At 44.0% G+C, this 144179-nt stretch overlaps 2 protein-coding genes across 3 annotated transcripts in view; one reads left to right on the top strand and one right to left on the bottom strand.

Moving 5' to 3' along the window:
- Nucleotides 1-4960: 4960 nt before the first annotated feature.
- On the top strand, nucleotides 4961-92166 carry AP1G2 (adaptor related protein complex 1 subunit gamma 2). 2 transcript variants are annotated; one of them, XM_040416885.1, is made up of 22 exons: nucleotides 4961-5065; nucleotides 5143-5370; nucleotides 6918-7042; nucleotides 9701-9842; nucleotides 10143-10239; nucleotides 10416-10492; nucleotides 11793-11885; nucleotides 12136-12216; nucleotides 14958-15056; nucleotides 16238-16293; nucleotides 17469-17582; nucleotides 17659-17799; nucleotides 19242-19296; nucleotides 25275-25397; nucleotides 29934-30023; nucleotides 62508-62635; nucleotides 62734-62838; nucleotides 77460-77595; nucleotides 83867-83996; nucleotides 84551-84714; nucleotides 87608-87706; nucleotides 89051-92166. In XM_040416885.1, exons 2-22 carry the CDS (start codon nucleotides 5170-5172, stop codon nucleotides 89150-89152), a joined length of 2358 nt encoding a protein of 785 aa, XP_040272819.1. In that variant the 5' UTR covers nucleotides 4961-5065; nucleotides 5143-5169; the 3' UTR covers nucleotides 89153-92166. The 2 variants fall into 2 exon arrangements, with proteins under 2 accessions (XP_040272819.1, XP_040272820.1); XM_040416886.1 differs by having other exon boundaries at nucleotides 5156-5370.
- A 2186-nt stretch (nucleotides 92167-94352) lies between these two features.
- The window catches only part of ZFHX2 (zinc finger homeobox 2), a 57004-nt gene continuing 7177 nt past the window's right edge, over nucleotides 94353-144179 (bottom strand). Inside the window, exons 3-9 of the mRNA XM_040416888.1 lie at nucleotides 141275-141476; nucleotides 139280-139351; nucleotides 136280-136338; nucleotides 118429-118629; nucleotides 117553-117646; nucleotides 112389-116594; nucleotides 94353-96925 (exon numbers count right to left, since the gene is read on the bottom strand). Of these exons, the coding sequence (XP_040272822.1) occupies nucleotides 96126-96925; nucleotides 112389-116594; nucleotides 117553-117646; nucleotides 118429-118629; nucleotides 136280-136338; nucleotides 139280-139351; nucleotides 141275-141476 (5634 nt within the window). The 3' untranslated portion in view covers nucleotides 94353-96125. The remainder of the gene's footprint in view (nucleotides 96926-112388; nucleotides 116595-117552; nucleotides 117647-118428; nucleotides 118630-136279; nucleotides 136339-139279; nucleotides 139352-141274; nucleotides 141477-144179) is intronic.

The raw sequence follows: 144179 nt of genomic DNA on the forward strand, positions 1-144179 counted from the left end.
GACAACTAAGCCAGTTTTCTTTTACACCAGTTTTGACAAATTTCCCCCAATGTACCTAGTGTAAAACAGAAGTATCTGCTACATGTATGAATAAGGTGCAAAAGTACGGAGATAAGTCACAGAATGACCTTAACCGCCCTCTACCCATACTGTTACAACAATAATCTTCTATATCCTAGAGTTACAGCTCTTAGGGCTCTTCCATCCGGATGCGATGCGCGAAGCAAACCCATAGTATCCAGACTGAATCCTGACCTATTCATTTCAGTAGGACTGTGCACATGAGCGGCGTTTTTCACGCATCAGTTCTGCGTTTAGAATAAATCGCAGCCTGTACTGTGCGTTTCTCACACAGTTTCTCATATTGCTTCCTTTGCTGGCTGGATTCATTTTTCCATCACATTACACACTGCTCGTTTCTATAGTTATGACCACCCTGCAATCCATCAGTGGTGGTCGTGCTTGCATACTATAGGAAAAAGCATCAGCCTCTCTGGTGGCCCGGACCACGGGAGCGCACCTAGGCTGGTGCTTTTTCCTATAGTGTGCAAGCACGACCACCACTGATGGATTGCAGGGTGGTCATAACTATAGAAAGGAGCATTGTATAATGTGATGGAAAAATTAATCCAGCCAGCAAAGGAAGCAATATAGACAATCACAATACATTACTAAGTGCCTTGTATTAACTTCCTCTACATGATAAATGCCACTTACTGAAGTGAGACAACCTCTTTAAGTCCGGGGTCTTCCTCGCAGCTTTCCGATTTAACATCCACAAGGAGTGTTCATGGCATCTGGCTGTATAGACTAAGCTCCAGCTGCACCAGTCTCGGTACCCTCACAACCTTAAAACATATGCCCTATCCCCATCGGCAGGACAGGCTGTCCCTGATATAGGAATTAACCATGAGGTCCACCTGAGGAACACAACATACCCATACATAAAACTCCTCGTGAGAGTGTGAGTTCCTGTTCTGACCTCTGCTACTCTGACAGGACTGCTCGGTGTTAGCGCTCATGCACACGAACATATTTTTTGTCCCCATCTGATCACAATTTTCTGTGAGTTGGATATGGAGCCATTTACTTTAATGGGGCCGCAAAAGATGCGTACAGCACATCGTGTGCTCTCCACATCCATATGTCCTTTCCGTGGCATCCACAAAAATATAGAACATGTGCTATTCTTGTGCACATTATGGACAAAGATAGGACTGTTGGATTATGGGCTGAACGTTCCATTCTGCAAAATGCGGAACACACACAGCTGGTATCCGTGTTTTGCGGGTCCACAATTTGCGGACCGTAAAACAGGCTCCATAGTCATGTACATGAGGCCTTATAATGATTTATAATGCTGTATGTCATTGCCCGACCTTGCACTACCGAATCGTACTGACATAACGCCACCAGTATAATTCATTAGAAGCAAGGTCGGTCAGAGACACACAGCATTATAAATCATTAAAACGCCGTTTGGTCCTGTGAAAGGAGCAGAGTCCCACACGGAGCGTGTTTTCCGCTGTGAACTTTCTCATCTGAAATTAGCCAAAGACACAATATTTCTTGTAGTGGAGCTTCTGAAAACAGCTGATCAGCAGGGCTTATGGGAGTCAGACTCTTGACGCGGCACGAAATGGCTGCGAATGCTGATTGACCAGTTATGCAGCCGTGACCCACTTGAGACTGTGATTGGATCATACACACAAAGCTGTAAGTGTCCTGCTTTGACCGTCCCAAAATTTTAGTGGTACGCCTGCAGCCCAGGAGCGGCATGAGGTCCATGATGTCAACCATCTATTCACAGATATGCTTGTTTAGTTCTGGCGGAGCTCATTGTCTCCATGTCAGAGAGAACAAATGTGGCAAGTAGTGCAGGAGCCGGGACAGGTAGATACTAGTGATGCACAGAATGAAGGGTCTTCTGACAGCATGGGGCCGGTCTCCTGGGACAGCAGCTGAAATGTGGGACTGGGACTGTTCGGCTGGGTCTGGGACAGCTGGGAGGAAAAGGATGGTGGCACTACATAAAGTTGTAACGGGCAGCCCTAAACATGTACAGGGGGGTGGCCTAAACATTTACAGGGGGGTAGCCTAAACATTTACAGGGGGGTGGGCTAAACATTTACAGGGGGGTGGGCTAAACATTTACAGGGAGGTGCCCCTGCTTGCTATGTTATTGGTTCTCTAGCCAACTCATGAAGACAGCGTCTTCTTAAATAGTTGCTGCTGGTCGGACTTCTCTTAACCATGGCAATCCACTATTATTGGGGGAAGAAGCTGCATCTCGCTATACGTTTCTCCTGCAGCAAAAATGTAGTACTATTGTACATCCTGGCTAAAGCAATGGCTGACCAAGTAAAACATGGTATATAGTCCACCAGCTCTGCAATCTGGTTCATAGATGGGGAACAAAGGACTCCCCTCTATGATGTCCATAAGCCTTATTTTATATGTAATATTTTAGGGCATCTATAATGTGCCCTACTGAAGGTTAGTTAGTGGCAGAACCTGTACCTGTCAAATGGCTTCCTGATCTTTCAATTGGGGGGAGGGGCGGGCAAAGAATTCATGCAATATATGTAAATTCATACACATTCCTGATAGAGCTACTTTTTCCTATTGGTTTTTGATTATATGCCACTTTGTTCTGGTGCATTCAATGATATAGTGATGGATTTTTCGCTTCAAGCTTAATATTATAAAATATATTCATGCGTTAGATCTTTTTCATTTATTTTGCATACACAGTTATATTTTTAGGGTTTAAAGGGAATGTGTCATCAGAATATGGCATATTGTTTAAAGCAAGTTTTTATGTTAAATATATATTTTTTAGAATCTTTGGTGATCTGTGTGTTCATTTTCCATGTCTATCTATTTAAAAATATATATGTGCACTTTTCACACTGGCCACTAGGCTTAACTAAGAATACACTGAGACTTCAGTTCTGTACAGGTAATTTTTCAGTAACTATTTCATTATCATCATTTGCAGAATTACAATGAAAGATATTACATTTGTAGAGATAAGGCACAATCCACCATTAACAAAAAATGATATTACAGCTTATCTACTCCCTCCTGGCTTCTGCACAGGTCACACGGCATACCTAGAAAACTCTCCTATAGAAGTCAATGTTGCTCTTTTAGACAGTATTATTTTTTTAGTCACATTACTGAAAAAGCGCCTGTTTTGAAGGCTTTTGCGCTTCATTTGACTATTTTGATTCTTTAGACTGATTCAGATGTTTTCTAACTTTTTTTCCGATCTATTTATATAGGTGTGCCTTTTTAGAGCCTGAATTTGTTGCAAAAACAGTCTAATTTCTACTCCACCCAAGGGCTGGCGTACTTTTCTTAATCTGTTTTCAGTGGTGAAGTGCGACTATCTTTTGTATTAAAAGTTGCACTTTCTGGTAGACATGCAACTTTTCGCCGCAAAGATGCGACTTTTTTCATGCACAAATAAATTAGACTAGTCTAAGTGAATATGATCCTGTCTAACTGAAAAGCAACAACCGCCAGGGGGTAGACTAAGGGCGCATTCACATGACCGTATGAACGAGTCTGCAATTTTGCGGAACCGGTGTAGACCTATTCATTTCACACCGTGTGCTGTCCACATGTGTAGTTCTGTTCTGCAGCCCAGCAAAAAAGATAGAGCATGGCATTTCTATCACAGTGGCGGCCATGTGTGGTCCACAAATTGCGGAACGCACACGGGCCAGTATCTGTGTTTTGAGGATCTGCAATTTGCGGACCGCAACACACTGCGGTAGTGTGAATGAGCCCTAATAAAAATACGCAGAGTCTAATTCATCAACTGCTGTGCAACTTTTAATAAATACTTGGCAAAAGGAAGACAGACAAATAAAATATTGGCTGCTCTGAAAAGACAGGAAGTCTTGACATCATTTAGACATGGAAAATTAAACAATTCACAAAAAATTCTAAAAAAATAAAATATGTTTAGCATGAAACATGAAAACATGATTTAAATATATTTTCTATATATTCTTCTTGTATATTTCAGTTTGAACCATGTGTGAGACCATTGCATTACCATGAGTCCATGGTGTACTTTCTAAGTGATTATCTATCTATCTATCTATCTATCTATCTATCTATCTATCTATCTATCTATCTATTTATCTATCTATCTATCTCTATTATCTATCTATCTATCTATCTATCTATCTATCTATCTATCTATCTATCTCTATTATCTATCTATCTATCTATCCATCTATCTATTATCTATCTATCTATCTATCGATCATCTATCTATCTAATATCTATCGATCTATCTATTTATCTCCTATCTATTAATCTATCTATCTAATATCTATCGATCTATCTATTTATCTCCTATCTATTAATCTATCTATCTAATATCTATCGATCTATCTATTTATCTCCTATCTATCTATGTAATAAACTGGTATGGTAAGTTTTGTGATACTATTTATTGGTTTCCTGTAGTTTTGCATTGCTCGTTTTTTTGTTTGTATTGGTTGTCTTGTCTTTCTCCGCCTCACTTTCTTTGTTATCTGCATGTTTTTTGGTTATTTCTAGGCAACTAAGGTGCTCACATGCTCTCATTTGCATACAGCTCTGGAAATATTTCGGAAGCCCAGAGGGCTGTTTACAGCGTGCCGGTCTCCTATTTCCTCTTTAGCAGGACATGTTCCAGATTTTCTAAAAGGAGATCTATCTGGTGTAAGAGAGCGATTCCAACAATAAAGTACAGTATATTACAGAATGTCTGTGAATGCAATTGTCTAATATACAATCTTACTAAAGGTCAACCTAGCGTTTAGTGCTTAGAGTTATGGTCTTGTATCGGTTATCTCCGTCAAGTCCTGGCAGTGAAGTGTAAAAGCTGCTCTACAAGTCTTGCCTTGGAGGACAGGAGAAGCACAGAGCTCTGAGCAGGTGTCACACTATCTTTCAGGAAGTAAGGAGACGGCACAAAGTGACCCAGGTGAGAAGCAGGAAGGTAAGCTACACCGACACAGAGAAACAGGTGCACTGAAACAGGAAGGCTGACGAAAGACAGGTAGAAATTCAGCGACCTCCCAACTTGTCTGTAAATGTTTGTGATGTCTCTTTCATTTCTGTATCCCGTGAGTGCAGTGTTTGATTTCAGGTCTTAAAGTAAGGATGGGCCCTCCTCTGAGGCTGCATGAGCTCATTCGAGCCATCCGGAGTGTTAAGACACAGAATGAAGAGAGAGAGGTGATCCAGAGGGAGTGCGCTGAAATTCGATCTTCATTTCGGGATGAGGATTCAGTGTACCGTGGGCGAAGTGTGGCCAAACTCTTGTACATGCACATGCTGGGCTATCCCGCACACTTCGGACAGGTAGGATGTTTTAATACAAGACATGGGCATTAGGCACCTTATTTGCCAGAGACTTCCTGGCTGTCAATGTAAGGGGGTCTGTACTAACCACAAGTATACTGTAGCATTCCCATAGACTTCCATAATGAACACATATGTCATATGTTTGCACGAAGGGAAAGAAAAAATGGTCTTCTGGGGCACTGGACTCTAAAACTGTAATTTATTGCACATAAATCATTAAAAACAATAAAATGGACAAGCAGAGGGCGACGTGTTTCTGAGGCGGTCCGCCTCCTTCCTTAGGGCCTGAGGTAGCACCACTAGTTCTGGTAAGCGCAAATACATTGCCAGCCATCCATCTTTTTAACAGTGCCTCACTAGGAAGCTCCCAGGCGCTCTGTTCGTTTTGTTGCCATATGTTTGACAGATTTACTTCCAGATACATTTAGAGTACTGTAAAATATGGACTACTATGCTTTTCAGACCACCTAAAAAGTATGGTCAAGTATATGTATTTATTTCAAGAAATTCAATGACTGACAGATCCAAGTGTATGAGAATATGTTTGCATAGGTTTTGTGGGGTTTCGCTCTGGTAGATAGGGTAAGCGGACGCAGTACAGAGGGCAAAACTTCAGTGTTTATTCACACTTGAGGCAAATGCACAAAACAATGCGTTACTTTGCAGTCTTGGTGTTTACTTCACACACAACAGAAATTACATCTTGGTGTTACTTCACACAAATTGGAAGGTTCCTATAAGACAAGTCACCTTGATGTCAGTTCTGCCTCCAGCAGGCCACGGCAGGCTTTAGGGGGCCTGTTTCCTCGGCCCATGGGTTTCAGCCCTCCAACCTGGCACCAAGCTTCAGATCCCGACACAGAGATCCTGCTGCTGAGCCCAGCTGCCTATTTAAGAACAGCCAGGTGCTGCCAAAAACCCAGACTGGCAATTAAAATCCAGTCTGGTATTTGACCCCACCTGGCTGCAAATCAGCCCAGCAGCACACACTGGGAGAAAAATACCTGTTTTCCCAGACCATTCCCCTCACTGTGTCACAGTTTTTATATGGTTTGTTTCATTCTTCTGACGGAAAAGGGGTCTAAAAGCATCATAAGAACATCAGGAACCCTTAAACATAAAAAAAATGGAACTTCAATAAATGACATAGTTGGAACACAGTTTCATCCCCTTCTTTTGCTACATGCAATATAAAAAGTGTACCTCTGCATAGAGTGAAAACGAGATGTGAATCTAGCTTGACCTACTTACCATTACTTACAGACCTTAACTGGCATGGTATAGATCTTCAAACCTTGGTGGCTGTTTAATGGGAGACATAGCTTTATTCTCTCCATTCTCAGAAACCCTTTGGGGCCTGTAGACACATCACTGAAATATGGTTTGAATAATATCAGTTTCGGCTCAGTTGTTTGTATGTTTTTTAGGCCCATCCTTGTCCTATTAGATTCTCCTTCGATATTGCAAATATACGATATTGCTTTAGTTAATACAATGTTGACCTTTGGCATAATTAGAATAAAATGTTGGCTCTTGTATTTCAGATGGAGTGCTTGAAATTGATAGCCTCCCCACGGTTTACTGACAAACGAATTGGATACCTTGGTGCTATGATGTTGCTAGATGAAAGGCAGGACGCTCATTTATTGATAACCAACAGTATGAAGAGGTGAGATACTGAAGAAAGCGCTTACAAAAAATGAAAATTGTATCGCTAGCTAGTTCATTAGATACTTAGGTTTAAAATTACTAAGTTTGCAGGCTTAAAGAGGACCTTTCACCGATTATGACAATGTGAACTAACTATACAGACATGGAGAGCGGCGCCCGGGGATCTCACTGCACTTACTATTATCCCCGGGCGCCGCTCTGTTCTCCTGCTATGCCCTCCGGTATCTTCGCTCAGTAAGTTATAGTAGGCAGAGATTTCAGTCTCTAAGTTATGGTAGGCGGAGTCAGCCCTTGTTCTGCTGTAGCGCTGGCCAATCGCAGCGCAGAGCTCACAGCCTGGGAGGTTCTTTTCTCCCAGGCTGTGAGCTCTGCAATGTGATTGGCCAGCGCTACAGCAGAACAAGGGCAGACTCCGCCTACCATAACTTTGTGACCGAAGATACCGGAGGGCATAGCGGGAGAACGGAGCGGCGCCGAGGGATAATAGTAAGTGCAGTGAGATCCCCGGGCGCCGCTCTCCATGTCTGTATACTTAGTTCACATTGTCATAATCGGTGAAAGGTCCTCTTTAACCTTTATTATTAATATTATTATTATTATTTATTTGAAAGAGCCATTAATTCCATGGTGCTTCATCAAGAGAGGGTTACACATACATAATATAAAAAATACAAATACAGTAAACATGAAACTATTAACAAACTTGTACCCTGCAAGGGAGAAGACCTTGCAAGCTAGAGCTTGCAATCAACAAGGGAAGGGGGAGGACACAGTAGGTTAGGGTAAAAGCTGCTCATTTGGTTGTATGGTGGCAGCATGCTCATTATAGTTGGTGAGTTTTGTTTTTGAAGGTTTGGATGTTGGGGGAGAGTCTGATGTAGTAGAGTAGCGAATTCTAGAGTATGGGAGAAACACATGAGAAATCTCATGGCCCACAAACAGGTAGGAACTAGTGTTAGGGACCACTCCATAGAGGCGACCTTGACGTGGTGAGTGGCTTATTGCGCTTTGGCCAAAATGTACACCAATGCCTCATCCAGCGTAGAGGCAGGGCAGAATGCTGGTTGCAGAGTGCTATTGCATTTGTGTCTTTTTCTTTGTATATGTATTTCGCCATAGCGATGTGCACCTGCATATAGGGTTGTGTTGATTGAATCCCCCACATTTTTTCACATGAGAAATCTTGTAGACAATTCTGTGAAGAGCAGACGAGAGGAGATCAAAGAAGGAGCTCCTGTGAGGGTCGGAGATTACGTGTGGGGATTTATCGGGAAAGCAAGTCAGAGATGTAAGGAGGGGGCGGATTGTGGACGACCTTATATGTAGTGGTTAGTGGGCAATAGGGAGCAATTGGCAGCAGGCAGTGGAAGAGGAGAAATGAGGGGAGAGGTGGATTAGTGGGAGTCCACAAAGTAGGATGTTGCAGTAGTCTAGGCGGGAGCATTTTAGTTGACTATAGTTGAGGGATGAGGAGGGAGAAAATATGAGAGATGTTCTTGAGTTGAAAACTGCAGGTGGAGGTAAGGGTTTCGATGTGTGGCTTGAACGACAGGGCAAAATTAAATGTTATCCCCAGGAAGTGGATCTGTGAGACTGGGGAAAGCGTTGTGCTATTAACTGTAATGGATAGGTCAGGTAAACAGGGTGGGTGACATGGTGGAAGGATGATGAATTAAATTTTCTCCATGTTGCATTTTAACAAGCGGTAGGAGAAGAATGAAGATATAGCTAACAGACATGCTGGGTTTCCGGATAGCAGGGAAGTGACATCTGGGCCAGAGAAGTAAATTTGAGTGTCGTCAGCAAAGAGGTGGTATTGGAAGCCCTGGGCCTCTATGAGATTTTCCATGCTAAATGTATAAATGGAGAAAAGTAGGGGACTCAGGACAGAGCCTTGAGGGACACCAACAGATTGGGGCCGTGGTGAGGAGGTGGTGTATGAATGGGAGAGGGTGAAGGTTCTGTTGGTGAGGTAAGAGGAGATCCAGCGGTGGGCCAGGTCTCTGATGCCGAAGGATGAGAGGGTTTGTCAGTATCACTGCCCCTAAACATTAAAAAAATAAAAATCGAATGGCAGTTAAGCTTTAAAATGCATAGCTTTTCTTCAGTGATGGTGGTAAACTCAATGACATGGGAAGAGCACTGAGCAGTTGTGTGGAGAGGTACTGGGGGTTGTTGCTTGAAGCCTTTTTGGATTTTCTCAATTTTATCTTTGAAATATGAGGCAAAGTCTTTGGCGGAGATGAGGAGTATGGGAGGGGGCACAGGGGGACAGAGTAAAGAGTTAAAGGTATTAAACAATTGTTATCTTTATCCACAGGTGACAGCTACGCGATGGTGTATGGTGCTCCATGCACACAGTATAGCCATGTGGTGCTGTATGGTGTTCCTTATGTCACTATATTAGAGCACATGCACACAGTCATATTTCTATTCAGTGTACTGTGTTTTATTTTAAATTGATAGTACACTGATCCATACAAGTCAAAGGGCTATTCACACATCCATTTTTTTATTGGATCCATGTGCCCGATTCGAGAATCCAAAACTTACAAAACTGCTTCTTTCTTGATTTGCCTTCCTACTCATCCCATTGCACAAGTTTGCTTTTACAAAATAGTCCAACATTGTTTTTCTGTTTCTTTTTCTCCTCCAGAGATTTAGAGCACAGCTCAGCAGTGGTGCAAGGACTGGCTCTCTGTACTCTTGCCTGCTTAGGATCTGTAGAGATGTGTCGGGACCTGGCTGGAGAAGTTGAACGTCTTCTACAAACTTCAAATGGCCATGTCAAGAAAAAGGTGTTACGTAACAATATAGAGCAATGAGAAGGAGTCAGAAAGTGGTTGTTATGGGAAATAAACTGGGGGTAGGAGAAGGAGCTGTTAAAATGAAGAAGGGGCAAACAATCAACTGACCCAGGAGAGGGCTAGTATATTTTACAATCCAAAAGCTTATGATCTCTTAACCCAGGTGCCCATTATTTTTCTTCACATTCAGCCTCTTCTTCTCCTCCCTCATACTAACTCTCTGACCACTGATGGTCAGCCATGCCTTGTATGCCCCCACTTGCATTGCTCACCTCCGATTCACACCCACAGGCTGTTTTGTGTGCTGTACACATTATCAGGAAGGTCCCTGATTTAGTGGAAATGTTCATCCCAACCAGTGAGATGTTGCTCGCGGAAAAAAGGCATGGTAAGTTTATTGAGTAGATGGAAAGCTGGGAACATTGATATTATGACCCTTAGGGCACAAGGACAACCAGTGGCTTGGGAGGTGTTAGGTGGGGAAGAGATGTGATATTCTTGAGTAGTCATCAGTGATGAACCCAATTATCCAAATATGTAACATCGGGAGAGGATTTATTTCAGGTGTGTTCTATGGAGCTGTCCTCTTGGCAACAGAAATTTGCCAGCGACAACCTGCATCCATTAAAGGTTTTCGCAAGGTGAGTTTATGTGTAGCATAATAAAGTTACTTGTGATGTCACCCAGAAAGTATGTCTGTATGTATGGTAATTAGAGGAACATTCCAGGGTATAGCATTATGCTCGATAGTGATTTTACTCAGAATTCATTTAATTTATATCACTAAAAATCTAAATGCAATTTAGTAGGTCATAGTTATCAATTATCAAGTAAACCCTACTCTTAAAACATAACTTTTAATACTTATTTGTTAAAGTAATATAATCCCACTAGACAGACAGCAATCAATATATAGGTGATGTTGATTATAGGGTATTTGCAACATATAACTTGAGGGATATATGTGAGGCACAATTATGAAAACACGACTGCCACAATGTGGTCACTCATGGTTTGTAGTCTTGACCCATAAGTGGAGTAGGTCACTTGTCATATGTTGTGCGTATTTCCCTTTGAAGTCGATAACATCAGGCGATGCACAGGTACGACGTCTTCATTGAAGAAAAATTTATTAAAGATGAAACCGCTCATAGGCATAATAGTGTGGGACTCTTGCCCTAATATATTGGCAGTCCCTGCCTAAAAAAGGAGTGTTCAACCCAAAAGGGGCTTACCCTACAATAAATGTCCTAGCAAATAGATGTCCCAAATAGGGACGTTCCTGATAATTCTCAAATCGAAATCTATTATAGTAACAGATAACATCTTCCAATTGCAGCAGCCGTAAACTAACAATGGGTTCCCTGTCTATATAGGAGTCTTATCACTGCTTTAGAAGGACAATATTTTGTATATGATTTTCAGTGGCATAGTACTACTCGAATCAAAAGATAAATAGCCAAAAATTCTAAAGAAATTTGGTTCCTATGAATATCGTTTTTTTTTAAAATGCCCTATTCAGACTGGAGTGTAACTTTAAGGCCTAATGCAAATGACCGTGCCGTTTTTTTGCGGTCCGCAAACCGCGGATCTGCAAAAAACTGAAGCTGTCCGTGTGCCTTCCGCAATTTGCAGAACGGAACGGGCGGCCCATTGTAGACATGCCTATTCTTGTCCGCAAAATGGACAAGAATAGGACATGCTATATTTTTTTTGCGGGGCCACGGAACGGAGCAACGGATGCGGACAGCACACGGAGTGCTGTCCGCATCTTTTGCGGCCCCATTGAAGTGAATAGGTCCGTACCTGAGCCGCAAAAAATGCGGCTCGGATGCGGACCACAAAAACGGTTGTCAGCACCTTTAAATTGTTATTAAACCTGCGACTATCACGGTCATAAATATGCCGGATATATCGTATATTTATTGTTCTTGTCTACAGATACTTCCACTACTCCTGCAAAAACTCAGGCAGATCATGTCAGGATATTCCCCAGAACACGTAGTGTCTGGAGTCACTGACCCCTTTTTACAGGTTTGTTTTCAACATATTTTTTCATTTCTTTTTCTGTTTTATCAATCTGTTACTTGATTTATAGGATACATTGCTGATATAATTGACTTGCTTTCTCCCATGCTTTTGCCTATCTCTCTGGACTTCACTGTGACCCTAGTTCACACTATAGTATGCTATATTGCATATCATTTCCATTATTCATGTTTCCTGTTATTCAGTCGGTGTGCTAGTTGTCAACCAGGATGTTCAATCACATGTTTTCGACCAGGTCCGTATTCTACGGCTGTTGAGAATCTTAGGACAAAGTGATGGGAGTGTCTGTGATACTATGAGTGACCTGCTGGCCCAGGTAAGAGAAACATATGAGAGATGTTATGTATGTATGCAACATCTTACAAAGGTTTTCTCATAAATGACTTTTAATCCAGTTTCATTGGAGAGTAGACCATGCATGTGTTATTCCTATCCATCTCATTTGCAAGATTAGTAACCTGCTTGTTTGACATAGCATAAAAGTAATTTATGAGAAAACTCACCATAAAATTCATTGTTAGGCTGTCTGTCGATGATGAGGCCCCGACAGCGGCTCGCCGCTCCATGCCATGCTGCATCTGTATTGTCGGCCAACACCAGTACATGCTATTTGTGTCAATCAGCATGTACAAGCACGGCCTGGCAAGTGCAAGTGTGGCCAGACAATTAGCAGTGAGCCGCATGCGGATCCGTTCGGGCACGCCTTGTAGGACTAGCTCATCTAAATGTAAAGATACCTTTCACCTAGCAATGCTTCATACTGGAGAAAATTACATTTAATCAGTATGCAAATGAGTAATTAAGTGCACCAAGGGCAGACCCCTGCCACCCTGTGCACCCCTGCTTCTTCGCATTCCTCCGCAGACTCCCTTTAATTGGTAAGTTTTAAACCTTACCATAGTAGTGCACCTTTTATGACAGTTATCCCCTCTCTATATGCAATTTTACTGGATGACCTTAGAAAGTTTGCATGCGTGAGGCAAACCTTAAATGGGATGTTCAGTGCAAAGTTATTGATAACTGATTTTCAGGATAGATCATCAATATCAGATTGACGGGGATCCGGCTCCCGGCACCCCGCTTATCTACTATTTGACTTGGTAGCGGCACTCATGCGAGCACTGCTTCCTGTACGCCATGTCATTTGCAGTGGCTGCTTCTCCCATTCACATGAATAGGACGAGCATTGTAATTACATTGCGCAACCTCTAAAAAATTACGACATGCAGGTAATTTTAAAGCCGAAGTCAAAGAGTTGATCAGTGGGAATCAGGGCTCTATTTATAGCTGGTGCTGCCCTAGACACCAAGTCTCAATACTTCCTATCAGGGCCAGGATGAAGGGAGTAGAAGACAGAGTTGTCTGGGGTGGACACAGGGACAGACTGGGAATTTAAAGTGGATGCAGACAGCCAGCCTCACTGATGCCACTGTGCTGAATCCTGGAATGTTTGTGCCCACCTGTGCGGGGATTTACTGGCTTCAGCCCTAGTGATGCCTATGAGCATGAATGGTGGAGCATTAATTAACGCTGGGAGTGGGAGTGCCAGATTGTTATATACTAAGCCGGCCACTGTACAATTTTGCCTCCCAAGTTCCTGGTGCCCTAGGCACATGCCCTCGGGTGCCTTATTGTCAATATGGCCCCTCCAGAAATCGGACCCCTGCCAGTCTGATATTGATGACCAATGCTCAGGACAGGTCATCAAAATCTTTGCACACAACACCTTTAATACAGATCTAATTCAAATGGATAATGTACAGTATATAGAGCGGTCCCTCAAGTTACAATATTAATTGGTTCCAGGACGACTATTGTAAGTTGAAACTATTGTAACTTAACTCCATAACTCTATGGAAAATTGATAATTGGTTCCAAAGACCGAAATGTCATCCCATGATAAGAGAAAGTAAAGATTTAAGAAAAATAAGCAAATTACTTATACAGGTAAAGCAAGTCCTTACATATAACAGTCAGTAATAGATGCTGGAAGCTGTAAATCACTTTCTATGATGAGGACAGGAGCCCCTTCAGGGTCATGTAGGGTACACAACGTACCAGGAAAATGAAATGAAGCTGTTCTCACTTGACATCTAAAGGAACAGCTCATTCTAGCAAAAACAGGGCAGTACTGCTGTGCTCTGAGTCAAAGACATAGTATGCCGAGTCTAGTTTTATTATACGATGGGCTAGGAAAAAACATTGTAAGTTGAAAATATTGTATCCTGAGGGCATTGTATACGACCACTATATATATATATATATATATACATATATATAGCAAAAGGAAAAAAGAAAAACTGCAGCACATCAGATGTGGTGAAAGAAAAAAGTGATCTCTTATTCACCCGTGCGATGTTTCAGTCCGCTTCCTGGGACCGTTATCAAGCAATGCTTCAAAACGGTCCCAGGAAGCGGACTGAAACGTCGCACGGGTGAATAAGAGATCACTTTTTTCTTTCACCACATCGGATGTGCTGCAGTTTTTCTTTTTGCTACATGTGTGGACGACTGGTTGAGTCTGTACCTCTGGCACTCCAGATTTACATTACGGTTGGTGCTGCCTTGGACTTCTCTCTCTCTATATATATATATATATATATGTGCACTCACATCACCGTTTAGCTTTCCATTCTTCTGATCTGTCAGAAGAAGAGAGAAAGGAAAAAAAACAGGATCCAGTAAAAAAAACGGATCCGGTTGCATCAGTTGTCATCCGTTTGAGCCATTTCCGTCTGAGATCCGTTTTTACACAGGAAAAAACTGCATGCAGTACTTTTGTTTCCATCTATAAAAAAGGATCTCAGACGGAAATGGCTCAAACGGATGACAACTGATGCAATTGTATATATGTATGTGTGTGTGTGTATATATATATATATATATATATATACACACCGGTATATATTCACACATTGTGTCCTATAGTTATTTTGGATTTGAATTTCATTAGTGAAGGACATTTTACATCTCATATGTATACATCGGTAACTCATGAGCCATAGGGTAATAGAATTACATATCACAGTGATACATAATGGCTCGTTTCCCTGACAGATTTCCACCTGTACAGAAACACAGACAAATGCTGGTAATGCAGTTTTGTATGAAACTGTGCTCACCATTGTGGAAACCAAGTCTGCAAGTGGCCTACGGGTGAGTTTACAAAGATGAAACAACATACAGTGGACCTGTCATCTTACTGTGTAATTAAAGCCGTAGCATCCATACCAGGTACCACTGGGCTCAGAGATTGAAAGGGTCCACTCAGACTATGGGTAAAAACTAGACAGTCGCTTTCTGCTTTCTAGCTTTACTAGGTTGATCTCCTTTAGATAGAACATCAGGTATATGGCACTATTATTAATTCATTGGTTGTTTTTCAAGTAAAATCAGTTACGCTGTTTAGCATTATTGCAGTTCAGTTTACTCCAACTAGGTGGTGGGAACCTATCCTTGATTTTGCTATGGACCCCTTTGAATTCTAATTATAACCCTGCCCAGGAGCAAACACTGAGATCAGAGGGCCTCTGTACAAGAATTGTTTGTTGCCCTCCTCCTCCTTTTTTGTGGAACGAAAGGCTGGCCCCTAATAGAACAGTACTATCCTTGTCCGTAATGCGGATAATAGGACATATTCTATCTTTGAACGGAACGGAAATACGGAAACAGAAGGCATACGGAATACCTTCAGTTTTTTTTGCGGATCCATTGAAATGAATGGTTCCATATACGGTCTGTATACAGAACGGAAAAAAAAACGTTTGTGTGCATGAGGCCTTAGGGTGAACTGCATAATGGAAAAAAATGAAAATGGCTGACTTGCCAAAAAGCACGGATTACCCTACAAAAAATTAACCCCCCACACAGCTAATAGACTTAAAAATAAAAAAGTTATGGGGGCTGAGATTATGTCGATGAAAAGAAAAAAATATTTTTCATCACAATTTTTTAAGTATTAAAACACAAGAAAAACGATAGAAACCTGTTGTCGCTGTAATTGTACTGACCCAGAGAATGACGGGCATGGGTCAGTTGTACTGCATAGGGAATGCAGTAAAAACAAAACCCATAAAACTGTGGCATAATTACCTTTTTCCATTTTCACTCCATTTCAATTTTTTTTCCAACTTTCCACTACATTGTATGCAACAGTAAGTTGTGCAGTTAGAAAGTACAACTTGCCCCACAAAAAGGTTAAAGGGCAGTGATATCCCCCAAATTATATTTCGCTAGCCCCTAGTTTCCTTGTAACACCTGATCTGAGTTGAAAACTGTTCTAAATATACAGTTGTCTGTGACTATGTATAATTGACCTCTTCGTATTCACACCCCAGGTTCTTGCTGTTAACATCCTTGGACGTTTTCTTCTAAGTAATGATAAAAACATCAGGTATGGTAATGGTTGTTTCCCCCATTATTTTTGTTCTTTAGCAGTCTGTGAACGTCAGGTCACACAGCTCACATCAATACTCGTCTATATTCCCCAATACAGATCACTGTGGTTGACCGTTTACAAAATGAGCAGATCAGGGCAAACTAAGGCTACTTTCACACTAGCGTTTTCAATTCCGCTATTAAGATCCGTCATAGGATCTCAATAGCAGAAGAAAACGCTTCAGTTTTGTCCCCATTCATTCTCAATAGGGACAAAACTGAACTGAACTAAACGGAATGCACCAAAATGCATTCCGTTCCGTTTGGTTGTGCTCCTATCGCGGACAGAATAAAACTGCAAGCAGCGTTTTTCTCTCCGCGATGTGGTGCGGAGCAAGACGTGTGTCAGAACAGATCAGTTTTTTCTGACACAATAGAAAACAATTTTTATAATGGCAGTCTATGGTGTTGCACTGCAACATGCGACATGCTGCGACTGCGACGCAACAGTCGCAGAAAATCCATTCGAGATAGATTTTTCTGCGACTGTCGCGTCGCAGCATGTCGCATGTTGCAGTGCGATACCATAGACTGCCAATATAAAAATTGTCGTGCGACATTGGTGCAACAAAATGTTGCGCGACAAATGTTGCAGTGTAGTTGTGCCCTGTCGCGCAACTTATTGTCGCGCGACAAATGTCGTCGTGTAGACCTAGCCTTATAGAGAAGGAGGAGCTGAGCAGATTGATATAGAGTCTTATAGGAAAACTTTCAGTAAAGCTTGTAATTTATATCTCTGCTGTTTCTGACATCAGTTGTACACAGGGGAGATGTTATCAGTGATTGATAGCATTGTGTGTATATATGTGTTGACAGAGATAGCTGTCAGTACAACTGAGCTCAGAAAGTGTATAAATTATACATTTTACTGAGTTTTTCCACAAAACTATATATCAATCTGCTCAGTTCCTCCTGCCCTATAACTATCACGTTGCATTTTGAGGTGGCAGTTTTTTTTTTGAAGAGAAAAACAATAAAATACAAAATAAACTAAAAAAGACAGAAAACAAGGCACTAGATTTACACATGTTGCTGCGGTCCCTGCTTTGTTATGTAACATATGAACACAATTGTAGCTTATAGAAAAAAAAGATGAATCCGCGTTCTCTAATTTTTCCATGTTCTTTGTAGATTTGTTGCCCTAATATCGCTCCAACGCTTGGTGCATTCTGACCATGCAGCGGTCCAGAGACATAGAGGGACAATCGTTGAGTGTCTTAGACAGACTGACACATCTGTAAACAGGTACCAGCATTGGTATTCTGGGTTCCTCATATCTGTGATTTGGTCGTATATTTATTATTGCATTGGTTTCCTGTAGGAAGGCTCTGGACTTGTGTTTTGCACTTGTGAATGAAGCAAACATTCGTGTGATGATGAAGGAACTTCAGAGGTTTTTGCAGTTCTGCTCACCAGAGTTGAAGGAACAGTGCACATCAGGAATATTCCTTTGTGCAGAGAGGTAAGATCATGTGGTAATAGTGAGGAAGGGGGGAGGATTTGACATGGCATCTATTTAAATGGATGATCTGGGTCCACCAGAGCGGGAAATCTTCTCTATGGCTAATGGAAGAAGAAGGGAGCTGAAGTAGAGGACTCCGGGACCTTTATGTTGAGACAATGACCCCTGATGCTGGCTCCTAAAAAGTCTTCAGGGCAATATATTCTTTTGTTGTTTTAGGCTAGGTCTACACAACGACATGTGTCGGGCGACACATAGGGCACAACTACACTGTAACATTTGTCGCGCGACAATTTTTATAATGATAGTCTATGGTGTCGCACCGCAGCATGCTGCAACTGGGACGCGACAGTCGCTGAAAAATCCATTTCGAATGGAGTTTTTGCGACTGTCGTGTTGCAGTCGCAGCATGTCGCAGTGCGACACCATAGACTATCATTATAAAAATTGTTGCGCGACATTGATGCGACAAATGTCATCATGTAGACCTAGCCTTAGGCCCAGTTGGAAAGTTACACAGCAAGACGCACAGGGATATGAAGTAATACCTGCACAGTACACCAGTCCATAGCCAAAACACTGCGAACAGGAGATATGTAGTAAATCTACATTATGCAATATAATGATTGGGCCATATTAAAAATAAAGCCTCCTACTTCTGTGGCCTATTATGCATCACTAGCAGTGGTGAAGCCTCATCCTTATACTGTCATATTACACTTTTTGCTTTCTGAAGAGGATGTAAAAGCTGTTGGCAAAAGGTCTACTTTAAAGGGCATCTGTCAGCAGATTTGTAGCTATGAAACTGGCTGACCTGTTCCATGTGTGCTTGGCAGCTGAAGACATTTTAATATATGCAAATGAGTCTCTAGGAGCAACGGGGGCGATGCCGTTACTCTTAGAGGCTCTGCTGTCTTTGCAACTGCTGCACTTTGGTTGGCAGGAACGGGCAGAAAAAACGTTATCACGCCTGGCTCTGTCAATCAAAGTGGAGAGGGCTCAGCAGTTAGGCTCTATTCACATGTCCGTGGTGTGTTGCGGACCCGCAAATTGTGGATCCGCAACACACCCGCCTGGCACCCCTATAGAAATGCCTATTCTTGTCCGCAGCTGCGGACAAGAATAGGACATGTTCTATCTTTTGCGGAGCTGCGGAACGGATGCGGACCCATTTGCGGACGTGTGAATGGAGCCTTACAGAGAGAGCTGAGCCTCTAGGAGTAACGACAACACCTCCATTGATCCTTGAGGCTCATTTGCATATATAGTAAAAAAAGATTTCTCTCAGCAATGCGGGCACAAAGGAACATGGGACCAACACAGATGCCTTCAGCTGCCAAGTGCACATGTAACAGGTCAGCCAGTTTCATAGGTACAAATCTGCTGACAGATGCCCTTTAAATTCTGCTGATAATTTTATCAAATTCTCTGTCCTCCCCCAGGTTTTCTCCTTCCAAGCGCTGGCACATAGATACCATAATGGAAACACTGGTCACTGTGAGTAAACTGATTATTTTTCTTCTTTGCCTAGTGATAAGATATGGATAGAACTTGATTGAAGCCCATAAAATTACAGGAAAGTATTATTAAATATGTTAAAACCTGCAAATGCAAAACAAGGTTAATTTCACATCTATGCTGGCCATTATTTTGTCCGGTAAAATGACAGACACCATGGCAGAACCCTGAAGGAGTCATTCTAAGTCAGTGGGGTTCATTAAGGCACCATTTGGGTCTGTTGTATGACGAATGCAACACACCATCAAATTCATTGTTCTGCCCTCTTATAGGACAGAATGACAGCATTGCATACTTGTCTACCACCTTTTGGGCTTACAAAGGTTCAGTATGTTTCTGATGAAATTGAGCAAAACTCCGTAAATATTCAGTGTTTGGGGTGATCACCCATAACCACTTCCATAATTCTTACTGCAGTCAAATGAGTTGGTCTTGGCGATATGAGCAATTGATTTGTCTGCTTCTGCCCCATTCTCTGTAACCAACCATTAGCTGAGCACAGGGGCTTAAAGGGGTTGTCCGGGTTCAGAGCTGAACCCGGACATCCCTCCATTTTCACCCCGGCAGCCCCTCTGACTTGAGCATCGGAGCAGTTCATGCTCCGATGCTCTCCTTTGCCCTGATCTAAATCGCGCAGGGCAAAGGCATTTTTAGGAGTTCCGGTGATGTACCGGGGCTCTCCATGGGGCTGCCAGGAAGCCCAGTGACGTCACCGGCACTGATGGGCGGCTTTAGCGCTGCCCTTGCCTGTAAAACGGCTAGGGCAGCACTAAAGCCCGCCCATCAGAGCCAGTGACGTCACCGAACTGCACTGCCGGATGTAACATTTACGTCACATGGACATTATCCGTATGTTTGCTTTTTGCGGACCAGGTCCGTGTGAATGCACCCGTAGATCAGCAAATATGGTTGTCCATAGAGTCTAGTCCAGGGATCAGCAACCTTCGGCACTCTAGCTGTGGTGAAACTCTGCCTCCCAGCATACACACTTGCTTAGCTGTTTCCCATAAACTCCTGCAGTGTACTCAAGTTGTGTGTAGTAGGTGTTTCTGGGTGATGTAGTGCAATATACACTAACCTGGTACAGCTGACTCTCTGCAAGGGCAGGTATAGGTAGGAATAGTTCGTGACGCCAGTGCCAAGTAAACGGTGGCACGCCGTTTGCGGATGCAGGAATAATTTGAGGAAACGTGGTGTTAAAACAGAACTTCAACTTTAGTAGTTTGCAGGCAGAGACAATATTGGAAACGCAGTTCCTCAGCATACAGTCGATTTTGCAATTCGGTCGATGCAGGCAATTCAGTACAGCAGGGTAATTACAGAGTGTTGAACACAGGACTTGCAGCAAAGGAGCTTGCACTCTAACTCTGTCTGATCCTGGAATGTAGCAATTCTTCACCAAGGCCCATTAACCTAAGTCTGGCTTTATATCCTTGATTATAGCTTAAATAAGTACCTCCTCTGTCTTTCTTAGTACCTCTGGCTCCTCTGATCTTTGCCTCAGTCTCTCCTAGCTTCTGAATGGTTCCTCAGGCCCTTAGGCTAAGATGTTCCTGCTTCTGCATATGGGTATTCAGGAGGGAATCTTCTCCTGAACAGCAGGCTTCAGGCCTGGACTTGTCTCAGACATAGTCTAAACTCCAACTGTAGGTTACAGATACTAGACTCCGTCTCCCCTGCACTTCCTGGTCTGGCCTTATATAAACTAGGGCTCCCTAGCTCCCTCTATGGACTAGAAGTAGGAATGACACCCCTAGCAGGCCTGTAAGTGCAAGTTTCAGTGACAGGAAAATACACACATTACATTACATTTTATAAAACTGACATAAAGCAACTTCCCATAATTAGGAGGGACGACAGCACACCAAGTGACCTTTGGTAGTAACGGGTATTACAACTCCCGTATACTACATACCCCACTGCTTTAAGCTGAGTACGACCTCGTACTCCCTCATGGGTCGCCCAACTGGAATCTCTACCTGAAATAGAAAATAGAGACATGCAGGCATACATACATGTAATTCATCTGCATTTACATTTACATCAGGTCCAATTGGCAAAAGTGAAGTGTGGTGACAAGGGGCGTCGTTCTCTTCTCTCAGGATAGTGAATGGAACGGGGGCGCTGACCTGGCACAGCGTAACATTAGAACCAGGATAGTCCATGACAATGAATAAGTCCATGATAAAACAGTAGAAAACGGTATAAAAGTTCTTGGAGGCTCAAATAACAAACATGAGTCCGTACCCAGGTTATTTCTTATTAAATCACAGAGGCTCTCATGCGGTGGAGTCCATCTCTGGGCACAATACTTTTAAAAGAGTAAGAATCTCAGAGGCTCAGGTACTTTTGAGTCTGTCTCCGGGCACGGTTCCTTGGTAACTGGTTGCACAATAAAATGGACAGCAAAGACAAGTGTTGTAACACCCCTGATCAACCTGAAAAGGGGGTGAAGGGTAAAAGGTGCAACAAAGGAACAGGCACAACTTGGCGTGGGTAGCAAAAGCAGGCAGGAGGTCCTGGAAACAAACGTGACCTTGCTGACTTTGTGATTTCAGTGGTCAACACCTACCACTGAGCCGTGGACAAACTGGCAGCTGCAACAAAGGACCAGCAACATAGGACTCCTGTCCTGGAAGGGTTAACATCAACTTCTTATGAAGAAATAAATCAAAGGCCTAGCAGGCTGACTACAGTGGCACATCATATCCACTTTGCTCTGCTGGCAAGTATCGTCTGTAGTATTCCTCTACAGGAGGATGGGCCCACATGACTGTATCAGGGGGTAGCTGCAGGGTAAAGGGGCCCCTAATAGGTATCGGCCCCATAGGCCTAGGGGTGAACCCTCTGGTGGGCCGTGCCGGCCCTGGCATAATCACTGCAGGGTGTGACATGCTTGGCGCCGCCGCAGCAAGCGGTCCGGTGCTCTGGGTGCAGCAATTCACGGCAATCGCGGGTCCGGTCTGGGGCACTGACGGAGCGGTGACAACAGAAGGCGGTCGGCGGGTGGTGACAGGCACCCTTACCTCATCCTTCCTCGGCGGTGTCTGGATCCTGGCGGTGTAGGTCTTACGCAACTCCCGCAACTTCTCCTCCAGCCGGACGATCTGCTCACCGATACTCTCTGTGTCGGAGTCGCTGTTCTCCGCTGGCGCCGCCGGCGCAGGTACAGTCACCGATGACGCAGACTCGGCCTCTTCAGGCTCTGGACTTGCATCTGGTCTCCGTCCCATCCGGATGTTCTGGAAGGTAGCACTCAGTCCTTTTAACTGTTCCAGCTCAGATATTGTCTTCTCCCGACGAGGCAGCTCGGGGGAAGGATAGGGGCTCACCCATTTCTCCAACACGGTTGGCTGCCAGAAGACGTTCGGCCCGATGAAGGAGCTCCGCTCCTGAAAGGCGTGATGGGCCGGCTCTGGAGAGCGTTCCGGTTCTCGCTCGCAGCCAGAGTAGTCTTCTCCTTCTTCTGCCTCCCAATCCTCAGGTCCTCGCTTCGGACGGGTCACAGCAGTCGCATAGGGGCCTCGCAGGCCCTCGGCAGGGGTGTACTCCACTTCCTCTCCCTCGCGGAGGCTGTGCTGGTACGAAGGGAGGTAGTCTCTTTTGACAGACCTTCGATTGACATAGAGGTCTCTGCCAGTAAGATAGTCCTGAATAAACCCGTAGCCACGGGATTTGTCAAACGATAGCACCACTCCCTTTCTCCTTTCCAGGCGGGGTTGGGTGTGCGTATGCTTCTCGTGGATGGTCTTGGTCAATTCCTCATACACGATCTTAGTCTTTATGTTCCGCTTGATAGCGGCCTCTCGGATCTCCGCCATCAGGGAAGACCATTTGAACGATGGCTGAAAAAAGTCCCTCCATGAGCCATAGTAGGGCTCGGGTTCTTTCTCCCTGGTGCGGCAGGCGGGTTGCTCCGGTCCCGGAGCGTAGGCCGGTGGAGCCTCCTCTGGCTCTACACCGGTGTCAGTCATCTTTTCAATCCTTGGTGCGGACGCTGCAGCAACACTCTGCTCACAATCCAACATGCTCGATCCTACTGAGGAGAGCGATAGGGTCGCGTCAATTAGAGTAGCCAGCTCCTCCCACTGCACTGGGGAGCCGCCCCCCAGGTATTCCAGTATATGGAAGGCGGTGTCCATGCTGGCAGACATGCAAATGTCCAGATAAGCCGTGGCGCCTGCCCTTGACCTTCTTCCCGCTTTTTCCTCAGAAAGGCGCCAATTTTTCCCGCCTTTTCGGGATGAAGGTGACGCAGCAGTAAATTCAGCAAGCCCAGCGGCCATCTTTAGGTACAAACGCTGTCTATTCACTGACGGCAAGCAGGAATGTTTAAAGTCCACAAAACCACACTCCAATGCGGCGATTTTCTTCCTCTGTGCAGCGCAATACTGTACAGCGCTTTTTAGAAGTTTTTGACACACTTTGGGTATGATTTTTAATCCACAAAGTCCACTTGTATAAAACAGGAAAATTGTCACTTTGGTCACAGGGCAACGGTATAAGGCACAAAGTTCACGCTTCTTGCACTAGAAAGCGTGCGTATCCTGTTCGTGACGCCAAAAGAGAAGTGCAGTGTACTCAAGTTGTGTGTAGTAGGTGTTTCTGGGTGATGTAGTGCAATATACACTAACCTGGTACAGCTGACTCTCTGCAAGGGCAGGTATAGGTAGGAATAGTTCGTGACGCCAGTGCCAAGTAAACGGTGGCACGCCGTTTGCGGATGCAGGAATAATTTGAGGAAACGTGGTGTTAAAACAGAACTTCAACTTTAGTAGTTTGCAGGCAGAGACAATATTGGAAACGCAGTTCCTCAGCATACAGTCGATTTTGCAATTCGGTCGATGCAGGCAATTCAGTACAGCAGGGTAATTACAGAGTGTTGAACACAGGACTTGCAGCAAAGGAGCTTGCACTCTAACTCTGTCTGATCCTGGAATGTAGCAATTCTTCACCAAGGCCCATTAACCTAAGTCTGGCTTTATATCCTTGATTATAGCTTAAATAAGTACCTCCTCTGTCTTTCTTAGTACCTCTGGCTCCTCTGATCTTTGCCTCAGTCTCTCCTAGCTTCTGAATGGTTCCTCAGGCCCTTAGGCTAAGATGTTCCTGCTTCTGCATATGGGTATTCAGGAGGGAATCTTCTCCTGAACAGCAGGCTTCAGGCCTGGACTTGTCTCAGACATAGTCTAAACTCCAACTGTAGGTTACAGATACTAGACTCCGTCTCCCCTGCACTTCCTGGTCTGGCCTTATATAAACTAGGGCTCCCTAGCTCCCTCTATGGACTAGAAGTAGGAATGACACCCCTAGCAGGCCTGTAAGTGCAAGTTTCAGTGACAGGAAAATACACACATTACATTACATTTTATAAAACTGACATAAAGCAACTTCCCATAATTAGGAGGGACGACAGCACACCAAGTGACCTTTGGTAGTAACGGGTATTACAACTCCCGTATACTACACTCCCATAGAAGTGAATGGAGCATGCTGGGAGTTGTAGTTTTACCACATCTGGAGTGCCTAAGGTTGCTGACTACTGGTCTAGTAGTCAATAGTTCTGAAGGTGAACTCTGTACAACCACACGGTCAAGTTTCCTGATGGAGTTTTGGAAGCCAAAATCAGGAATGGATCATAATGGAGAGAAAGTATAAAGGACAGAAATGACTTCTACTGTTTTTTAAATTCTCTCCTGATTTTGGCTTCTAAAATCCATCAAGGCTTCGTGTGGCCATACCCATAAGCTTCATGTATAAGCCACAGCTTTATGAATTTTTGTATGTTTTCTTTGTTGCTTTTTTATATTTTTTTATTACACCAATATCTAAGCAACCGAAAAGCATTTCCACTCATCTGAACGGGGTGGAAATGTTCTTACATAATATTTTACAGTGTAAATAATTGTGTCCTGGACAGAGCCATGACATGAGTAGTCCTGCTTCCTGTTTTCCAGGCAGGGGAGAGTGTTCGTGATGATGCGGTTTCACACCTTATTCAGCTGATCAGTGGGTCCTCAGAACTGCACGGCTACATCGTTCAAAGACTCTACAAAGCAGTGAGAAAGGATATTGTACAGGTATTCATAACAGCCCGACACAAGGAGCAGAAGTATAGTTGTATCAGATAAAGAGGAGTGCACTGGGAAAACAGAGCACCAAGTCTATGACAAGGCTTACAGTGACAGGACTAAACATCTCTCATCTGATCATAGATGTCCTGGAATAGAAAAACATGGCTGCCTTCTCCCAGAAAAAGCACCACACCTGTCCATAGGTTGTGTCTGGTATTACTGCTCCACTGAAGTGAATGGGGCTGAGCTGCAATACCACACGCATCCTGTGGACACGTGTGGTGCTGTTTTTGGAAGAAAGCAGCCATATTTTTCTAAACCTGGACAACACCTTCAATTCCCCTACAATGAAAGTATGCCCATGTTTGAAATCTACAACCTCTCTCTCCTATGTGACATAGCCTATAATAGGGAAGTTCACTTTTAACATCCAGGACCCATTAAGTCATGTTCAAATCTTTGAACAGTAAGATTTCCTAGAATTGTTGTGTCCATTTGTACTGATGTTAATGTATGAGACGGTTTAACATGGGCATAATAAAAAGTACTTTTTGCCTGTTGCATATAGAAAATGGCCATTAAGGTCTATTAAGAGTGTTCCAAATGTCTCAAGCAGTTCAAACTTCACATGTGGATTTGCTTTGGATTTGCAGTAGAGAAATTCATAGCATAAACTGACATGCTCCGCACAGCGGGTCAATGTCCGCTGCAGACTTTTCATGCACCTGTAATACACTGCAGATTTTTGGCTGCAATTCTCCACAATCCATTAGTATTACTGATCTGCAATACTGATGATATACTGACGACAGACCGATGAAATATCATCCAGAATATGTCGGTATCGCAGATCTGTAGTATGGACGTCTACAAATACACTTGTGTGAACAGCCCCTAGGGTAACATCAGCTGCAAAGTGGTGAAAAAGACAAGCTCCTGGTAACGAGAATTGGGTAAATGCTACTCCTTTCAGATAGTGTTTGCCAAGTTTTTAGTGAAGTTTTAACCGTGGCCTGGTAGCTATAGGACTCTATTAGACCACACATTTTTCACACCAATTATCAGGAACAAGATTAAGCTCCTTCTATAACTGGCCCGTATAATCAAGCAGACGATCGGCTGATGAACGAGCAAACGCTCTTTTCTCAATTGATGGGGTGAAAGATGACCGATTATCGGGAACACATCCACCTGTGTAATCTGGGTTGTGCTGCTGATTATCAATGGAATAGAATATGGGAGGAACGACTTTGGTAGCAATCATTCCTCCCACATTCAGTTTGCTTCAGCCTCTGCAATTAGGCCTGTGCAAACGAGCGCTTGCAATGCCTAAAGATTAAGAAGTATAATACAGCCCTTAGGCTAGGGGCACATCAGTGCTTTGATTTCGGTATTCTGTTCTGGGATGAAAACAGAATACCGGAACTGCTGGATTTGGCATATGATAGACACTGCCGTCACCCATAGGATCCCATTCACTATAATGTGGTCAGTTGAGTATCTGACGTGTATACAGGCATTTTGTAGTATTTTGTCCTTTTTTGGCTGGAATCGATGACGGAGAATCCTGCAGGAACCTCCGCCGCAGATGTCAACCTAGCCTTAGCTAGAAGATAATAAATGGCTTGGCCAGCGCAAAACGCATATGAACATTGCATGTATTCAGTGTGATGTCAAGCAACCGATTCATTCAGAATGAATCTAACACACTAACACATATTATCAATGTAAAGCTATGATTGGATGTTAGGAAGCATTTTGGTGGCATACAGTTGCAAGAAAAAGTATGTGAACCCTTTGGAATTATATGGATTTATGCACAAATTGGTAATAAAATGTGATCTGATCTTCATCTAAGTCACAACAATAGACAATCACAGTCTGCTTAAACTAATAACACTCGAAGAATTAAATGTTACCATGTTTTTATTGAACACACCATGTAAACATTTACAGTGCAGGTGGAAAAAGTATGTGAACCCTTAGACTAATGACATCTCCAAGAGATAATTGGAGTAAGGTGTCAGCCAACTGGAGTCCAATCAATGAGATGAGATTGGAGGTGTTGGTTACAGCTGCCCTGCCCTATAAAAAACACACACCAGTTCTGGGTTTGCTTTTCACAAGAAGCATTGCCTGATGTGAATGATGCCTCGCACAAAAAAGCTCTCAGAAGACCTACGATTAAGAATTGTTGACTTGCATAAAGCTGGAAAGGGTTATAAAAGTTTCTCCAAAAGCCTTGCTGTTCACCAGTCCACAGTAAGACAAATTGTCTATAAATGGAAAAAGTTCAGCACTGCTGCTACTCTCCCTAGGAGTGGCCATCCTGTAAAGATGACTGCAAGAGCACAGCGCAGACTGCTCAATGAGGTGAAGAAGAATCCTAGAGTGTCAGCTAAAGACTTACAAAAGTCTCTGGCATATGCGAACATCCCTGTTAGCGAATCTACGATACGTAAAACACTAAACAAGAATGGATTTCATGGGAGGATACCACAGAGGAAGCCACTGCTGTCCAAAAAAAATATTGCTGCACGTTTACAGTTTGCACAAGAGCACCTGGATGTTCCACAGCAGTACTGGCAAAATATTCTGTGGACAGATGAAACCAAAGTTGAGTTGTTTGGAAGAAACACACAACACCATGTGTGGAGAAAAAGAGACAAAGCACACCAAGATCAAAACCTTATCCCAACTGTGAAGTATGGTGGTGGGGGCATCATGGTTTGGGGCTGCTTTGCTGCGTCAGGGCCTGGACGGATTGCTATCATCAAAGGAAAAATGAATTCCCAAGTTTATCAAGACATTTTGCAGGAGAACTTAAGGCCATCTGTTCACCAGCTGAAGCTCAACAGAAGATGGGTGTTGAAACAGGACAACGACCCAAAGCATTAAAGTAAATCAACAACAGAATGGCTTAAACAGAAGAAAATACGCCTTCTGGAGTGGCCCAGTCAGAGTCCTGACCTCAACCCGATTGAGATGCTGCGGCATGACCTCAAGAAAGCGATTCACACCAGACATCCCAAGAATATTGCTGGACTGAAACAGTTCTGTAAAGAGGAATGGTCAAGAATTACTCCTGACCGTTGTGCACGTCTGATCTGCAACTACAGGAAACGCTTGGTTGAAGTTATTGCTGAGAAAGGAGGTTCAACCAGTTATTAAATCCAAGGGTTCACATACTTTTTCCACCGGCACTGTGAATGTTTACATGCTGTGTTCAATAAAAACATGGTAACATTTAATTTTTTGTGTGTTATTAGTTTAAGCAGACTGTGATTGTCTATTGTTGTGACTTAGATGAAGATCAGATCACATTTTATGACCAATTTGTGCAGAAATCCACATCATTCCAAAGGGTTCACATACTTTTTCTTGCAACTGTAAATGTTTGGTGCTAAACACTAGTGATGAGCGGGAGGTGCCATATTCGATTTCGCGATATTTCGCAAATATTCGATTGAATATTCGTCTTATATTCGTCGAAATCGAATATTCGTCATTATTCTATTTATCGCGAATAATATGCGATTTAATTATTTGCGTATTGTGATTTTCTTTTAACTGTATTAGGCAACTTTCCTATTGGTTGGCTATGGCTATGGCTAATATGTGTTTTTTTCGAATATTCGCTATATTGCTATATATTCTTGTTTTAGAATATTACGAATATTCTAAAAAACAAAGTTATAGCAATATAGCGAATATTCGTAAAATACACATGTAGTCTGCAATTTAGCTAATATAGTGCTATAATCTTTTTTGTATAATCAAATTTTTTTGTCTCATCTGAAGTTCAGATTTGGAAAAACTTTACACTATAAAAAAAAAATACTATAGCACTATATTAGCTAAATTGCAGTCTATATGTGTATTTCACGAATATTCGCTATATTGCTATAACTTTGTTATTTAGAATATTCGTCTTTTTTTTTTTTCAATCTGTACTGTTATTCCACTTTGGCATACTCCTCCCCGACAAGCGTCCACGTCACCATGGGAACGACTGTGGGTTAGAAAATACCATCGGATCTGAGTTTTCCCTGAGATCGTGAAAACTCAGATCCGATGGTATTTTCTAACCCACAGGCGTTCCCATGGTGACGGGGACGCTTGTCGGGGAGGAGTATGCGAACAACTGAACAGATTGGGAAAAAAAATATTCTAAATAACGAATATATTCCCTATATTGCTATATATTAATTTTTTTGAATATTCATTTTATTTTCCATGAAAAAATGATTCCTTCCTGCTTAAGTTGCTTGTGGGCCAATGACTCATTGACCCACAAGAAAGAAGCAGGGAGGAATCATGTTTTCAGATGGTAAAAAATTATGAATATTCGATATAGCGAATATATAGCACTATATTCGAAATATTCGCGAATTAACGAAGTTGCGATATTTGCGATTTATATTCGCTATTCGAATATTCTCGCTCAACACTACTAAACACTGAAGTATATAAGATATGAGAATATTGCATTATAATTTGCCGTTGAAACATTATTATTCAGGTGTCACATTTTCTGTGCAGCAACCATTAGTTCAGGTGGCAGCATGGTGCATCGGGGAGTACGGGGACCTCCTAATAATTGGAGCCTGTGAAGAAGAGGAAGCAATACAGGTGAGCTTTCAACTGATTACACAACACACAGATAAGGCTACTTTCACACTTGCGTTCGGAGCGGATCCGTCTGGTGTCTGCACAGACGGATCCGCTCCTATAATGCAGAACGTTCAGAACGGATCCGTCTACATTATCTTTCACGATCACGAGAACGGAGGCTCTGTAACCCATGGAGCTCCCTGAAATGAATGTAGCAGCAGGTCAGGCATGTGCGTGGCTGCTCCATTCATTTCTACAGGAGTTCCGGAGATAGCGAAGCAATGTACTTAGCTGTGTCAGGAACTCTCATAGAAATGAATGGAGCGTTTGCCATCTGTAACAGATGGGGGAATAGCTTGAAGCTCTTGGGGTCCAGTGCAAAATATGCAACAGGCTCCCCTATTTACCATGAGTAATTTATAATACTGGTGTCCTCCCATACTATCAGGCACCAGAGGTCCAGTCTTGCATGCAGGACTTTTTTTTTTCCATCTAAAATGACGGAAATTGCTAAAACGGATGCTAAATGTGCATAACTGAGCATATCGGATGCTTTAAATACAGGATCCATTTGTTCTTTATTTTTCTGTTCAGTGTTTTGGTCAGTGATTGTGAGCCAAAACCAGGACTGGAGCCTCCACAGACATATGGTATAAGGCAGGGGTAGACAACCTCCGGCTCCCAGCTGTTGTGAAACTACAACTCCCAGTATGCATACTTGCTCTGCTCTTCTAAGAACTCTCATAGAAATGAATGGAGCATGCTGGGAATTGTAGTTTCACAACAGCTGGGAGCCGGAGGTTGCCTACCCCTGGTATAAGGGAAAGATCTGCTCCAGTTCTGTGTTTAGAGAATAGAGACGAACCAAGTTTTGTCTCAAAATCACTGATGGAAATCACTGACCGAACACTGACTGTGTGAATGAGGCATAAGACTGACTAAGGGCTTATTCACACAGTCAGGCCGATTTCATACTTTAGTGTTTGATCAGTGATTTCCATCAGCGATTGTGAGCCAAAACCAGAAGTGGAGCCTACACAGAGATAAGGTATAATGGGAGGATATGCTCTTGTTCTGTGTTTTTGACCTGCACCTGGTTTTGGCTCAAAATCACTGATGGAAATCACTGATCCAACAGATATGAGGGCGGAGGCAGCCTGAAAACCAAATGGAAGGATTAATGGTGACTACCCGTTTGTCAGGTCTCACCCAAATGCAAACATTTGCTTCTTCCATCATGTCAATTACAACAACTATACAAGAATTGTATCATCCATTTTTATTGTCTGAGTACATTAGAGATGCAAGCTTTTAGGCTGGTTTCACACGGGCGTTGCGGGAAAAGATGCGGGTGCGTTGCGGGAACATGTGCGATTTTTCCGCGTGAGTGCAAAACATTGTAATGCGTTTTGCACGCGCGTGAGAAAAATCGGCATGTTTGGTACCCAAACCCGAACTTCTTCACAGAAGTTGGGTTTGGGTTAGGTGTTGTGTAGATTGTATTATTTTCCCTTATAACATGTTATAATGGAAAATAATAGCATTCTTAATACAGAATGCATAGTAAAATAGCGCTGGAGGGGTTAAAAAAAATAAAAAATAATTTAACTCACCTTAATCCACTTGTTCGCGCAGCCCGGCTTCTCTTCTGTCTTCTTCTTTGAGAAATAGGACCTTTGATGACATCACTGCGCTCATCACATGGTCCATCACATGATCTTTTTTACCATGGTGATGGATCATGTGACAGACCATGTGATGAGTGCAGTGACGTCACCAAAGGTCCTTTTCCTGTGCACAGTAAAGATGAAGACAGAAGAGAAGCCGGGCTGCGCGAACAAGTGGATGAGGTGAGTTAAAAAAAAAATTCTTTTTTTTAACCCCTCAAGCCCTATTGTACTATGCATTCTGTATTAAGAATGCTATTATTTTCCCTTATAACCATGTTATAAGGGAAAATAATAAAGATCAGGTCTCCATCCCGATCGTCACCTAGCAACCATGCGTGAAAATCGCACTGCATCTGCACTTGCTTGCGGATGCTTGCGATTTTCACGCAGCCCCATTCACTTCTATGGGGCCTGCGTTGGGTGGAAAACGCAGAATATAGAACATGCTGCGATTTTCCCACAACGCACAAGTAATGCGTGAAAATCACCGCTCGTGTGCACAGCCCCATAGAAATGAATGGGTCTGGATTCAGTGCGGGTGCAATGCGTTCACCTCACGCATCGCACCCGCGCAGAAATCTCGCCCGTCTGAAAGAGGCCTTAGAGCTTAGGTTTTCTTCACGCACACAAACGTATTTTTTGTCTGCATCCAATCTGCATTTTTTGCGGGTTGGATACAGACTTATTCACTTCAATTGGGCCACAAAAGAAGCGGATAGCCCACTGTGTGCTGTCTGCATCCGTATGTCTGTTCCATGGCATTAGCAAAAATATAGAACATGTATTCTTGTCCGCATTATGGACAAGGACAGGGACTGTTCTATTATTTTTTTTTAATTATATATTTATTTTTATTTTAGAAATCATAATATTAGTACATGAACCAGTATTGAACACATTGGTGTACATAGTATGACAGTTATGCACATCATTATAGACAAATTATGTAAGTCATCCTAAGTTCACACCTAAGATAGTAGGAAATCTAGGTATAACCCACCCCCCCATTGGCTGTCGTCCACTCCATTCAATCAAGTACAGATTAATATCAATATTAAAAATAAAAATATCATGAATATCGCTACGTAGTTATGCGTGCAATTCTCCGTTTCCTTTCAATATCCTCATATATTCTAATTTGTTGAAGGTATAAACCCCACTCCCTTATCGAGGGCGGGGAGACAGAACCCCAATACTTGATCAATATAGCCTTAGCCACCATCAATCCCCTCATCCAAAACTGTCTAACCTGGCGTGAGACTTCAATTTCTGACAGGTCATATCCCAAAATCACTGTCAAGATCCCCGGGTTATAGTTCGTTAAAGACTCCTTTTGTAGGGTAGAGAAGACCTCATCCCAATATTTTCTTATTTTACTGCAGCTCCAAATCAAATGGACATAGTCCGCATTAACATATCCACATTTAGGGCAGCAACAATCCCGGGCTTTATTTTGGGGAAATTTTCCTTGGATTTTTGGCGTATAGTACAATCGATGGAGGATCTTAAATTGGATTAATCTATGAGCACTGGAAACTGTCGCCTTTCTCACATTCCTATAAATAGTGGACCACTGCAGTGGAGAACAATTTAGCTCTTGCTCCCACTTACTTGGGCTTTTAAAAGGTGTTACAGTTGCCAGTGCTGTTCGGAGTTTAGCGTATAATCTAGATATCTTCACCTTCTCGTACTTCTGGGCGTCACAGTAATCAAAAAATATATTCTCTCGGCCCCTATTCCTAGAGGCATCAAATATATGTTTCAATCGTGTATACATAAATAAATCTAATGGTGAACTATCAGTAAAACCAAATTCTGAAAATGATTTAAAATTACCCAAATAAAAAAGGTGAGACACCCTGTTGATACCTTTACGTGCCCAGTAACCAAAATCTATAATTTTAGAGAATTCCTCTAGCCCCCTATTCTCCCACAGGGGGGTGAAAGCAAACGGACCGGAGACTTTAAGGATCTCCTTCAGCTTGTTCCACACCCTCTGTAGTGAGCAAGGGATTAGCAAGGACTTCCTCATTCCCATATATCCAGTCTCCAAACATGTAAAGATATTCTCTATTGGTTTATCAATTACTTTAATCAAATACAGTGAAAGTAAACTCCCTTTCCAATGACAACAACGCTGAATCTGTGAACATAAATAATAACCTTGAAAAAAAGGTAGTGACAGCCCACCATCTGCCTCTGACAGCCATAAATATCTCTGCTTTATACGCACCCTCTTCCTTCCCCAAATTAAATCGTTAATCAGGGTCTCCAGTCTATGAAAGAAGATATCATCGATCCAAATGGGGAAAGCGCACATCGGGAACAAGACTATAGGTAATATAATCATCTTAATCAGTGCTATTCGATCTGTCTGTGCCAGTATCAATTTCCGCCAAGCGCTTATCTTGGCCTTAACTTTATTCAGGACCGGGGCCAAATTAAGCTCGTAAAACCTATTTATAGGAACCCCAATCTTAACCCCCAAATAGTCCAAGGTATCATTAGGGACCAAAACACGGACTCGCTTCCCTTCATCTACAGCTTTTCGGTTCAGTGGGAGGAGCGATGACTTTGACCAGTTGATCATATAGCCTGATAATTTACCGTAGTTTTCTATTACCTCTATCACGTACGGGAGAATTTTCCAACCCTGATCCAAGAACAGAATCACATCATCAGCATATAGGCTTATTTTATCACTCACTCCCGCCACCCCAAAGCCAGCTATACAATTATCTAACCGGATCCGACAAGCCAATGGTTCAATAAAAAGGGCGAAGAGGAGTGGAGACAGGGGGCAACCCTGTCTCATCCCTCTCCGCATCATAACAGGTGAAGAACTAACACCGTTGATATTGATACATGCAACCGGCTGTTCATATAGCATTTGGGTCATTTCCAAAAATAAATTCCCGAGGCCAAAGTGAGACATCGTAGCCCACAAAAAGGCCACTCCATCCTGTCAAACGTTTTTGCGGCGTCTAAGGACAGGACGGAGTGGTCTATACTACCCCCAACAGACAAATTCAGATAGACCCTATATAGACTCATCTGTATTTGGCGGCCCGGGATAAAGCCCGTCTGATTGGGGTGTACCAGAGAGGCTATAACCCTCTTCAGGCGATTAGCCAAAATTTTTGCAAAGATCTTATAGTCCGTATTTAAGAGCGATATAGGTCTATATGACCCCATATCGCATGGATCCTTCTCCTTTTTTAAGACCAGGGTAATCACTGCCTCTCTAAATGATGGAGGTAGAGAGCCAAATGCACAGGATTCATTCAAAACTAGAAGTAGGATTGGCAAGAGTGATTTGGCATGGTACCTATACAATTCACACGGCAATCCATCTGGGCCTGGAGATGAATTATAGGGATGGAAGAGTCGCTTGAAGTTCCTCCAAAAGAATGGGGAGATCCAACATCTCTCTGTCTTGTACAGATAGCTGGGGGAGCTCCAATTGTTGAAGATATTGATCCATATCAGTACAGCTAAACATAGAGTCAGATTTATAGAGGGTAGAATAATATTTCACAAATTCCTCCCTAATCTCCTCTGCAGATCTCACCCCAACACCCTGTGAATTCCTAATTTCTCTTATACTAGTAGCCTCTCTCTGATTGGCCACCAAACGAGCCAAAAACCTGCCCGTTTTACCGGATTCACAAAAGCAATTCTGGCCTTGAAATAGGAGCTTGTGTTGTGCTTTGTTATACAAGAGTGTCTTAAGCTGTGAATTAGCCTCCTTTAACTGATTAATGTATTGCTCCTTATGGCAATCAATTAATGCAGCGCGTAGACTCCTTATTAACTCTGTCAGTTGTTGTTCCCTGCACCGCAATTCTATTCTAAACCTATTAATTTTATTAAAATATAAGCCCCTTATATGGGCCTTCAAAGCGTCCCACACATAATGAATATGGGTTGAGCCTACATTGAAGCCCCAGAATTCCTGAATATCCTGGTCTAATTGGGATTGCTCCCCTATCACATCAAACCAGTGCGGGTTCAGTTTAAAGGTCCTTCCTGAAGTTGGGGCCTCCGCAAACGCGATCAGAACTGGGGAATGGTCCGAAATTCCACGAGGTTCGTATTTCATTCTCAGGACGCAGCCGCACAAATCCCCGCTTGCAAAGGCCAGATCAATACGGGACATTGACCCGTGTGACTGGCTAAAACATGAAAAGTTTTTTTTATTGCCATAGAGGTGGCGCCAGATGTCAACCAGCGCCAGCTCCTGGCACACAGCAGTCAAAGGGGACCCAGTGCGACCGCGCCCAGAAAGCGAAGAGAACCGATCCAGCTCAGGGTCAGGCACTGCATTAAAATCACCTGCCACTAGTAACGCACATTGATTTTTTGTGGATATATATTTAGCTAACTGTGAAAGAACCATTGATTTAAATGGTGGGGGGATATAAATAAAGGCCAATATCACCTCCTGCCCTTTCCAATACCCGTGAAGGAATACATATCTCCCTTCTTTATCAATGAAACTATCTAGCGGTTGAAACTCCATCCCCCGATGGATATATACGCTGACACCTCTTGCATAAGAGTAGCAGCAAGCGTGGTACTCAAGAGAAGCCCATTTCCTTTTCAGTGTATAGATCCTATCTAATGTTGCGTGGGTCTCTAATAGTACCACAATCGCAGGTAGATGACGGACCACAAGATCAAACACCACCGTCCTCTTCACTCTGTCTCCCAGCCCTCTCACATTCCAGAACAGAATATTACATGGCATGTCCTATAAATAGAGGTAATTCCAAGTCCCCCATCTTAACAGAGAGGCACGCATAACTACGAAGCAAACGACGGCAGCCAATCCCTCCCTTACTCCCATCCCAAAGAAACCCCCCTGCTTGGTTGACAGTGCATTCCGCAATACCCATCAACCTCTTTCCTTCCTCCAAACCTCCCCCCCGCCTTCACCCCTCATCAACCTCCCCCTCGACACCTTTCCATCTTCTTTCATAAACCCATCGAGTCCAACCATTGCACAGCCTCTGCCTGTGCGGAGAAAAACCTTATAGACCACCCTCAGCTTGGCCGGGTATAACATCGAATAATTAATCTTGGCTGCAATTAATCTTTTTTTCACATCCACAAAAGATCTCCTTCTAAGTTGGGTCTCTCGTGAGAAGTCGGGAAATATTAATATGAGATTACCATCAAAGTAAATATCTGCCACTTCTCTTTTACGTCTGAGAACCCAGTCTCGATCCTTTGAACAGAGGAATTTTGCCAAAATAGACCTAGGTGGAGCCCCTGGAGGTTTTTTTTTAAAGGGTATTCTGTGGGCCCTTTCCACACAGAGGGTAGATGAATCACAGCCTGGCCCAAAATTTTCAAGAAACCATTTTTGGATAAAATTTGAAGGGTTATCCTGTTCTACCCCTTCTGGGAACCCCACCAGGCGCAGGTTATATCTACGGGACCTATCCTCCATCTCTACCACTTTCTTTTTTAACCAGACATGATTTTCATCTACTTCTTCTAGTCTCTTTTTTAATACAGCATTCTCTAGAGTGACAGAGTTAACTACCGTTTCCAATTCCTTCACTTTTGATCTCAACCCCTCTGTGCACCTCCTCTGGTTTTTGGAGGTGGTGACTTCAAAAATTTATCTAATCTGGTCTGTGGACTCCCCCCCGAACCACTTTTTGGCGAGGCCACAGCACCCGACTTGCGATACTTTGGCGGCATTTTTATAGAAATTCGTCTCCACAGCTAGTATTACAAGCTAGAAGGCAGGTGTCCAATAGTAATTTCACTACTGGTTCGGGTCTATCTAAGCCAATAGCACATTTAACTATAAGGCCCTTGTTTTGCCTCTTTCCTTCCCTTTTCTCTTTCTTCCCCTCCCCCTTGTTTTTAAACGTAATAAACCCAGCAACCAGTGTTTGTCAGATACATATGAATAAAGAAGGGTAAATGCATAAATAATGGGTACATGCAGAATATCAGCGAATAAACTTCATGCATAAACATATAATCCCCCTCCCACCAGGGACTGTTCTATTATGGACTGGACGTTCCGTTACATTCACGGCCAGCATCTGTGTTTTGCAGATCCATAATTTGCGGACCGCAAAAACAGCTACAGCCATGTTCATGAGCCCTAAAGCTTGTAGCTGTAATCTACTCACCCAGTAAAGATGGTTTAAAGGGGTATTCTGGTTATGTCACTATGGCTTTTAGATAAGCGTGTCCTGTGCAGAAAACACACTCTGTGTGGGGGTGTGATTTTCCGTTATGGACACTGCTCGTTTCACAGGACCAATCGGCATTATAATAATTTATAATTAGTAATGAGCGAACTTGTGGTTTCAAGTTCGGCATACAAGGTTTGGGTTTGTGTTATTTAAGAATTCCATTATGGATTCTGCTACCATGGACCATAACTCATGGTTCGTGGTAGCGGAATCTATAACAGAATTCTTAGATAACCCGAGTACGCCGAACTTGAAACCACAAGTTCGCTCAACAAAATGTATAATATTGTGTGTCCCTGCATGACCTTGTTTCTACATAATTAGGCCTCATGCACACGACCGTTGTGTGCATCCGTGGCCGTTGTTCAGTTTTCCGTGATTTTTTGCGGACCCATTGACTTTCAATGGGTTTGTTGAAAACTCGGAAAATGCACCGTTGTTCATTCGCAGCCGTGATCCGTGTTTCCTGTCCGTCAAAAAAATATGACCTTTCCTATTCTTTTGACGGACAACGGTTCACGGACCCACGATGAAAAAACACGGATGCACACAAGATTGGCATCCGCATCCGTGGCCGAGGCTACTTTCACAAAACACGGATGCACACAAGATTGGCATCCGCATCCGTGGCCGAGGCTACTTTCACACAGACGGATCGCAGATCCGTCTGCATAAAAGCTTTTTCAGAGCTGAGTTTTCACTTCGTGAAAACTTAAATCCGACAGTATATTCTAACACAGAGGCGTTCCCATGGTGATGGGGACGCTTCAATTTAGAATATATTAAGAACTTTGTACATGACTGCCCCCTGCTGCCTGGCAGCACCCGATCTCTTACAGGGGGCTGTGATCCGCACAATTAACCCCTCAGGTGCCGCACCTGATGGGTTAATTGTGCGTATCATAGCCCCCTGTAAGAGATCAGGTGCTGCCAGGCAGGAGGGGGCAGACCCCCCTCCCCTGTATTTAACTCATTGGTGGCCAGTGCGGCCTCCCCTCTCCCCCCCCTAATTAAAATCACCTTCCCCCATCATTGGTGGCAGCGGAGAGTTCCGATCGGAGTCCCAGTTTAATCGCTGGGGCTCCGATCGGTAACCATGGCAACCAGGACGCTACTGCAGTCCTGGTTGCCATGGTAACTTAGCAATTTTTAGAAGCATTATACTTACCTTCGCTGTCTGTGACCGGCTGGGCGCTCCTCCTACTGGTAAGTGACAGGTCTGTGCTATAGGCAATGCGCCGCAAAGACCTTTCACTTACCAGTAGGAGGAGCGCCCGGCCGGTCACAGACAGCGAAGGTAAGTATAATGCTTCTAAGATTGCTAAGTAACCATGGCAACCAGGACTGCAGTAGCGTCCTGGTTGCCATGGTTACCGATCGGAGCCCCAACGATTAAACTGGGACTCCGATCGGAACTCTCCGCTGCCACCAATGATGGGGGGTGATTTTAATTAGGGAGGGGGGGAGAGGGGAGGCCGCACTGGCCACCAATGATGGGGGAAGGTGATTTTAATTAGGTGTGGGGGGGGAGAGGGTAGGGGGAGGAAGGGAGGGGCCACCAATGAGTTAAATACAGGGGAGGGGGGTCTGCCCCCTCCTGCCTGGCAGCACCTGATCTCTTACAGGGGGCTATGATACGCACAATTAACCCCTCAGGTGCGGGGTTAATTGTGCTGATCACAGCCCCCTGTAAGAGATCGGGTGCTGCCAGGCAGCAGGGGGCAGTCATGTACACAGTTCTTAGTATATTCTAACTTGAAGCGTCCCCATCATTATGGGAACGCCTCTGTGTTAGAATATACTGTCGGATCTGAGTTTTGACGCTCTAACTCAAATCCGATAGTATATTCTAACATAGAGGCGTTCCCATGGTGATGGGGACGCTTCAAGTTAAAATATACCATCGGATTGGAGAAAACTCCGATCCTATGGTATATTAACTCCTGACTTTACATTGAAAGTCAATGGGGGACGGATCCATTTGCAATTGCACCATATTGTGTCAACGTCAAACAGATCCGTCCCCATTGACTTTCATTGTAAGTCAGGACGGATCCGTTTGGCTCCGCACGGCCAGGCGGACACCAAAATGACTTTTTTTTCATGTTCGTGGATCCTCCAAAAATCAAGGAAGACACACGGACAAAAAAACGGTCACGGAACAACGGAAATCCGTTTTGCGGACCGCAAAAAAAAAAGTCTGTGTGCATGAGGCCTTATACTGGTGGCATTATGTCAGTACAGTTCAGTAGATGCAAGGTCATGCAGAGACACAAAGTATTATAAATCACTATAATGCTGTGCAGTCCTGTGAAACCAGCAGTGTCCATAATGGGAAATCACGCTCCCACGCTGAACACACTTGTCTGAAAGAGTCCATAATCCCCTATCAACATGATAGGGAATAACTATTAGGCCCCTTTCACATGGGCGGGTGTAATGCGCGAGGTGAATGCATTGCACCCGCACTGAATCCGGACCCATTCATTTCTATGTGGCTGTGCACATGAGCAGTGATTTTCACGCATCACTTGTGCGTTGCGTAAAAATAGCAGCATGCTCTATTTTGTGCGTTTTTCACGTTGAAGTGAATGGGGCTGCGTGAAAATCGCAAGCATCCGCAAGCAAGTGTGGATGCGGTGCGATTTTCACGCACGGTTGCTAGGAGACGATCGGGATGGGTACCCGATCATTATTATTTTCCCTTATAACATGGTTATAAGGGAAAATAATAGCATTCTTAATACAGAATGCATAGTACAATAGGGCTGAGGGGGTTAAAAAAAAATATATAAGAAAAAAATGTAACTCACCTTAATCCACTTGTTCGCGCAGCCCGGCTTCTCTTCTGTCTTCATCTTTGCTGTTCACAGGAAAAGGACCTGTGGTGACGTCACTGCGCTCATCACATGGTCCGCCACATGATCCATCGCCATGGCGGTGGATCATGTGATGGACCATGTGATAAGCGCAGGTCCTATTCCTGTGCACAGCAAAGATGAAGACAGAAGAGAAGCCGGGCTGCGCGAACAAGTGGATTAAGGTGAGTTAAATAATTTTTTATTTTTTTTTAACCCCTCCATCCCTATTGTACTATGTATTCTGTATTAAGAATGCTATTATTTTCCATTGTAACCATGTTATAAGGGAAAATAATAATGATCGGGTACCCATCCCGATCGTCTCCTAGCAACCGTGCGTGAAAATCGCACCGCATCCACACTTGCTTGCAGATTTTTTTATAAGGGAAAATAATAAAATCTACACAACACCGATCCCAAACCCGAACTTCTGTGAAGAAGTCCGGGTTTGGGTCTGGGTACCAAACATGCCGATTTTTCTCATGCGCGTGCAAAACGCATTTCAATGTTTTGCACTTGCGTGGAAAAATTGCGCATTTTCCTGCAACGCACCCACATCTTATCTGGGCCAAAAACATGACGCCCGTGTGAAAGAGGCCCTAGATTGGTGGGTGTCCAACTTGCTGGGACCCCCACTGATCACATGAACGGGGGCCCCATACAGCTGGACCTAAGTGAATGGAATGGCAGGTCAAGCCTATGCACTGCAGCTCCATTCATCTCTTTGGGACCTGCTGGAAATAGCTGACTACAAGTGTTAGACTACTTCTGGCAGTCCATTAGAGATGAACAGAGCGGCAGTGTGCATGCTCAACCTCCATTTATTTAGGTATAGGCACAAGTTTTATAGTTATTCATCATATAACACAGAGAGTATAGCCCACATTTATCAATGTATTTGAATCTTTTTTGGCACATTTTACTCAAGAAAAATGTCTGCCGCATGACATATTTTTAAAGAACATCTGTCAGCAGATTTGTACCTCTGAAACTGGCTGACCTGTTACATGTGCACTTGGCAGTTGGTCCCATGAAAAATAATGATTAGATATATGCAATGAGGGTGTTCCCGTTACACCTAGAGGTTCAGCTCTCTCTGCAACAGCCACGCCCTCTGCACTTTGATTGACAGGTGCAGGCAGTGAAGATTTCATTATTCCTGGCCCTGACAGTGCAGAGGGCACTGCAGTTGCAGAGAGAGCTGAGCCTCTAAGAGTAATGGCAATGACCCCGTTGCTCCTTAGGGCTCATTTGCATGTATTTTCCTATTTTCTATTATATCTATTAACATCATTGTTCTCAGCAATGTGGGCACATATGAACATGGGACCAACACGCTTTCAGGTGCCAAGTGAACATGTAACAGGTCAGCCAGTTTAATATGTACAAATCTGCTGACAGATGCCCTTTAACCCCTTCCCGACCTATGACATACTACTACGTCATGGGAACCACTGCGTTCCCGTAATTTGACGTAATAGTACGTCATAGTGATCGCGCGGGCACCCTAGTGGTTCGCGCGCGATCACTGCAGGGGCCCGGCAGTCACTGCTGTATCGGCCGGCATCGCTGTAATAGCCGATACCGGTGGATTAAACCCTTCTATGCCGCGGTCCGCGCTGACCGCGACATAGAAGAGCTTTGTGTCGGGTGAGCGATCGCATCGAGTCCCCGCGCTGCTGTGGCAGGGACCCGATGCGACACAAGGCAGCCCCATGCCGCGCAGAGGCTGCCCAATGCCTTGCACGGCATCGGGAACTGCCTTCTACGGGAGCCGAGGAGATCCAGCCTGAGGCTGGGTCTCCTAGGCAACCTGTTCGTGTACTACTCACTGTAGTACACGAACAGGCAATGCATTACAATGCAGATGTATTGTAATGCATTGCAGAGGGGATCAGACCCCCAAAAATGAACATCAGTAATAAAGTAAAGAAAAAAAAGTAAAAAGAAAAGTGTTTTTAATAAAATTAATAAAGTAATAAAGTAAAATAAGAAAAAAAAACGCCCCTTTCCCCTTATTTTATAATAAAAAACTGAAAAAAACAAATAAACCCACACATATTAGGTATCGCCGCGTCCGTAATGACCGGCTCTATAAATATATCACATGATCCACCCTTTCCGATAAACACCATAAAAAAAATATTTAAAAAACGGTGTAAAAAAAGCCATTTTTGTCACCTTACATAACAAAAAGTGTAACACCAAGCAATCAAAAAGGCGTATGTCCCACAAAATGGTATCAATAAAACCGTCACCTCATCCCGCAAAAAATGAGCCCTACCTAAGACAATCGCCCAAAAAGTAAAAAAACTATAGCTCTTACAACATGTAGACACTAAAACATTATTATTTTTTGTTTCAAAACAACTAGCTCTATAAAAATATCACATGACCTAACCACTCAGATGAACACCATAAAAAAAATAATAAAAAAACTGTGTAAAAAAAAGAAGCCATTTTTGTCACATTACATCACAAAAATTGCAACAGCAAGTGATCAAAAAGGCATATGCCCCCCAAACTAGTACCAATAAGACCGTCACCTCATCCTGCAAAAAAATAGACCCTACCTAAGAGAATCGGCCAAAAAATAAAAAAGCTATGGCTCTCAGACTATGGAGACACTAAAATATGATTATTTTTTGCTTCATAACTGCTATTATTGTGCTAAAGTGAAAAAAATAAAAAAAAAGTATACATATTAGGTATCGCCACGTCCGTAACAACCAGCTCAATAAAAATATCACATGACCTAACCACTCAGATGAACACTGTAAAAAAAAAAAAAGGAATTTTTTCCACATTACATCACAAAAATTGCAACTACAAGTGATCAAATAGATGTATGCCCCCCAAAATAGTACCGTCACCTCATCCTGCAAAAAATGAGACCCTACCTAAGAGAATCGGTCAAAAAATAAAAAAGCTATGGCTCTCAGACTATGGAGACACTAAAATATCATTATTTCGGTTTCTAAAATGCTATTATTGTGTAAAACCTAAATAAATAGGAAAAAGTAGACATATTAGGTATTGCCACGTGAGTAACGATCTGCTCAATAAAAAAAGTCACATGAACTAATCCCTCAGGTAAACGCTGTAAAAATAAAAAATAAAAACGGTCGATCTGCTCAATAAAAAAAGTCACATGACCTAATCCCTCAGGTAAACGCTGTAAAAATAAAAAATAAAAACGGTGCCAAAACCTCAATTTTTTGGTTACCTTGCCTGACAAAAAACGTAATATAGAGCAATTTAAAATCATATGTACCCCAAAATAGTACCAATAAAACTGGCACCTTATCCCGTAGTTTCCAAAATGTGGTCACTTTTTTGAGTTTCTACTGTAGGGGTGCATCAGGGGGGCTTCAAATGGGACATGGCATCTAAAAACCAGTTCAGCAAAATTTGCCTTCCAAAAACCATATGGAGTTCCTTTCCTTCTGCGCAATTCAGTGTGCCCGTACAGCAGTTTACAATCACATGTGGGGTGTTTCTGTAAACTGCAGAATTGGGGAAATAAATATTGAGTTTTATTTGCTGTTAACCCTTGCTTTGCTACTGTAAAAAATAGATTAAAATGTAAAATCTGCCAAAAAAGTGAAATTCTGAAATTTCATCTACATTTTCCATTAATTCTTGTGCAACACCTAAAGGGTTAACAAAGTTTGTAAAATCAGTTTTGTATACCTTGAGGGATGTAGTTTCTAAAATGGGGTCATTTTTGGGTGGTTTTCTATTATGTAAGCCTCACAAAGTGACTTCAGACCTAAACTGGTCCTTAAAAAGTGGGTTTTGGAAATTTTTCTAAAAATTTCAAGATTTGCTTCCAAACTTCTTTCTTTCAAATCTTTGTTTATTAAAGATATCGCGTGGTACAATTTGATATGCTTTGACAATGAAACAACAAGGGCAACAAGCCCACGGGTCACAAAATTGCATTAATAATAGATGTTAGAGTAGAGTTACATGATAATAAAGCATATGTTGAAGTAGTTATTAAAGCAGACAGGTATAAATTTGGACAGAGCTTCCGAATATAAGTGAGAGTGCAGGAAAAAGAGGCATAGGCGGGAGTTTGCCTCAGAAACGCTTATTTGAGCGTTACTGTGTGAGGCGTGTAATATTAGAGTGGTCCTTGGACCAAGCAAACCATGGCGACCAAATGTCCAGGAATTTGTCATGGGAGAGGCTCTCCCAGCTAGACAGTTCCTCCGTCCTGCAGATTTCCTGAGTCCTCTGGATCCGGTCCACTAGTGTAGGTGCGCTTTCCGACAGCCAATTTAGTGGAATGAGCAATTTAGCGGCAGCCAAGAGGTGCGATATCAGGGATCCTGTATGCGGGGGGTAGTGGGTGTTGTGCAAATTGAGGATAGCCATGGGAGGAGTAATGGGAGTGTCCACGGAACAAATTTGTTGTATGGCCGTGGAGACTGACTTCCAGAAGGGGCTAATATTTTTACAGGACCACCATATGTGGAAGGCCGTGCCTTTTTCGGTGTGGCATCTCCAACAAAAAGGTGATATTGAGGGGTCTATTCTATGCAATTTGTCGGGGGTTCGGTACCAGTGTGTAAGCAGCTTGTAGGCATTCTCCTGTATCCTGATACACCTCGAGGATCCATGAGAATGCCTAAGGATCCTCGGGACTTCGTCAGCTGAAAAAGTGAGACCCAATTCCTCCTCCCATGCTCGTATAAAATGGGGCTTACCCTCTGCATCAGCGTCAAGTATTTTGTTGTACAGAAGTGAGATCAAACGTTTCTGAGGGGCCCGAGATTCCCGGATGGCATCATACCAGGAAGGGCTGTAATCCCTCTGTGCAATATTTATATACTGCTGGCAGATACTAGAAAAGTGAGTGTAATGAAGGTAAGACCAGTTTGAGGCTCGATACGATGTCTGGAGGTCCAACAACGATGGGACCACCCAACCCCTAAGTACATCCCCAACACTAGCATTTCCAAAAGAAGGACCAAATGCCCCCTGCGTCCGTGTATTCAGGTTGGAAATAATACGGGAGAAGTTTTATGGGCATAAAAGGGGAGGGGCTTCTGGGGAGATTAAGCTTCAGAGCCAACTTGGCCCAGGAGTTAAGGATCCCTGAAATGGGGGCAGGCAATGGGGGGTTGGGACCCCTCGGGGCCTGCACTTTCCATAAGGATGCCAGGCAAGAGGGGGAGAGCAGATTCTTGGCGATATGACAACCTGGTTTTAGGGTGAGGGGGCTCACGAGTTCTGAATGAAGTCTCAATTGGATGGCCAGGTAGTATTTTTTAATGTCTGTCATCCCAAAACCCCCTTGGTGTCTTGGTCTGGTTAGGATAGAGTAGGCCAGGCGTGGTTTATCTGATTTCCAGATAAAGGACAAACTTCTAAGCCTTCTAACGTCCCCAAAAAATAAAATGTCATTTTCAAAATGATCCAAACATGAAGTAGACATATGGGGAATGTAAAGTTATTACTATTTTTGGAGGTATTAATATCTATTATAAAAGTAGAGAAATAGAAATTTGGAAACGAAAAAACTGTCTCAGAATGGCCTGTATAAGTAAAAGCGTTTTAAAGTTATCGCCACATAAAGTGACACATGTCAGATTTGCAAAAAATGGCCTGGGCAGGAAGGTGAAAACAGGCCCGGGGTTGAAGGGGTTAAGCATTTGCACTAAGTTTGTCAGGTTGTAAAAGTGGTATGAATAGAGACCATCACAGTGTGTATGTGCTAATTTCCTGGATGCTTGGTGGTATGCTCTCTTCTGCACATGTGCAAGTCCTGATGCAACTGCAAAAGAAAGCGCTATGTTCCATGGAGGTTGCTCGAGATTACTGATGAATGGGTTACGTCAGTAATCTCTGGCTGCGGCGATCTCATGGACATGATCAGCAGCACTGTTGCTCGAAATTACTGATGAATAGGTTACGTCAGTAATCTCTGGCTGCGGCGATCTCATGGACATGATCAGCAGCACTGTTGCTCGAGATTACCAATGAAGGGGTCATGTTAGTAATATCTGTCTGCGGCTATCTCATGAAATTGCCCGACTTCACCTCGGTTTGGTGGTGCTGCCCAAGAGCTTTAATTTTTTATCTTGTGAAATTGCCCAAGGTTAGACAGCTCACGATCCGTCCGTTGCTCTGCACGGGAAGGGGCGATCCCCACAATAAATATCAAAGTAATCCCAGCAGGCGTATTGCTTTCAGTACGGTGTATTCTTTATTTTCATATACAATAAAATAATTTTACAGGACACGTTTTGGCCCGTCCAGCCTTTCTCAACTGTATCAAACAAAATGATATATAGTAGCACGTTATAGATACAAATTGGATCACATGTACATGACATCATCACTTAATTATACAAACAGGAAGTGATGTGGTCAGACAATATGTCAATCCATAAAATCAAATAATGTATCAGTCCATCTTACATCATTATACCCGAGAGGATGCGATGATCCACTGTATTACTGACGTTGTGTTGCCGTCTGCAAAGAAAACAGCAATCAATTTAAAAAACTCATCACCTCATAGTAACTGTTTAGACCCCTTGGTTACAGGGTATCTAATGTATGGAACCAGAATGCTTCTCTCTTAAGTAGCTTTTTTTAACATCTCCCCCTCTCCTTGGCTGTTGAATCTGTTCTATGATCTGATACTTTAACTGTGAAATCGAATGTTTACATTCATAAAAATGAAACGGTATAGGTAATAGGAGATTCTTCTTCTTCTGTATAGTGGATTTATGCTTACAAATCTAATCTTTAATTGCCTGCATGGTCTCACTTTATTAAATATACTACGTTCGTGGTGTCACATGTGTTGTATCCATTAATTTTAAAGGCCTTTCCTGTACGTGGATAATAAAAGAACTGGCCTTTCAACACATTCGAGCATTGCATGCAATGCAAACAGGGAAACGTTCCTGTCTTCTGATGTATGAGGGTCCTTTGTATTGCACCACCTCTCCTCCCCCCAACATCTGCCTGTACTAGCTTAAGTGTGGGGTTGCGCTTATTATAAATAAGCGGTGGATTGTTAAATTCCTCTACCAATGGATATGATTTCCCCAAAATATGCCAGTGTTTGCGGATAATGTTGTCAAAACAGGGATTGAAAGGGTGGAATTTATGTATGAGGGCTATACGATTCCCCATATTCCTGGGAGTGACAGGTGTTCGGGATCCCTCTGTGCCTCCATTAATATACTTTTAGGCCCCTTTCACATGAGCGAGTTTTCTGCGCGGGTGCAATGCGTGATGTGAACGCATAGCACTCGCACTGAATCCTGACCCTTTCATTGTACATTTTTTTTTCCACGCATCAGTTCTGCGTTGCATGAAAAACGCAGCATGTTCTATATTCTGCGTTTTTCACGCAGTCCTGGCCCGTAGAAGTGAATGGGGCTTCAGTGAAATACGCATTGCATCTGAAAGCAAGTGCGGATGCAATGCGTTTTTCACTGATAGTTGCTAAGAGATGTTGTTTGTAAACCTTCAGTTTTTTATCACGCGCGTAAAAAAAACATCAAAATGCATTGCACCCGCGCAGAAAACACTGAACTGAATGCAATTGCAGACAAAACTGACTGCAAAATGGTGAGAGTTTCACTGAACACTCCCTGAACGCATCCGGAGCCAATCCGTCACGCTCGTGTGAAAGAGGCCTTAGGGTAACCCCTCTCTAGAAACCTGGATGTCATCTCATCAATTCTCATCTGCTGAGTTGTTGGGTCTGTTGCAGTGGCGGATCCAGTGTCACGGATGGTGTACAGGAAACAAGACAAAACCATATAAACAATGTCTCTCTGGATCCACAACTAAGGAACAAAGGGAGACCCCTGCAATAGACCTGCCGCTCTCCCTCACTGCTCAGCCTATGCGAACACCCCAAAGGTGGATGGGCGCATATCCACGTTCCTCGGCTATCTATTACCTGAAGACCCTACAATAGTGAGGGGACACGACCACCGGCTCCCTACACTGACACGGAGGGAGTCAGGGTCACCTGGATCCAGAAAAGAGATAATCATAAATACATAAACAGCACTTAACTTGCAGACGACTGAGGACTGGGAACTGGGAACTGGGAACAGCATGCACACACACTCCAGGAAGTTGTATCAGCCGCACACTACTGCATTATGGGGAGGAATTTAAAGGGCAGCAATCAGTCCGACTGCATGACAGCTGAGATAGACTAACGAGATGAGAAACTAAACCAAAACAAAGAAATTCAAGGAGGAGGATCTGAAAAGCTCCTATGAGCGCTTCTCAGCTGTCTGGCTGTGACAGTACCCCTCCCTCTAGGAGTGGACTCCAGACACTCAGAGCCCACCTTCTCAGGATGGGACCTATGGAAAGCCCTGATGAGACGAGAGGCCTTAATGTCCGTCACTGGGACCCACATCCTCTCCTCAGGACCATAACCCTCCCAATGAACGAGGTACTGGAGGGAACCGCGGACAAGACAAGAATCCACAATCCTAGAGACCTGAAATTCAAGATTTCCATCAACCATAATCGGAGGAGGAGGCAAAGGCGAGGACTTATGAAAAACATTATGGATCTTCCAAGTCTGAGGAAGATCAAGACGGTAGGCAACAGGATTGATGACAGACAGGATCTTGTAAGGCCCAATAAACCTAGGACCCAACTTCCAGGAAGGAACCTTCAATTTGATATTCTTGGTAGACAACCACACCAGATCACCAACATTCAGGTCCGGACCAGGCACACGTCTCTTATCCGCCACACGCTTATATCTCTCACTCATGCTCTTTAGATTATCCTGAATCTTTTGCCAAATAGATGACAAAGACGAGGAGAATCTGTCCTCATCAGGCAAACCAGAAGAGCCCTCTCCCGAGAAAGTCCCAAACTGCGGATGAAACCCATATGCACCAAAAAATGGTGACTTATCAGAGGACTCCTGACGACGGTTATTTAAAGCAAACTCAGCAAGGGACAAAAAAGAACACCAATCCTCCTGATTCTCCGCCACAAAACAGCGCAGATATGTCTCCAGATTCTGATTGACGCGCTCTGTCTGGCCATTCGACTGCGGATGGAAAGCAGAAGAGAATGACAACCGAACCCCCAAGCGAGAACAGAAAGCCTTCCAGAATCTGGAAACAAACTGCGTGCCCCTATCAGAGACTATGTCTGAAGGAATCCCATGCAATTTGACAATGTGGTCAATAAATGCCTGCGCCAGCGTCTTAGCATTGGGCAAACCAGGAAAAGGGATAAAATGCACCATTTTGCTAAAACGGTCCACCACCACCAGAATCACAGACTTCCCCGAGGAACGAGGCAAGTCCGTTATGAAGTCCATGGACAGATGTGTCCAAGGACGGGAAGGAATGGGCAAGGGAAGGAGAGGACCTGATGGCCGTGAATGAGGGACCTTGGCACGAGCGCAAGTCTCGCAAGCTGCCACAAAACCCTCAACCGACTTACGAAGCGCAGGCCACCAGAATCTCCGAGCAATGAGATCCAGTGTGGCTCTTGCCCCCGGGTGCCCAGCAAGGACCGTATCGTGGTGTTCTTTAAAAATCTTGTGTCTCAAAGCGAGAGGCACAAACAACCTCCCAGGAGGACAAAGATCAGGAGCTTCTGACTGGGCTGCCTGCACCTCTGCCTCCAATTCAGGAAAAAGAGCAGAGACCACCACACCTTCAGCCAAAATGGGACCCGGGTCTTCAAAATTCCCACCTCCTGGAAAACAACGTGACAGGGCATCTGCCTTCACATTCTTAACCCCAGGGCGGAACGTAACAACAAAATTAAACCTTGAAAAGAACAAAGACCATCTGGCCTGTCTCGGGTTCAGACGCTTGGCTGACTCCAAGTAGGCCAGATTTTTATGGTCAGTAAACACGGTAATAGGGTGTCTGGCTCCCTCTAGCCAATGGCGCCATTCCTCAAAAGCCAACTTGATGGCCAACAATTCCCTCTCTCCCACATCATAATTTCTCTCTGCGGAGGAGAGTTTCTTTGAGAAAAAGGCACACGGTTGCCATTTGGCAGGAGAGGAACCCTGAGACAAGACCGCACCCACCCCTACCTCAGAAGCATCAACCTCAACTATGAAGGGTAACGAAATATCAGGTTGTACTAGGATGGGAGCGGAAGCAAAACTCTCCTTGATATTAGAAAAGGCCTTACGCGCCTCTACCGACCAGGAAGAAAAATCTACCCCCTTTCTGGTCATATCAGTGAGTGGTTTAACAACAGAGGAATAATTCAAAATAAATTTCCTGTAATAATTAGCAAAGCCCAAAAAACGCATCAGCGCCTTCTGATTCTCAGGAAGCTCCCACTCAAGCACAGCGCGGACCTTCTCGGGGTCCATGCGAAAACCAGAAGCGGAGACAAGAAACCCCAGAAATTGGATCTCTGGAACCGCAAACACACATTTTTCCAGTTTCGCATATAATTTATTCTCCCGCAGGATGAGCAAGACCTGACGTAAGTGTTCCTTATGAGTCTTAAAATCAGGAGAAAAAATCAAAATGTCATCCAAATACACTAATACAAATTTTCCCATTAAATGATAAAAAATGCTGTTGACGAAATGCTGAAAAACGGCTGGGGCATTCATCAAACCAAAAGGCATAACCAAATTCTCAAAATGGCCCTCAGGGGTATTGAAAGCCGTCTTCCATTCGTCTCCTACTCTGACCCTAACCAGGTTGTATGCCCCTCTTAGGTCTAATTTGGAAAAGACTTTAGCCCCAACAACCTGGTTAAACAGGTCCGGGATCAGAGGAAGCGGATAAGGATCACGAATAGTGATACTGTTCAGCTCCCTGAAATCCAGACAAGGTCTTAAAGAACCATCTTTTTTCTTAACAAAGAAAAAACCATCGGCAACAGGTGACTTCGAGGGTCGTATGTGTCCTTTTCTCAGACTCTCAGAGATATAAGCCCGCATAGCGACCCTCTCAGGTTGGGAGAGATTGTATAAACGAGATTTAGGCAGCTTGGCGCCTGGGATGAGATTAATAGGGCAATCATACTCCCTGTGCGGAGGCAAACCCTGAACTCCACTCTCAGAGAAGACATCCAAAAATTCAGAGAGGAAAGGTGGTACAGTCTTAGTAGAAACCTCAGAAACAGATGTTATGAGGCAATTCTCTCTGCAAAAGTTACTCCAACCATTTATTTGCCTCGCTTGCCAATCAATGGTGGGGTTATGTTTAGTGAGCCAGGGTAGCCCCAACACTAGAGGAGTAGGCAAACCGCTAAGGACGAAACATGACACATCCTCAACATGAGCATCACTCACAATTAAACGGATATTGTGAACTATGCCCTTTAATGATTTCTGAGAAAGTGGAGCTGAATCAATAGCAAAAACAGGAATATCTTTTCCCAAAGTGCATACCTGGAAACCATGAGTTATTGCAAATTGATTATCAATGAGGTTGACAGCTGCTCCACTATCCACAAAAATCTCACAAAAAATGCTCTTGCTCTCTAGCGCCACCCTAGCAGGCAGGACAAAACGGGAACTACAAGCAAACAGGAAACCTTCAATTTCCGCCTCAACCCTGCCAATAGTAACAGACGGAACATTTTTAAAAGATTTTTTTCTTTTTGTCTCTTTATTGCTCCCAGAAAACCGCCTGAATCTCCTAGAGGGACAAACATTTGCCAGATGATTTATACCTCCACAACAAAAACAAACCCTCCCCTGCGGGCTGAATCTTCTATTGTCAGAGGCAATCAACCCCAGCTGCATGGGCTCCTGCTCAGAAGGGGCTGACAGCGACTGAGACCCCTGTGCACAGAATGAGACCGCTGCACTGTCCCAGGACTGAGTATGACAGGAAGGAGAGATCTCTCCTCTCTCTCTAAGACGCCTGTCAATACGAACAGCCTGAGACATAGCAGAATCCAAGGAGGTAGGTCTCTCATGAAAGGCAAATGCATCTCTCAATCCCTCTGAAAGACCATAGCAAAATTGACTTCGGAGTGCAGCATCATTCCAACCCGTATCTGCTGCCCATCTCCGAAATTCTGAGCAGTATATCTCTGTGGATTGTTTACCCTGGCATAACAGACGTAGTCTAGACTCAGCCAGAGCAATACGATCCGGATCATCATATATCTGACCCAGGGCTAAAAAGAATTCATCCACTGAACGGAGGAGCCGTGCCCCCTCCGGCAGCGAAAAGGCCCAGGACTGAGCGTTACCCCTGAGCAGTGATATAATGATCCCCACCCTCCGTTCTTCATCACCAGAAGAATGGGGAAGAAGGCGAAAATGGAGTTTGCAAGCCTCTCTAAAACGCACAAAATTCTCACTACCCCCGGAGAACGTATCCGGGAGCGAGATCTTAGGCTCAGCACAAACTCCATGAACGCAAGCTGAACCGGTCACTTGAAACTGAGAAAAAGTCTTACGGAGATCAGCTACCTCCAAAGCAAGACCCTGAAAGCGTTCAGCCAAAAGTGAAACCGGATCCATGCTTGAGACGGTTTTGGCGGCTGATAATGTCACGGATGGTGTACAGGAAACAAGACAAAACCATATAAACAATGTCTCTCTGGATCCACAACTAAGGAACAAAGGGAGACCCCTGCAATAGACCTGCCACTCTCCCTCACTGCTCAGCCTATGCGAACACCCCAAAGGTGGATGGGCGCATATCCACGTTCCTCGGCTATCTATTACCTGAAGACCCTACAATAGTGAGGGGACACGACCACCGGCTCCCTACACTGACACGGAGGGAGTCAGGGTCACCTGGATCCAGAAAAGAGATAATCATAAATACATAAACAGCACTTAACTTGCAGACGACTGAGGACTGGGAACTGGGAACTGGGAACAGCATGCACACACACTCCAGGAAGTTGTATCAGCCGCACACTACTGCATTATGGGGAGGAATTTAAAGGGCAGCAATCAGTCCGACTGCATGACAGCTGAGATAGACTAACGAGATGAGAAACTAAACCAAAACAAAGAAATTCAAGGAGGAGGATCTGAAAAGCTCCTATGAGCGCTTCTCAGCTGTCTGGCTGTGACATCCAGAGCCTGTGGGGCACAGTCAGGGGAGCACCCAGGAATTTTGTCTAGGGGGGGGTCCGAAAGGCAAAAAAAATGTGGCATGTGTAGTGCGCTGTGCTAATTCAATTTTTCAAAGCCCCCTTTATATTTAAAAAAGCAGGGAAGGGGTGTAGTGTGTTGCGCTGATTCTTTTACTTGGTGATTCTAAAAGCCCGGCAATAATTTTTTGGCCCCGCCCATTATTAAAAGCCCCTCCTACATATAATAGGCCACTCCCAACAAACACTGTACAGCTGACATTCTATAGTTGCGGCCTGTCTCTACACATCATACGGAGAGAGGGGGAGGTCTGTCCTGGCTGCACTGCCTGCTTCACATTATACAATAGACAGCCGGCTACAGCCAGGAAGCTCCTCCGCTCTCCTCTTTCCCCTGATCCTGCTCAAGGCTTGTGGTTCCCCCCCACCATCTGCCACCCGCCCGTGACCTGTTGCCCCCCTTGACCGTCCTCACCCAGCTCTGAATCCTCCATCTGCAAATGGCAGGGGGAGGAGCCGGAGCATCTCCTCTCCTACATAGCGCCACATACCTCTTACATCCAGTGATGTCACCTTTGTTGTAGACCTTCTCTTTCCTCATCTTCTCCATTCAGACCAGACCGCCATGATGATTTTTCAGCCATCTCCCATCTCTGCAGAGATTAACAAACAGACATTAGTTTCCCACATTTCCATCATCTTCACATCTTCTGAACACCCTTTCCTGCCACCCCCAATACTGTGCCCGCTGTGCCCCCAATACTATACTGCAGAAACAGTCCCCCTGGAAATATTACTACCACACAGATAGTGCCCCCTTCAACAATTATTGGCACACAGTGCTCTAAAAAAATAACTGCGCCCAGACACTAATAGTATAAAGATAATGTCCCCCAAAAATTATTGTGCTAAGCTGATACTGTGGCAGGGTGCCCCCCAAAGTAACAGGGCTCCCCAAAATAGAAATAATTCTCTGCCAGAGCACATGTAGTAGTAATAATGCCCCTATAGTGCCCATACTAGTAATCATGTTCCTCATAGCCCCCCAGTATTAGCAAAGCTCCGCATAATACCTCCTAGTACTAATAATTCTCCCTACAATATGACAGTACATGAAATACCCCCGCTTAGTGCCCGCTGTTGAGCTAATGTCCCCATAATGTATGCCAGTATAAAATACCCCTATATAGTGCACCAGTAAATGCCCTCATAGTGCTCCTCTCCCCCTTCCCCATAGTGTCCCCCATAATATGCCAGTAAAAAATGCCCCTTCTAAGTGCCACCATATGCCCCAATAGTGCTCCACTCCTCCATAGTGCCGCTCTCCCCTATAGTGCCTACCATAATGTGCCAGTAAAAAAATGCCCCTTCTAAGTGCCACCATATGCCATAATGCCCCCATAATGTGGCAATAAGAATAAAGGCCCCTTTAGAGCCCCCACTTCCCCTTAGTGCTCCCAAATAATGCCCCTATAGTGCCACCAGATGCCCCATAGTGCCATTCTCCCCTATAGTGCCCCCATAATATGTCAATAAAAAAAGCCCCTTTAGACCCCCCAGATGCCCCCATAGTGCTCCTCTCCCCCATGGTGCCGCCCCATAATGTGCCAGTAAAAAATGCCCCCTTAGTGCCACCAGATGCCATAATGCCCCCATGTGCCAATAAGAAAAAAAGGCCCCTTTAGAACCCCCACTTCCCCATAGTGCCCCAAAAATAATGCCCCTATAGTGCCACCAGATGCCCCATAGTGCCATTCTCCCCTATAGTGCCCCCCATAATGTGTCAAAAAAAAGCCCCTTTAGAGCCCCCATAGTGCTCCTCTCCCCCATGGTGCCCCCCAAATAATGCCCCTATAGTGCTACCAGATGCCTCCTAGTGCCGTTCTCCCCTATAGTGCCCCCCATAATGTGTAAAAAAAAAAAAGCCCCTTTAGAGCCCCCATAGTGCTCCTCTCCCCCATGGTGCCCCCCCATAATGTGCCAGTAAAAAGTGCCACCTAAAAAAAAAGTACCACCAGATGCCCCATAGTGCCGTTCTCCCCTTTAGTGCCCCCATAGTGCCAGCCCCCCCCCCTCCAAAAAAAACAAAACAAAAAAAACCAAAAAAAAAATACACTGATACTTACCTCCATCAGCAGCGATGCGATGCAGGCTCTTCCGGCCTGTGCCCCTGCTGTGTGCTGCCCGGCTCAGGCGCGTGATGATGACGTCATCGCACCGCCTGAGCCGGCCTCTGATAGGCTGCAGGCATTAGTGCCTGTGGCCTATCAGAAGAACAGGGGAGGGACACACCTCTCCCTCCCCTGCCGCAGCACAGCACAGGCATCTGTATCGCTGTCCTAAGGACGGCGATACAGATGGATTAGATATGGAGATGAGCGCTTCCACAATGGAAGCGCTCATCTCCTAGTACTCCTACTGCCCCCCGGCCCCCCCCACCACCGCCGTGGCCGCCGCAATTACATCCAGGGCCGCGCCGCCTGTGGTGATCGGCGGTGCGGCCCTGAAGGATTAAAAAATAATAATTTTGGCTTGTTGTTCTAGGGGGGGTCCAGACCCGCTGGACCCCCCCCCCCCTGTAGGTGCGCCACTGGGCACAGTGTAGGCTATATGTGTATAACAAACATATTCCACATGAAAACTTACAATTACTTGACTTGACCCTTGGGGATCTCGGACGCCACTTCAACACTTTGGCCGGGGGCTCGGTGGAGCTGATGTGTTTTATCCTAATGAGAAAGATTTCATAATAACGATTTGGAGAAGGGGCAGAGGAATAGCAGAGCAGGGAGAGGATGGTGCTGCTACTAGGGGGTCATACCATGGGGGAGTAATAAAGCCCACCATAATGCCCCCCCAGTAGAAATAATTCTCCTTATAATGTGACAGTGAAGTGCAAAAAATACCCCCTTGTAATGCCCCCAGGTGAGCTAATGTCCCCATAGTGCCCCCATAATGTGTCAGTATAAAATACCCCTATATAGTGCCCCCAGTAAATGCCCCCATAGTGCTCCACACCCTCCTTCCTCCTAGTGCCCCCCATAATGTACCAGTATAAAATTCTCCAGTAGATGCCCTCCGTATCCCCCATAATTTGCAAGTATAAAATACCCCTTCTTAGTGCCCCCCGTAGATGACCCCATAGTACTCCTCTCCCCCCTTCCCCATAGTACCCACCATAATGTGTCCCAGTATAAAATTGTACTGTACAGAGCGCCCCATATAAAATACCCCTTCTTTGTGGCCTCAGTAGATGCCCCTATAGTGCCCCCAATCATGTGCCAGTATTAACAGCCCCCCCATGTGCCAGTATTAATAACAGCCCCCCCATGTGCCAGTATTAATAACAGCCCCCCATGTGCCAGTATTAATAACAGCCCCCATGTGCCAGTATTAATAACAGCCCCCCATGTGCCAGTATTAATAACAGCCCCCCATGTGCCAGTATTAATAACAGCCCCCCATGTGCCAGTATTAACAGCCCCCCATGTGCCAGTATTAATAACAGCCCCCCATGTGCCAGTATTAATAACAGCCCCCCATGTGCCAGTATTAATAACAGCCCCCCCGTACCAGTAATAGCCCCCCCGTGCCAGTAATAACAGCCCCCCCCGTGCCAGTAATAACAGCCCCCCCTGTGCCAGTAATAACAGCCCCCATGTGCCAGTAATAACAGCCCCCCCTGTGCCAGTAATAACAGCCCCCATGTGCCAGCAATAACAGCCCCCCCCCTGTGCCAGTAATAACAGCCCCCATGTGCCAGCAATAACAGCCCCCATGTGCCAGCAATAACAGCCCCCATGTGCCAGCAATAACAGCCCCCATGTGCCAGTAATAACAGCCCCCATGTGCCAGCAATAACAGCCCCCATGTGCCAGCAATAACAGCCCCCATGTGCCAGCAATAACAGCCCCCCATGTGCCAGTAATAACAGCCCCCCCCTGTGCCAGCAATAACAGCCCCCCCCCCTGTGCCAGCAATAACAGCCCCCCCCTGTGCCAGCAATAACAGCCCCCCCCGTGCCAGTAATAACAGCCCCCCCCTGTGCCAGTAATAACAGCCCCCCCTGTGCATCGCGCCGCCTGCGCCGGCCTCTGATAGGCTGCCGGCCTAGTGCCTGCAGCCTATCAGAGGAAGGGAAAGGGAAACGCCTCTCCCTCCCCTGCCTCAGCACAGTAATCTGTATCGCTGTCCTGAGGACGGCGATACAGATGACTATGGAGATGAGCGTTTCCACAATTGAAGCATTCATCTCCCTGTGCCCCGCCGCCGCCAGCTCGGGGGGGGCAATTGCCCCGTTGCCCCCCCCCCCCGGATCCGCCACAGGTCTGTTGATACCCTTTTAACCCTCACATATTGTGATCTCGGTATGGCTTTTTTTTTAGGGCTGATGGGTGAGCACTCTGGAAGTGCAGAACACTATTCCTAAATTTTAATACAGGCCAAACATTATTCAAGTCTTCAAAAAAGGATAGGAGGGACTTGAGTGGCCCCACCCACACGCAAAAAATGTAATCTATAAATCTTTTCCAGGTCAGTGTCTTTTCTTGGAATAATTGATGCGTATAAACATATAGCTTTTCAAAGAATGACATAAATGCATTTGCGTAGGGCGGGGCCACATTCGAGCCCGTTGCGGTCCCTCGTCGCTGCAAATAAAAAGAATCTCCAAACAAAAAAAAGTTCTCATGCAATATTAAATGTAACAGATCCATAAAAAATTCCTGTTGTTCCACTGAGTAATCACTCCGTCGTAGCAGAGCTAATGTAGCTTCTAAACCCTTCTTATGCTCTATAGACGTATACAAACTGACTATGTCGATGGTTACCAGCCAGCAATCCTTGGGAACCATTTTCAGTTCCTGTATAATCTTTAAAAAATGTGAAATATCAAGCAAAAATGAGTCTCTATCCTTCACCAGTGGCGTCATTGCTCTCTCCATGACTATTGCTAGTGGAGATAAAATGGAGTCAACTAAGGGTACTTTCACACTAGCGTTTTTCATTTCCGGCATAGAGTTCCGTCAAAAGGGCTCAATGCCGGAAAAGAACTGATCAGTTATATCCTCATGCATTCTGAATGGAGAGTAATCTGTTCAGAATACATCAGGATGTCTTCAGTTCAGTCATTTTGACTGATCAGGCAAAAGATAAAACCGCAGCATGCTACGGTTTTATCTCCGGCGAAGAAAACTGAAGACTTGCCTGAATGCCGGATCCGGCATTTTTTTCCATAGGAATGTATTAGTGCCGGATCCGGCATTCAAAATACCGGATCCGTCCTTCCGGTCTGCGCATGCACAGACCGAAAAAAAGGGGAAAAAATAAATGCTGGATCCGTTTTGCAGGAAAGCTGGATCAGGCATTTCAATGCATTTTTCTGACTGATCAGGCATTTTTAAGACTGATCAGGATCTTGATCAGTCTTACAAATGCCATCAGTTGGCATACGACGGAACTGCTTTCCGGATCACTCTGCCGCAAGTGTGAAAGTAGCCTGAGGCCACAATAGGTCGGCCCGGCGGGTCATTCAGCGTCTTATGTACTTTTGGAAGTATATAAAATACTGCCGTCACTGGTGAACGATTAATCCGAAAATCATGAAGTTTCCCATCAATCGTGCCCCGATCTATATGTTTCTTAACCATATCTAGTATTTTAGATTTCACTTGAAATACCGGGTTTCCATTCAATCTCAGATAGGTACAGGTATCCGACAATTGCCTTTCTACCTCCCGCATATACAGTATTTAGTTTTGTCCATAATAACTATCGAGCCACCCTTATCGGCTGGCTTGATTATTAAAGTGTCATCTTCTATTAAAGGGGTTCTGCATTTTGTTTAAACCGATGATCTATCCTCTGGATAGATCATCAGCTTCTAATCGGCGGGGGTCCGACACCCGGGACCCCCGCCTATCAGCTGTTTGAGAAGGCAACGGTGCTCCAGCAGCGCCGCGGCCTTCTCACTGTTTACCGCTGGCTCAGTGATGTCACGACTTGTATCAACTGGCCTGGGCGGGGCTAAGCTCCATTCAAGTGAACAGAGCTTAGCCCCACCCAGGCCATTGATACTAGTCGTGACGTCACTGGGCCAGCAGTAAACAGTGAGAAGGCCCTCCTGGAGCACCGCTGCCTTCTCAAACAGCTGATCGGCGGGGGTCACGGTTGTCGGATCCCCGCCGATCAGATGCTGATGATCTATCCAGGGGATAGATCAGTTTAAACAAAGTGCAGAACCCCTTTAAGTTATGTATTGCTTGTCTCTCCTGTGTAGTGATGTTCTGTGATACAAGTAACTCCTTACATATTTCCTTAGTCACTAGATGAATAAATGTCTCTGCTGGATGGTAACTCCTAGGCGGAGTAAAAGTATTCTTAAGGCCCCTTGCAGATGAGCGTGTCCGGATTAGGTCCGGATGCGATGCGTTGCGTCTGCGATCAGGGAAAATCGTGCAGTCAGTTTTGACTGCGATTGCGTTCCGATGTTCAGTTTTTTCGCGGGTGCAATGCGTTTTGCACGTGTGTGATAAAAAACTTACTGTGGTACCCAGACCCAAACCCGGACTTCTTCACTGAAGTTCAGGTTTGGGTTCGGTGTTCTGTACATTTTATTATTTTTCATTATAACATGGTTATGATGGAAAATATTAGCATTCTTTAAAACAGAATGCTAAGTAAAATGTCCATTGAGGGTTAAAAAATAATAAAAAAATTACTCACCTCATCCACTTGATCGCACAGCCGTTATTGTCTTCTTTCTTCTTCTTCTTGCAATAGGACCTTTGGTGACGTCATGGTGCTCACCACGTGGTGAGCGCGGTGACATCAGCGCAGGTTCTGCTGAATGAAGATAGAAATCTTCTATCTTCATTCAGCAGGACCTGCGCTGACGGCACCGTGCTTACCACGTGGTGAGCGCGATGACGTCACCGAAGTTCCTTTTCCAGCCAGGTCCTGCAAGAAGAAGAAGAAAGAAGGCGAGCCCGGCTACGCGATCAAGTGGATGAGGTGAGTTACATATTATTTTTTTTATTTTTTTCCCACAATGGACCTTTTACTTAGAATTCTGAATTAAAGAATGCTATTATTTTCCATTATAACTATGTTATAATGGAAAATAATAAAGTAAATGGGGTCCAGGGTAACTCATCCCTCGTCTCCTTAGCAACCATGCGTGAAAATCGCATTGCATCCGCACTTGCTTGCGGATGCTTGCGATTTTCACTCATACCCATTCATTTCTATGGGGCCTGCGTTGCGTGTAAAACGCTGAATATAGAACATGCTGCGATTTTCACACAACGCACAAGTGATGCGTGAAAATCACTGCTCATCTGAAAAGCCCCATTGAAGTGAATGGGTCCGGATTCAGTGTGGGTGCAATGCGTTCACCTCACGCATTGCACCCGCGCGGAATTCTCGCCCGTGTGAAAGGGGCCTAAGTCTTAAATTCAAATCTGACAATTTAATCATGTCCACTCTTTCTTGATTAGTGCTTTCCACAGCTAATGTATTATATGGCAGTTCTTTCATGGGGCAAAATGTGCTTTTAACCTTAACTTCCGAAAAAATATAGTATCAAATCGGCAGGTAGGGCTAAAGGATAACCATTTTCCCAATGTCCATAATTGGACCTGATCTATGGGCCTTGAGGATAAATTAATAACTAGGGATGGTTGCCTACCTATGGACCTCCAATGCTTTTGGGCCGCCCCGCGTTTCCTCGTGGTGGACGCCGTCCATAGCCCCTGAAAAAGGGCGGGTCTCCTTGGAGCCATTCGTGTTGCTCCCTGAACTTGAGGTATGATAGTTTCCAATCCTGAATCCTCCCCTGTAACCAGGTCGATATCTTTGTAATGTATTCTGCCATCTGTATACTTTATTTAATGTATAATCCTCACTACCCTGGAGGAATTTGGATCTTTTCTTTTCTTCTGTCTCTTTCCGATAAGTCACAATGTGGTTCTCCATGGACTCCTTCAGTTTAGTGAACTCATCAGAGGACAGGGAATCCTTTAATTGCTGTTCAGTACTGTCAATCTTCTCTTTTAGTTCCATGGTTGATTTCTGCCATCTATCCACAGTTAATAGTATCAGATCTAGGGAGCATTTATTAATTATTTTTTCAAAGTCCTCACAATAAGTAAGATCATCTGGAAAGAAAGTGGGACGTAAGTGCACTCGCATACCCCTCAGGATCAGACTTAATTTGTGATACTCAGCTAAAGTTTTAGCGTGTAGTTCATAGGAAGCAAGTCTTCTCCACCCTCGCTCCCAATGTCTTTTCTTAAATTCACTCATAGGGATGGTTAGGAATTAATTTGAGGATGTCACTTTAGACAGGACCCTTGCAGCGTGGTCCGCATTGAAGTTTGCTTTCTTCTGCACATGTGCAAGTCCTGATGCAACTGCAAAAGAAAGCGCTATGTTCCATTGAGGTTGCTCGAGATTACTGATGAATGGGTTACGTCAGTAATCTCTGGCTGTGGCGATCTCATGGACATGATCAGCGGCACTGTTGCTCGAGATTACCAATGAAGGGGTCACATTAGTAATCTCTGTCTGCGGCGATCTCATGGACATGATCAGAGATGTTGTTGCCCCTGTAAAGCATATTCTGACTACATGGTAATATATGCAGTACATTCAGTATTACATAGATCAATTCTAATATAATAACTGCAGGTGACAGAGGATGATGTTCTTGATGTACTGGAAGGCATTCTACAGTCACACATATCCCTGCCAAGTACACGGGCGTACACCCTAACCGCAATTATGAAACTTAGCACACGCTTCAACAACACCATAAAGTAAGTAGTCTATAAGATATTCTCCTTCAGTTAGAAAATCATCCCCTTAAAGCGGTCATGGAAAGTATGCAATGCCTGTTTTTCTGCTTTTTTTCTAGCCGTATCCGTCGAGTGGTATCTATATATGGATGCTGTCATGATGTGGAGTTACAGCAGAGAGCAGTAGAATACAATGCACTATTCAAGAAGTATGATCACATGAGGTATGAATTGTTCTGTGTAGGTCATGTGGGGACGCACATATACAGTTCTGAAATCTGTTTTGTGTAAAAATGTCTTTCCCAATAAAAAAAGAAGGGATTTCTGGCATGTTATATCTGCATGTAAGCAAAAGAAAAATTATACTGATGAAACAGCCAAAGCATGCCTTTATAATACTGCTGAAAATGAAGCCCTGTCTCAAACCCAACACACATCATTCTGTTTCTGCATTATCAATTTAGTCTTGGTTTACTTGTGCCAAAGCAACAACTCAAATGTTTTAACCACTATCGTTCCTGAACAATCAGCTGTTTCTTTCTAAAGCCCTAATATGAAGGTTTTCTAGTCAAAGTCTATCTACACTGGGGAGCCTTGGCATTGTATGTGTACAGCCACACGTTCAGGTTCCCTGACGCAGTTTTGGAAGCCAAATTTAAGTGTGGATCATAAAAGTTGAGAATTCAGAGGTGGAAGTGGAGGAGGAGGTGGAGGAGGAGAAGGGGGGGTTGCAGCCACTGATGTAGGTTGTGGCGGAAATCCTGATGGAAATAGAGCCCGCAATCCTTGGCGTCGGTAGCACCTGTGCCATCCCAGGGTACGACTCGCTCCCGGCCTCCACAACGTTCACCCAGTGTGCTGTCAGATAAATGTAGCGTCCCTGACCAAAAGCACTTGCCCATGTGTCAGTCGTTAAGTGGACCTTCCCAATAACTGCGTTGGTCAGGGCACGGGTGATGTTAAGGGACACATGCTGTTGTAAGGTGGGGACGGCACACCGGGAAAAATAGTGGCGGCTGGGGACTGAGTAACGAGGGACGGCCACCTCCATCAGGCTGCGGAAAGCCTCAGTGTCCACAAGCCTAAATGGCAAGATTTCCAGGGACAGCAATTTGAAAAGGTGCGCATTTAGTGCTATGGGCTGTGGGTGGGTGGCTGGGTATGTGCGCTTTCGTTCAAAGGCCTGGGGTATGGACATCTGTACGCTGCGCTGGGACACAGAAGTGGATGTGCTAGCTGATGGTGCTTGCGAAGGTCCAGGTGCAGGGCGGGAGGCATCTGGGCCTGCGTCTTGGACAGGGGATTGTCCAGCACGTAACACAGGGGAGGAGGAGGCAGTGGTGTGACACTGATTGTGGACCCAGGCGTTCAGCCCATCTATTAGGTGCTTTGATGCCATGTGGCCGATCATGCTGGTGGTGGTGAGGTTGCTAGTGTTCACGCCCCTGCTCATTTTGGTACAACACAGGTTGCAAATGACAATTCTTTTATCGTCCGCACTTTCCTCAAAAAAGCGCTAGACTGCAGAACACCTACCCCTTGGCAAGGGAAATTGCCGCAAGGGGGTGCTCCGTGGAACAGTTGCGGGTCTGTTTGGTGTGGCCCGCCTTCTCTCTTTTGCCACCCCACTGCCTCTTCCAGCCTGTTGCGGTGCTGCGGATCCCTCCCCCTCAGTACTGCTGTCCTCACTCAGCTTGCCTGCTTCCCAGGTTGAGTCAGTGACTTCATCGTCCACCACCTCCTCTTCCACTTCCTCACTCTGATCATCCTCCTGACTTGTTGACCTGACAACAACCTCACTTATTGACAACTGTGTCTCATCCTCATCATCAACCTCTTAAAACACTAACTGCTGTTGACTTATTGGCAACTGTGTCTCATCATCATCATCCACCTTGTGAAACACTAATTGCCATTCCCCACCGTCATCTTTTTGTAACTGTGGATGCTCAAGAGTTTGGGCATCAGTGCACACAATCTCCTCATGTCCCTCTTCAAGTGGGCTTGGCGAGAGGCCTAAATCAAGGAATGGCGATGAAAAGAGCTTCTCGGAATATCCGAGTGTGGGATCACTTGTTTGGCAAGACTTTCCATGGTGGGAGGAAGGAGGATCAGGGTGAGGATTCTGTTGACCAGACTCTTGGCTACTGTGACTGGACTTTGTGGAAGACAGGGTGGTGTTTAACTGACTGGAAGCATTATCTGCTGCAATCCAACCGACCACCTGGTCACACTGGTCTGACTTCGAGAGTGGTGTTCTGCGCCGCCCGGAAAACTGGGACATGAAGCTAGGTATCGTGGATGAGTGTGTTTCTTGTGCTCTAGCAGCAGACACAGTTTCACTGCACCCAGGGCCACGGCCTCTGCGTGCACCATCAGCAGCATGGCCACTTCTCCATCCCTTACAGCTCGCCTTCTGCATATTAAATGGTATATATGCTTGCAAGTATGTCACACGTACAGTAGCGCACATTTTGTAAGTGTATGCGCAAATAAATTAAATTGAATGTCACTGATATTTAGGATATGCAAACGTTATACAGGAGATAAAGAAACATAGAATAAACCCAGGGTGTCCCAAAAAAAAGGGGAGGAGAAGGGCGGAAACACGTTGTCCACCCAAAATACCCCCAATGGGGACACACAAAGATAAAACTCGGCAAAAAGCTCCCGAGCTAAATGGCAGAAACAAAGAAAGCGGAGCTCATTGTACCAAAAAAATATATAATTTATTGAGACATGATAAAATGACATAGGTAAAACACATGAATAAATGATGCCATAGACATGGTTAGGAGCGGAGGACAGAAAACGAGACACCACCCTGGGAGCAAGAGCACACGGATCTAAAAGACATGGTACAAAAAGAGTGTAAGGCACATGAACATCAATGTGGAGTCAATGCTCAAATCCATGTGCAAGATACAAAAATAAAGTACCAGGTGGGCCACCTGTCTGACGCATGAACACCTCTGTATAAATAATCGTTGGTGTGCAGACAGCCAGTATGTTATGAAATTATTGTGCTGCAGACCAATGAAATGTAAAGATGGATAACGGTACGAAGGTACGCCGAAACGCGCGTTGGGGTAGCGCCACCCTGGTCGTTCTGGCACACGGTTCTTTTCTCTGGTGAGTTCCTGTCTCCCGCTGTTTCCCTCTGGTTACTTTTATTATTGTTATCCATCTTTACATTTCATTGGTCTGCAGCACAATAATTTCATAACATACTGGCTGTCTGCACACCAACGATTATTTATACAGAGGTGTTCATGCGTCAGACAGGTGGCCCACCTGGTACTTTATTTTTGTATCTTGCACATGGATTTGAGCATTGACTCCACATTGATGTTCATGTGCCTTACACTCTTTTTGTACCATGTCTTTTAGATCCGTGTGCTCTTGCTCCCAGGGTGGTGTCTCGTTTTCTGTCCTCCGCTCCTAACCATGTCTATGGCATCATTTATTCATGTGTTTTACCTATGTCATTTTATCATGTCTCAATAAATTATATATTTTTTTGGTACAATGAGCTCCGCTTTCTTTGTTTCTGCCGTTATACAGGAGATGTAGCGCAGGTAATGTCGCTGTCACCAGTGGCTAATAAAAAATTACAGGGAATGTCACAGCTATTTGGAATGCGCAAACGTTATACAGAAGATGTAGCGCAGGTAACGTCGCTGCTGTCACCAGCGGCTAACGTTATACAAGAGATGTAGCGCAGGTAATGTCGCTGCTGTCACCAGCGGCTAACGTTATACAGGAGATGTAGAGCAGGTAATGTCACTGCTGTCACCAGCGGCTAATGCTATACAGGAGATGTAGCGCAGGTAATGTCGCTGCTGTCACCAGCGGCTAACGTTATACAGGAGATGTAGCGCAGGTAATGTCGCTGCTGTCACCAGCGGCTAATGTTATACAGGAGATGTAGCGCAGGTAATGTCGCTGCTGTCACCAGCGGCTAATGTTATACAGGAGATGTAGCGCAGGTAATGTCCCTGCTGTCACCAGCGTCTAACATTATACAGGAGATGTAGCGCAGGTAATATCCCTGCTGTCACCAGCGGCTAACGTTATACAGGAGATGTAGCGCAGGTAATGTCGCTGCTGTCACCAGCGGCTAATATTATACAGGAGATGTAGCGCAGATAATGTCCCTGCTGTCACCAGCGGCTAACGTTATACAGGAGATGTAGCGCAGGTAATGTCGCTGCTGTCACCAGCGGCTGACGTTATACAGGAGATGTAGCGCAGGTAATGTCGCTGCTGTCACTAGCGGCTAACGTTATACAGAAGATGTAGTGCAGGTAATGTCGCTGCTGACACGTGCGGCTAAGAAAAAAATTACAGTCAATGTCACAGATATTTGGGATGCGGAAAAATTATACAGGAGATGTAGCGCAGGTAATGTCACTGTCCGCAGCGTCTACGGAAAAAGTACACTGGATGTCACAGATATTTTTAGGATGCGCAAACATTATACAGGAGATGTAGTGTAGGTATTGTAACTGTCCGCAGCGGACACCATCTACAGAAAAAGTACACTGGATGTTAGAGATATTTTTAGTACGCGCACACGTTAAACAGGAGATATAGCGCTGATATTTTCGCTGTCCGCAGCGTCTACGGAAAAAGTACACTGGATGTCACAGCTATTTTTAGTATGCACACATGTTAAACAGGAGATGTAGCACAGATAATGTCGCTGTCCACAGCGTCTATGGAAAAAGTACACTGGATGTCACAGATATTTGTAGGATGCGCAAATGTTATACAGGAGATGTAGCGCAGGTAATGTAACTGTCTGCAGCGGACACCGTCTACGGAAAAAGTACACTGGATGTCACAGATATTTTTTAGGCTGCACACACGTTACACAGGAGATTTAGCGCAGATAATGTCGCTATCTGCAGCGGCCAAACAATTGCAAGCTATTTATCGCAGATTGCGCTAAAAATATATATTGCTGCCAGATACAACAATAGTCTATAAAAGGACTTTTGGGTCTCTACAATTGCACGCAATTTAGGCAAGGTTGCGCTAAAAATATATATTGCTGCCAGACACAACAATGAAATTCAATTCCCTACACTATCTGTCCCTTCTACAGTTCAGCTCTCCCTGACTAAGACTGAGCCGAACCACGTGTCATCGGGTGCTTTATAGCACCCGATGACGCGTTCTGGCCAGCCAATCACTGTAATGCTAGTAACCAACATGGCTACGGCATTACAGTGAGTGGCAGTACTTACCCACATGTTTATTGGCTGCGTAGCAGCCAACAAACATGCGAGGAGGAGACTCTAGCATCGCGCTCGAGCACACGCGGTATTCGGCCGAACACCGCGATTTGCCGAGCATCGCGATGCTCAAGCTGAACTGGTGTTCGGCCGAGCATGCTCGATCAACACTAGTGGCCACCAATAGCTGCTATTTCCTGTCCTCCTCCTCCAGTTGTCTCTGATTAGGATATGGAGAAGGGGGCTTAGTAGGTGAGATTTGGGCCAGAGCAGTTGAATTCAGGAGGGCATGTGCTGTCGCTGGCTGGGTACATGAGTACCTGACTCTCACACTGTTAATTACCGATAAGAGCTCATTATGTACCGGGCCAGTGGCAGAGCAGAGGGCTTGGTTGGCCCTCTGGGCATCGGCCCACCGGGAAATTTCCCTGTAAGGACTATGGCCAATCCTCCCCTGTGGAGTCAGCCAGTGAGCACAAGCCCTTCACATGCAAATATAAGTTTTTAGGAAACGATAGCCAACACTAGAATATTCCCAGCATCAGTGACGTGCACAGACATTTTGAAGGACAGGGGCTTAAGTTAAAAAAAAAGGTCACTTGTCATAATTTCTAAAAATGTTTGTACCACGAAGCTTACTTTTCTAAAAGTACTACCTTGTTTTCCATGAATTTTTTGATACTGTATTGTTTTGTGGTGGGGGACAGAAAATAATGTGGTGCTTATAGAACAGACTACACAGTGTAGAGGTATACTGTATATTGTGTGGCACAGTGTAGGCTATATGTGTATAACAAACATATTTCACATGAAAACTTACAATTACTTGGCTTGGCCCTTGGGGATCTCAGACACCACTTCAACATTTTGGCCGGGGGGCTCGGTGGAGCTGATGTTGTGTTTTATCCTAAAGAGAAAGATTTCATAATAAGGATTTGGAGAAGGGGCAGAGGGATAGCAGGGCAGAGGGATAGCAGAGCAGAGAGAGGCTGGTGCTGCTACTAGGGGGTCATACCATGGGGGGAGTAATAAAGCCCACCATAATACCCCCCCCCCAGTAGTAATAATTCTCTTTATAATAGGCAGTGCAAAAAATACCCCCTTGTAATGCCCCCAGTTGAGCTAATGTTCCCATAGTGTCTCCCATAATGTGCCAGTATAAAATACCCCTATATTGTGCCCCCATAATTTACCAGTAAAAAATGCCCCTATATAGTGCCCTAGTAGATACCCTCAGTGTCCCCTATAATTTGCAAGCATAAAATACCCCTTCTTAGTGCCCCTCGGAGATGACCCCATAGTACTCCTCTCCCCCTTTCCTCATAGTACCCACCATGTGTCCCAGTATAAAATGTCAATGTACAGAGCCCTCCATATAAAATACCCCTTCTTTGTGTCCTCAGTAGATGCCCCTATAATGCCCACCAATAATGTGTCGGCAAGAAGTGCCACTATAGTACCACCTAATAATGTGCCAGTAAAAGGTGACCCCCAATGATGCCCCCCTGCCTTAATGTGAGATTACTGCCCCTCCATCCATGTCACATCATCCCTTCCTTTTTTTTTAATTTTATTGAACAAATTGCTAGAATATACAGAACATCTGTACAGATGAAAAAGCATTCTAAAAACTTGCACAGCACCATATCTTTACATTCTCATACATAGAGCTGGTAATATACATCAGCGCACATATACTACAAATAATATAGGTTTTTATCTAGATGAAGCAGTAAGGACATCAGTGAACATATGAGCTGAATACAAAGTTTGTGGAGAAGAGCACCACGATTCCCAGACTTTCAGGAACTTGGGGGAACATCCCCGGTTTTTGAAGACTGTTTTCATATGGAATTATAGTGTTCACCAATGCCCTCCATTGACTCACTGTGGGATTTCTGTCTCCCATCCACCTAATCGCTATAGCTTTCCGTGCCAAAAATAAAACTTCTCTAAAAAATATCCTGGTATGATGTGTGTAAGTAGCCTCATCCATAATACCAAATATACACATCATAGGGAAGATTTAATAAGTCCGACAAGAAATCTGTAATTTCTTTCCAAAATGCTTGTATAAATGTGCAGGCCCATATGATATGCCAGAAGTTGGCCCCATCCTCAGCGCATCTAAGACATCTCAAATGAGTTATCCTGCCCATCCTACATAGCCGCGAAGGAGTTAAATAGCATTAATGTACAATACACAGTTGTATAAACTTATTGTTTATAGCAGGAGAAACCAGAGTAGGTGCCTCAATTGTAAGTACCTGTAGAATGTTGTTCTGGGTAAATCATGTTTATTACTCAAAAAGTCAAAAGTGTTAAAAACATGGACACTGTAGACATCCCCTAGAGTGCGGATACCGTGTTCTTTCCATAATTGACTCCCCGGTAGAGACAGCAAAGAAGGGAACATAAGGTTATCCCATAAGGGAGTCTCAGCCATACTTCCCTGACGTGTATATAACCTCTTGCAAGCCTCCCATACCTGTATCACTAATTTGTGTATCGGCAAAAACATTCGTGAAAATAGCCGAGGCTTCTCCAATACCGGCCACAAGGATTTGAGGTTTAGGTACGTGGCCAAGTGAGCCTCTGAATTAGTTAATTGTTCGGTGTGAGACACCCATGTTCTCAGGTGTTGCAACTGCCCCGCTAAATAATATAAGTGAAAATCAGGCAGAGACATTCCCCCCTCTCCCCTAGGACGACATAGGTTTATTATGGACAATTTAGGTCTATTAGTTCCCCATATAAACGGAGACATTATTGAGGTGAACTGTTTAAATATTGCCTAGGTCTAGGGTACTATATAGGATGCATGTTCTAGAACGTATAAGCATTTAGGTAATATAATTAACTTGATTAACCCCTTAGTGACCAAGCCTGTTTGGGCCTTAATGACCAAGCCAAATTTTGGAAATCTGACATGTTATTTTAGCTTAGAATAACTTTGTAACGGTTTTGCACATCAAAGTAATTCTGACATTGTTTTCTCGTCACATATTGTACTTTACTTAGGTGGTAAAATTCTTCCGATAAAATATGCGTATCTTTATTAAAAAAGTGAAAATTTATGAAAATTTGTAAAAATTGCCACATTTTCCTATTTTCAACTGCAATATTTCACATACATACATAAAAATACTATTCAATATTTTTATCAGAAATATATTTTCACATCTTTACTTTATTTTGGCTGCACTTACGCATTTTTTACTTTTTTTAAATTTTTTTAGGAGACAACATTTTAACATAAATTTTAAAATTTTTGAAGTACTGTACATATTTTTTCCTACAACAAGCCAAGTTTGCAGAAGCTTATAAGTATCAGAATAATAGAACCCCCCAAAAGTGAACCCATTTTAAAAACTAGGCCCCTTAACGTATTTATCTATGGGTGTAATGAGTTTTTTGACCCACTAGTTTTAAAAAAAAATTAATGCTAAGAAGGTGAAAAAAAAAAATTTTCATTTTTTTACACAAAAGTATTCATTTAAAGACATATTTTTCCTACAGAGCACATTATTATTGGTCCCTGATGGTTACTGTGCTCAAGGCAGATCTTCAGCACAGTAACCAGTGCGCATGTCTGCGCCATTATTTTTATTTATTTTTATTAGATGTGGGGGGGGGGAGCGCCCTAATAACTTTATTTAACACATCTGGGGACCCGATCGGGGGCATAATTTGAACTTCTCTCTCCTCTCCTGAGGAGAGAGACCTTACTGAGAGCAGCGGTGAGCGGCGGCGGCCGGCTTTCAGTCTGCGCATGCTCCGGGCCGCCGCCGCCATCTTTCTTGAGGGTAAGGGGGGTTGGGGAGTGAGGATCGGGACCCAGCTTAGGGCCAGGAGCTCTGGGGGACCCGATCGCTGCACCGGAGACTTTCTCCCTCGTCTCTTACATGAGAAGAGGGAGAAAGTTTAGTGCGGGCAGCTCAGCTGCCGGCATTTTCTGTGATCGCAGTACCCTAGCCAATGGATATGATGCAGCGAAGTTCATCGCCTGGTACATCACATGTAGAGAAGAAGGTGGGGGTATATATATGCCCATAATCACATATAGAGTACAGTTAATGTTTGCAGTAACAAAAACAAACCGCCCTTCAGGGTCGATCTGTAACGTCTCAACCTCCCATCTTAAGGATCTATGCACCAGCAGAGAGACACTTCTTGATAAATTGGTATTACAGGAATGTTGTGCCCACTGTACCCAGGGTTTGTGGGTTCTTTTAGTGAGGTCCGGGGTTAGGTGTGTCTCCTGCAGGCACAAGATATGGGGGTTAAATTGTCTGACCACAGAAAATACCATAGTACGTTTCCTGGCACTCCCTAGCCCCCTAATGTTCCAAGACATTATACGTATATCCACCATTTCAGATTATCATAAGAATCAATATGCCTCCTCCCTGCCCTACTCGTTGCAGTATCCAGAGTTTCACCGATACATAACATGGTATATATGCCGTACCTGACCTGCCCCTGTATAGAATAATGGTGCATAACGAGAAAAAAATAAAGAAAACCCTAACTGTTAATCAAAAACATACCGAATAGTATCTATTGTTCAAGTATAAGACTCAAAGAACTAACCTAGATACCCTGGTAGTTAGGATAAATCCATCAGAACTTCCGTGGCAGTAATCTCACGGGGTGTGCTAATGGCAGAGTTTGCCAGTTGCACTTAAAGAAACTGTGTTACAACATTGGAAACATGGGCCCCAACTTCAACTTACAGCAATGCTCATAGAAAATGATGTCATAGGTAGATGTATCAATAGCCAATCTCCGAGGAGAAAGTTCCTTGTGACATGTAGTCCATGACCTGTGAATCCCAAAGATCTATAAGTCTATTTGGCTCTCGGCCACATCCAGTCCCTATGAGGGGCATCTCAAGTGAGGAATTAAGACTGGAGGGACAAATGTAAAGAAAAAGACAGCAGGTATTAAGAAGGAGATAAGGAGGGCAGGTATTTATGACGAGGGATGAACAGAATAATAGAGGAAGAAGTATAGAAGTGGAATACCTCACACTGAAACCCAAAACCCGCTGTGTCTTCTTATAGTAAAGATGGTAATAGGGCTATTTTAGAAGGACATCTCATCTCGGTGCTCTTGTTGGTCTAGCTTTGCCGTCCAACCAGTGGGTGACCTCCATCGGCGTGTTTTAGAACTTGCTGATCTCTCCTTCCACGACTTGTAGCCTGGCTGGATATGCCATTGAATATGGTAGATTTAGTTTCTTAAGCCGTCTTTTAAACGCTGTAAAAGTTGCTCTACGTTTTTGCAGCTCCGCAGAGAAATCTGGAAAGAGCATGATCGTGGTATTTTCAAAACGCAGTTCTTGCTTGCGTCGAGCTAGCAGAAGTATAAGGTCTCTGTCAGCAGAATTAAGTAGACAGGCTAACAGGGGTCTTGGGGGCGCTCCCGGTGGTAATGGCTTGGCTGGCACACGGTGAGCCCTTTCAACGATAAAAGTGCAATGACCAGGAACGGGTATACGCTGACGCCACTTATGCAATGGGTCAGGATATGGGTGGATAATAGTTTGTAGTTTGTTTGTGACACCAATTGCAGCGTGCGCAGGGTAATATCACAGGGCCCTCCCAAAGTGTTATAATGCACGTCCCAGGTTAGGAATGCCAGAATGGTGTAATGGCCTATAATGTCTCTATAGGTGGTGATAATTGTGTCAACGGTGTCTCCGACCTGGGTACGGCTGGACTCCTGGCTCACTTGCAATAAATTTGAGTGTAGTGATAGTAGGAGTAATAGAGGAATTTTGCAGCAGAAATGATGTCCAGACCTTTAGATGAAGTTCAAACTTTTCTTTACTGAAGGTAACTTGAATCCAAACAGAATACAGCTTTGGTATTTGGTCCCAGCAGGTTTTGGCAATGGTTGGCAGGAATAAGTCTTCCGCACTATAAATCTGGAGCTTGCAGGATAAGACATCTGCTTAGTAGCTCTGTAACTGTGGCAGGTATTTATCTTCTGCGCTTCTCTATATCTTCTGCTTTGTGGGGGACAGACTAGCTGGGGAGGAATATGGCTTCTCCTAGGTCTCTGGACTTGACTCTCAGATATATTCTCAGGGAATGCTTTCGTCCTGGAACTCTGGAGGTTTTCTGCTTTCTTGTCATCCAGCTGAGGCTGCAGGGCTCAGACTGGGAATATGATCAATGTCTCAGCCGAGACAACATCCTGGCTTTCTTCCCTATGCAGGGGGATTCCTGAACTCTATCACACAGCCTTCCCCAACAGGGGTGGCTGGCACACTGCCTCTAACTTCCTTCCCTTCCCATACTGCAGGATGTGGGAAGAGTCCAAACCTCCACAGAGCTTAAATATACTAAACTCAAACTAATACCTTACCAACGCATTGCTGCCACCTGCTGGTCAACCCGGAAAATTACAAGGAAATTTACATTTAAAATAGTTTTAAATGCACAGTTGTGAAGACATGAGCAAAATCATATCAGATGACAAATGTAAAGGCTCTTAACAGATAGTAGCAGGGTAGAGATGTATAGTAACACAACTCTGGGGTGTTACATTAGTAGAGGAGAAAATGGCGTCCGGGAAAGTGTACTGCAGCCACGTGGTTACAAACACATTCGGGTTATTGCCCTCCACTCTTTCTGGCATTCCTATAATACGTGAATTATTGCGGCGTGTTCTGTTTTCAAAATCGTCGCATTTTTGCTGCCAGAATTCCACCTTTTTTTCCAACTCCGCTATTTGCGCGGGTATAGGAGCTGTGCGGTCCTCCATGACAGAGATCCGATCCTTAATCCGTTCCCGCATATTTTGCATGTCGTACCTCAGTAACCCAATATCCACCTTCACCTCCTCAAATTTTCCAGATAAAGACGAACGACACACAGCTATGGCTTGTAGGAGCTGTTTGGTGACCTGTTTTAGTGAGCGTTCAGGCTCCTTGGTGGGATCCCCATCAGGGCTAGGTGAGCTTCTAGTTACATCCTGTGTGAGCGAGTGTGCTCCTGAGGCAGCGCCATCTTGGCTATCAGAGCAGGCGTACTCACTGAGCTTTTCAGCCGCCAACAGCGATTTATTTTTGGACATTCTCGGTCCTCGGGGTCTTACCGATCCTCTACCCCCTGCGGACGAAATGTTTGCAATCGGTAGGTTCAGGATGATGGTGAAGTCAGGGCCTCAGCTCCAGAGCTCAGCTAAATGCGTCCACTCATGCCGGCTGCTGGCCACGCCCCCACCCCCTCCTTTTTACATCACCCCCTTCGTGTCACATTTCTTCCCCCCCCCCTCCATGGCAGCAGCACATCTTACCTCCCCCCATGGCACATTTCTCCCCCTCCATGGGCCTGGCAGCGCAGCAGCACATCTTTGCCCCCCTCCCCCTCCATGGGCCTGGCAGCAGCACATCTTACCCCCCCAATGGCACATTTCTCCCCCTCCATGGGCCTGGCAGCGCAGCAGCACATCTTACCCCCCCCATGTCACATTTTTCCCCCTCCATGGGCCTGGTAGCAGCACATCTTACCCCCCCCCCCCCCAAAGGCACATTTCTTCCCCTCTATGGGCCTGGCAGCGCAGCAGGACATCTTACCCCCCCCCATGGCACATTTCTCCCCCTCCATGGGCCTGGCAGCAGCACATCTTACCCCCCCAATGGCACATTTCTCCCCCTCCATGGGCCTGGCAGCGCAGCAGCACATCTTACCCCCCCATGTCACATTTTTCCCCCTCCATGGGCCTGGTAGCAGCACATCTTACCCCCCCCCAAAGGCACATTTCTTCCCCTCTATGGGCCTGGCAGCGCAGCAGGACATCTTACCCCCCCCCCCCCATGGCACATTTCTCCCCCTCCATGGGCCTGGCAGCAGCACATCTTAGCACCCCAATAGCACATTTCTCCCCCTCCATGGGCCTGGCAGCGCAGCAGCACATCTTACCCCCCCCATGTCACATTTTTCCCCCTCCATGGGCCTGGTAGCAGCACATCTTACCCCCCCTCCCCCAAAGGCACATTTCTTCCCCTCTATGGGCCTGGCAGCGCAGCAGGACATCTTACCCCCCCCCCATGGCACATTTCTCCCCCTCCATGGGCCTGGCAGCAGCACATCTTACCCCCCCCCAATGGCATATTTCTCCCCCTCCATGGGCCTGGCAGCGCAGCAGCACATCTTACCCCCCATGTCACATTTTTCCCCCTCCATGGGCCTGGTAGCAGCACATCTTACCCCCCCCCCCCAAAGGCACATTTCTTCCCCTCTATGGGCCTGGCAGCGCAGCAGGACATCTTACCCCCCCCCCCATGGCACATTTCTCCCCCTCCATGGGCCTGGCAGTAGCACATCTTACCCCCCCCCCCCATGGCACATTTCTCCCCCTCTATGGACCTGGCAGCGCAGCAGCACATCTTACCCCCCCCCATGGCACATTTCTCCCGCTCCATGGGCCTTGCAGCGCAGCAGCACATCTTACCCCTCTCCATGGCACATTTCTCACCCTCCATAGGGCCTGGCAGCAGCACATTTCTCCCCCTCCATGGGCCTGGCAGCGCAGCAGCACATCTTACCCCCCCCCCCCATGGCAAATTTCTCCCCCTCCATGGGCCTGGCAGCAGCACATCTTACCCCCCTCCCTGTACATTTCTCCCCCGAACCCCTCCATGATGGCACAGTGGCAGTGGCACTCACAGGTCACAGACGAGCACCGCACGACACAAGCTCACTCACAGACCGGTGAGCAGTCGCAGTCACAGTCAGCTCAGCTCCAGACAGACTCCCTTTGTGCCGCCCCACGTGACTAGTGACCCTGACTGCAGTGCTGAACACTGCTGCGTGGATGCGCCGCACAGGCCCGGCCCGGCACACGCAGGCTGGCCGGGTACCCGGCACTCGCACAAGTGGGAAAAAAAAGGGCATTAAAGGGGCAGGGGCTCAAGCCCCCTTTGAGCCCTATGTGTGCACGCCCCTGCCCAGCATCCTCAGAAGCACTGTTTGAAATGACAACCTTAACAGTTTTTCAATGTTGACGTCCCATATAGAGAATACATGTACAAACAACATTTCACATGACTGTACAAATTAGTAGCATAATTTAACTCTAAGGCCCCATTCACACGTCCGCAATTTCGTTACGCATTTTGCGGAACGGAATTGCGGACCCATTCATTTCTATAGGGCCCGGCTCCGGAAATGCAGACCCGCACTTCCGGGTCCGCACTTCTGTTCCCGAAAAAAATTGCGGACAAGAATAGGCATATTCTATTAGTGCCGGCGATGTGCGGTCCGCAAAATGCGGAACTCACATTGCCGTGTCAGTGTTTTGCGGATCCGCAAAACATGTTACGGACGTGTGAATGGACCCTAAGGGTATAGCCACACGGTCAGGTTTCCTGATGCAGTTTTAGAAGCAAAAAACAGAAGTAAATTCAAAAAAGAGAAGTTGTATCTGTTCTTTATACTTTCTCTTCTGTTATGATTCACTCCTGATTTTAGCTTCCAAAACTGCATCAGGAAACCTGACCATGTGGCCGTACTCTAAATGAAAAAAGGTGGTACATTCATACTCATGGGGATAGCAAACATAAATTGATTGTGCCTTCTGTCTCCATGCAGGCCAGCTATTCTGGAGAAGATGCCAGTGCCAGAAAAATCTACTTTAGCAGAAACTGAAGCCTGCATTGAAGAAATCAAAGAAGAAAGTGAGAACCAACCAAAAAGTATCCCCTCCTCAAGCCAGCCAGTTAGTTATGTGAGTAGACTTGGGGTCAGTTTCAGCCCTGGGACTGCTGGTTTGCTATATAAATACACATACTATAGCATGTCCAGTACAGACTACAAAGCTGGGAGGAACCCAATGAGCAATGGCATCTGATTATGCTACAGTCTTTATATCATTGTCAGTAGTTTGAATTGGGCCAACTGTCCTATTATGCTGTGGTCTATTAGCTCACCATTCTAGGAAAGTTGCAATTGTATTGCAACAAAGATATTTAAAGGCTATCACTTAGTGAGGACTGGACAACTCCTTTAAAAGGGTTTTCCAATAATTGAAGGGTATTCTCCTGTCCACAGGAGAGAGGATAACTTTAAGATTAGTGGGGGTCCTACCATTGGGACCCCCACTGATCACGAGAACAGGGGCCCTATACCAACTGCAACCCCCTTGCAGTTTACCTAAAATGACTGGAGAGGCCGGTTGCACATCTCCTGTGGATAAGGAATAACTTGTACCAACCGGAAAACCCCTTTAAATACTGATGACCTATCCCGACACCCAGGACCCGCACGATCAGCTGTTTGAGAAGGTACCAGCGGTCCTGTGAGCGCCGCAACCTTCTCCCCCCTCACCAAGCAGAGCGCTGTACATTGTACAGGTTCTTCTCAAAAAATTAGCATATTGTGATAAAGTTCATTGTTTTCTGTAATGTACTGATAAACATTAGACTTTCATATATTTTAGATTCATTACACACAACTGAAGTAGTTCAAGCCTTTTCTTGTTTTAATATTGATGATTTTGGCATACAGCTCATGAAAACCCAAAATTCCTATCTAAAAAAATTTAGCATATTTCATCCGACCAATAAAAGAAAAGTGTTTTTAATACAAAAAAAGTCAACCTTCAAATAATTAAGTTCAGTTATGCACTCAATACTTGGTCGGGAATCCTTTTGCAGAAATGACTGCTTCAATGCGGCGTGGCATGGAGGCAATCAGCCTGTGGCACTGCTGAGGTGTTATGGAGGCCCAGGATGCTTCGATAGCGGCCTTAAGCTCATCCAGAGTGTTGGGTCTTGCGTCTCTCAACTTTCTCTTCCCAATATCCCACAGATTCTCTATGGGGTTCAGGTCAGGAGAGTTGGCAGGTCAATTGAGCACAGTAATACCATGGTCAGTAAACCATTTACCAGTGGTTTTGGCACTGTGAGCAGGTGCCAGGTCGTGCTGAAAAATGAAATCTTCATCTCCATAAAGCTTTTCAGCAGATGGAAACATGAAGTGCTCCAAAATCTCCTGATAGCTAGCTGCATTGACTCTGCCCTTGATAAAACACAGTGGACCAACACCAGCAGCTGACATGGCACCCCAGACCATCACTGACTGTGGGTACTTGACACTGGACTTCAGGCATTTTGGCATTTCCCTCTCCCCAGTCTTCCTCCAGACTCTGGCACCTTGATTTCCGAATGACATGCAAAATTTGCTTTCATCCGAAAAAAGTACTTTGGACCACTGAGCAACAGTCCAGTGCTGCTTCTCTGTAGCCCAGGTCAGGCGCTTCTGCCGCTGTTTCTGGTTCAAAAGTGGCTTGACCTGGGGAATGCGGCACCTGTAGCCCATTTCCTGCACACGCCTGTACACGGTGGCTCTGGATGTTTCTACTCCAGACTCAGTCCACTGCTTCCGCAGGTCCCCCAAGGTCTGGAATCGGTCCTTCTCCACAATCTTCCTCAGGGTCCGGTCACCTCTTCTCGTTGTGCAGCGTTTTCTGCCACACTTTTTCCTTCCCACAGACTTCCCACTGAGGTGCCTTGATACAGCACTCTGGGAACAGCCTATTCGTTCAGAAATTTCTTTCTGTGTCTTAACCTCTTGCTTGAGGGTGTCAATGATGGCCTTCTGGACAGCAGTCAGGTCGGCAGTCTTACCCATGATTGCGGTTTTGAGTAATGAACCAGGCTGGGAGTTTTTAAAAGCCTCAGGAATCTTTTGCAGGTGTTTAGAGTTCATTAGTTGATTCAGATGATTAGGTTAATAGCTCGTTTAGAGAACCTTTTCATGATATGCTAATTTTTTGAGATAGGAATTTGGGGTTTTCATGAGCTGTATGCCAAAATCATCAATATTAAAACAAGAAAAGGCTTGAACTACTTCAGTTGTGTGTAATGAATCTAAAATACAGTTGCAAGAAAAAGTATGTGAACCCTTTGGAATGATGTGGATTTCTGCACAAATTGGACATAAATTGTGATCTGATCTTCATCTAAGTCACAACAATAGACAATCACAGTCTGCTTAAACTAATAACACACAAAGAATTAAATGTTACCATGTTTTTATTGAACACAGCATGTAAACATTCACAGTGCCGGTGGAAAAAGTATGTGAACCCTTGGATTTAATAACTGGTTGAACCTCCTTTCTCAGCAATAACTTCAACCAAGCGTTTCCTGTAGTTGCAGATCAGACGTGCACAACGGTCAGGAGTAATTCTTGACCATTCCTCTTTACAGAACTGTTTCAGTCCAGCAATATTCTTGGGATGTCTGGTGTGAATCGCTTTCTTGAGGTCATGCCGCAGCATCTCAATCGGGTTGAGGTCAGGACTCTGACTGGGCCACTCCAGAAGGCGTATTTTCTTCTGTTTAAGCCATTCTGTTGTTGATTTACTTTAATGCTTTGGGTCGTTGTCCTGTTTCAACACCCATCTTCTGTTGAGCTTCAGCTGGTGAACAGATGGCCTTAAGTTCTCCTGCAAAATGTCTTGATAAACTTGGGAATTCATTTTTCCTTTGATGATAGCAATCCGTCCAGGCCCTGACGCAGCAAAGCAGCCCCAAACCATGATGCCCCCACCACCATACTTCACAGTTGGGATGAGGTTTTGATCTTGGTGTGCTTTGTCTCTTTTTCTCCACACATGGTGTTGTGTGTTTCTTCCAAACAACTCAACTTTGGTTTCATCTGTCCACAGAATATTTTGCCAGTACTGCTGTGGAACATCCAGGTGCTCTTGTGCAAACTGTAAACGTGCAGCAATATTTTTTTTGGACAGCAGTGGCTTCCTCTGTGGTATCCTCCCATGAAATCCATTCTTGTTTAGTGTTTTACGTATCGTAGATTCGCTAACAGGGATGTTCGCATATGCCAGAGACTTTTGTAAGTCTTTAGCTGACACTCTAGGATTCTTCTTCACCTCATTGAGCAGTCTGCGCTGTGCTCTTGCAGTCATCTTTACAGGATGGCCACTCCTAGGGAGAGTAGCAGCAGTGCTGAACTTTCTCCATTTATAGACAATTTGTCTTACTGTGGACTGGTGAGCAGCAAGGCTTTTGGAGATACTTTTATAACCCTTTCCAGCTTTATGCAAGTCAACAATTCTTAATCGTAGGTCTTCTGAGAGCTTTTTTGTGCGAGGCATCATTCACATCAGGCAATGCTTCTTGTGAAAAGCAAACCCAGAACTGGTGTGTGTTTTTTATAGGGCAGGGCAGCTGTAACCAACACCTCCAATCTCATCTCATTGATTGGACTCCAGTTGGCTGACACCTTACTCCAATTATCTCTTGGAGATGTCATTAGTCTAAGGGTTCACATACTTTTTCCACCTGCACTGTAAATGTTTACATGGTGTGTTCAATAAAAACATGGTAACATTTAATTCTTCGAGTGTTATTAGTTTAAGCAGACTGTGATTGTCTATTGTTGTGACTTAGATGAAGATCAGATCACATTTTATTACCAATTTGTGCATAAATCCATATAATTCCAAAGGGTTCACATACTTTTTCTTGCAACTGTATATGAAAGTCTAATGTTTATCAGTACATTACAGAAAATAATGAACTTTATCACAATATGCTAATTTTTTGAGAAGAACCTGTATAGTGGCAGTGTTTGGTATCGCAGCTCAGCCCCATTCACTTCAAAGTGCTGAGCTGCACCTAGGCCATGTGAAAGATGAACGTGTAAAAGCTAAGAGAAGGTCAGAGGATAGGTCATCAGTATTTAAGTCCTGGAAAACTCATTAACATAACATTTCTTCTTAGCAAACAATAAGATGTTCCATTATATGCTGAACTGTGTCACATACAGTATGCTGTATTTCCACATCTAATAGATTCAGACATATTCACACAAAAAAATGTAGCATGCCTTTTCCCATTAAAAAAAAATGTGTGCACAGAAAAAAAGCCATGCAAAAATTTTTTTTTTAAAAAATGCACAAAATTCATGGAGATGTTCACAAGCTCTCCAAAAACGCCACAAAACATTTGTGTGAAAAAAGCATTAAAGGGGTTTTCTAATGTTTTTTTTTGTCGTATTCTCAGTATCGTCCATTAATATCAGATCAACAGGGGTCTGACCCCACCCTAATCAACTATTCAGGAGTAGCCCTGGAACTATACTGCTCCAGCCACTGTGTAGTGATGGAGCTGGTAACTAGGAGCAGTTCTACAGTAACCAGCTCCGTCCACTACACAGTCGATGGAGCTGTGTAGTTCCAGCACTGGAGCTACACCTGAACGGAGTAGGACCCTCTGACAATCGAATAATGGTGGTCTATCCTATGGATAGGCCATCAATATAAAAAGTCCAGAAAATTACTGTGTATTTGGGGTCTTAATCCTGTAAATACCAGCCCATTTTCATTTTTGCATTTTTGTTTTTTCCTCCCCACGTTTCAATAGCCATAACTTTTTAAATTTTCCATTCATATACCCATATGAGGGTTTATTTTTCGCGGAATAAATCATATTTTATTACACATTAATTTACCAGGTCTTGTATTGGAAAACAGGAAAAAAATTCTTTGTGGGGTGAAATTGAAAAAACACCACAATTCTGGTGTTTTTGGGGTTTTGATATTACGACATTCACTGTGCGCCAAAAATGACATGACGTCCTTATTCTGAGACATTCACTTTGCACCAAAAATGACATGACGTCCTTATTTTTTTTTTACTACTCTAAAAAAATTTAAACCTTTGAAAAATTTAAATTTTCTTTGCATCGCCATTTCTGACAGCCATAGCTTTTTATATTTCTATATAAAGAGCTGCATGAGGGCTTGTTTTCTATGGGAAAAACTAGTTTTATTGTTACCATTTTAATCAGTTATTAAATTTTTTGGAGGAGGATAAGGTGACCAAAAATCTTGTGCTTTTTTTAAATATTTTTTATTACAGAATGCACCACAGTAAAAATATTTTATTAGTTCAGCCATTTTTGGACGTGGCAATACCTTTTATGTTTATTTTTTTTTATATGTAACATTGAGAAAGGGGGGTGGGACAACCTTTTTTTATTGGTACCATTTTTAGGGTACATACAACTTTTTGTTCATTGTTATTCAATTTTTTGGGGGGAATAAGGTGACCAAAAATTCACGTGCTTTTATTTTTTTTTTCATTACAGCATACACCACAGGAAAAAATATTTTTATATTTTAATAGTTCAGCCATTTTCGGAAGTGGTGATACCTGTTATGTTTATTTTTTTTTATTTTTTATATGTAAAATTGAGAAAGGGGGGTAATTTGAACTTTTAATATTTTTTACATAACTTTTAGCCCCCTTAGGGGGCTAGAACCTGAACTTTTTTGAACCCTTGTCCCATTCAACATAATAGAGAACTATTAAGGTGAATCAGATTCTGACACTCTACCTGCTGAGCTGTGCCTCGTGCACAGGTTTGTAGGCAGATAACCACAACAGGCCTGGGAACCTTCAGCAGGGTCCAGCCTGTCATGGTAACCGATTGGAGCCATGATATTTCACTGCGGGGGCTGTGATTGGAAGACAGAGGGAGCCGCATCCCTCTGCCTAACCTCAGATGCTGCAATCACTATTACTATACAGCCAGTTCCTCCTGGATATGGCTTAGTGCAACAGTCTATTCCATACACTCCCTCATTCACTATAACGTATGGGTGCATCAAAAGGATGGCAAAAGGGATTATGGCTTGCACTCAATTTCAGTTCATATGTTGTTGCTTTCTTCTTAATTTTTCATATAGTAGTGTATGTGGAAGGCGGCTTTCACATGACGGTATTTTGGACAGTATGTTGCATCAATATGTGTTAGTCAAAACCAGGATTGGGTCCAATACCAGAAGAGGCACAAATCTTGACGTACCTTTTCCCTGCAGGTTCTAATTTTGTTTTTGGCTTATAAATACTGAAGCAAAATGCTGACATGTCAATAGAGCCTTATTGTGTATGGAATTTTAGAATATGGGATATATACATTAGTTCAGGACTTTCTTGCAATGCATATCTCACACACTTATTCTGCAGGTTACAGACCTCTTGGGATTGTTGGAAGAGAGTTCGGATAGCTTACCAGTGACCTCAGAGGTATCTTCCATAAATCAGAATTTACCCAATGGGAGCTTGTTAGATCTTTTAGATGAAATGCCAAAATCAGGTATGTAAGTGTATATATTTGAGAACTCTTTTAACCCCTTCCCGACCGCCCATTTACATCAGAAGTTGACTATTTGAATATGGCGCTCACTCTTGAGCACAGCAGCAGACTCTCGGGGCTAATCAAATTTCTGGATAACCCCTTTAATATAATTTAAACATTAGGTCATTTTCTGATGACACATGCATTTTAAGCTGCAATACCATCACAACCTATTGACAGATGTACTGCTAGTTTGTATTTCGTTGTAGAGAGAAATGTACTAGATGATTAGCACAGACATAGACATTCCCTGCTTTATGATGAAAGTGCTTTATAATGGAACAGCTATAAGGCGCACACTGTGGACTGTGCACCATTCATCAAGACCATTCATCAGTTCGAAGAGGATACTTTTTTTTATTGATGCTGCTTAGAAATGATCATGCAAGCCAGACATGCTGTATGCATAGGTCACCAGATATTTTTCAGTTTTGCAAGTGTTGATGGAATATATAATACAATTTCTTGGTAAATGGCAGTGTGTTAATGCTCTTAAGTTTTCCTTTGTACAGCAGCTCTACCGTCACTTGTTGTCTATAATAATAATGGATTTCAAGTGGAATTCTCCTTCACGCGTCAACCATCGAGCCCTGCCCTACTAGTCATCAATTCTTGTGCCACAAATTCCTCATCTAGTGATGTCTCTGACTTTCAACTACAAGCTGCTGTGCCCAAGGTTGGTCTGGAAAACTAAAGAAACCTGTGTGTTTCTGTTTACTGTACCATTTTATTGCTTACTGTGTACCTTTGGGTGAAAATGGGAATTTTCGCCTTCCATAACTCATGTAGATTGGGTTCCATGGCAGATCTTCAGGAATCTCATGACCATCTTCCATGCTATTAAGCTTTTAGCACCTGAACAGAGTTGTTTCATAATCTACTCCTTCCTCTACATAAGCAGTCTCTCTCTACTGAATATCTAGCAAATACAATATTTATTTATAGAGACGATGCAGATCAAAACATGGTTATGAAGTTAAAGAAATTCTTTCATTGACATCTATTTCATTGGTCTTAAAGGAGGAGATGTCCCATCTGGAAATTTATGGCATACAACTGCGCAGCCTGCTCTCCATTCAATGCAATGCACAATGGGTTCCCATTTTTGAGATAACAGCATATCCCAAAGGTTGAACCTGCACCTGTTGGCCATTTGTGACAAATACTATACATATTAAATAAGGGGGAGATTTATCAATTGCGACATTTTATATGCTGTTCTTAATCTCTCCATTGCTTGCATCAGCTGCACCAAAATTATTAAGAGGCACACGCCGCTTAATATTTGTGGCGCATCTGTGCTGGTCTATGAGTAATAGCAGAGATCTATACCAGCAAGGGAGGAAGTGTAGATTTCCTGCTATATAATCTATGCCATTTTTTTTGCTGCCTACCCCAACCTCTCACTTCTTGCTACCTTGAAAAGGGTCTAAAATCCCCACAAATAGCAAAACTTTACACAACTGCAGTATGTAACATATTTTGCAACTTTTTAGCACCAGTTTTCAGGTGCAAAGGGGAAGATAAATTTCCCCTAAAATGTCCAGATGGAATAACCCCTTTAAAGGTTTACTCTTAAAACTGAGAGCGTATTTCATATGGGTCATGTATAAGTACCCAGATGTTAGGCATTACTGGAAAGATATTATTCTACCACCAATGTACGTGAGAGCATTCTCTGATAAGTGTGAATGACAATCTCTTGTACAAGCAATGGAAGAAAGTGAACTCGCTATAATCATTCCCCTAGTGACACCAGTTGCATGTAGAATTCCAGGAAGGGAGATGTAATGGATATGCTTTTAGGTTATGTACTGAATGTACCTTGAGAAATGATGATAGAGGTCAAAGAAAAATCTTCTCTCCAGCTCTGTGATGCATGTTTGACAAACAGGAAAAGACTGAGGGACACTGGATGCGAGTTCACAGAAGAGGAGGAGATGTTGCAAGATGAATAACATAATGAATTACAACATAGATAACTTACCAAAACTGAATTATAACTATGGCCATTAGATGGCAGCAAAGTACATCAAGTATGGTCGATAACAGATAACTAGATAAAGTAAAGAATTCTAGTCGAAAGCGATAGCTGGGACAGCACAGTTAGAATTTTTGATAATGCACAAGAAACAGGTGCATTTTTTATTTTCTAACTCCTAATGTGGAAAACTTGACAGTGGGCTCTTCTCTATAGAGGGCTGTGTTTTATTGAACAAGGGTCATTACACTCAACATTAAATATGCAGAATTTTTCCAACATGCATAATCTGGTCTTTGAGCTGAGATACCAGAGAAAGTCACTATTTGGACATGCATAGTCTAAATCTCTTCAATGCAAATGGTAATATTTATTGATGAGTACACAGTTAACTTTGGAACCTGTCACCACTAAAAATGTCCCCTAAACCGCCCGCAGTACCTAACAGCTGAAGGCATCTGGTTTCTAATTATGTATTCGGTTAATTCATCCAATGGGCAAGATCACAGGAAAACAACTTTTATTCTGCTGCTGGCTATACGTAAACGAGAATCTTGAAGTAAAGGAGTCAAACTTGCTGCTCCCCAATATTGCCCATTCGTGTTTGATTGATGGTCCTTTTTTTTCATTATGCACGATTCCTCAGGAGATTTCATGCCTATGCCATACAATCTTGTTTTCAGCGCCTGCGCAGTGAGCTCTGCTGAAGTCAAGTACACTACAGTGGGGCTCACTTCGCAGGCGCCAAAAATGAAATCATACGGCACAGACGCAATTCGTGGAGGAGCAAAAAAAGGTCAACAATCAAAAGTGAACGGGAAGCCAGCTTAATTTCAAGCATCAAGGCCACTGCCTTCTTGATTTCAAGATCTGCATTTGCATAAAGCCAACAACGGAATATAAGTTGTTTTCTTGCGATCTTGTCCATCATACAAATTAGTCAAAGACATCATTAGAAACCAAATAACTTCAGCTTTGAGGTACTGTGTACATTTTGGGGGCATTTTGGTAGTGACAGGTTCCCTTGAAAGAAACATTAAATACCACAAGAAGACAATTCCGCCAATGTTTTGGTCCTCCTAGACCTTTGTCATCTGTTTTTGAATAGAATAGAAAAGGTGTATGATAGGCATACCATATTTATACTTGTTTTACACCTCTACTACCCCTGCTTAACCACAAATAGTTGCCGTGACCAAGGTTTGGGAGGTCCAAATCTTTTGCAGAATTGTCTTCTTGTGGTATTTAATGTTTCTTTGAACACTGAAAAATTAACCGTGTAGTCCTAAGACAATTTGCCTCGAAGATAACTGCTGTGTTTTCTAGTCTATGTTTGATGGGTGCAATTCCTACCACTTGGCACCAATTTGCCTCGAAGATAACTGCTGTGTTTTCTAGTCTATGTTTGATGGGTGCAATTCCTACCACTTGGCACCACTGTACTTTACCAGCAGGTTGACCTTAATAGACTTATTAATGTCCATACAGCAATCTGGGTAGACCTACTTAATTAGATTGTGGTAAATTTTGTGCAATAACTCAGTTCCTCTCAATTCAATTATGTTATTCTATGTTTTCAATATTTCAGAGTATTCAGATTCAACTTCAGGCTCCTAGTGGATCTTCAGTTCCAGCTTCCGGTGGAGGATCAGTCACACAGTCTATTCGTATTCTGAACCCTCAAAAGGTACTTTAGATGTAGTACTAATATTAGACTGGCTACTCATTTTCACGTTACTAAAGGCAAACGTAACACTAAAAACAAAAAGTCTAAACTTATGAGGCAAAAAAAAAAAAATCCTAAATACATTTAAAGTCTATGGATATCTCATACTATTGAGCATTAAAGAAGTTGGCCACTTTCTAGCTACTTTTGACCAATGTGCATGTAAGATGACTATATGACACTTCCTAATATAGCCTTTGTTGATTTTCTGTACTGTTTGCTTTATTTCATAAATCATGTCCCCTTGATAGGCAAATCTTCTGTGCTGTCCACAAAGAGGTCCTGTCTATAAGATGGCGGCTGATGAAGGGTCATGTGACCAGGCAAAAATAACTCCAGATACATCACTCTGTCTCCTCCAAATACACCACATCTTCCATCTGCACTTGCGATGTTGACAATTTAGTGCAGGTGTAGTGTATTTGAATGGAGGAGCATTAGTGATTTTCCTGGTCACATGACCCTCCATCAGTAGCCATTTTATAGACAGGACCTCTGTGTGGACAGCACAAAAGACTTGGCCAGCACCTTATGAAATATAGAAAATGCCACAGAATATGAAGAAAAGACTAAGTGTCATATAATCATCTAACATACACATTGATCAACAGTAGCCGGAAAGTGGTCAACCCCTTTAAAGGGAACCTTTCACCGGGATTTTGTGTATAGAGCTGAGGACATGGGTTGCTAGATCGCCGCTAGCACATCCGCAATACCCAGTCCCCATAGCTCTGTGTGCTTTTATTGTGTAAAAAAAACTATTTGATCCCTATGCAAATTAACCTGAGATGTGTCCTGTACGTGAGATGAGTCCAGCGTGAAGGAGCCCAGCACCGCCCCGCATCCTCAGAATCTCCTCCTTGCTCCCCGACATCAGAAAGCCAGAGCGCCGTAATTTCGCGATGCGTCATAGTGTTCCTTCCCTGTGCTGGCATCAGGGAAGGATCTGCGCATGCGCTAGCTCATGCATCGCGAGATTACGGCGCTCTGGCTTTCTGACGTTGGGGAGCAAGGAGGAGATTCTGAGGAGGCGGGGCGGTGCTGGGCTCTTTCACGCTGGACTCATCTCACGTACAGGACACATCTCAGGTTAATTTGCATATGGATCAAATAGTTTTTGTTACACAATAAAAGCACACAGAGCTATGGGGACTGGGTATTGCGGATGTGCTAGCGGCCATCTAGCAACCCATGTTCTCGGCTCTATACACAAAATCCAGGTGACAGGTTCCCTTTAAATATAAAATAACTTATTCAGAGTTTGTTTGAATATCAATTTTTTTTATATTTATTGTCCCCATTTAGGTTCCTTTACGTATGCGGCTACGCTTGTCTTTTACACATAATGGAAATCTAGTCCAGGATATAAGTGAAGTGAACAACTTTCCTACACTAGCATGGCAGTGATATGATCAGGTTTGCAATGGCACCTGGATGAAGTGGCAGAGACATTAATATTTTCCTGAATGATGGAAAAGAAAAGAAACAGATTAATGTGTTACATTCCACAAGATTTGTAATAACTGGAGTCCAAAGAAAGTGGCTATTTGAGTGCAATGCTTACATGATACACGTACACAGCTATAGCATGCAACATGCACATGAAATATCACCAAGTCTGAACCCAAACAATTAAAGAGTGAAGAATATCTGAAAGACATTGTAATAAAATAGCTTTATAGACCAAACATGCTATTTTTCTCCTCTAGGTGGCATTGTTCTACCTTGACTTTTTTTTTTAACCTTGCTTCCCACTATTCCATTCTAACACTGTGCCAATCCTTCTGTACACTGCACTAAGGCACTCAAAACCTGTATCATAGCTTCAGTATGTAGACAGAAATCCCAGTTGGGCAACATAAAAATACAGAAATGGTTAACCCTTTCATTCGCCGTCTACAGATTTGCCAATTCCCTTTAGGCTGTTTGTGTTAATTAGGATTTGCGAGTATAATGAATTCTCCAGCTAATTAATGCTGTGTTGTGATGATGAGGGGTTGCCTGAAATAGTGTGTAAGGAGGGAGCAGCCAACGGTGATGGGGGGGTTCATGTGAGTGGCACTGAGCCAGCCTGTACCTGCCCCCTTCAAGATGACAGACTGCAAGAGACAACAGGGAGAGAGAGCGCAGTGACGAAGAAGGGAGAGTGCGCAGAGTAGCAGATGCATCCGCCATCGAAAAATCAGCATCTCCTCTACCCTCCCACCAATATCCAATCGTATATATTTCACCCCCACCAACTCACCCACTTCTGATCCCTGAGGTGTGAGCTGGCAGCTGTGGGCACTGACCATCTGTGTGCGTGTTCATGCATTTGCATCTGTTTGTCTGTGCCCTGTGTGCGCATATCTGGGCAGCGAGCTTGGCAGAGAGGAAGAGTGTGTGGGGCAGAGAGATACACAGATGGGGAGTAAGTCAGCGTGAGATATACATAGAAAGAGATGGGCAGAAAGAGGCAGATAGCGAGGGTTGGCAGAGCTACAGACGCTGGCGAAGAAGCTGGCACAAACGCGGCCCCCTCAGAGGTGGCACCTGGTACTTATCATTGTGCCGTAAACAGTATGCATGTAACCGAGTGTAAAAGAGCGAGCGAGCATGGAAGCGAAACAGGACATGGTACAAGAGAAGAGGATGGCACGCCAATTCCTTAGACTGATCTCACGAATGTTAATTGCTCATACTCCCGGATTGCTTGACATTGGTACATAGGAGTTGAGTGACATGCATAGGTGCATACGTCTAGTCATGCCATATCACATCCTAGCACTTCAGCAACAATGGCTAAGCCAAAAGAAATTCTACCATGTCCAAGAAGACCATCAAGAGCTATTGAACAATGGCCATAATGGAAATGACGGCGGAAGGATACCAGAGGCCTCCAGATAACGGTGAGACAGAAATGACTCTAAAATAACAATGTATCATTATAACCACACACTGGGAGGGAAACGCTTGATATATTCTGATTCTATACCCATGTGGTTTGAAGGACAGACAACATCTTGTTGTCGGTTTATTGTAGACATAATGATTTACAAAACACACAAACACCATATCGACATTTTAAGTTTAGATTTTTATATTTTTTTTAACCATTTATACATCACTCTGAGGAAATCCTCAAACTCTTTGCATGCGACAATCCGTGTTAAGTGAGCAGCCGGTCACTAGATAGGCTAAATGATACAGAACGACCATTGGGCTATGTCCTACACTGAACTGGCATGATATGCTCTTTGAAGGTCAGATTTACGGCTTTGGTGCTAGTTAGTCTGTTTGGTTAGTATAACAAACCTGGTCATGTTACATTAGATGACTTTTAGGATCTACAAAAGGCAATAAGCATGACCAAGGCCCAATCTGTGCCACCCTTTGTTTATCCTGTAGTGTTAGAACCTTAATATTTAACAGTAACAGTTTGATTTAGAAAAATAAAAAACTGAAGAAAACAATACAAGGATGACAAAGAGTAGACAGGATGGATATTAAATCAATGGATGCTTTTGACAGCTTTTCAGATGAAAGAATCAGATACAGGTTCAAGAGCAGAGAAGAGACTATCAATGATTTGTAGAGATGGACTCTACGCATGTGCCATTAATGTGAAGTATTGTTATAATTTATTTGATGGATCAGCATATTAAAGTTTGTCAGATACGCTAGGCAAGTATATATTTCGGAGACCATCATAATTAACCACAAATTTTCAATGCATGCACAGAGCAAGTGAAACGAGAATTAGCCATCATTTTCACTTGATGGGGTCTCCACTAAATTTTAAGAAAATGTAAAAGAATAACAAGAACAGCTTGGTGTATAAGCTATTATTCCGTCAAAATATTCCATAATGTGGCAGTGTGTAGCAAACAGCATTTGCTCAATAATACAAAAGCCAAACATCAGTCACTTCAAGGAAACCATTGGAAATCAAATACTTTCACCATTTTATGTGGGTTTTAAACTTTAATATGTTCACATATTAGTCTATCATAATAAATTGTAATAACATTGATGAACTGCTAAGGTATTAGCATTTGAAGGCTTGATTTTAAAATTTTATGTATGCTTTTACCTTAAGAAATAGGGACTTGAGAAATACACTGAAAAATATGCAAGCCAGAGCTGCTAAAAAGGTTCATATTCCATGAGCAGTCTACTGCAGGCTTGGCGCATTGTCGGAGATCCTCTTGTGTCCTGTGCTTTGTTTGGGTTGATAGCAACCTTGTGATTATGGGATGACGTAACTTGCTTTTCAGCATACATAACATGGGTGTAAATGAGGAAATTCTGTATCTTCGAAGACTACATGTTGTCAATGGATTTCTTTAGTTATTGGTGGATGTCACTACTGGCCTTTGCTTATAGACCACTGAGGACAACTAACACTAGTCAACACTAGTCAAGTATAACTAAAGAAGTATGACAAGTGTAAAAAAAAAGGCATGGAAGGGTATGTGGAAGAGACACGTGGTACAATATTTCACAAAATGATAGCTACAGTGCCTTGCAAAAGTATTCACCCCCTTGACTTTTTTCGTATTTTGTTATATTACAGCCTTAAGTTCACAATAGTCTAAGTTGGTGAAGTGAAACGAGAAAAATATATAAATAAAACTATTGTTTAGAAATAGAAAACAGAAAATTGGCATGTGCGTATGTATTCACCCCCTTTGTTAGGAAGCCTATAAAAAGCTCTGGTGCAACCAATTACCTTCAGAAGTCACATAATTAGTGAAATGATGTCCACCTGTGTGCAATCTAAGTGTCACATGATCTGTCATTACATATACACACCTTTTTTGAAAGGTCCCAGAGGCTACAACACATAAGCAAGAGGCATCACTAACCAAACACTGCCATGAAGACAAAGGAACTCTCTAAACAAGTAAGGGACAATGTTGTTGAGAGGTACAAGTCAGGGTTAGGTTATAAAAAAATATCCAAATCTTTGATGATCCCCCGGAGCACCATTAAATCTATTATAACCAAATGGAAAGAACATGGCACAACAGCAAACCTGCCAAGAGACGGCCGCCCACCAAAACTCATGGACCGGGCAAGGAGGGCATTAACTAGAGAAGCAGTACAGAGACCTAAGGTAACCCTGGAGGAGCTGCAGAGTTCTACAGCAGAGACTGGAGTATCTGTACATAAGACGACAATAAGCCGTAGAGTTGGGCTTTATGGCAGAGTGGCCAAAAGAAAGCCATTACTTTTAGCTAAAAACAAAAAGGCACGTTGTGAGTTTGCGAAAAGGTATGTGGGAGACTCTCAAAATGTATAGAGGAAGGTGCTCTGGTCTGATGAGACTAAAATTTAACTTTTCGACCATCAAATAAAACGCTATGTCTGGTGTAAACCCAACACATCACCCAAAGAACACCATGCCCACAGTGAAACATGGTGGTGGCAGCATTATGCTGGGGGGATGTTTTTTAGCAGCTGGGACTTGGAAACTGGTCAGAGTTGAGGCAAAGATGGATGGTGCTAAATACAGGGATATTCTTTAGCAAAACCTGTACCACTCTGTGCTTGATTTGAGGCTAGGACGGAGGTTTACATTCCAGCAGGACAATGACCCCAAACACACGGCTAAAGCAACACTTGAGTGGTTTAAGGGAAAACATGTAAATGTGTTGGAATGGCCTAGTCAAAGCCCAGATCTCAATCCAATAGAAAATCTGTGCTCAGACTTAAAGATTGCTGTTCACAAGCGCAAACCCTCCAACTTGAAGGAGCTGGAGAAGTTTTGCAAGGAGGAATGGGCAAAAATCCCAGTGGTAAGATGTGGCAAGCTCATAGAGACTTATTGAAAGTGACTTGGAGCTGTGATTACCACAAAAGGTGGTTCTACAAAGTATTGACTTTAGGGGGGTGACTAGTTATGCACATTGACTTTTTCTGTTATTTTGTCCAATTTGTTGTTTGCTCCACAATAAAAAAAAAAAAAAAAAACATCTTCAAAGTTGTGGGCATGTTCTGTAAATTAAATGATGCAAATCCTCCATCAATCCATGTTAATTCCAGGTTGTGAGGCACCAAAATATGTCAAGGGGGGTGAATACTTTTGCAAGGCGCTGTATAGCTTTGAAATCTGAAGAGGTAAAGAAAGTGATAAGAAGGAAATGATGGACGGAAATAGTTTAGAAGGTTAAATCATGATTCTAAACTAGCAGGCAGAATAGAAAGCATCCTGTGGTACTTCAGCTGTAGCACACCTAGTGGTTTGGGTAAGGGGCTAATAGATGGCAAAAACTAAATAATGAATGTTCATGGCTGCAATTTATCTGTATGGTATGGGCAAGCGAGTATGCTTTTTTGGCTTGTTAATGTACACTTGTTTGACATCTTATGTCCATTGTCATTTTTAAAATTAGTAGTCTAGATGTGTTATGCTGATCTAGGGTTTTGCAGCCAAATTAATTAGTGTACCTTATTTTATATAACTTTAAGTAGTTCATACACTCAAAGAGAACCTGTCATCTTGAACATTGTATTGCAGTACTTTCTGGACCACGAGGAGCTAAGCAGATTGATATATAGTTTTTTGGGAAAAGATTCAGTAAAACTTGTAATTTTTCTATATATATTCCTGCTCATTCTGAGCTTTGAAGTAAAGGACGCGGTCCTATCAGTGATTGACAGCTATCTCTGTATACACCGTCATAGAGGGAAGGCTGTCAATCACTGATAGGAACCCCTCCTTGACTTCAAAGCTCAGTATAACCATGGATATAAATGAAAGAAGTACAAGTTTCACTGAATCTCTTCCCACAAAACTGTACATCAATCTGCTCAGCTCCTCCTGATTTATAACATGCTGCCTGCAGATGTATTCATATTTTCATGGTGATAGGTTCCTTTTAAACACTTCTCTGGATTCCCCCATACACATGCCAAGTGTGAATGTGTTTTCAATGGGGTAAGGGGAATAAACTACTGCCAGACGCCTTGGCAATTGCTCATATACGACCAGAACAAAGATTCTTGCCCTCAACACACTCAAGACAGTCATCTGACCTGCCAAAATTGGTAGGTTCAGATGACTTACATATAAGAGCACCTCTACAAGTCCACAACAACTGTAGGCCTGTAGGTTGTCTAACTTTATCTTCAGTGAAAGGGAAAGTAATGATTAAGACAATTATTCAAGATGACAAAGGAAAGAAGACTTGGGTTAAATGAGGGAATGTAAAAAAAGAGAGAAGATATATGTTCTTTCAGAATACTAACCCAAGCTAGACTGTTAAGATAACAGAAGAGTCCATATCAAACACATGCCTGTTTATGTACACCTATGTAGATGCCATGCTGCTCTGAGTGATGAACTAAATGTAGTGACACAGCATTTTTCTGTAACGCATAATACAAATAATTGTCCATTTCATACGCCAATCTTCCCATCCATTTTTTCTTATTTTTGGTGCGAATATTTTCTTTTTTTTATGTAACTTTGGATTCAAAAGTTTGTAATTTTTTCTTTGTGTTTAGTATTTTTACTTGTGTTTCCTTGTTTGGTGGTTTAATATCCCGACCCCTCCCACCCCACCCAAAAAAAAATCCTCAAGCTTAAAACATTGAGAGTGAGGTATGGGGAGAGCGATACAGGGGAGCAAGGGAGTGAAAAAATGTCCCTCCCCCCATAACCCTCCCCAGAGAATAAAGCCCTTCCCTTGTCCCTCCACAAATGATTAAAGCATCACAGCGAGAGTTCTTGGAGTGCTGTTAACACCCCTAAGTATTACAAAGTTCAAGTCACTGGTTGAGAGGTTCTGAATTCCATATTTGAAATATAACTCCCAAAATCTCTACGTACACACATGTGTACATGCATGTGTGACAGGACAGTGGGCATCGCCTCTTGTTTGGTTCCTTAAGTCATGGAACTTTTGGTTATATTTAGTTTTTTTTTTCCGTCCCCCTGTTCATTGGTTTATTGTTCAGTCATTCCCTCTCCCTAAGTCAGGGAAATTAGGTAAAGAGTTCATAGACAGGGGGAGGTCACTCTTGTTTTGGCACCAGGTTCAGGAAATGCAGAAAAGCTTTGGGTTCTCAGTATTTCTATGCAGAGGTTTAAGGGTTTTTCATTTTCTATTTGGCCTGTGTTGTGATGTATTTCTTTGTGTATATTTCCCTGCTGGAGAGACAAGGGAAACAGTCATGAGAGCAGGGTGAAGTGTCCCTCCAGCAGGCTAAAGAGTGAGGAAGCATTCTTGAGTGAGGGAACGCTTCATTTGTAACAGACAGACACAAATAGGTAGACAATCACATAAAAAGGGAAGAGACACAAACACTCTAGGGGGTAAATAAAAGAAACACAAGTGAAATAAAATAGAAAGTCAGCCTCAAAGCTGAAGAGTGAGACAGTAATAGAGTATCTCTATAAAGCCATGAGCACAGAGGTAGCAGCACTCTTTGGCCTGAGTTGAGGTATTGCAGAGGATGCTCCATCACTACATGCACTTTGTGCACGGTGCTGCTGTGACCTCAGGTGTTGGCTTCGAGCTGCAGGACCCTGCAGTAGTACTTGGCAGGAGAGGCAGTGATAGGTACAGACCCTCACTCTAAGAGGTGGTGGATGTGGAGGAGGGCCAGTGTAACAGCCTGCACGTTGATGAGCTTCTGCTTCCCCTTCTTCGTCATAAGATGTCTTGCACCGTTGGCACTGGTACCTAATTGCCACATCCACCATTGGAATATCTTCATCTTCTAAGTCATCATCTCGTTCCACACTTTCTTCCTCTCCCACTGTAGGTTCCTGGTCTCCACTGTTGTCACTTGTAGCTTTTGTCTGGGAAGGCTCTGGCTTATGGGATGATGGGATCTCAGGAGCCAGTTTGAGAGGAGCTGGGAGCAGCCCTAGAAGTGTGTGGGGAATGACAGGGTTAATTGGAAATAGACGCTTCTTTAATCCATATAGCTGTTGAAAGTATGGGCCCTGTATCTGGGGGGTGAACAAGGGAGTGGCAGCTGGAGCAAGTGAAAAGGGCATAAAAGGTGCTCCCATTAGAGGAGCAGCCTTTAAAGCTGAGTGACCAGTGGACTCAGGGGTCAATGCCAGTTGTGAGGAGTCCTTAGTGGTATCACTGGTAATATGCGAAGTAGGGGCAGATGGTGCTACACGGGGAAGAAGAGCTGGAGGTACAGAAGACGTCATCCCAATTAGACTAGGAGGAGGGCCTAAGAGAACAGAAAACAAAATGAGAAAAATGAAAGTCTTTCACTAATACCTATTCAAAGCCAAAAGGAGATTGAGGTTCATATAATTAACTCAAATAAATTATAAGCATATATCAGAAAAAAATGAATTACATAAGGCAAGACTTTACAAATGCAATTTATTTTGATACATAAAATTAGTTTGGTAGGGCTATGTTCCCAGGGTCCATAGGGCTACTTTCTTTAGATATAAAACCAAGGGAGGTCTTTGAGTACTAAATTTAATCAAATGCTACCAGGTGGCAAAAATACCACAGTTGGCTGTATACAAAACACTTCCATTTCCCCCCTTTGGTTGACCCAAGCAGCTCCAGAATTCCACCATTATACACTATTTAACGTTCTCTGGATCTCCTTTCTCACAGGCACCACATTAAAAAATCCTAACATCAGCTATTTCTTAAGATTTTGGGATGGGGTGAAGTATTTAGCTGGTCTTATCTCTCCCCACCTCCCACTCAGCTATTAAATATAACAAAGGTTCTAACCCGATGCATACATCGCCAACACTGTCTTGGGCTACTAAAATTGGTTTTAAAGGTTGTCCTACAACTGGGGAAATGCTCCAAGGGTCTAAAGGCTATGGATCAGGGCATACAATTATATCTTCCTTTACAGGACATAATCTCCCTAAAGAGTTCCTGGGAAAACCTCCTTAATAAACATATACAGCAGCCAGTATACCAAAACCTTTCCAAACTTTCATCTCCCTTGTATTCTTAGCAGTTCAGCAAACAATTGCCAACAGCTAAAAAATTAGCAACTTCTTACTTTCTGAAGTTAAGAGGAGTCACTCTTGGTATACGGTGAGCAAGAAACTTGCCTCTATCCTCTTAGTAAGGGCTTGTTCACACGACTGTGCCGTGTTTTGCGGTCTGCAAATTGTCGGATCCGCAAAACACGGATGCCACCCGTGTGCCTTCCACAATTTGCGGAATGGAACGGACGGCCCTTTATAGAAATGCCTAATTTTGTCCGCAAAACGGACAAGAATAGGACATGACTTATAATTTTTGCGGGGCCAGGGAATGGAGCAACGGATGCGGACAGCACATGGAGTGCTGTCCGCATCTTTTGCGGCCCCATTGAAGTGAATGGGTCCGCACCCGAGCCACCACGTCGTGTGAATGAGCCCTAAGGCAAACAAATTTCAACCCATTTGGTTATGTTGGATTGCTTATACACAGCCTTCTGGCTAGCTCCCATAGGTATCACTTTTGTCACTTATACAAGCTTGCCCTGCCTGGTGGACCACCCCTTCACTACCTCTCCTATTTCTTTTCCTTCTCATCTCATCCTTTGCACTTATTTTCTGTGTCTAGTTGGCCCAATCAGGACTCACACATGGGCAGAGTTTACCATCATGCAAGCCATGCAAATGCTTGGGGCCCCCTTCAGCCCATTCAGCAGCGCAAGTGCATTTTTTTTTTCTTTTTAGAAAAATTCAATACAAATGATAAAACAAATCACCTCTTTGGTATATTAGTGAAAGAGGTTCCAAAAATAAATCTTGATTAGCATCTCAAAATGGAAATGTGTGTCAAAAACTCTCAAAGCAAAAATGTTGAAATCTGTATTATTAGCTGACTGTACACCAACAAGTCCCAACTTTCCGATAGTCCACTATTACCAATAGAGATGAATCCCTCTGCAGTAATGATGACCAGTATGTGGTTAGTTTAGAACCAAAAGAATAAATGACTTCTAGTTTACAGTTTATTGAACAATGGTTACATTTTATATTACAAAATCTGAACCTCTGTCTCTACAGACCAACCTATATCTGGGGGGATGAAAAGGTGACAATTTCTATGAGCACATTTGTCTTCAGAGATGCAGATGTCTTTGTGGTATTGCTGAAGTACAGTAAGCCTGTACAGTAGAAATTGACTGAAATGTTCTTTAAGAAGTGCATCATACAATTACCACATAGTAATGTCTGTGGCAAGTCCTTTCTGTTAGTACTTGCATAATTACTGCTAGAAAGATTATTGCCTTTATGTTTCACCAAGCGCTTAGCTGCTGACAAGTGGAAACATGCAGCTGATATGCAACATGACCGAGCTACCAGTACTTGTATATTGTGCATTGTGATCAGGATTTAATGGACATTCTAAAAAAAAATGCTCTATGGCCCACATTTATCAATGCATTTGCACCTTTCTGGGAGCATTTTACTCTTTTAACCACATGCACCATAAATAAGAGACATTTATAAACTGACGTGCATGGTGCAATAGTGGAGTGGAAGTGGGCATGACTTGCTGCTTGGTCAAAATGTAGGCACATTTATAAATTTTTTGTTGCAAATTTTCGAGCAGTCTCATTCCAGCAGATGGCTGGCATAAAATTTAAGGCATATAAGGGGTCATTTATCAAACAGAAATAAGCCTAAATTAGGCGTATTTCTTGCGCAGATAGCAGCACAAGATTGCGCCACTATCTGAGACTTCTCCCCACTCATGCCAGATCTAAAAAAAGCGGGAGTGGCATGGGCGGGGAAGGGGATGGGCCGGTACTATTTTCTACGCCTGCTTTAGGAGTAGAAAATGGTCTAAATGTATGACAGCTAGGAAGCCGTCTTCCATTTAGAAGCGGCGGTGGATTCGCCAAAGTTATGTTGAGGCCGGCGCCTCTTCATAACTCCGGCGGATCCACCGCCAGGTATAGGGGTTATTAAGACAGCCATCTAAAACGCTGGTATTAATAAATGTGCCCCATAGAACCTAAAGATGTGAAAAATTTATCAACATTGTCTGACATTTTGTAACAGCTATAATGCCTTCCGAAAAACGGACTTCAAAAATACTGCCCTTTGTAAATCCACCATCCCCATTGAGTATACTTTTAATGTACTGTCACTAGTTCAGATGGTCTAGGTCAGTAGTGAAAGGGTTTGTAATCCAAAAGGAAATTGTGTTAGGAGTATTTCACCCTCGTGACACTGGGAATCAAAACACTACCTCCACAAGGAAGTGAGAATTTTCACACAAAATTATTCATCACACTGCACATGGGAACCAATAACAACAAGTTTACTTCTATCCTGTAATGGTAGAGTTGCAGGAATTGATATTACTCTACTCCAGTCAATTTAGCTTCTCCCATATGGCAAGACTCTAAAGGTCTTTCTACACAGCCAATGACTGGGCCAATTATCGGGAATGAGTGTTTGTATGAATAGTGAGTCTCGATAATTGGCCTGTGTAAATGTGCTGCCATTCAGTAGCTAAGTCTATGTTTACATATGCGTTGTGAACTCCGGCAGCCTGATCCGACAGAGCAACAGACTGCTGGAGTTCACCATACCCGGCATAGCTTGAAAATGCCACACAACGCAGTATCCCCACTGACTACAATGGGATCAGTCATCCCCATACAGAGAAAATGATTACTGCTAATGCAATTATCATCTCTGCTCAATGAGCAGCCAGTGACTGAGAATGAAGAGTCCATTCCTGATCATTGCCTATGCTTAGGCCCCGGTATAGTGTGCTGTTCGCATGCGTATGTCCCTTTTATGGCCCTGCAAAAAAGATAGAAAATGTTCTATTTTGTGGACAAGAACAGTCATTGCTGCAATGGGGCCTGCAAAAAAAATGTGTGATGCACACGGACTGCATCCGGATCTACGATTCGCGGACTGCAAAACAGATATGGCCTTGTGAATAGCTCCTGATTGTGACTATAGACCTGAAATTGTAGGTGTGATTTTCAATATATACTTCATGTCTATGGCTAGATTTTTTATTTTTTTTCCAAAACAAGAATATAACAGGATTATATTTATTTAAAAGCACCATTAATTCCATGGTGCTTTACATCAAAAGGGGTTACACATACATAATATAAATTATTAACAAACCAGTACAGAGGGGGAGAGGACCCTGCCCACAAGAGCAGTGTACAATGTACAGGGGAATGACCCAATAGGTGAGTGTAGAAACTGCCCATCTGGTTGTGTTGTAGCAGCCTACTCATTGTAGGTGGTAGGCTTTCCTGAAGAGGTGGGTTTTCAGGTTGCTTTCGAAGGTTTGGATGTTGGGGGAGTCTGATGTCCTGGGGTAGCAAGTTCCAGAGTAGGGGAGATGTACATGAGAAAAAATCGTATAGTCAATTGTGTGAAGAACAGAAGAGAGGATAACAAAGAAGGAGGTCGTATGAGGATCGGAGATTACGTGTGGGGATGTATCAGGAAAGCAGGTCAGAGATGTAAGAAGCGGTCTGGTTGTGGACAGTATAGTATGAATCAGCATGAGCATTATGTCTGGTTTACTAGGGTTGATCCTGGTGACAGAACTGCTTTAAAGGGCATGGCAGGATCAAATGTAATCCCAAGCATTATCCTATTAACTGTTATGGATAAGGCAGGTAAGGGGGCTGAGTGACATAGGGGAAAGTCAATGAATTTGGTTTTCTCCATGTTGAGTTTTAGGTAGCGGGATAAGAAGAATGAAGATATTGCTACCAGACACGCTGGGATTCTGGATAGAAAGGAAGTGACATCTGGGTCAGAGAGGTAGATTTGAGTGTCATCAGCATAGAGTTGGTATTAGAAGCCCTGGGACTCCATGGAGGTGTCCCAAGCCGAATGTATAATTGGAGAAAAGTAAGGGACCCAAGACAGAGCCTTGAGGGACACCAACAGGGAGGTGTCATGATCAGGAAGTGATGTGTGAATGGGAAATGCTGAAGGTTCTGTTGGTGAGGTAAGATGAGATCCAGGAGAGGGCCAGGTCTTTGAGGTAAGGGAGGGTTTGTAACAGTAGAGAGTGGTTGACACTATCAAAGGCAGAGGAGAGGTCAGGGAGGAGGAGCACAGAGTGATGACGTTTTGCATTGGAAGCTAGCAGATCATTGGCAACTTTGGGTAGGGCAGTTTCAGTGGAGTGATTAGGTCTGAAGCTGGATTGCAGCTGGTCAAAAAGTGAGTAATGGGGTTGTCTCATCAGGATAAGCCTTTTTTTCAAATGAAGGAAATCAGCTGAACCACTGCATCTCTGGCTTCTAAATCCCCTGGCTGATATTGCCTTGTTAAATAGTAGCCAGCAAATGAAGTGACCACGTAATGCATGGATGGGTTTCTTAGCAGCTCTACTCTCCAGCAAACAGAGGTGAGTACAAAGGGAGGAACCCCCTCTAGGAAGTTCATATCCTCTAATAGGGCATATGGACAGGAGGTGTCCTTTTAATACATCCCATTTAACATTTGCATAAACTAGTGCAATTTAGGTCACCTGGCCAGTTAGTATGAATGAGCGTTCCACAGCCTGCAGCTCGGAAAACTCGTATTGTTCTCATCTCTCTATATGTGACTCCCCAGTTGTTGGCAGCTTCTATTCTGCACCTGTGGCACCAGGGCTAGTCATAGCATTACTACAACTTGGCACTAGCTTCAAAACAAAATTACTGGCCATTAAAGGGGTTCTGCAGTTCTTTTAAACTAATGATCTATCCTCTGGAAAGATCATCAGCATCTGATCGGCAGGGATCCGACGCCCGGGACCCCTGACGATAAGCTGTTTGAGAAGGCAGCGGTACTGGCAGTCGTGACATCACTGGGCCTAAGGGGAAACTGAGAGAAGGCCGCGGAGCTCGGACCCCCGCCGATCAGATGCTGATGATCTTCTATCCAGAGGATAGAACTGCAGAATCCCTTTAACACCTAGGTAAGAGCCATATCACTTGGACATCTGTTTTTTCCACCATTAACAATGAACACGGCTCAACACCTTCTTTTGTATTTGGAATTGGCTCGTGACCGTGAAAAGACAGGGGTCATACAATTTTCTTGGTGCAGATTAAGGCCACCTAAACAGTGGAATAATGCGGTTTTTCTGAGCGGATTCCCGTGTGGAAAAAGCACAACATAGTAGAGTACCAGCATGGTGTATGAGATTAGACAAATCTCATGTACACTTTGTGGTTTTTTTTCTGCACGGAAATTGATCTGCCAAACTGATTTCCAGATCTGCAGCATGTCAATTATGTTTGTTGTTTTAACTGTGGATTTCAGCAAAACCACATCTAATCCGCACCGATGCACTCCGTATGCCTTCCGTTTCCGTATTTCCGTTTTTCCGTTCCGTTCAAAGATAGAACATGTCCTATTATTCATACATAGTCCATATATTATTATTGTCCGCATAACGGACAAGGATAGTACTGTTCTATCAGGGTCCAGCTGTTCCGTTCCGCAAAAAACGGAATGCACACGGACGTCATCCGTATTTATTGCGGATCCGTTTTTTGCGGACCGCAAAATACTGAAAAAGCCATACGGTCGTGTGCAAGAGGCCTTAATCTGAGCTTTGTTTTACCTAACATTGGCGACTATTTTCCTGTCTCTATCATGGGCATTCCTCTGTGCCGCTCACAGTAACTAAAAGCTCACTCACATGACAGTGAAAAACGGCTGCGTGACGGCCATTTTTGTAACGGCCGTCACAAGGTCGTTTTCAGTACCAATTAAAGTAGTAGTAGTTTATACCGGAATGCACTCCTCTAAAGGCCATTAAAAACAGTTAAACGACCTGGAAAGAAGGTAGGGATTTAAAGAGGACCTTTCACTAGATTAAAAAATCTAAACTAAGTATACACAGACATGTAGAGCGGCGCCCAGGGATCCCCCTGCACTTACTATTATCCCCGGGCGCCGCTCCGTTCTCCCGGTATAGCCTCCGGTATCTTCACATGTTAGGCTCCACCCAGTGGAACCTGCCGGCGTCTCTTTCTCCCATGCTGTGGCGCTGGCCAATCGCAGCACTCAGCTCATAGCCTGAGAGGTTTTCTTTTCTCTCAGGCTATGAGCTGAGCGCTGCGATTGGCCAGCGCTACAGCCTGGGAGAAGGAGACGCCGGCAGGTTCCCCTGGGTGGAGCCTAACATGTGAAGATACCGGAGGCTATACCGGGCGAACGGAGCGGCGCCCGGGGATAATAGTAAGTGCAGGGAGATCCCTGGGCACCGCTCTCCATGTCTGTATGCTTAGTTTAGATTTTTTAATCTAGTGAAAGGTCCTCTTTAAAATATTACAATAAAATACCTTGCCAAAGTCACCACTGGGAACACTCATTCTGCACTACAGGCAGTAGCATCTGACTATTCCAGAGTGGTAACATAACATGATCAAACATTCCCTTGTGGCATCAGTGCGGAGCAAGTGTTCCCAGCGTGTCTGTGGTGAGGTATGTTATTTTTTTTTATCTCTTGGTACTAACTGGGTGGGGGACATTATTGTGGCCACTATGAGATGATTATACACACATATACACATACACACACACACACACACACACACAGGGGGCACTATTTGCATAAATCAATAGTATAAGCGACCGTTATGACTGGGAGGACCGTAAATTTGATATTCAGCAAGCACAGAGGAAAAGAGATAAAAATGCCAGATACAAGTGATATAAAGACCAGAAATAGTGTTATTCCTCATGTACACACACACACACCGTACTACTGATTAATGCAAAATTTGTTCAAAGCTCAGTGACGCTTTAAGGGTATGGCCACACTGGTTGTGTGACAGCTGTCGCAGCCAGGTTTTCTGAGTAGCAGTGATCCCATAGAAATAAATGGGATTGCAGTGACCAATGCAAGAAATCAAACACTGCTTGCGACTGCCCTCATTCACTTCTATAGGATCACCACTACTCAGCGAACCTGGCTGCAACCAGTGTCGCCCCGTAGCCGTACCCTAAGTGTGACTAATCTAATTTCTGCAGCAATTCTACATTTTTCTGGTTGCATAAGCTAGTGAAGAAAATTGGTAATACAGGCTGAAATCAGAAGTAATAGGAGAGCAAAGCATAAAACCCTTTCTCAAATTTAGTGTTAAAAAGCTGTAGCTTTAAGATAGGGAGCTGACGTCTCACTATTTTGACTGCTTTGTGAGACCTCCTTCTTCTACGCTGGGAAAGTCCACTGTGAGGCGAAAGCACAGCAGAGATATGGAATCTCTCTTCATGCTGGATGTTTTAGCAGCAATGTTCAAAGGATTTTTGCGTATTATGGATGAGGAGGTTAGATGCAGTAGCAACAGTCCTGTCACAACTTTCTATTCAATGTGGCATGGCTGCTTCTAGCTCTGTATCCTCCTGCTAGAGCAGAATAGTCTTCTACAAGCAGCTGTCTCCTCCTCTAGCAGATTAACTATTTTAATCTGTGTACTGTGGGTGGAATTTTACACTGGTAAATCATATCACATCGCTGATAAAAATAATAATAATCTGCAGTAAAGTTCAAACTCCTGGCAAGAAGTGAGGAATAATCTTGCGTTTTGTGGATTTGCTGCAGCCAGGGGCGTAACTACTATAGCAGCAGACCAGGCGGCTGCTATGGGGCCCAAGGCAAGAGGGGGCCAAGTTGTAGTTGGGATTATCTCCTCTTCTATCGGAGGTGAAAACTTGGTCAAGACGCTACCTTCTAAAAAGGAACAAATTTTAGCAAATGAGGCAGTGGAAAAATGGCCCAAGGGTCATTGAAAATGGGTTAGGCAGAAACCCTTCTGTCCTGTGTGGGGGGCCTGGTTTGATCCTTGCTATGGGGCCCTTACTTCTTTATGTACGCCACTGGCTGCAGCACTGTACATATTGTAGGAAGGCGCAAGGGTCCGTCGTTGACGGAAGGTATGTGTCACCAAGGTTCCGGGCCTCGGTGAAGTAAGAGCCGGTATTTTCAACTGTCAGGGTCAGCTAGTGCTGTTTGACACATTGCTATTTTAGTATGGCTGTAAGCTGATCCGGGCCGGCTCTTACTGGGAGTAGCCGAAAAGTTTTTGTTTTCCGGGCACGAGTGTATGTCCTTTATTAAGTCCCCTGACAAAATGGAGGCGGTCATGAAAGCCCTTGTGGAGGCTAACTTGCAGCTGCGGGAGGCTAACAAGCAGCAGCAGGAAACTAACCAGCTGCTATTACAACATGTGATGGCGTTGCAAGCGGCAGGAGTGTCCCAGAACGTCCACGATGCCCAGAAAGCTGTCCGTGCGGCGATCCCTAAGATGACCCCCTCGGATGACGTCGAGACCTATCTGGCGGTGTTCGAAAAGGTGGCCATGAGCAAGAGGTTACCCCGAGACGAGTGGGCTGAGGTCGTCCCTCCGTTCCTGGCGTCTGGACCCCAGCAAGTGTTTTTCGATCTACCCAATGATCAAGCGGCCAACTACCCGACCGTAAAAGGTGAGATCCTGGCAACACTGGGGGTGAATGTATTGGTCTGGGCCCAGCAGGTGCATCATTGGGAATTTAAAAAGCCTGAACCCGCCAGAGCACAATATTATGACATGCTACACTGGTTGCAATAGTGGCTGCAGCCTGACGTATTGACTACCCCTGCTATGCTGGGCTGTCTGTTGGCGGATGTGCTCTGATGTCTCCTGGTAATGCCTTAGAGATGGTCGATCTGGTAGAGCGCTCCTAGGCCACCAGAAAACTACAGGGGGGTTCTTTTGGGAGGGGGCCCGTCAAACCCCGGAAATCTCCACCCCAGACCTGGCGGCTGGTGCCAGCAAAACCCGCCGGGACGTACCCCCTGCAGACCCAGCCCCGGTGGTCTGCTGGCGGTGTCAGAAGCCTGGACACATAAGGACCGACTGTCCCCATCAGGGTGAACCCATGGATACCAACTATGGCTACCGCCACTCATTGTATGCCAGGAAGCTGTGTGCCACAGGTACCTCCGAGACTATAGACAATAGCCACCTGTGCCAGGTGGAAGTGGGGGACACTCTGGCGGTGGCACTGCTGGATTCAGGGAGCCTGGTGTCCCTGGCAAGAGCTGCCCTGGTGCAGCCCGCCGAGTATACTGGCCAAAAAGTCAGCGTTGTGTGCATTCATGGATATTTAAAGGACTATCCCACCGCCCTGGTCTCTCTGTCAACGGTGGCTGGCAGGTGGACTCATGAGATGGCCGTCGCCACCAAATTACAGTATGAACTAATAATTGGGAGAGACTTCCCCAGTTTCCCGGCACTATGGCCGGATACGAAAGTTACCGATACCCGTGAGACAGATGTAACCCTAGCAGAGTGGCCCAGCTCAGGGGGGAGACCAGAACCCTGGGAACCTGAGTCCAAAGGGCCAGCGGTAGGGGTGACCGCCACTTCGGTGGAAGAGGGGGAGACAACCCAGCTAAGTGTGATGGTGGGAGACATGGAGGACTTGCCGCCGGAGATAATTTTGGTTCTGCACCACACCGGGACCCAACCCTATCTCGAGCTTGGGGAAATGTATTAATAATAGATGGGGAACCACAACAACCGGGGGCAGAGTCGATGTTTCTCCGTTTTGTGGTTCATCAAGATATGTTGTATTGGGTAAACCAGCTGCGAGGTGAATCCATTGAACAGTTGGTGGTTCCCCAGGCTTATCGCAAACTCGTGTTAGAGTTAGCCCACCAGCATGTTCTCGGGGGTCATCTGGGTTTTACTGGCCCAGTGTGTTCAGAGAGGTAGAAGAATATTGTAAGTCTTGCCCAACCTGCCAAATAACGAGCCCCCAGCCACATTTCCGTAGCCCCCTGGTACCCCTCGAAAATATCGAGGTCCCGTTCGAGCGAACCGCTATGGATCTAGTAGGCCCGGTACCGAAGTCCGCTAGAGGGCACCAACACATCTTGGTCGTCCTTGACTACGCCACTCGGTACCCGGAGGTGGTGCCGCTGCGTCATACATCAGCCAAACTCATAGCTAAGGAGTTAATGGAGAGGTTTTCTTGAGTGGGTCTGCCTAAGGAGGTTCTGACTGACCAAGGGACCCCGTTTATGTCTAAGGTCATGAGGGAACTCTGTAAGTTGCTCCACATAAAACAGCTATGGACGTCAGTGTATCATCCGCAAACAAATGGCCTGGTAGAGAGGTTTAATCAAACATTAAAAAATATGCTAAAAAGAGTGGTGTCTAAGGATAGGAGGGACTAAGACCTTCTTCTGCCCTATCTCATGTTTGCAGTGCGAGAGGTGCCCCAGGTCTCTACTGGGTTCTCGTCCTTCGAACTGCTATATGGCAGACACCCTTGCGGTCTGTTGGACGTGGCCAAAGAGGCGTGGGAACAACAACCCACACCGCACAAAAATGTTGTTGAGTACGTCACCCAGATGCAAGGACGGATGGAAACAGGGTTACCTCTGGTTAGGAAGCATATGGAGGCAGCTCAGCGAGCCCAGAGTAGGGTCTATAATCAGCAGGCTCGGGTCTGGAACTTTAACCCGGGTCATCGGGTATTGGTTCTGGTACCAACCGTAGACAGTAAGTTACTAGCTAAGTGGCAGGGGCCCTACGAGGTACTTGAAAAAATTGGAGGTAGATTACAAGGTACACCAGTCAGGGAGGCGAAAGCCGGAGCAGGTGTACCATGTGAATCTGCTCGAACCATGGAAAGATAGGGAAAGCTGTACTGAAAACAGCCCGCGACGAGAGTTTCTACGGAAAGTGGTTTCGGCCCCTCTGTCTGAAGCAAGGGAAGCGGCTGCCACAGTGAAAATTGCTGACAGCTTCTCCTCTAAACAGGCTCAGGAAGCCAGGGAGTTCATTAGTCGGAACACTGATGTTTTCTCAGGCCTCCCTGGATGCACTTCCATAATCTGGCATAACATTATCACTGAGCCTCAGGCAAAAGTCCAGTTAAAACCATACAGGGTACCCGAGGCCCAGCGACAAGCCATTGCGGAGGAAGCGCAGCTAATGCTGCAGCTAGACGTCATTGAGGAGTCCAAAAGTGAATGGGCCAGTCCGATAGTCTTAATACCCAAGATGAACGGGACATTACGGTTCTGTAACGATTTTCGCAAACTAAACGAAATCTCTAAGTTTGATGCATATGCCATGCCTCGGGTGGATGAGCTTATTGAGAGGTTAGGCCAAGCTCGGTATTTTTCTGTTTTGGACCTCACCAAAGGGTACTGGCAGGTACCCTTGACAGAGGCTGCTAAAGAGAAAACTGCCTTCATCACACCAGAAGGGCTATACCAATGTAAGGTGTTACCCTTTGGTCTGCATGGCGCCCCTGCCCCTTTTTAACGTCTCATGGACATTGTACTTCGTCCACATTGTCGGTACGCTTCGGCTTACCTGGACGATATTCTCATTCATAGTACCGACTGGGAAAGTCATCTAGCAAAAGTGCAGGCTGTAGTGGACTCCCTTAGGAAGGCTGGACTGACCGCTAACCCAAAAAAAAATGTGCGGAGACTAAGTACCTGGAGTATGTCATTGGACGCGGAGTCATCAAACCCCAAGTAAATAAAACAGAGGCGATTCTGAATTGGCCCCGGCCTGTCACCACTAGGCAAATAAAGTCGTTCCTGGGAAAAGTGGGCTATTATAGGAGGTTCGTTCCCCATTTTGCCACTTTAGCAGCTCCGTTGACAGGGCTCCTGAAGGGATGTCCGTTATGGTCCGCTGGAATGACCAGGCGGAAGAGGCTTTTTCCGCATTGAAGTCGGTCTTGTGCGGGTCACCGGTTCCTTCAAGAGGGAGTTTGTGGTACAGACCGATGCCTCTGAAGTAGGCCTCGGAGCTGTACTCTCTCAGGAAATCAATGGGGAGGAACATCCCGTTGTTTTCCTGAGCCGCAAACTTACCCAGAGACTAGGTACAGTATAGTCGAGAGAGAGTGCCTGGCCATCAAGTGTGCACTCATGTCTCTCCGCTATTATCTGTTGGGGAGAAAGTTCCGTCTGGTGATCGACCACTCCCCTCTCAAGTGGATGAGCCAAGCCAAAGAGAGGAATGCTTGGGTCACCAGGTGGTTCTTGTCGTTACAGAACTTCAAGTTCTCAGTGGAATACAGGGCAGGCCGCTTACAGGGATATGCGGATGGCCTGTCCCGGGTACACTGTCTGGCAAGTGTTCACCCCCTCAGGGTTAAACAAAGGGGGGAGGTATGTAGGAAGGCGCAAGGGTCCGTCATTGACGGAAGGTATGTGTCACCGAGGTTCCTGGCCTCGGTGAAGTAAAAGCCGGTATTTTCAAGTGTCAGCGGCAGCTAGTGCTGGTTGACACGTTGCTATTTTAGTATGGCTGTAAGCTGATCCGGGCCGGCTCTTACTGGGAATAGCCAAAGTGCTAGGTGGGTGGTTTCTCCCCATGCTCTGGGTCTTTACTGGCCTATATCAAACCCAGCCAGGAGTCTCAGCTGTAGGTGTGGATTACTCCTCTCTGACAGTGGAGCGCTGTCAGTCCCTATGTGTTTTGGCATCTCAAAACTTGTGCCGTGCAAAAGGGCTGGGAGCCGCATGCTGAGAAACAGGCCCCTAAAGCCTGCTGTGGACCACAGGTGGAGAAACTGCAAACCAGGTGAAGGTTTTTGTTCTGTGGACTTCTCATGGTGTGAACAAACACCTAGACTGCAAAATGTAACTTTTTTGTTTTTCCTTATGTGTGAATAAAGCACTGAACTGTTTAAGTTAAAGACTTTGTGGTTGCCTCTATACTGCGTCCGCTAGCCTGTCTACCAGAGCAAATCCCCCCCAAAATATATTGTGATCACTCATATCGGTCCCTATACACACTAGGGATCTCTTTATAGTGAATTCGTCCCCTTTCTCAAGCACTATTAACAGCAGTTCTATATAAGTAGCACTGATGACACTGACTCTAGATCTCTGCTTTGTGAATATTCCTCCCTAGTTCCCCGATGTGCAGCTGAAAACACATTGACAGGACTGACGCTCAGAAGGTTCTCTATATCAGTAGGTTTTTGCTGTGTACTCCAAAACTGGAGGAAACACAGAGGAGAACATACAAACTAATATATAGATGTTGTCCTTAATCAGGTTCGGACCCAAGACCCCAGCTTTGCATGACAACAGTACTAACCACAGAGCCACCATGCTGTCCATCTAAGCACACAATCTCATTTACCATTCAGACACTGTGTAGTCATCTTCACCCTCTCACAGTTGGTAACTCTTAGAGAAGTAGAGAAATTTATCAGATATTTACCTCTTTCTGCAAAAAGGAAAGTAAAACCTGTGTCCCTGTTCCAGTGAACCCATCTGATTTGGAGATTATATTTATTTGAGAAAAGTCTTATAATTACACCTCACTTTATGTGTTTTGACCAGAACCGATAAGCCCTCTTTAATTCATCATCAAGTTTCTGAAGTGTCTTCACTCACACTACTTTTGTCAGTTGTTTCACTGGTTAATATAATTAAATAGGTTGTCCACCACTATTGGATCTGCCAATCAGCTGTTTCCGAGTAGCTCTGGTGCCGGTGTTCTGAGAAAAAGCCTTAACTTGAAAAATAACCTTACCCCATGTGACTTCTGTGACGCCCCCCTGATGGAGAAATGCCCCCCAATATTCTGCAAACACCCCCCTGGATGAAGCGCGCTGTGTAGGGAGGATAAGAAGATTTTACAATCGCGTGTGCACAGTGTGAGGGTATGGAGATTTAACAAGTACAAAGACCGTGAAATCTCCTTACCTCTGAGGGCGCATGCGCGGTGTCCGTGCGTGCATCCACGAGTCAGTGCGCGCTGTAAATTTACCTTTCCTGTGCGAGGAGGCGCCGTGCCGTGGTACTGCGCAGGCGCACACACACCGGCAGTCACGCGGGGTAAGGTTATTTTTCAAGTTAAGGCTTTTTCTCAGAACACCGGAATTACATAGCTCCTTTACTGTGTAGTGGACAGAGGTGGTTACTGCAGCACTGCTCACATTCACTTTAATTCTGGTGCTGGAGCTACACTGAAACACCTGATTTGAGGGGGTGCAGGGTATCAGACCCCCACCGATCAGATAGCAATGTCCTGTTCTAAGGATAAAGTGCCCTTTACACTGCCCAGTGTTCGGGCAGGTTATCACTAAGGAGTATTTGTACAAATGCTTGTTAGTGATAATATGCCGGTGTAAAGGTGCCTCCGATTACCCAGACAAACAAGTAAAATACTTGTTCATCTGGTAATAGGATCGTTGGTGTGGTCACCTAAATCATAATTTGGCTCCTCCACTGATTAGCAGGCGATTGCTGGTAAGGAACGCTTCCTTCCCACAAATCGTCAGCCTCATCCATCAGTGTAAAGGGGCCTTAAGCCATCACTTTTAAAAGATGGACAACCCCTTTAAGTATGTATATCAACCAGTGACAGCTGAAATGGGTGACACAACCAGTTAACAGCTGAAGATTATAATCAGGATTAAGTGCAATATTATGTAGCAACATACAATATCTAGCTGTCATTTTTCTGTTGTGTTATCTTTCCTTCCTCTATGTTGTATGTGCTCTCAAATAATTATTTAAAAATGTACATTTCTGTAGACCATTAAATTAATGTTTTAGGATACTGCAAGGTAATATTAGGAACTTAATGTTGCAACCTGGGCTTTCCGAATTTTAAATTGAATTGTTCCCATCTGACTATAAACCAGCCCACCTTTTTATATATTTCCTATTCCTAAAATGTATTTTACCTGTGTTGAAAGTTGCCAATCCACTGATTGGTGCAGGAATGCCCTGACCAGGCATTAGTAAAGGTGTGAGCCTTTGGATTTGAGGAGTCACAGTGGCAGGACTCTGGAAGTTGAGAATCTGTGAGACTGGTTTGCTTTCAGGAACAGAAGCTGCTCCTCCACTGGGGTGAGTGTCCCGGTAACGACTTTCTTCCTTTAGTTGCTGATGTATTAATATTCGCAGTCTTGCAATATGCTGCTTGGAGAATATATGGGCCCGGCATGGGATGGTAGGTCCATATTTTACATTACAGTGTGTACATTCTGTAGGTTGAGGTCCTTCATTAATAGAGGCTGTTCCGACCAAACCCTGTAATTTGGCTTTCTTTTCTTTGGCTCTAGCATTCTGGAACCAAACTTGCACAACTCTTTTTTGCAGCCCGATTGCTCCCCCAAGACAGTCACACTCTTGCATACTTGGAGTACGATATTCAGCATAACAGGCCTTTAATATTCGTAACTGCAAACTACTCATTTGGGTACGATAACGTCTTGCTCCAGAACTACCCAACAATCCTTCAGAACTCAAAGTTCCTTTGCCAGGACTAGAAGGTCCAGGATCTGAGCTTGATGAATCACTCATGTCTCCTCCTTGAGGACTGTGTATAAGGGATTCCATTATTTTTGAGAGTCCTTTCTCATCTACAGATTTTTGGCTGTTCATACCTTGGTTCTCCACAGTTTGGTTCTCAGTAGCCTGCTGTTCTGAATTTATGACTTTAGTAGCTTCGGTAGTCTGAGGAAATGGTGGCGTTAATATTTTTTCAGGCTCAGCAGTCTGTCCTCCTGATGGCTGGCCAGAAACTTGCTGACTTGCTGCAGAATGCAACTTCACTTCTGGGGCTGAAGACAACACAATTGGTGGTGCAGGCTTGGCTGTAAATGAAGCCAGTAATAAACCTTGCGAAGGCTGGGAAGTGCTAACAAGGCTGGAAAGTACTTGGGCTGGATTTACAAGGCCAGTAAATGTTTGGTTTGGGTTCACTAAACCAGATAAAGCTTGAGGTGGGTTCACAAGGGGGTTTACAATGCCAGGCAAAGCCTGAGGATTAGCAAGATTAGTTATAGCTTGTGACGGATTAACTAAACTAGGTAGAATTTGTGTGGCACTGAGTATTCCTGAAAGGGCCTGGGATGGATTGACCAATGGTTTTGTAACTGGAGTTGTAACACTGCATGAAATTGGGGGTTTTGGGAGTATTGAAGAACATGTAGTGTGCACAGTTGATGAGACAGATTTTGCTGGTAACTGGGACACCACTTGGCTTGTGGGAGCATGATAATAGTAATTAATTCCGTCTTTTTTGGATCCTTCATTTGGAGAATCATCTTGCTGCCTGGGAGCTGAAACAGATGATGGTGTTCCCCCTCGGTACTGACCTTTACGCTCACGGGCTCTTGTGTTCTGAAACCAAACCTGAACTACTCTTTTCTTTAAGCCTACTTCAAGAGATATACGCTCGAGAGTGCTTCTTGTGGGGTTAGAATCTTGCAGATACCATCTATGTAAAATATCAAGTTGTTCTGGTAATATGGTGGTTCTTAAACGCTTGTCTCTGGGAGGCTCATCTCCACCTTCGCTTCCAGTTGGAGATAGACTTTCCTCCTCGTGTTTCCTTTTTCTCTGACAGGTCACCTCACCAGCCCCAACAGGGATGAGGAGAGAGAGATCCATCAGTGGTGCTGACAGATTACCACTACTTGGTAAAGATTTGCTTTGGTTCTGATCAGCTGAACTTGGGATGGATAGTTCATTCTGTTCTGCTGGCTGATCTATTTGATCAGGCTGCTGAGTATTTGCTTCACTCATTTTAGGTGAACCAATATTTATTTTAGTCACTGAGATTATTGGTTCGTGTTCTTCTACATTATCATCACTTTGCTCATTTTCTTGCTTCTCTTGCTCATTTTTGTTTGCCTTTTCTTGGTTGCCAATATGATCAGGCATAGGATCTTCTCTTTGTTTAATTGTATCTGACTCTTCTTCCTTTTCTTGTACTTCAGTTGTTTCTTCAGTATAATCATTATAACAAATTTTGAGATGGCGGATTAGTTGAAATATACAAGGGAGAGTAATACCGCATTTTCGACAAGGTGGTATTTTACTATTGGCAGCAGAACGTTCCCCTGGTTGACCAAGATGAAGAGGGGGTGAAGGAGAGGTCCCAGTTTCTGCAGCTTGTTTTCTTGCTTTTTGACGAGCATTTTGAAACCATACAACCACCACTCTCCCAGATAGGCCTAACAGCTCTGACAACTGTTCTACTTCACTATCTCTTGGGTATGCACTGTATTCAAAGAAACTGTTCAGAGCCTGGGTCTGAAATTCTGAGAATTTTGTCCGTGAGAAACGACGATGACCCAAACGATCAAGCCGTGAGTATTCCTCTGTTTCTTCTTCCTGATTATCATGGATAATATTCTCCTTTTGCTTGTACCAGTGTGTGATAGTTGCAGGGGACAGCCCAGTCTTATCAGCTACCCACATGATTTGTTCTTCAAGTAAAGGCCCCGGAAATTCAAATAGACTTTGCAGAAAACTGAGCTGTTCAATTGTGACACCATGCTCAAGTATAGCTTCTTGTTTCTCCAACTCTTTAGAACACTGAGAAAGCTGAGACGTTGCAGAAAAGTCTAGTGGAGTAACTGATGACCCTGTTATATCAGAATTAATTCCAGAAGGGTTGTGGCTATCATAAGTACGACGAAAATTGGCAGCATAGCGACTCAAAGCTTCAAAGGGGAGTAAACGTTGGTGCATGTGTTCTTCATGTGTTTTAAGGATCAGTCTGTTTGAGAAAAGTTTACCACAAGTACCACACTGTAGTTTCTCAGTGGAAGAGGGAGTTGGTGATCTATCAAGTGGAGGAGCAGGAGGGCGTGGCTGAGGCTGTGCCTGGGAACTCATTGGCTGTCTTCCCTCATTGTATTGTGTGACCAATTCAAAGCCAAAATTTTCTAGCAAGGCCCTTGCTGCAGACCCTGTAGGATCTCCAGAAACCTTGGAAGAAGAGTCTGGATTCTGTGAGGCACTTGTCTCGCCAGTGGCTGCATCACGCTCATCTGGTACTTTTTCATCCTTCTCACTTGCTTGTCTAGGAGTTGCACTTGATTGATCACCTTCATCTTTAATATGTGAAGGCTGCTGGGCACCTCCAAAGGGCATGAAAGGAGCTGAACTCCCGTCTCCACTGACTTTGAGCTCTTGAAGGTAGAATGGAAGAAGAAGCTGCTGTTGTTGGCGCTGGAGTTTCAAAAGGGTTTCAGGTATCAGTGGAAATGAGGGAAGCAGTGATGGTGCGAAAAGAGGAGAAGGCTGCACAAGTGGAGTTGGCCTAGACAAATCCATTGAAAGCGGCATTGGTGGGGGAGCAACAGTAGTAGGCAGTAGAGGAACTCCCATGCATTGTCCAACTTGCTGTTGTCTCTTCTTAGAAACATCAATTCCTTGTGCATCTGCTGCTTCTCCTCTATCAGTATTAGTCTCACTTTTAATTCCAGATTCTCTTGGTGGCTTTTCAGAGGGAGTCTTGGCAGGATCTTGCTTTGAGCTCCTAGAGCGGGTCTGGTGGAGAACAGAGCGCATGTGAATTTCTAATGTCGAGCTTTGGTTGTATGACACATGGCACACTGTGCACTTATAAGGTTTGTCTTGTCCTGTCTGTATACTATGTCCTGTGGTTCCTACTCCAGACTCATTTCTGGTGGAAAGGGAAGGGTCAAGAGAGGCTTTCCGCACTTTGTGCAAGTGAGATACTGAATTGTAATGTACAAGTAGAATATTTTTTTGAGTAAAGGACTCCTTGCATATGACACATTTATGAGGCCTTGAAGGATCCATAAACTTGTCCATAGCAAAGTTGGCAGTCTTTCGGTATGTAGATTGTTGAGGTTGAGCAGGTGTGCTTTCCTGACTGCCCTTTCTCTCCTCCTGCTCCACAATATCAACTTCCCGGCCATGGCCTTCACATGCTTGCTGGATATCAGATGGACTGAGCTCAGGATGATCCTTCTCTAAGTGTGTTCTCAAGTCTTGTGCATTTTCAGAAGTCAGTGGACACAAGGGGCATGTGGTTTCATCTTGTGCTTTCTCATTATCTGCTAAAGTATCAACAGTCTCAACAGGGTTTGTGGAAACATCACCAGGGGATTCTGGAGGGGAAGATTCTGTAACTTCACCTGTGCAAAGTAACAAAATATTAATTTAAGAACAGCTTATACTAAATGTGATTAAATCATCAAATTAACAAAACATTGCAGTTTTGATTCAATACTCCTGAATCAAAACTGTAGCAGTGAAAAAGTAATCAGAGTACAGAGTAGTACAGTTAAGAAAAAATAAATAAAACTGTATTCTGATTGGTGGCTATGAGATATAATTCCATATGTTTTCCTAATAGCGTATTTACATGTGCCGACTGAGCAGGCAATTATAGGTAAGGTACCGCTCCTTCCCGATAATTACCTGCTAGTCAGAGAAGGCGAGAGCTAAATTTACATGTAGTAATCACCTCCACGTATGGGGACCAGTGATGGCTACTGCCATCACTTGATCTCTTACAGATCTGCTGTCCAGAATTTATAGATTAAAGTCAGCATACAATGCTTTCGGAAAGCCTTTAGACCCTTTCATTTTTTTTCACATTTTGTTAGGCTGCAGCCATGTGCTAAAATAAATAAATTCGAGTTTTTCCCAGCTATCTGCACTCAATAACCCATAATTAGGGAGTGAAAACAGAATTGTAGAATTTTTTGCAACTTTATTAAATAGGAAGGTATTCAGATCATGTTCTACGACACTTGAAATTTAGCTCTGAGGGCCTCCCATGTCTCGAACAGCAGAATGATAGGATTTTTATATCATTAGGGTCTGAAGACTTTCCGAATGTATTGTAAATGAGGATTTAGATTTAGTCAGTGATGGGTGACACCTTAATGTGGGCCAATTAGAAACAAGCATTTGTTGAACGTTCATTCCTGATAATAGTCCTGTGTAAAGGGCTCTTAATAGAGTTTTGACACACAAAACTCAAAATGACTTGGCATTATTCTCAATGAAAAAGTATGAGAATTAAGAAGCAATATGTACGAGACAAAAATGCAAGCGTAAAGTTGGGAAACTCACTGGAAGGTGCGTTCTCTGTGACATGTCCTTCAGGTTCCTCTATTACTCTTACAGGAATAATTCTGGTTCTAAAGGTTATATTAACTTTCTGTGCCTGAAAGACATCACATAAAAGTTACATACAGGTACAAAGCAACCAGAGGCATAACCTCAAGCTCCTGGGCCCCAATGCAAAGTCTCTAACAGCTCTCATATCATGAGTTATTTATAATGCTGGTGTCTTCTTTTCACCTCTCGGGCACCAGGGCCTAAATGCAACTGCTACTTTGGCCTCTATACTTATGTCTATACATATGATACTGTACATTAGAAACAAATCTGTGGAAAGGATAAATGTAGGTATTTGGCAGTAACCATGTCCCTGGCTAAGGGTAGTGTAGTCATTTAAAGTTTTTGTAATAGCTAAGATATTTTGATAGAATTTAGCCACTCATATTCTCTGCAAGACGTAATACACTAGTGTTGAGCGAAGCAAGCTACGGATGCTACATCCAAAGTCGCTTAGTTCAAAACTTTGGATTAATACGGTCTCCGTAACTGTCTCCGTACAGAAGTAAAATGTATGGGCTCCAATGAGCCGAAGTCAGTTATTTGCAAAGTCACACGAGATTTCGTTGAATAACTTCGGTAGTTGATTTTTAAAGTGGAAAACCACTTTAAAACTTGGAACCGAACTCGGGTTCAGTTCCGACTGGTACCTCGTAATGTATTATACAGCAATCCATTTAAAAAAGTACCTTCTGATGGAGGTAACTGAAATTTCTATGCTATATTATCAGCTTACTAGCCAGTTTTCTACCAAGTGTCAGTGATTAAAAGGTGAAAATACTGTACTGTAGCTAAAACCTTGTTAATGAGATTTAATAAAATACTCACCACCTGTAACAGTTTCTCCACACATTCAGACACTACGTTGTGTCCATGCCCCAGGTGCCCTCTCAGGTTTCCAGTGCCTGTTAACTGTTCCTGGCACAATGGGCAGCGAAAAGTAGGCTGCAGGGTATGCTGAGACACAGCATGGCTGTGGACCTGTTCTTCAGAGGGACTAACATAAGCACAGAATGGACAGCAAAACACCTGAGGGTGCAAAAATATGCAGAAGTTAGATGAAACAGAATTAAGGGGTTGTGATGCCAAAGCGTTTTTCATTGGTTTCCAAATCTAAATTCTATATATTGTAACTGGGAAATTGTTAAGAATGTCCAAGTTTAAGTGCTGAGATAACTGTTAAGATTTGGCAATGAAAGTACCGTATATTAATACGTTTAATTAATTTAATCGGACAACCTCTATATGAAATGATGCAACTAAAACTGAAAATTAAACAGACAGGACACATTCAAAATAAATGAAACATGGATTACATATCATATCAGATGCAGGCCAAAAAAAATCCAGTGTGGTAGATGAGAATTTCAGTTGTTTGCACAAAAGAACATAGACAATTTGGCCATGTGCACATGCAGGTGACAATTTCTTCTGCGGAGATGGCCTGAAATCTGCAGTAAAATCTAGCAGTGAGTATGTTAATCTGCAATAAATATAATTTAATAATTTATAGCATGTTCTCAAGCCCTTGGGGGTTATTTTTCTATTACATGGGAGGGTAGGGTTTTTCCAATCTTCATTCAGATACTGTATTTTTCTGTGTAAGTCCACAAAAAAATCCACCAGGGTGAACACATAGCCTTAGGGCTCATGCACACATCTGTTTTTTTCTTCAGTGTACTGCTTTTTTTTTTTAACGGATCACGCACTGGCCCATTCATTTCAATGGGGCCATGTCCGTTTTTTTTTGTCGATCTGCGTGCAGAATCCACAAAACTCAGGGCAGGTCCTATTCATATCATTTTTGCGGTTTGGTCTTACCAATTCTAGTCTATGGGGTCGTTAAAATAAAATAAAAAAACAGACCATATGCAGAAGCTTGTCCGTAGTGGTTTTCTAGGGACTACAATATTGATGTCCATGAGATTGGTGGAGGTCTGACTACTGGAACCCCCACCGATCAGCAAACTGAAGGGGCTACAGTGCTCTGGCAATCTTGCTTTATAGGCACAGCTCTGTACTTGCGGTAGTAGCTGTACCTGGTACTGCAGTTCACTGCAGCTCTGTCCCATCGAAATAAATGGGGGTGAGCTGTGCCTTCATTAAGCTAATTGGCAAAATGTCCTGGCAGTCAGACGCTCATCAATTTGATACTGAAGGCCGATTAGACCTCTTTCACACAAACTGATGATTTTGCATGCATGTGCAGTCCGTTTTATCTGACATTGCAGTTTAGTGGTTCCGTTGTTTATCACACGGATATTTTGATGTGTTTTTCACGCACATGTAAAAAAAAACCTGAAGGATAACAAACAACATCGCCTAGCAACCATTAGTGAAAACCGCTTTGCATCCGCATGCAATGCGTTTTTCAAGGAAGCCCCATTCACCTCTATGGGACCAGGGCTGCGTGAAAAACACAGAATAAAGAACACGCTGCAATTTTCACGTAACGCAGAGATGATGCACGGGTCAGAATTCAGTGCGGGTGCAATGCATTCAATTCACGCATTGCACCTGTACGGAAAACTCGCTCGTGTGAAAGGCTTTTAATATCTGATGACTGAGGAAAAAGCTCAGAGGCATGCGAACCTCACCACCCATAGCTTCATGATCATGGCCAGATTAGGAACCAGACCGCTATCACTAATCACCTTATCAAAATATTTAATGTATGGTAATACAATAAAATTATTACAATTCATTTAATTTTTATAAGAACGTATCTGTTGATTTGAATGATTCCGATTTCTACGAATGGCACATGTGGCAGACAATTGATATACATTTCACCACCACCTTCTCTGCACCGGACAGGTAAACGTAGGTGTCATGGCCAAGACACAAAGGGGGGCAGTTACAAATATTTTGAAGCCAGGTTTTGGTGTAAAAATAGCCGCAATCCCTTTTTTTGACAATATTACGTTTGACAGTTGGGGGGGGGGGGGGGGGGGCGGGGGAAGAGCAGTGTGTCACGGGCAGTTCCTGGGTCTGGCGTAGTGTTTCTGCTAGATGCACTACTGCCTTAGATTAGTCAAATTTGAGCTGCACGCCTTGTCATAAATGAGACCAATCCTAGTTATTTTTTAAATGTGTCCCAAAGTGTATAATGTTCACAAACTGACTCATCACAGTGACATATCAGAAGTTCTCCTTGTTGGAGGTCCAGGTGCAGAGACCCACAACGATCGCTAAAACGACGGAGCAGAGCAAATTATGTGCGGATTTAGAGAAACTATATGGACTTTCTGTAAATCCGTACACTCAGAACAGAGCTTAGCAAAAATTAAGGGACGTGGCAAGCTGAGTGCTTTGGTACCTTTGTTTTAGCAATTAGGGGTGGGTCTCAGCACCCAGAGCCCCCTTCCCCCCAATGACATGTTACTATAACCTGTCAGAAACTTGTTGCACTTTCAGTCTTAAAAATCCAACAGGGAAAAAAAAAGTGGCAAGCTCCATCGTCTATGGAAGAATGGCGCAGTATATAAGGAACCTGAGACCTTAGGGCTCCATACTAGCGTTCCGTAAGTCCTCCGTCCACAGCTGTATCAGTTACAGTACTAATATAGGAAAAAAAATTCACCTGTTGAGTATATTCTTATGACCACACCAAAACTGGTTGCTAAATTTGGGAAGTTTTAGCTCCGTTTCTATGAGCTGGTATTTCACATAAGTAGTTCTAAGTGTTTCTATGGACGTCGACATCACAGCATCATATTTAAAGATACTTTTGAGGCTGCAGCTATACAGAAGCTTTTTTTGTAGGTGAACAGATCCAATATCAAGTGTCCTAAGATTTTTGTCATCTTATCTTGTATATAATTAATAAGAACCACATGAGGTAAAATAAATCGCCACAGAGCCAATGAAATTGTAGTTTTCTGGCCCAATAAAAAAAAGCCCTAGAATTAGGCATTATTCACACAGCATTGAATTTTTTTTTCCCCATTGTCGCATTCGAGGAGCTATAATGTAGCTTAAAGGGAATGTGTCATCAGAAAATGACCCATTGTTTAAATCATGTTTTTATGTTAAAAGTATTTTTTTTTCTATGTTGCTATCTATGGTTACAAAACATATAATATCCTGCAATTTTTACACTGAACACTAGGCCTAAAAATAGGTCATGATTTACTGTTCTATACTATCTATACAGGTAATTTTTCAGTAGCTATTATTATCACCATAGGCAGAATTATAGTGACAAGTATTGTATTTTTCGCCCTGTAAGATGCACCTGATGATAAGACATCTAGGTTTTAGAGGAGGAAAAGAAGAAAAAAATATTTTGAACCTAAAAGGGGTGCAAAATTATTTAATAAAATTACAAAATAATAAGTGTATTTCACACTGTTATGGGGGGGATCTGCGGATGACGCACTGTTATGGGGGGAGGATCTGCGGATGGCGCACTGTTATGGGGGGAGGATCTGCGGATGACGCACTGTTATGGGAGAGGATCTGCGGATGACGCACTGTTATGGGTGGGATCTGCGGATGACGCACTGTTATGGGGGGGATCTGCGGAAGACGCACTGTTATGGGGGGGATCTGCGGATGCACTGGCGGATCCAGGGAGGGGGCAACGGGTCAATTACCCCCACCAAAGAATATAGTGAGAGAGAGGGCTTCCGATCGCCCATATACTCACATGATCCGATTATCCGAATCAAGTCACTGTGCAGAGCGCACTGACATGATTCGTGCCAGACCAGTCAATTCTGGTTTGCAGGCGCGCACCCCGGCGGAAAGTGGAAGGAAGGAGCAGCTCCGAGCAGGAGGAACAGACTCAGTCTCAGGAGCACAGCTGCGCTGAGGCAGTGTCACTGTCAACTAATGCCTCATACACATGACCGTGCCGTTTTTTGTGGTCCGCAAACTGCGGATCCACAAAAAACAGAAGCGGCCCCCGTGTGCCTTCCGCAATTTGCCATTGTAGACATGCCTATTCTTGTCCACAAAACAGGCAAGAATAGGACATGCTATATATTTTTTTGCGGGTCCTTGGAACGGAGCAACGGATGTGGACAGCACACGGATCTTTTGCGGCCCTATTGAAGTGAATGGGTCCGCATCCGAGCCGCAAAAACTGCGGCTCGGATGTGGACCATAACTACGGTCGTGTGCATAAGGCCTTAGTCTGAGACTGAAGACTTTGCTGTGGTCGGGAAATTCGGATTGCTGAAACTGAAAGGGCTGGGGGAAGTTTGTTCATGGGGACAGTAGTGGGGGATTGACTATAATAACTAGGGTAGGGGGGAAATTAGGTACTACTAACTGGTCTGTGCTGCTGGGGATTGCTGAAAGGGGTTAATAAATACTGTGAATGGGGGACTGCTGAGAGGGGTTAATAACTTTTGTGAAAGGCCCTTCACAGTAGTTATTAACCCCTTTCAGCAGTCCCCCATTCACAGTATTTATTGACCCCTCGGGGGACTGCTGAAAGGGGTTAAGAAAAAATACTGTGTGAAGGGGTGACTAGCTGGCTCCAGTACACCCCCTGGCCCCTCCAGGACACCCCTGGCCCCTCCACAAGTTCTTCTCTTTCCTCCCCCCGTTCCCCTCCCCCCCCCATAACAGAGTCATGTAATTTTTAAAATCCGTAATTTGGAAAGACAAATGTGACTGTTTTAAAATAAGGTTAGAGCTGTACGATAGGTTAAATAAAATAGTCTGTTCTATAAGCACCACATTATTTTCTGTCCACTGCCACAAAACAATCTGCAAGTGCTCCTCCTGAGACCAGGCTATGGATCCGCCACTGTGCGGATGACGCACTGTTATGGGGGGGGGGGATCTGCGGATGACGCACTGTTATGGGGGGGGATCTGCGGATGACGCACTGTTATGGGGGGGATCTGCGGATGACGCACTGTTATTGGGGGGGGATCTGCGGATGACGCACTGTTATTGGGGGGGGATCTGCGGATGACGCACTGTTATTGGGGGGGGATCTGCGGATGACGCACTGTTATTGGGGGGGGATCTGCGGATGACGCACTGTTATTGGGGGGGGATCTGCGGATGACGCACTGTTATTGGGGGGGGATCTGCGGATGACGCACTGTTATTGGGGGGGGATCTGCGGATGACGCACTGTTATTGGGGGGGGATCTGCGGATGACGCACTGTTATTGGGGGGGGATCTGCGGCTGACGCACTGTTATTGGGGGGGATCTGCGGCTGACGCACTGTTATTTGGGGGGGGATCTGCGGATGACGCACTGTTATTGGGGGGGGATCTGCGGATGACGCACTGTTATTGGGGGGGGATCTGCGGATGACGCACTGTTATTGGGGGGGATCTGCGGATGACGCACTGTTATTGGGGGGATCTGCGGATGACGCACTGTTATTGGGGGGGATCTGCGGATGACGCACTGTTATTGGGGGGGATCTGCGGATGACGCACTGTTATTGGGGGGGATCTGCGGATGACGCACTGTTATTAGGGGGGATCTGCAGATGACGCACTGTTATTGGGGGGGATCTGCGGATGACGCACTGTTATTGGGGGGATCTGCGGATGACGCACTGTTATTGGGAGGGATCTGCGGATGACGCACTGTTATTGGGGGGGGATCTGCGGATGACGCACTGTTATTGGGGGGGGGGATCTGCGGATGACGCACTGTTATTGGGGGGGGATCTGCGGATGACGCACTGTTATTGGGGGGATCTGCGGATGACGCACTGTTATTGGGGGGGATCTGCGGATGACGCATTGTTATTGGGGGGGGATCTGCGGATGACGCACTGTTATTGGGGGGGATCTGCGGATGATGCACTGTTATGGGGGATCTGTGGATGATGCACTATTATATTATGTGACTATAACTCCCCTCATCCTTAAGATTGCATCCAGGTCCTACAGTACATGAGTGCATTTATATGGATGAGGGTTATAGCCACATTTAATATAAACACTGTGCAAGGACTGTAACATTATTGGTCTAAGTGTTTATATTAAATGTGACAAAAAAAAAAAACACATCCATAGGAATGCACCCATTTACTGAAGTACATGGGTGCATTCCTATAGATAAGGGGGGGGGGGGGGGGTATAGGCATATTTAATACATACATGTATTTATTGTCTAGATCAGTCCCTGAGCTCCCCTTCATATCCTGGCAGTCCACTAAGGTGGAGACAGGCCATTGGACAGCAATAATCACGCAGTGGAGGGACAGTGACCTTCCCTCCTCCTTCCTTTTAGCAGCAGCACTTGGCAGTGGGTGGGAGGTAGTAAGCTGATTGATGGAGGTGCTGGCGCTCACCGCCAGTCAGCGTGACATCCAGGGCAGCAGTGCAGAGGAGAAGGAAAATGGCTCTCCTTCTCTGGAACGGACCCCGGAACACCTCTCTACAGATAACACAGGATCTACTTTTCACAATAGGTCAAAGAGCAGTTTTTGATCTGGTTTTGTAATGGTTTTGAAAAAAAAAAACAGTTTTCAGAACCATTTAAAGTCTATGGGACTATTCATATGGCTGTTTTTTAATGGCCAGTGAATAGCAGCCATCAAAAAATAGGACATGTTCTATTTTTGGCTATTTTCATGGCCACGGGGACCCCTTTGAAATCAATGGGACTGTTTTTAATGGTGGTTTAGACAGGAGTACACCCATCTAATAGCCGCTGAAAATGGCTTCAAGGGCCTTTCAGGGGTTAAAATAAAATAATAATAAAACTCACCTCATCCACTTGTACACTCCGGGACACTAGTTCCTCACTGGAAGCAGTAGGACCTGACGTCACATGATCACGCTGGGGGAATCAGGTCTTGCTACCTGCAGTGAGGAATGAGTGTCCCTGCACGTGCAAGAGGATGAAGTATTTTTTTTTTGTTTTTGCAAAAGCAGAATCGGGGCCAGTAAGGGGGGCATTATTCCTACTGGTGAGCACAAAGGGGGCATTAATCATATTTCGGGGCACTAATGTGGGCATTAATCATACTGAGGGGCACTAATAAGACCATTAATCATACTGGGGAGCACTAATGGGGGCCATTAATCAAACAGGGGAGCACACACTGATGCAAAATGGCCATAGTCATATTGGCAGTGGTCAGACTCCCGGGACCACAGCCAATCAGCTGTTTGAAGAGACCGCAGTGCTCCTGCGAGCGCTGCATTCTCTTCTCTGTTTACCTGCTCGCCGCCAATATTGCAGTGCCAAGCAGGTCTCACCGGCTGCAATGTCAATGGCGGGCAGGTAAACAGTGAAGAGAACGCAGCTCTCTTCAAACTGCTGACTGGCAGAATTGCCGGGAGTCTGCCCCCGCCAATGTGATATTGTTGACCTATCCTGAGGATAGGTCATCAATATTGGAAACTGGACAACCCCTTTAAAGTCTTGGAGTAGCCAAGACAAAGTTCTAACTTTAAAGGGGTTCTCTGGGCTTTTAATATTGATGACCTATCCTCAGGATAGGTCTTCAATATCAGATCGGCTGATCGACCCCCACCGATCAGCTGTTTGAAGAGAAGGCACGCGCCGTGCCAGCTCCGCCTCTTCTTCTCTGTTTACCTTCTCGCCGTTGCATCTGCAGCGGTGAGCAGGTGTAATTACACCTAACCGTCCCATTCATTTCAATGGGACGGATCGTTCCCATACACTTATATAGGAGCGATCCGTCCCATTGAAATGAATGGGACGGCTTGGATGTAATTACACCTGCTCACCGCTGCAGAGGCGACTGCGACTGAGGATAGGTCATCAGTTTTTAAAGCCCAGAGAACCCTTTTAAAGGGAACCTGTCCCAAAATGCAGTACAATCTGCAGGCAGCATGTTATAGAGCAGGAGGAGCTGAGCAGATTGAGACATAGTTTTGTGGGAAGATTCATTGGAACTAGTCTTTTGCTCCTTCTGGACTCAGGAGGCATGTGGGTGATCTTATATGTGACCCTCCCCTCTGTGAGTCTTCCTACAGATAGCTGTCATTCACTGCCCACTGGACTCCTAAACCCAAAATGAACAAAGGTTTAAATAAATAAAATACAATGTATACTGAACATTTCCCTTATATATCAGTGTGCTCAGCTCAGCCCACAAGCTGCCTGCAGATTACACTGCATTTTCAACATGACAGGCTCCCTTTAATCTAGTCCTCGTGCTCCCGCACATGGTCATTGTACGCAGCCATAATAAAGGATTTCCATGTCTCCAATCTTGTACAAACCAAACACAAGAAAGATTGTGAGGAATTAAATTACTATTCTCCCTTAAAAGCACTGCTTATATGGAAGCATACCTTCACCATAGAGGGAACACAGTACATTAGTAGTATGGAGATGCAGGGGACTCATTGTACTGCCATAGGCCTCGTTCAAGCACAAAAATGCCGGCTGGACAAAAAAAAACGGTTGCAAGAAACGTTTTCAGTCAGGCTGAAAAACTGTATTTATGCCGGAAAGCGGCCGGATCACCGCCGGACCTCATTACAGTCAATGGGGATCTGGCGTTGAACTAGAGAATCCAGAAACGCCGGATCATCTGCTTGACGGAGATGTGAACGAGGCCTTACAGCTTCCTGCACACCATGTGTGCATAAGGCCAAATCCACACAGACTGAAGGCTCACATAGGAGTGAAGACTTGTGAAGTGAGTTATTTTCTGTTTAGTAATTATGATAAATGCATATCGTTTTTGTACTTTCACTTTGACATTATAGAATTTTTTCACATTGATTGGCACAAAAAAAATAATCCGCTGGAACCTTACTGGAGAAAGCTGTCTATTAATATGACATCAGACCAAGTCCCTTTGGGTGAGACCAGCTGGTGAGGCCTGCCACACATGCCAAGTCAAGCCATATGCTGTATGTGGGTATGGCTTGCTTCACCAACTGGTCTCACCCTCAAAGGGATAACCAATTTTTTGGGCAGCTCTCAGCTGTGACTAATAGAGGGACACCACCCTTCTATAATGTCCTAACAGGGCACATAAGAAAGAGTTGTCCTGGATGGATACTGCCTTTAAAGAGTTATTTCTGTCTCAAAGCCTTGGCATATCTTGAAGACAAGTACCTTTGGGACCCTATGGATCCTGTCACTACACATGGCCACCAGGTCAGTACTTTTGGGACCTCATGGGTCCTGCCGCTGCACATGACCACCTGCTGTGCAGGGAACTACATCATGATCCCTTTCCCGCTGCAAAGGCCTTTATCTGGATGTAGCCGACTCCTTTTACGCCCGCTATATTTTGTATATAGAATAACATTTCAGCTCAGAATATTTTTAATTTTGGCATGGACTATGACCGCTGAGGAGGCCCAAGAATCACCATGTTCTCGCTGGTGCAGCCTTTGTAGAAAACACATGAAATGCCCCAAAATAACACATAACACAAACACCTTACATATCCTAAAGTGTGCTATTATGGATGTACCCTGTACATCTTCTTACTAAAAGGAAACTTTGCGTTCTGCATGCAAATAAGAGAGAATCATCTATCATGTGCGGTGAATGTAATGCTTTTAAACATGGCATTGGCAGCCTGTGCCCAGAAATGAATACCTCATTCTCTTTTGCATGCAGGCCAGTGTACTTTCGGGTAGAGGACATAAAAACGTTGATGTTTGCATATGGTCCTTTCATATAATCCACTTTAATAGAACTGTATCAGAACAAACCAAGTCATGGTACCTTTGGACAAATGTAAAACTTTGTGTCGCAAAGTCTGGGAAGCGGTTTGTGTCAATGTTTAATCTGCTAATGGACTCCAAACTAATGGCTGTTGTAATACCAGGTTCACAAAAGGCAGGTGACTACCACAAACCTCTGCTAACGTATCAGGAAGCCGCTCAGTAAAAGTTCCTAGGGCTGCTTTTATAGCTCAGTTCAGACCATGTCTGGTGCACAGTTGGCAGGAAATCTTCATCCGTGCCTATAGACTTCAATGAATAATTATATGCCAAAACAGTGTCCTTCTGGCATAGTCGTCAGGATCCTGCAGCTCCAATAGTAGTAAAAAGCATCAGCTACACAGTCAAACGTCTAAACCTATACTGCACAGTATCATACATTTGGTATATGTTCGGCGGGGCAACCTCAAATGGGCCCACTCTAGACGTAATCGCGTCAATCTAGCCTACGTGACAGTGGTGCTGTGGATTTCAGGCCACATTATTCTCTCCTCCGAATTTAAGAGAGAGAAAATAAAAAGTGTCCCTTTGATACTGATCGCTGACAACAGGACAGTTGTCACAACAGCTGAAAATCATTCTGCGCTCCCTGGATGCTTCTAATCTTATGGCTGTGCATTGTGCTCTGGGAACGCTCTCCGTTTTAGTAAATTCATCTGTACGGTTTTAGAAACATGTTGTTAAAATGCGACAAAAAAAATTGATGACTCGGCTAATCCGCCACAAAAACCAGGTGAATTACATGCAGATTTTTCTGAGCATCACACACGCCCACGGCAGTGTAGTTTATTAGGATTTTTGCCGCGTTTCCGCACCAAAATCCACGTGAGCGTCCCTTAAAAGACAACTCGGCTATACTGAAATAAATACAACTTATTTATCCAATTCCAAATATGTACATTTGCGTTACATAGAGTTCAGTGCAGATCCTCGCATTTTTCTGATGGCCACCTCCCATCTACACTTGGAATAGGTCACTTACCGTTCTGAATAGAAAATAACCATCTTCCAAATCCATCCGGGTGAAGCAGAGGCCAACAAGCAGCTGTCACTCCGTTCTACTGTCACCTCTCTCCCCCTGGTTTCCACTCTTGTGCCCCCCGTGACTCTCCCAGCCGAGTTGCACTTCTGCCTGACTCCTGTGCAAGTTGCTGGCCGCCCTCCTCCCTAATATCAGCGTAAACCAACTTTCTCCCTTCAGTTTTCCCCTCTCCCAGCAATGTCTTTCAGCCACCCTTCAATTACCTCTGTCACCCCTCATGCCCAGTCTCTCACTCCCCCCCCCTACTTACACACTTCTTCAGTATCTACATAAAGCACAGCCCTAGTATCTCTGCCTAAAACTAACTCCTGGGGCACTTTCTGCACTCCTCCCTTATCTATTGCCTGCCTTTTCTTCTGTCTTTTAATTTCTTTATCTCTCTTTCTGGCTCTTTCCTTCTTTCGGCCTAGCTGGTAAACAAATCCTCTCCCCCTCCTATCTCCTCCCCTGCTGGGTGTTACAGACTTGGGCCTGCGTTTAACCCTCAGATGTCCACCCCCCTCCCTGGGAAAGATGTCTGATCACTTCCTGCTGCTCCTGGGTAATGCAGACCATGTGACAGAGTAAAGAATGGGCATGCTGGAACTAGTGACGGCTTTTCACTGGTATTACAAGTAAAAACAATCAGTGCCTGTGAGCAGTCGCTGCTTTGTGACTCTTTCTTCAGAACTAGATGTAGTCGTATGGAAAGAAACAACTTCTGAGACGAACTTTGTACAGAACATGCACAAGCACCATAATTCCTATATGTACAGACATAATACATATATCATTTTCAAAAATAGGTAAAAAGAACATGTGTAAGGCACATTAAGGGTCCTTTTACGGGAGCAGGCAGATTATTAAGATGAGCGCCGATCCCCTACAGATCCGTGTTACCGTTCCCAAGGCTCGCTTTTTGATGTTACAATAATGGGTGTTTTCCTTGAACTAATGCGTTCATTTGTGTGATTGCTTGCCTTTCATCCACTCGTGCTGTGTTATGACAAAGAACAGGCAATTGCCCGTTTACAGAAGGGGATGGACTGCCGAGGAACGATGGTCTGTGGGCGTGCACAAAAGATGCGATCAATGACACACAAACAAATTATCACTGCTCACATCTACACTGCCCAAAGATTACGAATACCGGATCAAACAATGAAGCAATTTATATGTTGCGTTTTTTGTTGTGGTAAAAAGAACAATTGCAAAAAATGCATCAGGAAACATCGCATACGTTTTTATCGTGATCGATGTGGTTTTGCAATGTGGTAATTGACTATGTGTTTTTTTTTTACAAGTGAAGCACATTGATTTAACATGTTTTAACAACGGCAACTATAGTAAAAAACAAAATACATGACGTTTTTTTTCCCCCGATCCGTTTTTGTTGTAGTAATGTGTAAACCCAATCTTATGTGACTGTAAGGCCTGGTCAGACAAGTGAGTTCACTGCCAGAAACGCGCTTCGCATGGGAATGTGGTTTCCCGTCCTGGACTCTTGTAAGGGGTCCTCATGGCGTTATAATAATTTATCATACTGTGTGTCAATGTCCGAATGTAATGAATTGTACTGACAACATTCTCTCAGTACAATTCATTACAGAGGATGTTGGGCAGGGACATGGATCAGAACGGAAAATCACTCTTCCACACGGAGCATCCTTCTGCTGAAACTGACCTAAGAGTGCCTGCACACCAAGGGCGGACTGGGAACTTAAAGTGGCCCTGGAAAAAAAGAAAAGTGACCCCATGATGTAGGAATGTCCAAATTGACAGAAGGTGGGGCAACAGAAGTAGCCAGGGCCAACAATACCATGGTGCGGCACAAAATACTGCCACTGTCTCCACAGTGTTAAACTGTAACACAGTACTGAGGATGGTGGTACAGTTGAGATCAGGAGGGTAGCTGTGGGCATTGGTCAGGTACATAAGTACCTGAAGCTTCCAGTATTAATTAAGGCTGAGAGTATCAGATCATGTACCCAGCCTGCGGACGTAAGGAGGCCTTGGATGGCCCCCTGGGCATTGGCCCACCGGGAAATTTCCATGTAGAGTCTATGGTCAGTCCGCCCATGCTTCACACAGGGCACATTTTTTTTGCAGAAAATGTCTATGATAGAAAATGTTGAACTCATTTGAATGGGACTTGCAGTCCATGTGTTTCCTGCCAAAACAACCCCATTCAGATGAACGGAACTCATTTTCAATCACAGAAATTTCTGCAACAAAATCTGCCACGTGTGAAGGTACTCCAAGAACTATATACAGATATAAGCGTTCTCTGTGCATTCATTTTGGCATTGCCGCCCTTTAGCCATGGGCTCTGAAACTGGTGCACAGCAGAAAATGAAGAAGGTCACGGCACTCCAGAAGCAGATTCAATGTGTTTTAATCCACCAAGTATTCAGCAGCTGCTGAATACTTGGTGGATTAAAACACATTGAATCTGCTTCTGGAGTGCCGTGACCTTCTTCATTTTTTGCTGGTATATTGGGGGTCTCTGAGGCCGAGACCTGACGCCACGAGCACCGCCGCAAAGTCGCTTGAGTGTATTCAAGTAAGTGGTGCTGTCCTACCTTACATTTTTGTGTGGTGCACAGCAGAGCCACAGTCAGTGGGGGTCATTTACTAAGGCCGGCTTTTTAGGTCAGTTTTAGATTCCTAACTACTCTGTCGCAGGTTTCGGCCAATTTATGAGAAGAGGTGCGTCTCTCCATAAATTAGGCGCAACTACGGCAGTCCGTGGCATACTTTTTCACCAACATTTACGCCTGTTCCTAGGCATAAATGTTTGTACATTTGGTGGTGCCAGCCTCAGCATGGCCACTGCTCCATCCCCGCCATTGAAGACGGCATAAAACTGGCCGTGCAACTAAATATTGTCGCATGACCGGACAAAAAGGCGATTTGCAACTTTTTTTTACAACAAAAAAAAAAAGTTGCAAGTCCCATGATAAATGACCACCAATGTGTGTTAGAAATCATCAAAAAGCAAAAAAGAAAAGTCCAAAGCTGCGCTCACCCTGATTCCACTTGAATTGGAAGCACGGACTGCGCTGGCATTGAAAGTGCACTTAAGAATGTAGAAGAAAAAAACATAGGGAGTCCAGCTTCCAAAAAGTGACGTACTTTATTCCAAAAATATATTAAAATCCAACATGGCAACCCGGTCTACGCATTTCAGATGATCATGAGTAAGGATCGGTATTAGCAGATCTGAAACATGTAGACCGGGTTGCCATGTTGGATTTTAATATATTTTTGGAATAAAGTATGTCACTTTTTGGAAGCTGGACTTCCTATGGTTTTTTTCTTCTAGAAATCATCAAAGGTTTTACCTTTCTTGCTTTATGTCACGGCCCAAAAGCTTCACTATAATTTATCCAGAAACTGCCGTAAATTCTAGTTCAGATCTACGACAGCTCATAGCTGGTGTATATTTGATTTTTGGTGCAAGGACTATCAGAAGATATACCAAATTAATGAAAGGAGTTTGCCCAGCTCACACAGATAGGGACCTGCACCTATCTCTAGAATGGGGCCCCCAAAGTGAAGGAGAGTGCACCAGGCATGTGCAGCGCGTTCTCCTTTCACTTCTATGGGACTTCTGAAAAGAAGCTAGTGTAACGCTCAGCTGTTTTCCTCACTCCCATAGAAGTGAATGGAGGGTGGCGGTACTTGCCACTTGCGGTGTGCCTTTGTTCACTTTGTGGGTCCGCTTCTAGACATAGGGGCTCCCAGAGGCAGGACCCCCACCAACCTAATAGCTATCCCCTGTCCTGTGGATAGGATTTTTTTATCTCAGTTTTTGTTACATTTTTAAGTTTACAACAGCAAACAAAACAAAAAAACAAAAATGAAAAGAAACCCAAAGATTAACCCGAGATTTCGACAGGAGTATGACGTATTAAAGCAATATCCAAAGTCTAACACTTGCCCCCAATGTCCGAGCCCCTCATATAGAATATACTTACCCCAATCCCCGCACAGCTGCATCTCCCTAGTGTCACTGGCGATGCTAGGGAGGCTTGTCCCTATCGCGGCCTGCTATTGGCTGCTCCCCCTGTCACCGGATGTTTTGATCGGCGCAACCGGGAGATGCAGCAGCGGCTGTGTGTGGATCAGGAGTGACGCGGGTGCTGGGGAACGAGGTGAGTATAATCATCTATATGAGGGCCCGGGCATGTTTGGATAACCCCTTTTTGGTCCCAATCCAATCCATATTTTTTGCGGATCAGATGCAGAACCTTTAATTTCAATGGGGCTGCAAAAGATGTGGGCAGCACAAAGTGTACTGTCCGCATCCGTATTTCTGTGCCGCTGCCCCACAAACAAGATGGAACATGTCCATTTTGCTGACAAGTATAGGACATTTCTGCAAAAGTTAGAAAATAAATGGCATCATGCATTCCGCTGGTATCAGTGTTTTGCAGATCCACGGTTTGCAGACCGCTTAACAGATATGGACGTGTGCATGAGCCCTTAAAGAGGTTTTCCAGGCTTTTTCTATTGATGACCTATCCCCAGGATAAGTTATCAATATCAGATCGGCGGGGCTCCAATACCCTGCACCCCTGTCGATCAGCTGTTTGAGGAGACGCAGTGCGCACGTGTATTCTCCCTTCTCTCTTCCTGCTCTCCGCTGTATGTCTGTGGGATAGCAGCAGACAGGAAGAGAGAAGGGACGCGGCACGTGCGTGCGCCGTCTCCTCAATCAGGGGTGCCGGGTTGTCTCACCTCAGACTCTTGGGGCATATCCTAGCGATATCTGATAGGTGCGGGTCCCACCTCTGGGACCCACAGCTATCTTTAGAACAGAGCCCACAAAGTGAAGGAGGGCACACCATATATGCATGGCTGCCCAAAAAAAAGCTGAGGTTGGCTCAGCTATTTCCATCAGCACCATAGAAGTGAATGGAGCGGTGGCCACACTTTTGCGGTGCGCTTCCTATTCATTTCTATGGGAAGGCCAAAAATAGGTGAGCGCACTGCTTGACTATTTTCGGCGCTCCCATTGAAATTAATGTAGGGCAGCTGCGCCTGCACGGTGCACTTTTTTTCACTTTGCAGGCTCTGTTCTAAAGATAGGTGTGGGTCCTAGAGGTGGGACCTGCACCTATCAGACTTTGGTGGCAAATCCTAGCGAGATTCCTCCAATGTCTGAGGTGCGACAACCCCTTTAAGAGACGCCAGTTGTGCAATAGGGACAAGAGATCTGTCCCTAGAGGAATCCAGAGATTTATCGAGTACCATGTTAAAATCTAATCCATTAATTAACGATCCCTCTACAAAATTTGAGAGGCGAGATAGAGAATTCCTATAGGAATACACCTGATCTTGATTGGACAAGTAAAAATTTGCCACAGTAAAGCGCTTGCCTGATACAGAGAATTTCAGATGAGCTGATGCGCATGCGTGCCTATGCCCGCTCCCGGAGTCCGGACCAGCAGAGAGGCCAGCGTTTTTCCTACAGTGTGCAAGCACGACCACCACTGCAGGATGAGCAGTGTATAATGTGATTGAAAAATGAATCAAGCCAGCAAAGGAGGCAATATGGACAATCACAATATATTAGTAAGTGCCTTGTAATAACTTTTTCTATATGATAAGTGCCATTTGCTGAAGTGAGAAAACTCTTAATATCTGCTCCTATATGTTCGTTATAAAAAATGATTGTTCATTCCTCATGGTGAACTTGTTGGATATGCATATCATTTCTATAGAGAAGGATAAGCAGCTCATCAGAAAGCCCTGATACTGCCTATCACAATACGTTATAAAGCTTATTTTACACCTGCAGATAATACTGAAGATTATCACTAACCAGTGTTCACAGGAACGCTCATCAGCGATGATCTGGCAGTGTAAGGGTCCATTCCGCGGATCCGCAAAACACGGACATCGGCGATGTGCGTTCCGCATTTTGCGGACCGCACATCGCCGGCACTTAATAGAAAATGCCTAATCTTGTCCACAATTGCGGACAAGAATAGGACATGTTCTATTTTTTTCGGGAACGGAATTGCGGACCCGGAAGTGCGGATCCGCAATTCCCGATCCGGGCTGCACATTGTGCGGCCCAATAGAAATTAATGGGTCCGCAATTCCGTTCCGCAAAATGCGGAACAGAATTGCGGACGTGTGAATGGACCCTAATACTGCTCCCAATTGGAATCTTTCAGCAGGTTTAAAAAATGATCGTTTGCCGGCAGCAGATCATGCTGTGTAATCATAATCTGCACAAACAGTGATTCAGTATGGGGACAAGAAATAGCATAAGTGATCGCTCCTCCCCATACTGAGGAGGAGATCACTGCATGTAATAGCAGCCATCTCCTCCACTAGTGAGCAGGCGATTGGCGGGAAGGAATGTTTCCTTCCCTACAATCGTCTGCAAAATCTGTAGGTGTAATGTAAGCTTAAGTGTCTTGTACTAACTTTGTCTACATAATAAATGCCATTTGCTGAGGAAAACCCCTTTAATGATAGAAAAGGTAAAAATAAAAAATAAAAAAAAGGATTAGAAAAAAAATTCATAAAAAAAGAGGCATACCCACCTCACCGATTCCCTGCAAGGCTCTACTTCCTGGTCCCTCTCAACATGGAAATGTGACTGCTCAGCCAATGATCAATTGCTTCGAGAGGGACCAGGAAGCAGGAACCAGTAGGAGACCCAGGAAAACTTTGAACAGGAGCATCGGGGGACTGGTGAGTTAAGTATGACTTCTTAAATTTTTTAAGTCCTTCTAGTTCTTTTTTTTTTTTTAAAAGGATAAATCTCCCCCAATAAATTGTAATGCATATGTGCCTGAACAGTGATTCAGTTACTTAGAGACTTTCCAAAAATACAATGGACTCTTAATGATTGTTTGAGTACACATAGACAAATTAATGAATGAACTGTCTGTCAATGCATCTGGACACACAGCCCCAAACCAGTCAAGCCCATAAGATGTGACCAGGATCCTTAGTGGCCCCTAAGTTAACTGGAGAATACGTACCGTAGTCCCTTCGGCAGCCTTGTCACATTCAGGCCTCGATGCCTCATCCTGTACAGAAGCTGAATCAGGAGATTAGGGATCAGGAAGGGATAAACAACTAACAGACAAGGGTTATGGTTACTAGTACTACACATGCACGAGTGACAGGTTCACTGTTTCTACTGGTAAATGTCTTTGGATCGTTATACAGGGAAAACTGCATGCATGATTTATTACAACAACTTTTTTGCTGCCTAATTCACAAATACAATAGCCTGTCCAAAGACTGGAGGTCAAGGGCCTCAGAAGAGTAAATGTGTTCTGCTGGACACTATAAATAAAGTTTATTGAAAAGGGGGCACAAATACTGCTAATGTTCTAACAAAAAATCCTGTTGCCATAGCAACCAGTCAGGTTAAAGCTTTACTGTTTTACCCAGTGTTTTCACAGCCTGGAAACGTTTGCACAAGTTGTTTGCAAGCCTTCCCCTCCTTGTGCAAAACTGGGGTGCCGTATTAATCGACGTACAAGATGGCAGAATGTTAGGGAAGGTGTCCGAAAACGGAGCATGTGGCATAAAAATACATGTTGCACCATGCTAGGCAAATTTTCTTCAGCACCCTCATGGCTGGGTATGCGCACACCAGTATTTTTCACCAAAATTCTTCGCTCGTCGTTTATACATTAGATGACACTTTGACTCTTAAGATGGCTATACATATTAGATGAATGTCAGCCAAACTCCTTGATTTCAAATTTTTATGGCTGACTCTGGATCAACTTGCAGGATAACAGGCCGAACTGGATGGACAAATGTCTTTTTTCGGCCTTATGTACTATGTTACTATATTACTCTACCCTGACGGTAGGAGTGTCTGGCAGCTTCTTATTCCTCTCTCCTTATTGAGAACACATTTATGCTTGACCAAACCTATACCGTGTCTAGAATGTCTATGGAGGGAGAAGTGGTAGAAATGGCTGCCAATCAAATAAGCTTTTGGCTGACATTTATCTAAGGTTGGGTTCACACTAAGATTTTTGCCCTTCGCTGGGCTTTCCATCAGGGGTACACATTAGAATATCCAAAAATGCCATTCAAAGGTATAACATAATGGATACATTCACTTCAAATGGGCAAATGGAGTCCAAAGGATTCCATTTTGGGCTCTGTCAGACCTGCTTGCAGTTTGTTTCCATCTTTTGTGCTGGACAGAAAAGTGTAACAGACTTAGGCTCCATTCACACGTCCGCAAAATGGGTCCGCATCCGTTCCGCAATTTTGCGGAACGGGTGCAGACCTATTCATTCTCTATGGGGACGGAATGGATGCGGACATCACACAGTGTGCTGTCCGCATCCGCATTTGCGGTGTGCGGCCCCGATCTTTGGGTCCACAGCTCCTCAAAAAGATAGAGCATGTCCTATTCTTGTCCGCAGCTTGCGGACAAGAATAGGCATTTCTATGGGGGTGCCGGGCTGGTGTGTTGCGGACCCGTAATTTGCGGGTCCGCAACACACCACTGACGTGTGAATGCAGCCTTAGGCTGGGTTCACATCACATTTTTCCCATCCATTTAACGTATATAAAAAAACGGATACATGGTTAAACGAATGCCTCAGACTAATGCTATACATTGGCATCAGTTCACTATAGAGCTCCATTGTAAAAAAAAAAAAAAGTATGCGTGTGCTACGTTTTTGTATCCTTTTTTGTAACGTTTACGTCAAATGGAGGCAAGGATAAATAAGAGGTGGAGTGACCGGGTAGCAGAGTTGAGGATAGATTGGAGGGGCACAAGAGCGTTAGATGGGAGGTCACAGAGGAGAATGTTGCAGTAGTCCAGATGGGAGATGACAAGGGCACGCACTAGCATTTTAGTTGACCTAGAGTTGAGGAAGGAGCGAATACAAGAGACGTTCTTGAGTTGAAGGCAGCAGGAGGTGGTAAGGGTTTGGATGTGTGGCTTTAAAGACAGGGCATAATCAAATCTTATTCCAAGGCAGCGTACCTATGAGACTGGAGAAAGCGTGGTGGTGTCAACTGTAATGGATAGGTCTGGTCAGGGAGCTGAGTGACATGGGAGAAAGATGATGAGTTCGGTTATCTCCATCTTGAGTTTTAAAAAGTGAGAGGAGAAGAATGAAGATATAGTTGATAGACACTCTGGGATTATGGATAGCAGGGAAATGAAACCTGGGCAAGAGAGGTAAATTTGAGTGTCATCAGTATAGAGGTGGTACTCAAATGTATAAATGGAGAAAAGTAGGGGTCCCAGGATAAATCCTTGAGGTACACCAACAGAGAGAGTGATGAGGAGGTGGTGTGTGAATGGGAGACATTGAATGTTCAGTTGGAGAGGTATTAGGAAATCCAGAAGGTCAGTTCTCTGAGACTCTGATGCTGAGGGATGAGAGAGTCTGCAACAGGAGAGAGTGCTCGACTGTCTCAAAGACAGGTCAAGAAGGAGGAGTACAGAGATGTACAGAGTTTTGACAGCTGTCAGAATACTGTTTTTGGGTATACAACAGTATACTCCCAATGAAAAAAGTGAGCCCAGCCTAATGTGCATGGCTAGCCTTAGCAACTTCTCTTTCTTACATCCTTTTTACAACCATAGATGTATACCTAAACTATGTCTAAATCTACAACTCCTAATGTTGGTGCATGCCTGGCACCTTTTCATGCGCACTTTGCAATGTAAGTAAAGAAGCACAACTGCTTTTCCACATACAGTGCTGTCTTCAATAAACTTTATTGATAGCGTTCCAGAGAAGACCTTTTAGGAGTCACTACATGAGTCACTGTGATCTTATGAAGAGACCATTGTCTTTGTTTTAACCATGAGTGAAGAAGTCAGAAAAACTTAATGACATTGACTATTTTGACTGCCCAAATCAAGAATCAAAGAAGAAAATAAGAAAAAAACTGTCTGTAAACATGAATATAAAAAGTAATAACGCTCAATTTTTTCTCTTCTAGATTCGGAATAGCTTTTAGAGAACAAGAAGTCCTTGTCTCACCTTGGGATGTTTCTGCATTTTCCTCTCCAATCTCAGGATTTGATGTTATCTCTGGGTTCACTGGGACTTTACCTGAAATAACAATATAAAAATGTATGTAATGTATATAAGCAATAGCAGCTTGTATTAGTGTTGAATAGCATGCTTGTGATATTGTAGTGCTAACTGCTAGCAGAGGTTGAGGATGCAAGGTTGTAAGGATGAACTGCACACATAGAGGTTAATGTATTCAACTTGTCCTACCACAGGAAGGTAAAAACCAGACATACCATTAACCACACTCTTAAGATAATCAGGATATTCAGCTCTACAATAATATCATTTTTATAGAAAACAAGTTTAGAGAGTAAAAATATGTGCTAAACGCTGGATTTAGGCACTAAAATGTGCAGGAGAGAATACAGCAGCGGGAGGCAGAGAGAAATGAGAGGACAGGCACAGTGTCGCCAGATAAACGATTATACTGAAAATTGACAGTTGTGGGAAATTTATTCCTGTTTCAGCTAATTAAAGTGTTAAAGTTCTTTAACACCATTCAGCCGCCGCCAAAATCATAAAATATTGATCCGGAGATGGGCCAGGGGCCAGGAGAAAAGGAGGGGCAGCAAGGGGCAGAGTAATACTGTGCGGGAGAGACACAACCACAAAAGAAAGAACATAAGACAAAAAAATGAATAGTAATAAGACAAGAAAATAAAGAAAAGCTAACGCTAAATAGAACACTTGCTACTGTACAATCTACAAGTGGCTCTAATAAAAAAAAATGGCTTCATTGGTGTATCCATTTTTCGCAGCTCTTTACATATTTTACAGCTGCTCCATGATCTTCCAACATCACAGACTCAGTTTACAACCTATGTAGGAAAGCTAGAAAACATACACATTTCCTTTTATTTCATAAAAAATAGCTATTCTATAGAATAAAATATTGTTCCTCTCTACTCATCATTACAGTGACTCACATGCGATGGACACCTTTGAATGTGTTTTTCTATTATCGTATAATACTTATGTTGGGTGAAATTCGTCAAAGGAGCTGTTTGACCGCTGACGACTCCTTCTTTAGCCCTTATTTCTGTTCTCCTGCGAGCTCATAAACACTCCATTAAAGGGAACTTGGAAATGTTGAGCAAGCTATGCCTTGGTGTTATTTAAAGGGGTTGTCTGGGTTCAGAGCTGAACCTGGACATATCCCCATTTTCACCCCTCCGGCCTCCCTGACATGAACATCGAAGCCTCTGCCAAGATTTTACGTTGGAGAGCCCAGTACATCACCAGATCTCCAGAAAATGCCTTTGCCCTGCGAGACACAGCTCAGGGCAAAGGAGAGGATCGGAGCAGGACATTCTCCGATGCTCATATCAGGGAAGCTGAGTAGGGGAAGAAGGGAATATGTCCAGGTCAAGCTCTGAACCTGGATAACCCCTTTAACAAGAGAAGCTGAGCAGATTGATACATAGCTTTCTGGGAATGATTCAGTATTACTTGTACTATATTCAGTTACATCTCTGCTCTTTCTGTGCTCTGTATGCAAAATCATATAGGGAAGGCTGTCAATCACTAAACAGCACCATTGGACTCCTCTGCCCAGAATGACCAGAGATTTAAATTAATAAAATTCAAGTTATACTGAATCTCCCCCCCACAAAACTATATATCAATCTGCTCAGCTACTTCTGCTCTATAGCATGTTGCTAGCAGGATAGACTGCATGTTCAACTGACAGGTTCTCTTTAAGCTGAATTCTTATCAAATTGCTAAGAATTCAGCTTAAATTAGTGTCTATAAGTGGCTTCTCTGACATCCCTACTTACAGTTTTATGTTTGATACTGTATAAATACACAGAGATACATGGTAGGATCAACCATGAAACTGGGAGGGCTGAAGGAAATTCAGGCAAGTAGAGGTAGTATAGAACTACACTTACTGTGGTCACCAGAAGACCACACAGCACCACAATGTACGGTGTTCACTAAAGAAAATGGAAGGCTTACCATGCTCCTGTTGGCTCCTGCAGACAGTTACAATTCTTTCAAGTACAGCTTCACCATGCATCAGCCTCCACTGCGTAAGATTTTGATGGTGACTTGCAGAACGCAGATGAGACATCATACCAAGGCGAGACCCCACAGTGCTATCACATGGAGCACAGCGAAAACATACATCGCTTCCAACACCTTCAATGACCTGCAAAAACTTTACACACATACACAGAAATATTTCATTACCAACTCTTCTTCTCAACATCATGGACGTACTGTATTCACTAACATACAACGGTTTCATTTCTGAAATATCCCTGATGTTCAAGCAAAGCCTCTCTTGTCATTTTAATGTAATGTACTAAATCAAGGACTATGGGGCAGATTTACTAATGACAGAATTCTGGCTCAAATTGGCATGTGGTGTGATTTCGTCAGAAAAGGAGTAGCATTGCTGGAAAAGGGGCATGGCCTAAGACTAGTGTTGAGCGAACTTGTGTTTTAAGTTTGGCGTCTAAAGTTCGGGTTATCGAAGTATCCCGTTATGGATTCCGCTACCACGGACCATGACGGAATTTAGAATCCATAACGGGATACTTCGATAACCCGAACCCGAACTTTAGACGCCAAACTTAAAACACAAGTTCGCTCAACACTACCTAAGACGCTACGAAAACTGCACCAGAATTTTGGTGCATGATTCTGACACAAAGTAAGTCAGCAAAAAGGAGATATAAACTGGACCATGTAAAGGAGTCCCAGGATTATCATCAAGCAGGAGCCACCTTGACACGTTTACTCCGTGTAAAAATTAGACCGTATCAAAAAATCTGCCCTCATGTGTCCATCCACCATGAAAATCAACATATTGCCACCAATCCTTCAGTTAACCAACAACTTTGTTTCCCTTTGTTTGGCCGGACCAACAAGGCATGCCTTCTATAATAGTATAGAGATAAGTGGCTGACAGACAGATCTGATACCACTTATGTAGGTATACATGATAAGACAATTTGGCAGAGATAGACATGATGTAAAAATTGATACAGACAAAGACATGGCTAAGACGCCCCTAGCAAGGTAAGTCACCTCAAGAGGAAATGTAGGAGCATATCCTGCCACAACCTCCCCAAATATGCTACTGTTATCTATAGTGGCAAAATTGCACAACTAATGAATCAAATAAACTGCCTTAATAATTGGTGAGGAGTCATCCGTAGGAGGTCACAAACCCTACTGCAGTGTCAAAATTGCCCAATCCGTATCAATTTTTACATCACGTCTATCTCTGCCAAATTGTCTTATCATGTATACTTGTAATTAATTAGATTATTTTTTTATATATTATATATATTGGTATTCCATAGTGCTTTTTATGTGTTAGGTTTAGTTTCATCATCTTGCCTATGGGTTAGTATTAATGCATAGAGAGAGGTTTTTGTAGGTTACTGATACCACCAGGAATGAAAAGTATAAGGGTTGTCAGTTCAAATGTCATTCTGACACCTCGTGCATACACAAAGTGTAATTATACTCTGGTTGATCCCTAATGTAAGTTGATACTGCACATCAGGGGCATAGCTATAGAGAGTGCAGGGGTGGCAGTCGATACCGTGTCCAAAGACCTTTCTGCCACATAAGACAACACCAGGATTATACAAAAGATATTCAAGTTAAGCCTCTACTGCACATTATCACATTATTTTGCTTGAAGGAATATTAGAGCAAAGGCCTAGTTCCCACGAACGATTTTTTTGCGAGTGTACGGGCTGTTTTTTGGTGTTCCGTATACGGTCCGTATACGGAACCATTCATTTCAATGGTTCCGCAAAAAAAACTGAATGTTCTCCGTATGCATTCCGTTTCCGTATTTCCGTTTTTTCGTTCCGTTGAAAGATAGAACATGTCCTATTATTGCCCGCAAATCACGTTCCGTGGCTCTATTCAAGTCAATGGGTCCGCCAAAAAAACGGAACACATACGGAAATGCATTCGTATGTCTTCCGTATCTGTTCCGTTTTTGCGGAACCATCTATTGAAAATGTTATGCCCAGCCCAATTTCTTCTATGTAATTACTGTATACTGTATATGCCATACGGAAAAATGGAACGGAAACACAACGGAAACCAAAAAACCAAACGGATCTGTAAAAAAACGGACCGCAAAACACTGAAATAGCCATACGGTAGTGTGAAAGAGGCCTAAGTATTGTTGTGAATTTGTGACATCACAGCACAATGTCTGTATGTATGTATGTATGTATGTATGTAGCATGTATGTATGGACAGCAGAACCTATCAGCTACACTATATCACTATCTAACCTACACTGACTATCTCCCACTAACTATCTGTATTATATATATAAGCTAACTAACTATCTAATGTAATGACACAGGAAAGCACAGAGCACAGCAATACACTGCTGTCTCTCTCAGATCTGCAAAATACTGCAGACAAGGGCTGCTGGGGAGGTTCTTATATAGTAAGGGGTAGGCAACTTTCCTATTGGTTGCTAGGGATGTTGCTAAGCTCAGACATTGCAGCCTTCTCATTGGCCCACAAGCAAGAAGGGAGGTTACTGTTGAAAAAATAATCTACAATATTCGAAATTACGAATATATAGCACTATATTCTAAATATTCGCGAATTCTCGAAGCGAATAATATTCGCTATTCGAATATTCGAGCCCAACACTAGTGGCAACTACCCAGATTCCACCTTTCATTTTTCAGGCCTCCTTTGGAAAATGAAAGGTGGAATCTGGTTGGTTTCTATGGGCAATTAAGGCAGTATTTCTTTATACCAGTTTTCATAAATCTCTCCCAATGTCTTTTCATAAAGTTTGACTTGGTAGCATGCATGTGCTGACACCGAATAGATCTGTGTCACTTTACAGTTTCCTACAGCAAATAAA

This window comes from Bufo bufo, chromosome 2 (assembly GCF_905171765.1).
Source record: "Bufo bufo chromosome 2, aBufBuf1.1, whole genome shotgun sequence".
NCBI classification, from domain to species: domain Eukaryota; kingdom Metazoa; phylum Chordata; class Amphibia; order Anura; family Bufonidae; genus Bufo; species Bufo bufo.

Coding starts and splice junctions, on each gene's coding strand:
- AP1G2 (XM_040416885.1), top strand. CDS start 5,170: ATGGGCCCTCCTCTGAGGCTGCATGAGCTCATTCGAGCCATCCGGAGT. Junction 10,493..11,792: donor CCATTAAAGGTTTTCGCAAG/GTGAGTTTATGT, acceptor TCTTGTCTACAG/ATACTTCCACTACTCCTGCA. Junction 77,596..83,866: donor CAAGCCAGCCAGTTAGTTAT/GTGAGTAGACTT, acceptor CTTATTCTGCAG/GTTACAGACCTCTTGGGATT.